The sequence below is a fragment of the Pistacia vera genome, unplaced genomic scaffold (assembly GCF_008641045.1).
Source record: "Pistacia vera cultivar Batoury unplaced genomic scaffold, PisVer_v2 Contig373, whole genome shotgun sequence".
Classification (NCBI taxonomy): domain Eukaryota; kingdom Viridiplantae; phylum Streptophyta; class Magnoliopsida; order Sapindales; family Anacardiaceae; genus Pistacia; species Pistacia vera.
Genome location: NW_022196194.1, coordinates 278,168 through 422,346, shown reverse-complemented (window position 1 = coordinate 422,346; position 144,179 = coordinate 278,168). Strand labels below are relative to the sequence as shown.

Genomic DNA, 144,179 nt, shown 5'->3' with positions numbered 1-144,179 from the left:
CTGTTTCATCATATTTTCCATAATACTCACCACCTCTATCAGACCTAATAGTTTTCACTTTTCTGTCTAATTGTCTCTCAACCTCATTAATAAACACCTCTAGGGCATCTACTGATTGAGATTTTTCATTCAACAAGTAAACAAAACCGTAACGTGAAAAATCATCAATAAAGGTGATAAAATTCCTTTCTCCACCAAAAGATGGAACATCAAAAGGTCCACATACATTGGTGTTTATTATTTCAAGAAGTTGTGTGCTCCTTGTGGCTTCTTTCTTTGTGTGCTTTGTTTGTTTTCCTTTAATACAATCCACACATATACCAAGATCGGTAAAATGCAAGTCTGGAAGGATTTCATTATTTACCAATCTTTCCAATCTTTCTTTGGAAATATGACCTAGAATTTATGCCACAAGTGAGCAGAACATTCATTTACTAAACCACGTTTAGTTCCAACATTATGATGCAAGGTCAAAAGGGTTTCAGCAAAGAGATTATCAAGATTTAATTTATATAAGCCATCACATAGAATATCAGAACCAATGAGATGATTATGCTTAAATAAACTAAAACATCCATTTCCAAATTTAAAATAATACCCAATTGAATCAAGTTTAGACAATGAAATTAAATTGCGAGAAATAGAAGGTACATAAAAAGTTTGAAATAAATCCAAATGATGTCCACTGTCTAAAATTAGTCGATAAGTTCTAATAGCTTCAACTGGAGCTTTGACTCGATTACCTATGAAGACAAATCTTTCATTTGGATTTATGGTTTGGGTCGTAAGGAATCCCTACATCATATTAGAAACATAAGTGGTACAACTGGAATCAATCCACCAAGTATTATAAGGAACTTCAACTAAATTTGATTCGAAACATACGAAAACACTAGGCTTATCTTTCTTTTTGAACCATGCCTTACGTTTCAGGCCGTCTTTCTGAAAGCGCCCCGGTTTTCCGCAAAAGTGACACTTATCTTTCTTGTGTTCCTTCTTGTGGATTTGAGAAGGTGGACCATTCGCCTTACTTCGTCCTTGCTTACCCTTTCCATGTTTCTTTCCAGCTCCTTGATTACTTACAAGATGAATGGAATGAGTTCCTTGATTCTTAAGCCTTGTTTCTTCCTGAACAAGCATTCCATGAAGTTCATTCACATTCCATTTATCTTTCATGGTGTTGTAGTTCATTTGGAATTGACCATATTCAGAAGGCAGTGAGTTTATGATAAACTGCACAAGGAAATTCTCATCCACGCTCATCCCCAAGGACTTAAGTCTTGTTGAAATATTTGACATTTCAATAACATGCTCATGCATGCCACAAGAACCATCAAACTTCATAGTGGTTAAAGTGGCCATTAATGTCCCAGCAAGAGACTTATCAGCAGTTTAAGAACACGCTTCCACAAATGTCATAAATTCTTTAGCACTATCAGTTTTGGGAAGAGTAGAATTGATATTGTTTGCTACACTCATTCACTTAAACATTAAGCTCAATCTGTTTGACCTTACCCAAGCATCATGGTAGGTCATTTCTTCTTCGCTGCTATCATTAGTAATAGCAACTGGTTTCTCCGATTGAAGTGACAAATCAAGATCCAGAACACCTAAGTGATATTGGATTTGTTCACACCAATCAGAGAAATTAAGTCCATTAAACATAGGTACAGATAAGGCTTGCGAATGAAGAGTAACAAGAATAGGTACTGCAAAATATAATGCTCATATATTAATGTATTGAATTATAAAATTAAACACATAAAACATATTCAAACATATAATTCAACTAAACAATAAATGTATATCGATGTTCTCCTTTGGGTGATTCAACGACATACTAACAAATATAATGATGCTAATTAAATTGCACGTAATTTGATAATTATAAATGCACTAAATAGAAACATAAACTATCTTTGGATATGTAAATGAAACTAACTGTATATATCAATTATCAAAAATTATTTTCATCAGTTATAAGAACAATTAATCAACCTTTGGGTGATCCTGAAATGTTTTATACTAATTGTTACGCCTGGAAAATCAAGGGTTGACGTAGGAAATCACGTGATAGGGGGGTGACCTGCTCCCTTCAGAATGATAAGCACACGTCAGGCCTGCCAATAGCTACGGAGCTCCCACGTGTCCCTTTTCCTGCTCCAAATCGCATGAAATCAGTTTGGAAGGTGGGAAATGTGACATAAAGCCGGATTTAATCCTGACATTCACACTAACCCATGGATTTACTGATGATTACTTGCACTCACCTCACTGTAAAAAGAGGAAGACCCCTTCATTAAGGGGATTTGGCTATTTTACATTGGAAATTAGCTCTCTCTCTCTCTCTGATAACTTTGTATTTACTTTTCTTTACCAATCATTAGTAAGTCAGTCCGCTGTTGCGACCTGACCCACTATATTAATACAAATCAGTGGACTTAGGACTTGCTACCTTAGCATCTGAACCACTTTAAAAGGCTCTCATTGCATTTACTCTACATTTGGATCCATAATCACGTGTGTCTCTTGACCAATCAACGTTACGCACGTGTCAATTAGTTGGTGCCAAAAATCACGCATCAACAGTTTGGCGCTAGAAGGAGGGCCAGATTTAGTGTTCATCCTTCATCAAGAGAATACTAGTCCTACAGCAACAGATGGCCTGCCAATCTGAACCTGAACAAGCTAACCAGCGCGTTGAGGGAGTTCCCCAGACCCAAGGGGATACCCCTTCCAAAATACTTCCATCCCCACAAATTGCTGCGGTGGATATCCCAGCAACTTCGCAGCTTGACCCCGCCATCAGAGGCTACCTGGAGAGGTTCGACAATACTCTCCAGACGGTCAACCAAAGGTTGGACCGTCTGGACCAAGGCGTGCCCTCTAGAACAGTTAGGGCGGTGCAACCGCCAAAAACGCCTGCAGGTCGCGCGAAAGCGCGGCAAAGGGAAATAACCCGTGCCGCAAGCACTGCAGCGCGTAGACGTAAGGGTAAGCAAGTGGCAAAAAGCAAACCTACAGGCTCCAAAGGGCTAGCGAACACAAACCGTGCCCCGAGTAGGGTGCCGGCAAAACTGAGACTCGACGAAAAAATAAATCCCGAGCTGTCCCATGCCACATCGCAGGTGAACCCCAACAAAAGTGCTGGGCGAGGCGATTCTTATCACCGCCAGCGGAACGATCCTGATCGCTATCGTGAGGATGGTCCTTACACCTCGTGGGGCGGTTTGTACCACTGCGAGGGTCGTGAAAATACCCCGCACCATCCATCGCCTTCACACGCCTCTAGCCAGCGTGTGTCGAGAGCGACCGAAAATGCTGGCCGAGGCGAAGAGGAGTCTGACCTCCGGACTCTCCTGAATCGTAATCGCGAAGGCCGGACTCGTGTGGGTGAAAGCAATCCCCAACTGACTTCGTTACCGCAAATCGAGGAGTTACAGCGAGCTTTGGATAGGCTAAGAGAGCAGCAGAACGAGCAGGCCCAGGTCACCTCTGCATCCCCCTTCTCTCCCGAAGTATTAGCTGCTCCACTCCCACCAGGTTTCAGAATGCCCAACATGCGGCCGTTCGATGGGAACCATGACCCGCAAGATCATTTGTATGAGTTCAATGACCTGATGGAGCTCCACCAGGTTTCGGATCTTGCAAAATGTCATTGCCTGGCTGTGACTCTAACCTTTCATGCCAAGCGGTGGCTAAGGTCGCTCCCAACGAGAACGATCAGTTCGTGGCCTCAGATGAGCACGACGTTCCTACGGCATTTCCAAGCAAATCGAAAGTTCTCGATGCCTTTGAGCTATCTCAGCAATATAAGGCAAGAAAGGGACGAGTCCCTACAATCTTATATCAACCGTTTCCACAAAGAACTCAACAAGGTGGCTCACGCCCCCGAAGAGTCAATCTGAACTCTCATAATAGCTGGAGTTCGCCCGTAAACCGACTTATGGAAAGAATTGCAGGCTGAGGACGATGTTTCCCTCACTAGATTCTATAACCTCGCGGAAAAGTACATCCGCATAGAGAATTCATTGGCGGCACTACGACATCGCGATCACGGATCTACGGGCAGTATGTCTAGTCGGGGAGAAGGTAGAAGAGCTAATCGCAAAAGAGACATTGATGATCAGCGAAAAGGAAAGAAACCCCGCGATGAGCACAAGAAATCCTATGCCCCGGTTCCTCGTCGTGACCGCGACAGGCCCCAATATACTCCGCTGAACGCCTCTGTATCTGCCATCCTTGATAAATCTGAAGAAGCCAGTCTGCTCGGAGAACCCAAACCTATGAAAACCCCTGCGACAGCCAGAAATAATAAAAAGTACTGTCACTATCATCGGGACAATGGGCACCATACTAGCGAGTGCCGAGCCCTGAAACAAGCAATCGAAGAACTTATCAAGAAGGGGCATTTCAAGGAATACATCGATGACTCTGCTCCCTCGAAAGAAAAAGATCGGGGGGAGCCAAGTAAGAAGCGTCGCGATCAGAAAGGGGTGCTCAGTCTCAACTTGATTTTCGGGGGACCACACTTCGCTGGAAATTCACGAGGTGCCCAAGAAAGGTATGCTCGTGAAGCTCATCATGACCCCATTAGAGTAATGAGTGCGGATCGGCGACCACAAAAGGTTCGTCGGGAGGAAGAGATTTCCTTCTCCGAACAGGATGCAGCCAAGTTACACCATCCCCACAATGACGCCTTTGTAATCACTCCCCTGATAGGGCGCTATAACACCCAGAGAATGCTGGTGGATAACGGGAGTGCTATGAATATCCTGTTCGCATCTACCTTCGAAATGATGAATTTGGACGAGGCCGACCTGAGGCCTGCCTCGTTCCCGCTATACGGATTCACAGGAGACCATCTACTCCCTAAAGGAACAATCTCACTCCCGGTCACGCTAGGCGATTTTGACGAAGTGACCAGAATGATTGAATTCTTAGTGGTGGACTGCCCGTCAGCCTTTAACGGGATCCTTGGGCGACCTCTACTAAGACAGTTCAAGGCGGTCACTTCAATTTACCATCTGAAAATGAAGTTCCCCACCCCAACGGGGATCGGGGAATTCAGCGGCTCTCAGCGCGCATCGCGCGACTGCTATGTAAAAGCAGTCCAGATGGTGCACAAAGGAAAGGGCATTTCACGAAATGCACCTCGCCAGGCCATGGCGATCAACGGGATCGATCCACGACCTGGCCCGGTTGAGGACAACCTAGACCTTCGCATTCAAGACTGCCCCTCCAGTGGCCTAGTTGAGGACCTGACTGAAGTCCAGGTCGACCAGATAGAGCCGAGCAGGGTGTTAAAAGTCGGTAAAAATCTCAACCCCCAGCTCGCTAACGAACTGACAAGTTTCCTCAGGGAAAACGTCGATGTGTTTGCCTGGTCGCATGTAGATATGATCGGGATCAACCCGGACGTTATTTGTCATGCGCTAAACATCGATAGCGAGGCCAAGCCAGTTCGCCAAAAAAGAAGAGCAATAGATCCGGAGCGGTATACTGCATTGAAGTCAGAAGTGGAAAACCTTCTCCGAAGCGGATCCATCCGAGAGGCACTCTACCCGACATAGGTTGCCAACCCGGTCCTAGAAAAGAAGCCAAATGGAAAATGGCGGACATGCGTTGATTTTAACGACCTCAACAAGGCCTGCCCGAAAGACAGCTTCCCTCTGCCTAGAATCGACCAGCTCGTGGACGCCACCTCGGGGCACGAGCTGCTAAGTTTCATGGATGCATACTCGGGATACAATCAGATCCCTATGTATGGCCCAGACGAGGAACACACGTCCTTCATTACAGACCGGGGGCTGTACTGTTACAAAGTTATGCTTTCGGCCTCAAGAATGCTGGCGTAACCTACCAACGGCTGGTTAATCGAATGTTCTCCGACCAGATCAGAAGAACAATGGAGGTCTATGTGGACGACATGTTGGTCAAATCCCAGGTCGCCTCAGAACACATTGGACATCTCGCTGAGATGTTTGACATCCTCCAGCTCTACAGAATGAAACTGAATCCTCTCAAGTGTTCATTCGGGGTACCATCAGGAAAGTTCCTAGGATACATGGTTAATTAACGAGGGATAGAAATAAACCCCAAAAAGATTCAAGCTCTGCTCGATATGGAGAGCCCGACCAACAAAAAGCAGGTCATGAGCTTAAATGGGCGAATAGCAGCACTAAGCCGCTTCATATTGAGACTAACAGATCGTTGTTTGCCGTTTTTCAATGTTTTGAAGGCCAATAAGAAGTTCGAATGGACTCCCGAATGTGAACAAGCGTTCCAAAGTATAAAAGAACACTCGGGAAGCCACCTCTCCTCTCTAAGCCTCTCCTACAAGAGATTTTGCCTCTGTACCTGTCCGTCTCACAGTCCGCAGTCAGTGCAGCCCTAGTTCGAGAAGAAGAAAAAGTTCAATGGCCTGTCTACTACGCGAGCAATCGTCTGTCGGATGCCGAGATGCGGTATCCTGAAATGGAACGGTTAGCTTATGCTCTGCTGATCGCTTCCAGAAAGCTACGACCTTACTTCCATGCCTATACAATCCATGTAATGACTAATTACCCCCTCAGGCAGGTCCTTCAGAAGCCAGAAGCCTCGAGTAAACTGCTCAAATGGGCAATGGAATTAAGCCAGTTCGACCTGAAGTACAAGCCCAGGTCGACCATCAAAGGGCAAGCTGTCGCCGACTTTATTTCAGAATTCTCCTATCTCCCGAATGAGTCAGACCAACAGCCTAGTGAAGTCATCCAAGAGAGCATCCAGAACCTATCAACCTGGAACCTTTATGTTGACGGATCATCGACCCGAAAAAGGGCAGGAGCAGTCCTCCTTTTGTTGAGTCTCTAAGGGGCTCGCATTCACGGCATCCTGCGGTTCGGATTCAAGGCGACTAACAACGAAGCTGAGTACGAAGCTCTGCTCGCCGGATTACGGTTGGCCAGAGAAATGGGCGCAACCACAATCAGCGTTCACAGCGACTCTATGCTGGTCGTCAACCAAATCTTAGGAGAATACCAAGCGAAGGAAGAGAACATGGTCCGTTACCTAAAAGAAGCCAAGGCTGCGCTCGAGCAGTTCAAGCATTTCACGATCACTCAGATCCCCAGAGATAGCAACTCTGTGGCTGATGCCTTGGCAAAAATAGCCTCGTCGTTGGACTCTGAGGCACCTGATAGCATTCCTGTTCGGTTTATCGAGACCCCGAGCATCAGTTCAACCGAACAGGCCGTGAAAGTAACACAATCAAACTCCTAGATGACGCCTGTTTACAGGTATCTCGAGGATGGGATCTTGCCCGATGACAAGATCGAGGCACGGGTCCTACGAACAAGATCTGCTCGTTACACGCTCATCGGGGATCAGCTATACAGGAGAGGATTCAGTACCCCTCTCCTCCGATGTGTGACCAGCGAAGAAGCAAATTATATCATGAGAGAAATCCATGAAGGGATATGCGGTAATCACACCGCCGCAAGATCTCTCGCGAACAAGGTTGTTCGCCAAGGATATTATTGGCCCCGGATCCAGGAAGATGCCCACAATTTTGTCAAGGGGTGTGATAAGTGTCAGAGGTTCGCGAATATTCCGCGAGCCCCCTCTCACGAACTGGTAACGATGTCTAGCCCCTGGCCATTCTCTATGTGGGGGATCGACCTCATCGGCCCCATGCCGGTCGAAAAGGGAGGAGTTAAATATGTCGTGGTCGCGATAGATTATTTCACAAAATGGGTGGAAGCTGAACCACTGGCCGCGATCACGACCAGAAAGCTGAAAGACTTCGTTTTCAAAAACATAGTGTGCCGCTACGGAATTCCTCACACCCTCATTTCGGATAATGGGAAACAATTCGACAACGAGGAGTTCAAGTTCTTCTGCGACGAGCAGGGCATTCATAAAAAGTTTGCCTCAGTCACTAGACCACAAGCAAATGGCCAAGTTGAAGTTGTCAACAAGACCATCAAGCACACTCTAAAAGCCAAGCTTGGGGCGGCCAAGGGAAATTGGGCCGACGATCTCCCCGAAGTCCTATGGGCATACAAGACAACTCCAAGAACCTCCACCTCAGAGACGCCCTTTTCGCTAGCCTATGGCTGCGAAGCAATGATTCCTTTTGAGGTGGGAACTGGTTCTCTTCGGAGAGACTTGTACGATGAAGTTGAAAACGAAGCACTTATGAGGGCGAGTCTGGATCTTGTTAAAGAGCACCGCACCAAGGCTTCGCTAAGGATAGCAGCCTACCAGCAACGTGCGAAAAGGTTCTTTGATTCAAAGGTCAAGTGAAGAGACTTCCAGGTCGGAGACCTTGTGCTGAAAGAAGTTCTCCTTGGAACCAGGGAACCAAGTACGGGGGTACTAGGGCCTAACTGGGAAGGTCCATACCGGGTCGACAAGGTGATCAGACCGGGGACTTACCATCTCAAAATGTTGAACGGTTCCAAAGTACCCCGAGCTTGGAATGCTAAGCATCTCCGACCATACTATCAGTAATCATGAACTCAACCCTTGTTATAAATTAGTTTGATTTTGTCAGTTCCCTATTATTGTAAAGTATTATTCTGTTCGCTTATAATAGTTCAAATTTATTCTGCTCGCTTGTAGCAATTCGCGTGTAATATTGCCTATGTAAACAAACGGAATTGTAAATAGCACTCATGTATGATAAAGCGAACAAAAATAGAAAGCCAAATGTATTCTCATTTATTTACAACAAAAGTTAAGACCCTGTTAATTCAAGAAGGGGGGGGGGGGGGGGGGGGGGGCGGTCCCATTACACTATGCCTGGTCGATGGGGGGATCCTTCGAAGCAAGACCCGAACCCTCTATCTGGTCGGACTCTCGGGCGGCGGCTGCTGCTGCTTCATCATCTTCCCTCGCCAAGATCTGCAAGGTCTCTTGCCACCCCGGTGGGAGGTCGGACATATCCAGATCTGGGTTCTTTGGTCGCAGCGTATAAATAGACCCGATCGCCCAGTCGGCGGCCTTATCCTCGATCTCCTCGGACTGAATCCGTATTTCTTCTGTCAGGGAAGCAATTTTTCCCCGACTCTCCTGGAGTTCAGCCTCGAGAGCTAGCTTTTCGTTTTGAAAGGCCTCTCTTTCTTGCTCTACTTGCTGAGCCCGTGTGAAGGTCGTCTAGAGCTCCTGGTCTTTCTCTCCGACCTCCTTAGAGAGCCTAGCTGTTGTCCTCTGGAGCTCTTTTATTTCCTCCGCACGTCGCTCAAGCTCCGCTTTCTGAAAGTCAACTATCCGCATGGCGGCCAACTTCTCATTTAGATATATGTTTGCTGCCTCAGCGGACAGTGCTCTTTTCGACTCAACGTCGTTCAGGCTCTGTTTGAGCTTCGCGATCTCATCTTTCAGGCCGTTTTCTCCCTTCGCGGCCCCCAGCCGAGCCTTTTCCAAGGACATTCTCATGGCGAGCAGAGCCTGCGAGCAAAAAAGAGTTAGAACACAGAAGGCGGACATTCTTACAAGAACAAGTCGTTTACCTTGCTTAAGTGTTAAAACGACGTGGTCATCAGGTCGACGTCACCCGAATCGGCGAACTGATCATATGACTCCGATAGCCCATACTCGAGTCGGGAGTAGACTATCAGCTGCAGGTACTCAGGCAGGTTCCCAAGTGCGTCCAACACTGGTGTGTCCTTCGCCTTATCGATGGCCACCGTCTTTTCCTCGGGTTCCTTACCCGACCTCCTTCTGACTTCTCGCCTCGACCTCAGTGGTTCCTCCTCAGACTCGGTCTCTGACTCGTCGGCCTGAATCTGCTTCTTCTTCTTCGACCCCTAGGCCGGAGCCTTCCGCTTCGGACGAGCAGGTGGTGGTTATGCAACCTATTCTGTTATGGTCGCTTCTTGCTCAGGACGAGTCTAGGGAGGCGCGACAGTTCGCGCCGGTTGTACCGCTGCGGGTGAGCAGCTTCGGCCTCCCTTTCTCTCCTCGAACGGGGGAAATTGAACGGTGCTCGTCGGGGCTGTCCAAACTCTTTCAGAGGCATGGTCGCTACATGTAAATACGTTAGTAACCAAACAAAAACTATTCTACGACTAGAAGGGTATCAGTGTAACTTACATTCTAGGGACTCTAAAGACGCCTTCTCACTAAAAAAACCGTACTGCAGCAAGTTCGCGGTCGTCACGAGCTTCCTCGTATCCCGGCTTTCTTCGGGTAGGACTCCAAATGACACGAACCTGTCCGGGTCGGTGAGCAAGTCTTGGCTGGTCGTCTTGTTAACTGCAAAAGAATGCAGGTTGTTAGAATAAAAGAGGCCTACAACCAATCACTACAAGAAAATTGACATTTTGCAACCAATTTTTTAGCAACTAACCAGAATTAGTTGCAAAAAGGCTACATTTACCAACTAAATTGACATTAGTCGAGCAAATAGTATTAAAATTTTGGGGCCCATATGTTCCAACATTTGGCATCTAAAGTTAATTTTTTGCGACTATTTTGTTAGTCACAGAACCGTTTGCTTTAGTGACTAATAAATTTAATTGCAATTTTTTCCAGGTGATTTTTCCCTCCAAAATTTGATAATTTGCATCTAAAATATGGCTTTTTGCATCTACATTTTTTGTTACAAAAAACAATTTTGCAAACTACTAATTTAGTTGCTAAATTAGTTGCGAATAATTAGGGATTTATTGTAACTATTATGATTAGTTATAAGAAAATGAAATTACCAAATATCCCATATTTGGACAGTAATTACAAGGGCCCCAAAGTATATACAGCAACTAAATTTGATTTAGTTGCTAATTTAACTTAAAAAATTCATATTCCCCCCAAAATTATTTGTTCCCCGCCGACCTCAATTATGGCAACTAACACTAATTCTTTCTGACTAAATTTTTAGTTGCAAATTGACTTTTTCCATAATAGAATTATATTTCAAAATTAAATAACTAATTAGAACCCTTACTTTTTTAAGTTGTTTACAGAATACCCTAACCTATATAAAGCAAGCATTTTTTTCAATTTCATCTCTTCTCCCCAGTTTGCCCTAGCTTTTCTCCCAAATTTCCCAAACGCACAACCCAATTTCATCTCTTCCCACGCATGTTTGCCCTCGCTGTTGCCCGAATTTCCGAACTGCAGAACCTAACTTCATCTCTTCTACCCACGCATCTTCTCGTTCAATTGATCTTCTTGGTTTCGTTCATTCATCGAATACAAGGCAGTCCCTAACCTCCCGTAAGTACAATTTTTGATTCTTTTTCTCACATGGTAAAATTGAATCTGATTTCAATTATGTTTGAGTGTGCTATATAATGTGGCAAACTGTTTGAGACCTTTAATTTGTAATGTTATTTATGCCACTTTTGGCTGACATTATTTGACACAGCTGGTCCGAAATTGTTATCTTTTTTTATTCTGCTTTGATTAGTCTGTCTATTTTGGGAATTTCTAGTGATATTTATTGGCCGAATACCTTCCTATACCAATTATGGTGCTTGTCTTCTTGTATTCGCTTGTGTGGAAAATTATAAAGTTTTATAAAGCCCTGACTTAATGAGTTTTAAGCGCAGCACCTCAATAGAAATGAATGCAATTCAAAATTCAAAATGACATCATAGTATCAGACGGGAAATTGAGGTCATTGGTCCTCCTGATTTCCTTTGTTTCTCGTTTACATTATGAGTACTGGTATTAGGTGAACACACTACAACAAAAATGCTCTACGGTAACACTAGGCAGTAGCACTTTTCCTTAAAGTGTTGTAAACTATTTATGGTAACCTTGATGTTAAAATGTTACATAACAATTTTTATATGTACACTTTTGTAACATTTTAACTTTTTGTAACACATTTTATATCGTTAGCTTTTTTTTTAAAATGTTACTAATATTGGAACTACAGTAGCATTTTTAAAATGTACAATAGACCTAGTAATATAGTAGCTTTTTTATAATGTTACCATATACAAAATACATAACATTTTATAGTGTTACCATAAACCCAATTATTTAACGGGAAACAAAATATCATTCCCGCCAACAAGAAATGAGGTTGATTTTGTCTCATTTTTATGTTTAGGGGTCAATTATGTTATTTGGGTTATTTTGTCACTTTTCATTCATATAGGGACCCAAATGCTTTACAATACCCAATATTAACGGGAAAATAACACTTTAATACCACTACCCAAAATCCTAATTAAACAAAATTGTTTGAACCTTAAAATTAAAAAAATTAGAAAAATTAAACACTCTAACTTCTCCACTGCATCGTCACTCATCTGATGCACAAAATCCCCAAAAGTAATTTTACCCTAAGGCAACGTAAATTTCTCTCCAATTCTCCACTCCGTTCGCCTCTTCATCTCCATTTATTTGCCTGAAATCTGGACTTCTCCATTCCATTCGCCTCTTCTTCTCCATTTTAGCCTGAAATCTGTACTTCTCCACTCCTTCGCCTCTCCTTCTCCATTTTAGCCTGAAATTTGTACTTCTCCACCTGTTTGCCTCTTTTTCTCCATTTGACGCTTGAAAATGACTTCTCCACTCATTCGCCTCTTCTTCTCCATTTTAGCCTGAAATCTGTACTTCTCCCTCCGTTCGCCTCTCCTTCTCCATTTTAGCCTGAAATTTGTACTTCTCCACTCCGTTCGCCTCTTTTTCTCCATTTGACGCCTGAAATCTGGACTTCTCCACTCCGTTCGCCTCTTCTTCTCCATAGTATTACTACTTGCTTTCACAGTGAAGTCAAGAACGTTCGCCTCTTCTTCTCCATTGTACGCTTGAAATATGGACTTCTCCACTCCGTTCCCCTCTTCTCTCCATAGTATTACTACTTGTTTTCACAGTGAAGTCAAGAGAGCTTTGAAGAAAAGCACTTAATAGGTAAACATTCACGATCACTTTCTTTCAATTTCCTGTTAACATTGTTGTGAAACCTAAAGAACCTGATTAAATTTTTATTCACAATTGTTTTTATCCTATTTTTGCTTGCATTTGTCTAGGGTTTCTGGGTTTTTCTTGAATGTATTGTGAAAACTGGAATTGTATTGTAGTGGGTTTTTCTTGGCTAGTATTATCATGAGGACCTGTACTTGATAAATAATAACTGTATTTGTCTTGCAATTCTAGGAAACCTTCATTCACTTGATTCGTGGATTGAAGCTTTGAATAGGGTGACTGCTATTGTCAATTCGTATTGACCCTTCAATAGAGAGGAATTCTAGGAAACCTTCTTCACCTATTCATGGAATGCAAACATCAATGAAATTAGAGCCGCTTCAGAAAAAGGTATAAATATATAGTTGTTTACACGTATAACGCTTATTTAATCTTGAATTTTTCTCAAAGACTGGGTTTTTCGAGGGCTTTTTTCTTGGCTATTAATTCGGTAATTTGACTTTCTTTTTTTTAAATTTACTTTGTGGGGGTTTTAGGTGAAACCTTGTTGGATGAAGAGAAATCCAAGGTTATCGGCGTAGTCTTTGATAATGGGCGCGTGAAAGCGACCAGCAAAATTAGAGAAAGTGAGTTTCAAAATTTCTTGGGCGAGACTTATTTCACAGTATTCGCAGGTGCTTTTCTTTGTTTTCTGATCTATGGTATGTTTGGTCATTTGTGTAAGATTAAAAACAAGACTAAAAGGTATTCGTAGACATTTCAACATATTAATTCTCTTTTTTAGTCTGAAATAACCATTGTTACTCTTGTCAATTCAACTGCAAATGGAAGGTTCTTTGACTATTTTTTTTTTTTTTAATTTTGGCTCTGCATATGGTGGGTTTGTTGGTAATTGCTAATAAGAGGTTGGTAATTGCATACAAGTGAGGGATAGTGTTCCAGTGGCAACTTGGCCAGCGTTTATGTTCTTAAAGAAAAGAAGGCCAGTAAAGTTGTGGTATTTGTCAGAAAAGTAGCTGAAATGATTGTTTCTTTAGGACTTTTAATGTGCTCTTAGTGAGGCCTCCTGCGTTTGGATTAGGCTTCAATTTGCATAATTGGTAAAATTCTTATTAACACTTCAGGTGCCATTTAGTGAGTTTGTGACCTGTCTATTTCTGTATCTGTTTTATTGGTAATGTTTGCATGTCAATTTTTAAGGAGTATATTGAATATTTGTAAATTGCTTCGTCATCAATGAGTGAGGATTGTTGATGTTTAAGACAATCCAATTGTTATCTGTTTTTCTTATCAATCATGTATTGTTTCTAGTGCTTTGAATATGCGTTCATTGTAGAACCGTCACATGAACATGCGTGGTGCTGTTTTTACTGTTGAAAGTTCTTGAGAATGGGTATAATGAAGGTATAGTAGCCTTTTTTTCTGTGCTTGTGCCTTGAGTGACTTCTTTTATATTAAGTCATCAAACGATAATTTCAGTAATGCATCATTTTTAAAACTACTGCTAGAAGTGTTGGATCTGTCAGGGAAATCTGATCATTTGGCTGTCTCCTTGATAGCATTGCCAATAAATTATTTCTTTTGATCATATCTATGACCACATAGGTTTTAATCCTTATTTTCAGTTAGATTGCTAAAATGTTCATATATTTAAAGATAGATGCTGCTATTGGTTTTATCTATACTCTGAAACAATTACCAATGATGAATATTGGTTAGTAAATGTAGCAAACAAGATTTTCCAGCCTCCATACGCTATCAGCAATGGGTACGAATCACACCCACCTCTCTGTCTCCAATTAAGCCAGCCCCAACCTCAAAAAAGGAACGCTACCAAAATCAATGCAACTAGGGTAAGCTTTTTTCCTGATACAATTGTAAGTTATATTAATTTATGTTTAATAAGTTTATTAATTTAATTCAACCCTGTACATTTTTTTTTCATATTTGCAACAGATTGCAGCTGCATTACAAAAGTTGACAACTAGGAAGCACATCACTCTTACTCTATCAATAACTTGTCCCACAGTTCAAAAGTCAAGCTTGATCAGTAAGCTTCTGCTACTAAATACAAGTAAAATAAGCTGCAGGATCAACAATTTAGCATGCAATATTGCATGAAACAAGCTCTATATATTACTGTAGAACAATCTGCCTGATGTTTGCAAACTGCAGTTTGCAATTTTGCAATCGGCATTTTTGCAAACTACAATCTGCATTTTGCAAACTGCAGTTTGCAAATTTGCACACTGTAGTTGCAGTCTGTAAAACTGCAATTGGCATTTTTGCACTAGTGATTGTGTAGTTATATTTAAACATGTTCTTTTAAACTTGCTGGTGCCATTTTTTAGAACTAGTGATTGTGAAGTTGAAGATTTAAACATGTTCTTTCCTCTTTCTTTTGCATTTAATATTTGGGGTGCTTTGTCTTTTCTTGAATTTACATATATATGTGTTGTCTCTTTGAGAATATACATGGGAATTGAAGATTTTTTTGTATTAATGGTTTTGTAGTTGTGAAATGCAGAGTACTTTTTTGGTAAAGCACAATTTGGAATGGAAGATGGTATGCATGTGGTTTTTGTTGTTAGAATTTTTTTAATGATTGGTAGGTATTAACTATTGCTCATAGTTAATCTTCCAATCATCAAGGTATTATAGTAAAAATGATAGGTGCATATTGTTAGGCATATATAAGCTTTTTGTATGAAGGTTTATATGTTACAAAATGTGATATGATATATGAAGTTATTAGATTTTATGGATGTAAAAGATGTTGGGTGCCTATTTATTAGGCATATATGCAAACTTTTTGTATATGAAGTTCACCATCAATGAAATGTTCTTTGGAAAATTAGTGTATCATTATTTATAATTTGACTTATTGATTATGCATTCAATTGATGTAGGAAAAAATGATAGAGCTGCAAGAGGAAACACAAGCAAGGGAAATGAAAAAATAGAAGCTGAGATTGTGAGGAAGTTCTGGGTAAAGCTTCCGGATTTAACAAGAATTTTGCATTTTCACAGACTGAGCATCAATCCACTGCAGTAGAAGTAGAGTTAAGGTGCATTGTGCAACAACAAGAAAATAAGATTAAACAGTTGGAGGACCAGCTAATCTTTTTGATCAACAAAGAGAAAATAAAAAGCCTTGAACACCAACAATTGGTCCTGTTAGATGATGAAGCAGCTAACTATAGCCCTTGAACTAGAGAAATCTGATAAAGCTCCAACTCGACAACACTTGCCTTCTCGAACTGATGAAGACCGTCCTCATCAACTACAACTATTTCAAATATCGGAATGGTGACACTTGACATGCTAACGGTAATGAGGTTATTTTTTGTTTGTATGGACAATAGATATTTTGACATGGGGGTAGAACCATCTTTTTAGGATTGTTTGCACATATGTGTTAGATGGTGTACATGGGTGGGCATTTTGTTAGTTATGCACAGATAATAGTAGAAAAAGGAAAATGTGGGTGCATGCTGTTCTTTTGGGTTATGCACATGTGATAGTGCATTTTGATTTTTATGCTCATCATGCATAAAAATCCATGTATGGACTATTTATATATGTATAAAAATCAGATTTTTGATTTAGTGATCAGATTTTTATATTGTGTCCATTATTTTGTTCATGTTGAATGTATATGTAGGTCAATACGAATGCTCTAAAAAAAAAACATATTCTACAACTAATTTTTTAGTAGCAAAAAGTCATTTAGCATAATTGCATTCTGCTGGAGGTCAATATGAAATGCTCTAAAAAACACATTCTGCAACTAATGTTTTAGTAGCAAAAAGTAATTTAGTATAATTGCTTCCATATCAGCGTCTAAAAATAGTCGCGATAACATTTTGGATTTCATATTCAGCGTCTAAAATGATTACAATTAACCACTAAATTTTTGTCACTAAAGATAAATTCAACCATTAATAATAGTCACAAAACCTATTAGATTCCACATTCAGCGTCTAAAATGACTATATTAACTATAAATTTTGGTCACCAAAAGATACATTCGGCCACTAATAAAATAGTCGCGAAAACCTATTGATTCCACATTCACATCTAAAATTACTATAATTACTACTAAATTTTGGTCACCAAAAGATATATTCGACCACTAATAAAATAGTTGCGAAAACCGTTTGGATTCTACATTCAGCGTCTAAATGAGTTAAATTAGCCACTAAATTTTGGTCACAAAAAGATACATTCGCGACTAATAAAATAGTTGCGAAGCCTTTTACAAAATTACCCTTACACCTTTGACGTCTAATTTGTGTGGGATTTGCGACAAATTATTAGACACTAAAACTGACATTTTGCAACTAATTGATTAGTCGCTATACAATTTACCAAATACCCTTGAACTTTAGCGCCTAAGTTGGGGACTATTTTGACCAGCATTTACCGACTATTTTGCAGTCGCAAAAAAAAAACTTTTTGCTTCTAAACCCCAATATAGACCGCTATGATATCTGCGACCAGCCTACTGCACTAAGGGGGCGACAACCAAATTTAGACGCTAAAAATGGCTTAGCGTCTAATGTGACTTTCTGCGTCTAATTTTGCTAGACGCAGAATGCTAGTTTTCTTGTAGTGAAGGAACCTACGAAGAGAACCTACTTGGGTTTTGAAAGTGGCAGTGGCCTTCGTAGCAGAAAAAGAAGAACTTCGTCTCGTAGGCCCCCGCGTTGCTGGGATAGCTATGTATCCCTGCGGCGATGGTAAGTCGCCGGGACTAGTAATAGGAATCCTTGTCCTTACTTTTCTTAAGAAAGTATGCGACGCCGAGCTCCGCTGCCCTTAGCTCGCCCAAGCCACACTCGCGGCACGCGATGTACATCGCGACTGCGATGACATACGCGTTTGGCGTCAACTGCATTGGTACGATCCCGAAGTGCTCCAGGACCGACCTAACAAAAGGGTGGAAAGGAATCGTCCCCCCACCCTTGAAGATCTCTTCGGAGATCACAGCTAGGCCATCAGCAGGATGCCGCGACGACCAGGTGGCGTCGAGGAACACCTCTGCTCGGACGTCGAACTGTCTTTTTATCCTCTCGAACTCTTATCGGGTGAGAACCGAGAAGACATCAAGGGATGTGTTCGGGGGAACATCCCGCGAAGACGAACCGGCTCCTTCCTCAGGTCGAGACGTTGAAGGTTCCATTCCAAAGTCTGCAACACTGACAGACAAAGTCATTTTAGCCATCGCACGTTGCCTAGCACGGCGGCGTGGAACAGTCCCTAAACCCTAACAGTAGCTCGAGCCACCATTCACGACTCGAACCTGATTCCGGCGTCGCGTCTCTGATGAAACATCAGGAGACCCAACACCGTTGCACCCCCAAATAAAAATTAAAAAAAAAAAAAAAAAAAAAGGGACCTTACCTTCTGGGACGCATGATCGAGGACAGTTCCTGTTTCGGATATCGGAAAGATGTCGATCGAAAAAGAAAAACTTTCGATTTGCAAAAGTCTTTCACTCGAGGCAAAAAGGGTTCTGGTGGCATCGTCTAAAAAAAGTTCGGCTTTTATATGGACTATGAAACGACGGTCACCACCCCTCAGAATCGAAACGACGCGCTTCTCTCTCTCTGCATTAAATGCGCCCCACGTCGCATTCAATGTTGTGATGAGGGTTTTCTTTTCGAATATATCGGGCAATTAATGCTCTGTCAAAGCAACTCTGGGTCAGCACACAACGCATTTAATGCACCTGACAGACGCCTGACATGCGCAGAGCGCCTGTCAGCGCAGAGACGACCTCATTTAGTTCATCTCTAAAGCAGTAAGGAGTGCCCGATGAGGCTAGGTCGCTTAGGGGATGATTGTCAGGTCGTTCGGGCGAAGTTCGTGCGAGGATGTGTTCGTAAAAGGCCTTGTCCCGAGCTCCTTCCATTCAGGTCGAAATTACCCGAACCTCCAATTGCGGCATGATTTAGTTTCTAAGGTTCAATCCTCAAACCTTAAAAACTAGGGGACTTCTGTTACGCCTGGAAAATCAAGGGCTGACGTAGGAAATCACGTGATGGGGGGGTGACCTACTCCCGTCAGAATAGTAAGCACACGTCAGGCCTGCCAATAGCTACGGAGCTCCCATGTGTCCTTTTTCCTGCTCCAAATCGCATGAAATCAGTTTGGAAGGTGGGAAATGTGACATAAAGCCGGATTTAATCCTGACATTCACACCAACCCATGGATTTACTGATGATTACTTGCACTCACCTCACTATAAAAAGAGGAAGACCCCTTCATTAAAGGGATTCGGCTATTTTACATTGGAAATTAGCTCTCTCTCTCTCTGATAACTTTGTATTTACTTTTCTTTACTAATCATTAGTAAGTCAGTCCGCTGTTGCGACCTGACCCACTATATTAATACAAATCAGTGGACATAGGACTTACTACCTTAGCATCCGAACCATTTTAAAAGGCTCTCATTGCATTTACTCTACATTTGGATCCATAATCACGTGTGTCTCTTGACCAATCAACGTTACACACGTGTCACTTAGTTGGTGCCAAAAATCACGCATCAATACTAATGAATTCAATTTATCCACAAATAAACAATTATAATGTCTTTCATAGCATCAAAATTTATGGATAATTGAATAATATAATGTAATTTAGAATTTATTTATCTTAATGATTTGACCACTTTGGTGATTTACAAATCATACATAAAAATAAATTCTAAGATTAATTGTTGCATAAATTTAGGGTCGTCATGTAATTAGAATAATCATTAAGGACAAATAAAATTACAATGCAGTTTAGGGGTCAAAATAATTAATATAAACTTTGGGGGTAAAAATTACCCAATAATTTACTGACCATATAAAATTTCTTAAAAGTTTAAGGTCTTAATATATATTCCTAAATAGTCAGGAACCATATTGATATTTTCTATAAAAGAAAAACGAAAGAACCATAAATCTGATTCTTCTTCATTATTCTACTGCCACCAACAAACATACCAATATATTATTTCACCCAACAATGGCAATATCATCATGCCTTAAAAGACTTTGTTTCATGCTACAGGCATTGATGAGACATGAATATAGAAGAAATAAAGAAAAAAAATTAATTATTGTGGGACCTTAACATATATATAATAATCATTACCATAAAAGCGAAACAACAAATTACTACAATCTTGCTTCTGGAACTACGTAAGTCTTGAACTCGATTTAACTCTCATAAATTCAATATATTTTCCAGACATCATTGATCATAAACATCATTACTCCTCAATCATCATCAATTTTTAAACACAGGAATCATCCGAAAATCATATTTATCATACTGCAATTAAACTTTAACACTATAATCATATATAAAATTCTCATTACTTGCTTTAACAAGAAAAATCATGAATTCTAAACTCTAAACTGTGATACCACATGTAAATAAATTTACATAAAACATTAAATGGATCTTTGAATTTCATGAATTTCACATGTTATAAAATTAATAATAAACTATTAATTAGAAAAAAAAAATATATATATATACCTTGAGCCATAATACTCGTTGATGATGATTTTTGTGATTAAGAATATTAGTTTCTCTCTCTTTTTCTCTCCTTAATTTTCCAGAATTTGTTTTGCTAAAAGTGATGAGAAAGTACATTCTGACTTTCTTTAATAGGCAAGAGAGGACTAAGTTTTTAAGAAATAAACTTTTCTCAAATACACGTTCCATCAATGTGTGTAACTTTTAAATAGATAATTGGATAATCTTTAATTTATTATTAAACCATAATAATATTATTTATATTTTAATAGGACATATATAATTTAATGACATATATTAATGGGCCACATTTAATTTTATCATACATGATAAACTACTGCTCCACATGCTATTGGTTTTTGTCATTGTCAAATTAGAAATCTGACTTCGAATTTGAACCCAATTTCTTCTCCTCCACCACTTTTTGCCTCTGAAACAGCTGCACAGCAGAGATCTGGCATGTCGACATCTGCAAGATAATTACAGCAGCAATCAATTTCCATATTTGACAGCTCAATTGTTAATATTTTCTTTGTTTGTAAGAAAGCAATTCCATTGACAGTTGTTCTATTGGACAGATCACTTAATCTTGCATCCTCTACATCTCCAAAGATGGTGCTATACTGCTATCTACAACTCTTGACTTAATAATACTCGTCAATCTATTGAACTCTTCCCTGGTTAAAAATTAGCACCATATATAACTTGGAGTCAAACCATTTTAAAGAGAAATAAGTATAAATAGTATATAGAACCTTTGAAAGAGAAGTGAACTCAAATGTATTAAAAAACAACAATAATGATATCATTTCAGAGAGTCCCATAAATTCGAGTAGATACACCATGAAGTTATGAATACACAAAATAAACTAACTATTGAAAATCAAACTTGACCTTATTTTCTTTGAATCGAGAAACCCACAAAGCTGTGCTGCACCTGCACCGTCATTAACCACATAACACAACTTGAATCAATAACAGTATCTGTACAAACAAGAACAAATCAAAATGCACAAACAAAACAGAGACACACTTATTAGCTTCTAGCGAAAATATGCGGGTTGTTATTTTGTGTTGCATAAGATTATGGCTTGCCTCAAGTTTATTGTTAAGATAGTTATGTGTAATTCTGCAGTAGAGTTAGAATTAGTTGGAAGTCAGTTTACTGTTAAGATAAACCTTGGTTGGATGTTAACCAGAGTTAATTATGTTGAGTTACTGTGTAAGTATAAAACATTGTACAAATGAGTAATTGTTGAGTAATAAACACACAAAGACTGATTCTCTTCAAAACACCTACTATATTTTACTCTTCAACATGGTATCAGAGCAGGAATTTTTTCTGCAAATTAGATCAATCAAACTTCTAATCTTCTTCTAATCCAGCTCGAAGGAGATCAGATTTTACTAATTTCTTCAATTTTAGCTCAAATCCCAGCAAGTTTCAGTATTGTCAACGATGGCAGAGGAATCAGTTGTGGCTACGATTGACTCGAATTCGCCTCTCTACGTTCACCCTTCAAATACGCCTGGATTAGTTCTTGTATCTGAACAACTCATTGGAACGGACAACTACGGAATCTGGAGCAGAGCGATGACCGTTTCCCTATGTGTTAAGAACAAGCTAGGGTTTGTTAATGGTGTTTGCAGAAAGCCATCTGTGCATCCTAATTTGGTTCCACAGTAGAAAAGATGCAACTCTCTAGTTCTAGCTTGGATCTTTAATTCAGTTTCGAAGGAGATCTTTAATGAGATTGTATATTCATCCAATGCTTCTCAAGTTTGGCAAGATTTGAAAGAGCAGTATCACAAAGTCAATGGGACTAGAGTTTATGGAATTCACAGAGAAATTGTGAATCTTACGCAAGGAACTAACTCTGTTGCAATCTATTTCAACAAACTCAAGTCATTGTGGGATGAGATGAATTCTTTAGTAAGTCTACCTACTCCAGATAGCACTTCGACTAAGGCATATCTTGAGCATCTCAAGCAACAGAAATTGTTACAATTTCTGATGGGTTTGAATGATTCATACTCTATGGTTAGGAGTCAGATTTTATTGATGAACCCTTTGCCAAGTGTTAACCAAGCTTACTCCGTAGTTAACCAAGATGAAAGTCAGAGGGTTTTAGCTGGGTTGAACACAAATTCAGAGGTTACTATAGCACTTTATGCTCAGAATAATGGTAAGAACCAGAATCAAGGGCAGAAGTATAAAGGAAAGAAACCCTATATTGAGTGCGAGTACTGTCACTTAGGTGGACATAAGCGTGAAAATTGTTACAAATTGAATGGCTATCCAATCGACTATCAATTTACAAAAGGAAAAAATGGTTCAAGAGCTAAATTTTCTGCTAATCAGGTGCAAGCGCATAATTCAACTATGGAAGGTGTAGATGCAAAACCTGTCAATACATCAATTGGTCATGTTTTGACATCGGAGCAGTATAACCACATTCTACAGTTGTTGGGAAATGAGAATGTTAATCCTTCGGATTCCTCAACTGCAAATCTGGCAGGTACTTTCAATAGTACTCATAATGCTCTATTTTCCTGTTTAAATAGTAATGCTTGGATTATAGATATAGGGGCTACTGATCATATGACATGTAATTACTCCATGCTACAATCCCCTATTACCATAAAGCCTTTCTCAAAATCACTTGTAGGATTACCTGATGGAACTAAAACTCACATTGCATATATAGGTTATGTTATTTTGGACAATGGTATGCATCTTTCAAAAGTCTTACATATACTAGCCTTTATACACAACCTACTTTCAGTCTCGAAATTTACAGTCTCTAATAATTGTGCTATCAATTTTTACCCTGATTTCTATCTAATTCAAGATCTTTACAATGGCAAATTGAAGAGGATTGGTAAGCATAACCAAGGCTCGTATTTTCTTGATCCAATGTCACAAAACTCTATATTGTCAAACTTAGATATATCAAATAAGGCTGTTTGTAGTGTTTCAAATCAATTTTCAGCAGTGTCTTGTTCAAACAATAATGTACCTTTCGATTTACAGTTGAATAAAAGTGTTGATTCACCTGGTTCCTTTATGGTTACCAATTGTTCTACTAATATTGAATTGTGGCACTAAAGGTTAGGGCATGCACCTTATACAATTTTGCATCGTATGAACGGACAATTAAATGTGTCTAACCCTCCTCATTGCCATGTTTGTCCATTAGCCAAACAGACCAGGGTTCCTTTTCCTCATAGTCACTCAAATTCCAGCCGCATATTTGACCTATTACACGTCGATGTTTAGGGTACATATAGGATACCAACATATGGGAATGCTAGGTATTTTCTTACCCTAGTGGATGACTATTCTAGAGTAACTTGGTTATTTCTAATGCAGTATAAATCTTATGTGTATGTGTTTACTACCATCAAACATTTTCTTCAAATTTTGCATACCCAATATCATTTCACTCCCAAATGTATTAGGAGTGACAATGGCCTTGAATTCTTCAATAAAGCATGTCATGATCTATTTACTAGCATAGGGATTATACACTAGAGTTCATGTGCCTATTCTCCTCAACAAAATGGGATTGTTGAGAGGAAACATAGACATATTCTTGAAGTAGCTAGAGCTTTAAAGTTTCAATCTAATATGCCAAGTCATTTTTGGGGATATTGTGTGTAAACAGCGGTGTATCTTATTAATAGATTTCCTTTTTCTATTTTAAAAGGGTTATCTCCTTTTGAGAAATTTTTTGGTAAACCTTCTTCATTGGATCACATGAAAGTATTTGGTTGTTTGGGTTATGCTACTGTCCTCACCTCTAAAGACAAGTTATCACCTAGATCTAATCCTTGTGTATTTTTGGGTTATTCCTTGACTCAAAAAGGATACTTGCTCTATAACCTTTCATCTCATAGTGTCATAGTTACAAGAGATGTTACTTTTTATGAAACAATGTTTCCTTTCACTTGGTCCAAATCTACACAGAAATGTTTTCCCATTGATACAGATCTTCTGTTATACCTGTCCAAAATTCAAAACCTACAGACCATATTAATTCCCCTATTCATCACCAAAATTCAGACCCTACAACACCTCATACTGCCTCTTTAAATGACCATCACCATTCCCCTGTTTCCCATAAGCATTTACCACCTATTAGAAAATCCAATAGACCTACAAGACCCCCCATTTGGACCATAGATTTCGTGTCCCTCTATTAAACCTTCACCTACAACCAATTTTACATCATATCCTATTTCCAATTATGTGTCCTATGATCATATTTCCCCTGCTTACAAAGCTTACTTAACATCTCAACATTTGGTAGAACCTTCCTCCTTTTCTTTAGCATCTCAAGATCCTAATTGGGTGGTTGCAATGCAAAAAGAAATACAGGCTTTAGAGCTAAATAAAACCTGGTCTCTAGTCCCTTTACCCCCTGGTAAAACCCCAATTGGTTGTAAATGGGTTTATAAGCTCTTCAACATTTATTCTTAACAGAGTGAGTAGTTGAATGCTACAAAATCAAATCAAATCAAAACACACACAATTAATTAAGGTCTAATGCTACCTCTCTATAGGAGTTTCTTTGATTACTTATTTTTTTATTATTTATTTCTAATAACAGTTATTTCAAGTATTCACTAGAATTTGCTATAGTTTTCCTATAATTCTGTTGTTATCTATCAAAATATCAATTGAAGAATCAATTTCACTTGAAAAGATTTGCAAATGAGTATAATTCAATTTACAAGATATGAATAGTAGCATTCGAATTGCTTTCTATTGATTAGATTGTGATAGAGTTATTCCAAATCAATATCCCATATCCAGACACATGCTTGCTCGAGTGGTTATATGTGTATCTTTTATTTCCATTCTCAAAATAACAACAGTGTTTCAGAACACATCAAAATTCATTTAAATATTTAGTCTACGATGATGAACACATGGGCTATTGGAAGATTATCCTTGTGATTCAGATGCACCATTTCTAGATTTACGAAGATGTATACAAATTTAAGTAGCTGACATTGCAACACAGTGAAACCTTTAATGAATCATATGAGTAGTTGTGCATTTGCATGTTCTAACATCCATCTTACAACCAGACATTCTTTTATGAATTTTATTGATTGAGAACGTTTGGAGGATGAATTCATGGAGCGGACTAACGTCAGAAGTCCATAGTAAAACCCAAAGGTCCTAAATGAGCATGTCTCATTCAAAAAGCCATATTTATCTGGGAAGAGTTACGGGCTGTAAGATATATTTGGAAAGCTTTTTTTGAGCCCATCATGTGGAAACCCAATTTAGCTGCTTGGAGGTCATTTTCGAGGTTAAAACACTGTTTGGCATGTTTTGGGTTATTTGAGTTGTCTGCGCATTTTTTCATTTTATTTTGGTTTCTTATTTTAATTAATTTAGTTTTTGTCCTTTAGTATTAGGAGTCTTATTAGGGTTGGTTGTCACCCTATATAAACTTATTTTTCATTTTGGATGTTATCAATGACTTATTCAGATTTATTTCAGATTTTAAGACTTAATTTTTGTGATTGAGACTTGTTATCAGTTCCAAAGGTGTAGCCGAGGGCTAGCCTGTAGAGAGGGCACAAAGCTACCCCTGTGGGGATCTGCCCGACCTGTCCCGAACGGGGGGATTTTCCCCGAAAATTTAGGCTACGGGCAGGGATCGGACCCAATATTGGCCCCCGAATTCGGGACGGGCCGGGGTCGGGATCGGCTTTGCCCCGCCCCGTCCCCAGCCCACATATTTTTATATAATAATATTATATATATATATTATTCATATATATATTTATATATATTATATACTTGAAAATCAATTATACATTATACAATAACAAATTATAATTATGTAAGTATTTTATGAAACTATATACAAATAGGTAATAAATAAAACTAGATTAAATATAATAATCTTATAAATATTTGTATATATATATATATATATATGATAATACTATGAAACAAAAGTTATACATTTGACATTATATATTATACATTATATGGTATTATACATTTAACATTAACATTTAACATATATTAATATGATCAATTTAGTATGATGGTTTTTACAATTAATATGTACATTATAGATTTGATTTTTTTCTTTTATGATATATGGTCTTTATGTTTAATATGTATATTTATATTAATTTCTTTTTGGTTGGTATATATAATTGGGGAAAAGAATAATAAAGTATAAAGTAAAGGAGTATTAAAAAAAAAAAAAAAAAAAAAAACCCAAACGGGAAATTCAGGGAATCCCCGAATTTCCCGTTTGGGGAACGGGCTTTTTTTGGGGATTCCCCAAACGGGCTTTCGGGCCAGGACTGGGGAATCCCCTAGGGCTTTCTTGTCGGGGCTGGAGACAGTGGTCCTCGGCCCCGCCCCAGCCCCAGCCCCAGCCCATGCCCATCCCTATAGCCTTGTTTTATCACGCTAACTCACTGCGTCAGAAGTGAAGATAAAGAACCTTTTTAGGATAGAGAAAGAATAAAAGAACTAGTTGCCCTCAATTTGATCAAGTAGACATCTCCAGGTAAACATATTAATCACAATCAGATTTAGCATTATGGGCATTTTGTCCTTGTTTTTGTTGACAGTTGGCTTGACATTTTTGTGTATCTCCTTATATTGATTAAAAGTTCAATTTTTTTCTTAGCAAAAATATATGCTTTTTCATGAGACATTATTAGCAGGCTAGCTCAAATCTTTAGAGACAAATATAAATTATTTCCTAAGATAATCTTACGGCAAGTACTTGATGTTTTATTTCTGTCACAATATAGAAAAACTTGCATATTATTTGTAAGTTAGTGAATATTGTTTTTCGGGATTTGTCTAACTTATATATTATTTGTTTTGCAAATTCGACATTGTAATTTGACTTTAACAACGAATTACGATGCTATGACCAAATGTGTGTGTAATAAAAGCCCACCGTCATAGCATTGATTACTAATTTTGGCAAAAGGAAGAAGTTTCGACGTTTTTCTATACTTGGAATCTGCCATAAACCCTATTGGTCTACTCCACCCGCAGTTTCCAATGTATTTCTTGCTTCAAATAGTGTTGGATCGAACGAGGTAACAATTTCTCTCTGTTTAGTTTATAAGGTTTAAATTTGCGTATATTCATGTTGATGTGTTTCCTTATTATTATGATGTCCCAATCTTTGTTGTCGTTCTCACCGTACTATTATTAGATGAGTGAGTCCGTAAACTAGTCCCTTGAGTTGACCCACAAATTTCTTGTTCTATTGTCCAAGTGTGCGAAAACTTCCCATGGCATTGTAATTAAATCATCTGATTACCAGATTATGTGTGCTGAGTTATCACCATTGGTTGGGAAGAAACTTGAAGTTAGACATTTATCTTCTAAGTATCGGTTGAGAAATACATATCAAGCTTGGCACAAACTACTTCAATCGAGTGGGCCCATCAGTCCCAAATTCCAACATGTCCTTAGAGATTTGGGAAGAATATACCAAGGTAAATTTAAAAATTTTAAATTCATATTAATGTATGACACCATACTTTGTATGCATTTTATGGGACAAAAAGATATTAATGTATGTTTTTTTTCATTACCAGCAAAACCCAAGGGCGCAGCAATTCTTCCATAAGGGACTTGCTGATAAGAAGTTATATGAAGTTATATTTGAAAAGCAAACTACCACTGGAAGATTTGCTTACACATCGACGTCTCAACCAGTGGATTCCAACATGAATTTTTTCAATCAAGGAATAGTTGACATTGATGAGAGTGAGTTTGAACCTGATCCGGATCGAACAATTGTGAAAAAATGGTTAAACATATCTGGAAATGGATCAAGACCCACAAATAAAAAGAAGAAATGCAGCCCAAGACATGCACTTGCGGGTGTGATTGCCAAATTGACAGACGTTCTTGCTGAAAGAAGTATGGGATCTAGGGCTACAAAACGCAGTCAAGATGAGGGGGGTGAAGAGAACACAAGCGTTGCAACTGAGCCATATTCCATAGGCAAATGTATTGACATTTTGATGACTATGCAACTACATCCAATTATGTACATGGCGATTTTCAAGTTCTTAGTTAACAAGCCAGAGCGGTGGGAGATATTGGTATACCTACCACCCGAGCAAAGGGTTCATTAGGCTTATAAGGACTTTGGCAATTTGTAGATGAGCCTATTTGTCCTATGTGTTGCCCTATTGTTTTGTACTCGCCAATTGATACTTATTCCTTTTACGGCTGTTTTTTTTTTTCATCACCTTCATTTTAAAGACTTCATTATGTTTGCTATTGTATGAACTTATTCAATGTGTTATTGTGCAATGTGAGAGTAAATGTTTCATATATGTTGGAGATTATAAGTAGAATTAAAAATTGAATGTTATATTTTGCTGAGTACTACAACAGCTATGAATTGATGATCAAAGTGTTACAAATGTACAAGTTTAGATGGCGTCATCTAGGTGTACAGTTCGTAACCGAAATAATACAGATGAAGAAGAAGAAATACTTGTAGATGTTGCAGTTGCATTGTGCGCAGCATTAGAAACAAACTTGAGAACACAAGGAAATCAATTACGACATACATCCACATTAAATGGTCACAATTACATGTTGGAAGTACTAAATGGTCATCCTGACAAATTATTTAGGAAGTGTCGCATGGAACGACAATGTTTTACATCCTTATGTTACATTTTGGCATAACAAGGGAAATTGCGAGTAACCAGGAAGATGAGTATTGAAGAGCAACTTAAGATATTTTTTACAACCATAGGGAAAAACGAGACAAACAGTATTATTATGGAGGATTTCCAACATTCGGGTGAGACAATCTGTAGATATGTGGGTGAAGTTTGCGGGGCGATATGTGAGTTGAAGACAGAGTTTATCAAGCCACTTGACTTCAGTGATGTTTCATTAAAAATATCGACTAACAAAAAATATTACCCTTTCTTTAAGGTACTTATTTATTATTTTTTAATTAGTAGGTAGGTAATTTCATTGTGTTATAAATGTTGATAGTCGGCTCATATTATTCAAATTCAATTTTGTTGATAGGACTGTGTTGGAGCGATTGATGACACACATGTCTATGCTTAGGCACTAGCTGAGTTGGCTGAAAGGTACCAGAATTGCAAAGGTACATTATTACAGAATGTAATGGATGTATGTGACTTCATAATAATGTTCACTTATGTCGTCACTGGCTAGGAAGGATCTGCCTATTACTCCAGAATTTTAAATTCAGTTCTTGATAATCCTAATTCTAGATTCCCACATCCTCACCAGGTATAAGTAACTTCTTTACGTATTATAGTGTACTTGCTCCATTTTTTAGCCTTGGAAATAAATAACATTCAGAATTTTATTATAGGAAAATATTGTTTGGTTGATGCAGGTTATGCAAATAGAGAGGGGTTCCTTGCCCCTCATAGACGGATTCCTTACCATCTTCATGATCACCGTCGTAACCACAATGGGCCATTTGAGTTGTTTAACTATAGACATGCATCACTCCGGAAATGTTGTTGAGAGAACCTTTGGTGTTTTAAAAAAAAAAGGTTTCGTATTCTCGATGGCATGAACAGTTATCCGTTGAAGAAACTAAAATTGTTATGGCATGTTGTGTACTTCATAATTTTATCAGAAGGGTACAATATGCAGGACCTTATCTTCGAAGGGTTTAATGAAAATAGGGGTAATGAGCAAGTATATTTTGATGTCCAAAACAGGGTAGAAGATGAAGGGACTGGAGAGGGATCGAGTCAATCTCATCAACGTATTATAGACGACATGGCGACTCTGTAGGATAACATAACGACAGAAATGTGGGCAGTTGTAGTCGTTGATGGAGTATAGGTTTACGAACGATTGTAAGGGTTGATAATTAGTAGCTTCATATTTATCTATTCAGATATGTATGATAATTAGCAGCTTCATATTTATCTATTCAGATATGTATTAATGTGGTGTTTTTAAATGGTGTATTAGTACTTCAAATCCTAGTTAGCAAATTCGCGTATAAAACGTGAATAAACGTATTTTATAAAGGGCTGCCGAATTATTCGTGTATAATATGACCATCCGTATAATTCACTAATTTTTGAAAAAAAAAAGAAAATTAATGGAACACCCCAAAACGACATCGTTTTAGGGTAGGGTTTGACTCAAATTAATCAAAATCTCTTTTCTCATCTTCCTAAATTCTTTGATAGCTCTCTTTGACGTCTTCGGTAGTTCGACTCTTCTTCAAATCTTCAGCAATTCAATGGATTGTTGTCTTTAAAGTTGATTTCTAGTTTTCTTCATCTCTTGAGTCTTGATCTCTTCTTCTCTTCTCTTTAGTCTTTCTCTTTAACTCTCTTTTCCAAGCATCAAGTCCAAGAGTAAGACTTCAAGATACACACTTCTTCTCTTCTCTTTGAATCTCGTACGTTGGTTGATTGCTTGTGTTTGTGCTGGTGTGAAAGTAGTGGTAGTAAGGGGACTGGTGGATTGATGGATTTGTTATATTGGTGGATTCATAGATTTGTTTGAAAATGTTTGATGAAATGTTTGTGAGAGTTATATTTGTATTTGAGTGTGATTTTACACGTGCAGACTAGGCAATAAGTAAAAAGGATCAAAACCGAAAAAGGCAACACAATCTGTTGCTTTGCAGTCCCTTAAAGAGGGTGTTGTGCCAGTGAGCCAAATCAGACTAAGCTGACCAACAAAATTCCTCCTACCGTCTCTCAAACTAAGATCCAATCTATTCATGCGGTCCTGCCATAGCTCCTCCCTTTACCACACCATTTCCGGTGCTTCCTGCTAATAAGGCTTCTTGTACTTTGTTTCGATTCTTATTAGACTTTTGTTTGTGCTATAGAGGTGTCAAGGTTTGGTTTTTTTAATTTGTCATAGAGTTGATATTCGGTAATGACCCTTATTGTTGGGTGTAATTTGTGTTCATTTTGAGAACTTTGTTTGCGTGAACTGAGGTGTAATTTGCATTTAAAGTCATATAATATATACTTTATAGTCTTAATTATTGAATTATTGAATGGAAATAATGTTCATTGAAAAAAAATTTATTCAATTAATCATATTATGTACTTAATATCTAAGATAGAGATTAGAATCTAATCATTGGATTGCGTGTTTTAGCATCACTATAACGTCATTCTAATATAATTTAAACATAACTTGTTTAAGTTCAACTCCTCCCTCTTAGCTTATAGCTTAAAGTTCAATCATAATAATATGGAAAAGGTTTTCATACTGTCATATTTTTCAAAACGTATTATTAACAATATGTCACATTAAATTTGTATATATCCGTATCATATTTTTTTCATATCCAAATTTTATGGTCAAATTTTTACAAATATATTTTTCACCCTTTACTGTATCATAACTGTAAAGTTTTCGTACCCTTTTATTGCCATACTCTTATTTACTAACTAGGCTTCAAATTAATATAGAGAATTTGTTTTTAATTTACTGATTAAAAAATTACCAAACAAATATTTAATATTATTAAAATGTAAATTGAAAAGTCTTAGGGTATAATAATAAATTATTTTAACAAAGTGCATCAAAATATTCTATCAATAAATCATTTATAAAAAAATATATCTAACAATTATTCAACAATTTATTCAACTTTAATATAATATTAAAAAAATTTACCAAACACATTTTCTTATTCAAATTCTATTCTAATAATAATAACTTAACACAACTAACTTTTCAAAAATACTATTTTAAATACTCCACTAAACACCACCTTCCTTATCCACTGTAGGTCTTAGTCATTGGACTCTATGTGACTCCGTCCCTTATAGTAGAGATCCGGGCAACCGGTTGGTTTATGTTTTCGAATACAATAATGTTATGCTTACTCACGAACTTACTATCCGCCTTACTCACCTTTGTTAAAATTACATATGGTATCCGTATTATGCTTATGGTATCCTTACTATGCTTTATATTTACAAAGGTTAGTAAGATAGTAAGTTTGTGAGTAAGCATAACATTATTTCGAATAACACCATCTTAATTATACCTTAAGGGTAAAACCGTCTTTCCTGGTTAAACTTTATACTTATATTTTGGTTTTTGTTGCAGAAGAAAAAATTTCTTAATTGTGTTTGTGCAAAGAAACGTATGATTTGTGTCGCTGTAGTGAAATCCTTTAAGATTAATTGTAGGTTGAAATTAGATATGCTGATGATTCTAGAATCATTGTGAAGGGAGAAGTAAACATTATCTCCGATCATATTTCCAAAATGAAATACGAATTGGTCACTCTGTTGTGGTTCTTGGGTTTCTTGCACACAAAGTGTTTGATAAATTGCTACCTCTAAATTACTCTAGTCGTCTTGCCATACTTCCCACCATGCTCTCCGCCCAAAGAATCAAACTAGAGACAAGCATAACTATAATCCCCTCTTCAGCCGAAGAAATTGCAAACAATGATGATCTTTTGATTGAATTACTCATTCGTCTTCCATTCAAGTCCTTGCTCATATTCAATTCAGAATCCAAACACTGGCTGTCCCTTATCTCCGATCCTGACTTCTCCGACCGAAGTCTTATACCCAGACCCATCTCTGGCCGCTTTTTGTGTAATATTGATCGTTCAGAATACGACTTCATCATTCTTAATTCCAGTTCATCTCGCAATCCCCTTCAATTGCTTACTTTGGGTGATGATTCGTCAAAGATCATGGTTCTGCATTCTTGTATTGGTCTCTTATTGTGTTGCAGTTTGAAAGTAAAGGAGTTTTCCCCCTACTTAAATTTGAAGTATTTCGACAACTATCATGTTTTCAATCCCACTGCCAAGCAATACACTATGCTTCCTCCAATCCGTGCCAGAACTAGAGTCTTTAGAGCTATTCTGGGTATCTTCTTGGCATTTGATCCTTCGAAATCGCCTCATTGCAAAGCCATTTATGTAAGGAGTATTTGTGATTCCTTAGAAAATACCCGTTTTGAGATGCTCATTTACTCGTCAAAAACTGGGGGTTGGCAACATTCTGGAAATACTTTCGTTGGTCCATTCAGTTTAAATGCAGGGGGTGGTGTTTTCTGGAACGGTGCCGTTCACTGGATTAATTTTAGGCTGAAATCTTTATATTTGGACATTGAAGAAGAGAAAGTGGGAGAAATGCCAATGCCTCCTACTCCTGATGGATTTGCGCACAGGAGTTTTTCTTACTTTGGAGAGTCTCGAGGCCATTAACATCTTGTTGAGACTTATAGTTCCAGTGCTGTTCAATTTAATATGTTTGAAATTGAGAAAGACTACTCCAGGTGGTTCGTCCAGTATCAGGTTGATCTTCGTGGGGTTGCAACAGCATTTCCTGAAATGCTTTACAGTGATTTTAATCAACATTACTGTTTTCAATATTGTGCGTGGTAAGGGAAGAGAATGACGATGACTCATATATAGAGTTGCAGTTGCCTAACAAAGTAATTCAATACAATCTCAAGGAGAAAACTTTCGAGACACTTCATCTGTTTGTTCCAAATGTTTCTAAAAAGAGGAATAGATATGCAAGACATTATCAATGGGTTGATACTTTTCAACAAATTAAGAGTCTGGCTTGTGTTTAGTGATGTTTATGTTCAGGTGATCATGGGTTTCGCCATTCTTCTTGTGATTTCACGTCTTTTATTTTGTGATGTATGTTGGTGATTATGAATTGCTACAACTATGATCAAAGATTTGTTTAGGTCATTCTGTGTTTGATAACTTTATAGTCCGATTATAAAGAATCACAAACCACCCAGAATAGACTTCGTCCATAACGTAGAAATCAAATTAGTAGCGTCAACTCTCAAGACTCTCCAAAATACCTGAAACTCCTCCCACCCTCCCAATCTTTAGGAATTTGAGTTGTACTAGGCATGTCATTTCTTAACGTTTGTCTACGTCATCATTGAATGAAAAAAAAAAAAAAGAAAAAAAGGCAACACCGGCCATATTGAACTGCAGACCATCAGGTGCAGCTTGTAAGAATGTTTTAGAACAATTACTATCTTTCCCTCCGTTTCCTGTAAACCATTGACACCAAAAAAATTACAAAATCTTTAACACAAACATCTGCTGAAAACAACTCAGCTATGAAAAATAGCGAAGTGGAGAATGTTGGGGGTATACAGTTTTAAACACTTGGTCTCTACTGGATCTGAGTTTGCTTTCGGAGGTTAGATCGGGGGGCCTCTAGGCTGAACATGGCCTCTCCTTGTCAAGCCACCCAAAAAGATCTGGTATTTTTTTTTTTTTTTTGGGGGGGGGGGGGGGGGGGGGGGGGGGAGGATTATTTTTGTAATTTTCACAATTTACAGATCTTAATTTTTTCTAATCATGTCTAATTGGAGGATAAAAGAATAAGTAATTTACTTTTATCGTGTTTGTTAATTAATTCCACAATACTGTATTTTCATTATATACAAGGGTGAAACCGTCTTTTTCTATTAAGCTTATACATGTACATGATGTACTTCTGTCCAGGAGGGAGTTGCAGATCTAAAAACATTCTTGAGTTTTTGTGGAAGAGAAAATGGGATCTGGGTTCTTTCATTGGAACCCTTCAAGATTGATTGTAGCTTCAGATTAGATTTGCTTATGATTCTACAGTCATTGTGAAGGCTGAAGTCAGGATCCCGTGGGTGCAGATATTTTTGCCAAAACACATGCATGTGGCCTGGTCTGTCGGGTTATTAGATTGTGTTGGTACACCAAGTGTTTGATAAATTGCCGCTGCGGCTCTCTCACAATATTTGCCGCCACGATGTCCGTCCAAGGAGTCAAGTTAGACACAAGCATAACTCGAGCTATCTCCTTAGCTGAAGAAATTGCAAACAATGATGATCTTTTGACCGAGTTGCTTATTCGCCTCCCCATCAAATCCTCCGTCAAATTCAAATCTGTATCCAAACACTGGCTGTCCCTTATCTCCAACCCCCACTTCTCTGTCCGCCTTAGCCTTGCCCCCAGACTCACCGCTGGCCTCTTTTTGCGTAATGTTGATAGCACAGAATACGACTTCATCAATCTGGTTTCCAGTTCTCCACGCGCTCCCTTCAAATTGCTTACTCTTGGTGATGAGTCGTCACAGATCATGGTTCTGCAATCTTGTAATGGTCTCTTATTGTGTTGCAGTTTGAAAGCACAGGAGTTTGCCCGCTTCTTAGATTTCAACTTTTTTGAGAACTATTATGTTTTCAATCCCACTACCAAGAAATACAAAATGCTTCCTCCACTACCTGCCAGAACTGGAGTCTTTAGAGCTGTTCCTGGTATTTTCTTGGCTTTTGATCCTTCCAAATCACCTCATTACAAAGTCATCTGTGTAAGGAGTATTTATGATTCTTTAGAAGATACCCGTTTTGAGATGCTGATTTACTCATCCAAAACTGGGGGTTGGCAAGTTTCTGGAAATACTTTCCTTGGTCCATTCAGTTTAACTTTATTGGGTGGTGTTTACTGGAATGGTGCCATTCACTGGATTAATTTTTGGCAGAAATCTTTATATTTGGACGTAGAAGAAGAGGAAGTGCGAGAAATGCCAATGCCTCCTATACCTGATGGATATGAGGACAGAATTTTTTGCTACTTTGGAGAGTCTGGTGGCCATTTACATCTTGTTGAGATTTATAATAACCTCAGCGTTCTATTTAATGTGTTTGAAATGGAGAAAGACTACTCCAAGTGGTTTGTGAAGTATCAAGTTGATCTCCGTGGAATTGCTACAGCATATCCTGAAATGCTTTTCCGTAATTATGTGAATCCAGATTCCTTCAGGTATTCAATCCTGTGTCTGGTAAGGGAAGAGTATGATGATAACTCATATGTAGTGTTACACTTGTCCAAGAAAGCAATTCGATACAATCTCAAGGAGAAGACTTTTGAAACGCTTCACCAGTTTGCTCCAAGTGGTTCTAAAATTCGTGATAAATTTGCGATACAATATATATGGTCTGATGCTTTTCAACACATTGAGAGTCTAGCTTGTGTTTGGTGATGTTTTTGTTTATGCTCTGTCTGTGCTTCTACTAGGAACTCCTCCTTTATTGTTTGCAGTTGGCTCCAGATATCTTGCTTTGACTTCGCAAAGTACTCTAAATAAACTTTTGGAAAAGGTTATGCATCAGACTCAAGAGTGACACAAGGCCAGATCCCTGAGACCTCAAGAGGCTACTTTCAGAGTGGCTTGATTATCGTAGTTTTTAGCTGTAATATAGTCGTATTTGTGTATTGTAAGCACTGACTGTGTAGAGTTTCTAAAGCCTCTAGGTATGGACATATTTTGTACTTGTATTTCTTATAAGCATTATATGTAATATATTATAAACTGCTTCAATCCCTTAGAGCTCTGGCTGTAGGTACCAAAGGTAGTCAACGGCTAATTTGCTGCTTAATTTATTTTAGCTTTAGTACTTTTGACTTTTGAGTTTGACATGCTCAGAAAGCATACCCTGCAAACACTGTGAAAACAATATACACACTTTCAAGAGTCTCACTTTTCCATCGGGGAACATTGTCCTGCAATCTTGTAATGGTCTATTGTTTTAATTGGCACAAGTACAACTGCAGCCCCTGTTTCATTTTTAATCCCATTACCGAGCAACGCACTAAACTGCCTTTCATCGCTGATAGTCGTAGAACATGAAGCACCATCCAAAACTTGAAGAAGAAGTAAGAGCCTAACAGTGGATGAAGCTATTTCAAAATTTAAGGCTTAAACTAAAAACAACAGACACAGTTTGTGACAATTCAAAACTAATTGACACTGGTAATATTATATGAAAGAAAGCAATGTCACCCCGCTATCAAGTGTCTTTCAAAATAATATTAAAATATGTTAATTCTAGTAAAATTAAAGTCTTATTCATGGTTTCAGAACCCAGCCTATACGAGAGTCAAGATTGTTACAAGAGATCCATTTGAAAATTAATATATTAATGCACTCTATTTTATTCCGAAATTACCTACACTCCATCGCTTTTTTATTTTAGTAAAACCTATTCTCCTTTTAAAACTCTACTAAACTTGTGTTTTACCTGCACTGCATTACTGTTTTCCTACCGTCACCAAAATACATTCTTCTTGTTCTCTTCAATCTTTTATACAGTTGAAGATGGATGCCACGGCCTTGACATTTTTCTATTGCATGGAATCACAAAACAAAAACTGAAGTTTAAATCTTTAAAAGCTAAAACCATAACCTCTTTTTTTTTTTTTTTTTTTTTAATTAAAGTGTTCGGATTAACTTATGAACATCTCAATTAGTCTTCTAAAACCCTGAAACTATTATAAAACCATAACTCTTCTTCTCTTTAAAAAATCATATCCTACCATTAAGAGCTGCGATAACAAATCCACTAATACAGCAGCAGCAGTAGCAACGGAGTCCATAAAAAAAATCACTAATGTTATGCTTACTCACGAATTTACTAACCTTTGTAAATATAAAGCATAGTACGGGTACCATATGTAAGTTTAACAAAGGTGAGTGAAGTGGTTAGTAAGTTCGTGAGTAAGCATAGCATTACTCTAAAAAAATAATTTTCATAATTAACCCAAAAAGAAAAAAGAAGAATGAGATTAAGATTTTCGATGGAAATTTCCATTTCTTTATTGAGTTTATTACAACTACCTCTGAGAATATCATGAAATGACAATTTACTCCTTTTAGTCACTATTCTGTCAGTGAGCCCCTCATTTAACCAAATACATTTACACCTATTCCGTTAAAATAAACAATAAAACCCTAACGAAAAATAATTTATAGGGGATCCCAAGTTAGTAATAAACTCTGCTTTATTCGGGATACAGCACCTATGTAAAGCATAAATGCTCGTCTTTTGTTATCCATTCACAGTGGAGAGAAGATATGTGTGGATAAAAATATAGGATTTCTCTGACATGGTTGAACAACAATGCTACAGACACTGGTGTTTTTACACAGAAATTTTGTACCAGCTTACGTGTCTGCTGACTCAGACCATTTAACGCGTTTTACGTTAATAAATTTTTTCTAATGAACGACCGTCTATTTACCACGGACGAACACTCGTCCATTAATAAATAAAATAAAAAATATTAAAAAAAATTAGGGACAGCCGTTCATAGGTTATGAATGGCCGTCCATACATATTGGATGGGCGTTCATATGTTAATGGGAGCCTATCCCTTAATTTTGGAAGGGCGTCCGCAAATAAGGGACGCCCGTCCTTTTTTTAAAATATAAAATTTTAAAAAAATTTGGGACGCCCGTTGACAACGTAATGTGTGGACGGATGTCTGTATAGAATTGACGCCCGTCCATAATTTGGTTTAAAAATAAAAACAAAAAATATTTGGACACCTGTCCATAAATTATGGACGGGCGTCCCTTAAGTATGGACGCCCTTAAGTATGGCCGTCCACACTTAAGGGACGCCCGTCCGTGAGGAATGGACGGCCGTCCTTTAGTTTTGGACGGGCGTCCCTACTCTAATTAAAAACAAAAATTTGAATTAAAATTGAAAATACGTTTAGGTTAAAAACTTTTGGGGAAAGTGTTTAAAAAAAAAAATCGGCAGCGGCCTTCTTCTTCTTCTTCCATCTGCGCTCTGGTCTGCTCGTCTTCTTCATCTCATCAGCTTGTCTTCTTCATCTCAAAAAAAAAATCAGCCGCGGTAATTAGACACTTTCGTTTTTCAATTTTTTTTTTTTAATTTTTTTTTTTATGTTGGATAAATGTGTTGGATTTACATTTGTGTTGAATGGAGTTGAGTTGATAAAGAGAAATCCATTCAATTTGGTGGGACTGGTTTGTGTGATTGACAAATAGAAGTGCTCTGTTTTGGGTGTTTTTGGCATGGAAAAAGATAACATTTTTGTTGGTTGTGTTGTTCTCTGTTGATTATGTCTGAAATTTGTAGTCAACCATTGCATTGCTAGGCAAAAATTAGTGTGTCCAATGGACAAGGTTAGATGATAGGGGTTGCGCAGTTCCTGCCTTATATAATTAAGTCTTCTTTGTTTGCCAAGATGTTGGCTATCAGATTTAACCATTTTGTCTTTGATTTTTTAGCTCTTCACCATTGCTACAAATGTCAAATGTGTAATAGCATTGGGGAAATACTTTTTATCACTTTTATTTTTCATATTTACTGGTTTCAGCAGTACTTGACCAGACTCAATATTAAGGCTTGTGTATGTGTATATCCAGGCAGAGTTGGTTTTAGTAGTACCTGACCAGACTCAGTTTTCTTGTCGATTGTTTTAAAATCTACATTTTGCTTGACATATTGAGCTTAGTTATCAACACAAATTCTAGGAAGTTTAATGAAGTGACAGTGTTCTAAACCAAATTGGGCTGGTTCTAAACTTGTATGGATATTGTCATCAAAGAGACTTTGTTTTTATTGGGAGGAAAGGTTCAGCAACAAAAAATGACTATTCTTTAAAATTGTAGTAGTTTATTGCTGTGAGATTTTAGGAAATTCTATTCTTGTATTGTAGCATGACTTGGGATTATTGCTACGTAAGTTTAAAGTTACTGATCATAGGGTATGGTGAAACCTGCTAGTAGAGTGTGAAATTTAAGCAGCATGATAATTGATTGTGTCGTATTCAGTTCACTTTCAGCTATTTATCTATGTTATCGAATGAGGGATTTGAAATTTGATGCTTTCATAGAAGTTGTAGCCTTGTCTTGATGGAGAAAGAAGTTTTCAGCTTGCAAATTTATGAATCATCCGCCTGAATAGTTTTTTGACGATCTTTTTTTTATTGTGTAATTTAAAACTTGGTGTTGAGATTAGTTCTCTGACATTTTTATTTTATATGCTTTGTTTAGACCAAAGTGGGAAAGTGACTGTAAAGTTAGAAAACTACATTCACTGTGTGGATATAGACATTGCGATTTTGAAACCAGTGTGGTATTTTTGGCCTCTATTGCTGTTAGTTTACAATATGTACTCCATTTTTAAATTACAGGCTGACCTAATCTTGGATTCACATTACAGGCTGACCTAATCTTGGATTTGAATCGGTTTAAACCTTAGTGCTTACAATATTTTCATTCACTGTTTCCAAATGTTAATTAATACCACAGGAAGTATCTTGTAAAGCAGAAATTATTTGACCATTTGCCACACATTTTAAATGATATAAGTGATTTAGTGCCAATTAATCTTGAGATTTGAGAAATATTCTTTCTGTTGCTGATGGTTTTTGTGACTTGTGAGTCGATCTTCTTTGATGGTTTGACAAAGAGTTCAAACGATACAATTACTTAATGTTATGTTTTAGTTCTATCTCACTATGTATCTAAGCTTCCTTAATGTTATCCTAATGCTGCATTTGGCATGCCTCAAGGAACTGCATTTGGATATAGTCACGGTAATAATCTTGCTATACATTACTTATGGATATGTTTTTTTCAGGGTTTTAGAAGAAAGCAGAAAATGGTAAGAGCAAAAAACACAACCACTTAGGGTGGAGGCTCATCGTCATCTGGAGTCCAATTTCGAGACATGCAACATAAAAAGCAATACAAAGAGATGGCGAAAAGAGATACTTGTCATAGAAGAAGTTTGGATTTAGGATTTATAACTAGTTTGGGTTTAAGTGATGAGATTAATGGTTGGATCCGTAATTTGAAATGGGAGCAGTTGGCGAGTATTAGATATGACGAATATAAGCATTTGATTTACGAGTTTTTTAGTAGTTTGGAAGTTGTGGAGACAAGTACTGATGATTTACCGCCATATACAATGTTTTTTAGATTAAAGAATCAGAATTGTGTAGTGAGGCCACAGGACTTAGCAAACTGGATAGGAATTGATTTTGAAGGTTTGGATAGCCTACCCAGAACGTGGGATTCCAAATAAGCTTGGACGGATGTTTCTGGAATAGGGGTTTATCATCCACATAGTGTAAATCTACGAAGTTAAGAAATCTTGCCATGAGAGTTTTTCACAGATTTTTGACATTCACATTTAATGGCAGGAAAGAGACAAATGGAAATGTGACAGTGAAGGATTTATTGTTGATGGAAGCAGCAGTAACAGGGAAGCAAGTAAATTCAGCTAAGTTATTGATTAAAAAGTTGGGAGAGATTAAAGCAGAAAAATGTGACATTTATTGGGGGATGGTTGTTACACTAATATGTCAGAAGTTGGGTTTTCAGATCACCCCTTCAGATGAAGCCAATAAGATAACATTTTCTGCAAATAATTTGTTGGGGGATGTCACATTGTCTAAAATGGTTTTGATTAAAAAGAATGTGTCAGGAGAATGGTTGCTGATTAGGGATGAAATGGAGGAAGAGGCAACGATGCAGGAAGGTGTCCCTGTTCCAAAAGGGGAAAATGAAGGACGAGTCTATGTGCGGAAAAGAAAAAGAACGAGTATGGGACCTAGATCTTCTCAGAATGTAGAAGAAATGTCTTCTGATACCTTAGACGAAACAGTAAGCAGAATTAATCGGATCGAAAGGTTTCAAGAAGATAGTTTTTCACGTATTGAGAGGAAAATACAGGAACAACATGATCAGTTGCAAAGTGATTTCAACTCATTCGCATCAAGAATAAAAGAAACGGTTGACATCCTTGGGGAACGCATGACAGAAATATCCAACATGATGAAGAAATTGTCACCAGGCTCGTCCTCCTCCAGTTAGCCTCCACCCCCTACACTAGGATGAAGAACTACTGAACAACCTCCACCTTCTCAACATCTGTGTAGTTAATTAGGGAACGAACTATGAATGTTAATTGTAATTATGTGTAGTTCAAATACTAAACTGTATGTACGGATATATGTTAATTAATAAAGTTTGATTTCACAATATGTTCTCAATTAGCTGAACTTCTCCAATATCATATGAATGTTAATTCTTAGTATAAATGTTATGTACGAAGATTATATTTGCCACAGTATAATCTAAAATGAAATGTAGAATAATCTGCAATGAAATGTGACGATAATATATACTGAAAACATTCAGAATAAGGATAATATAAACATTTACGTTATTATTATGAATTCAACACCCTACAACCAACAGTGTACTCTTACCCAACCAGCAACAGAAATAATAAAAACAAAACAACTGATACCAAAAGACATATCAACACCCTAAATCTGAAATGAAATGTAGAATAATCTGAAATGAAATGTGACGATAATATAAAGAAGACATTCAGAATAAGGATAATATATACATTTCTATTATTATTATGAATTCAACACCCTACAACCAATAGTATACTCTTACCCAACCAGCAACAAAAATAATAAAAACAAAACAACTGATTCAGCATATAGGTCAACTGCATTCGTCAGAAATTAACCACAACACGAATAATTTCTACCGAATACAAATGCAACAATGCTCCAACCGGTTAATGATATCAAATCTCTCCCAACGAAACATGTTCATCATTTACATCCTCCTGTCCAAGACATAAATTACTATTTGCTACAAGATTCTGAACCAGACCAGTGGACAACTGTCAATGTTTAATAACCACAATTTAGCACATGTTATAGAAAACTTAAGGTTTTTACAATTATACAACATACATAGCACATACTTGAGTAGCAATAATATCATTTGACAACACTTGAGTTCCCGGTACACTTTCAGCAATGTTGTCTTGGTCTGCTGATGATTCTTTCCCTATAAAGTAGCATAACATATTAATAATCAAGTAAATATTATAATAAACTTCAAATAAGTAAATAGTGTTTAAAAAACAAATATCATGTCAGAATGGGTGTATAACTCATACCAAGTCTTTGTTTTCGCAATTTTTTATTTTTAACCCTACTTACAATTTCATCAACCTTCGATTGCTTTCTTTTGCATGGAGGACGACCTTTGCTGCAAGCTACCCGTGGACTATTAATTAGACTATTCCCCTCTTTCGGAGGATTCTCCCCCTCTTTACTACCAAACCCTCCCTCACTTTCCTTCTGCTCCTACTTATTTTTCACTCCAGTCATCAATTCCATCAACATGTTATACTCTTCCTCATTGTTTGATGCCATATCAGCTACTGTCAGCATTAGATTAGACAACTTCTCAAAACGCTGTCCTTCAACGTTTGTGCTCCACCTATTATAACTTACCTTGATTTTCGTATGACATCTTTTGCTATTTTTCCTCCAACGCCGTAGAATGTACTTATCTGGAATGTGTGAAACCCTTTTATGAATCAACACAATAATGGCATGTCTGCATAAAATCCCTTTGAACTCAAACAAATGACAATTGTAGCGAATATCACATGAAATTTCTTCAAAGTATACCAGAAAGGGAACACGCTGATTACTATCTCCAAACCAAACATCTTCTAAAACTTGATACTCCTCAAACGAATCAGAATTTTTCAGAAAAGATAATTCACAATAAATCTTCCCCGCAATCTCTTCTTGAAACTCTTTAAATTTTGCAGTTGTGTATGCATTTTGAAATTGTTTCTCAATGGGGTAATTAGTTATGCATGGTATCCAAGACTTGAAAGATCTAAAATCAGCCTCCCTCTCCTTTTCCACTTTATCTTGCAATGCATTATCATATTGTTCCACAAATTGTTTCAATGTTGTTTTGGAATTTACATATCCATCGAAAAATGCATGCATACTTTCACTACATTGGATAGTAGACATACCTGCCCAGAAAGTATCTTTAACAAATGCAGGCACCCAACGTACTCTTTCTTTATACAATCCAGATAACCATTCATTCTCATGAAGGTTATACACATCAATGAATTTGTTCCACCGTTCTTCGAACTATTCACATGTCAACGAATCATACACAATATTTTGTAACGTAAACTTTATAGTTTCATATTCGTTATACCCTCTTAACTTCTCAGACAGTTTCTTCATTATATGCCACAAACACCACCTATGTCTTGTACCAGGGAAAACAATCTCAATTGCATTTTGCATGGCCTTATCTTGATCAGTGATAATTCCATTAGGAGCAACATCCATGCATTCAAGCCAAGAACGAAATAGCCATACAAATGTCATCATGTCCTCATGTGAAATTAACCCACAACCTAACAATGTCGAATGTCCATGATGATCAACCCCCACAAAAGCCACAAATGGCATATTATACTTGTTCGTCAGATACGTTGTGTTGAAGGTCATAACATCACCGAAATTTTTATATGCGGCCCTACATCTAACATCAACCCATAGCACATTCTTTAATCGACTCTCTTCATCTACATCAATCATGTACCAGAAATTTGAATTCTCCTTTTGCATTTTCATAAAATACTCTAGTACTTTCGAATCATCTCCAACTCTAAGTCGTAGCCTTCTAACTTTTTCAATGTAATTCCTACAATCTTTTTGTAGAAATGTCAAATTCTCTACACCTCTTGCCTCAACTGAACATGACTGAAAATTTTTACGAAGTCTAATCCCAGCCTGATCATTAACTTCAAGCCTCCTTTTTCACAAAAGGTTGTATCATTCGGTTTACCTTGAAATATCTTCTTTTCGTCGGACTTGTAAGATCATGGTTATGTTCAAGCACAATTGATTTAATTTCCCATTTGTATTCATCATTCAAAGCTAAACTAATTCGACTCTTACAATCTGTTTTTGCAACAGGTTGTTTTTTCAAGGTATTTCTACATTTACTTCTCTCCTTCCCAGAACAAAAACACGCCACTGTCATGTATCTCATCTCCCCATCATCTCCTTTCTTTGACGTACGTATCATTGCTTCAAAACCCATTTTATTCTCATACCTTCTGTAATACTTCACCAAACTATCAACTGAATCAAACACCATTCCAATATGAGGTTCCACTTCTTCCTTTGCACATCCCGTATCTTCTAATTCATTACATTCATTTTCCTGATTCAATGGTTTTATAATAAAGAAAATTAGAATGTGAACACATCATAATAAACAAAACAATACACCATATTTAAAAAAGTTTCGAACACAATTTACCTCAACATCATTGAAACGAGGCAAACTGGACTCTTCCATATTCAGTTATTTCATGCACAACTAATACCAGTTTTTGTGTTCACGAATCTAGTTCACAACTGTCACCAACAAATATTATCTATCAAACATATATTCAATCCAAAATAGAATAGGAAACTAAATGAATATATAAAATAAGTCAAAAATTCTTTACCTTAACAAAAAATCTGAGCTTTAACAGGTTTGATATCTATTTTTGTTTCTGGGTTATCTCTATAAAACGAGATATTGCTGCTCGTGCTTGGCTGTTGAGGAAGCAACCGACGTTGAATCAAGGAATCACAACACGCAACGAAAGAGAAGCTAAGAAAACCAAATGGCGCAGACGAAGAACAAAAGAAAAACAAATGACGGAGACAAAGGAGAAAAGAAGAAAAAAAAATTGGCACTTAAAAAAAAGCGTATTAGACAAGCCATTCATTAATATTAATTAACAAAAAAAAAATTTCAACAAATACCATGTACTTTGGACGGCCGTCCCGTCCAAACTACATGGACGCCAGTCCAAAGTACATGGACTGCCGTCCATATTTACATTATATTTAAAAAAAAATTTAAATAATTAAAATTTCACAAACTAGGGACGGCAGTCCATCTAGTATGGACGGCCATCCCTAAAAGATGGACAGCCGTCCACAACAGATGGACTGCCGTTCCGTTATATTTTAAAAGTATTTTTATAAAAAAAAAATTCACAAATATAGGGATGGGCATCCATCATTTAGGAACAGCCGTCCCTATATGATGGACGACCATCTAAACTATGATGGACTGGTGTCCATCTTTATGGACGGTCATCCATATTATATGGACGCCCGTCCAACAAATTTGGACGGGCGTCCATTGTTTTTTTTTTTTAAAACAACACAACTTTTTATAGACGGTCATCCATTCTACTATGAACGACAGTCTGAGATGTATGGATGGCTGTCCAAAAACATTGGACGGCCGTCCATTTATGTCAGTATTCAATCATCCAACGTGGCTGCCTCCACGTGTTTCGATGCAATTTTTCGGTGGATATAGCATTTTTCATGGTAGAATTACATTGAGTATGAGACTGACTCGTCTCATCTCTCTTTTTTGCCTCTTTCCATGAAGCCAATGTATCAACACCTATAGATCTAGTTATATTTCCTGCTGAACTACAAACCTTTGTATTTTCATTGTTTTGTTTCTTATTATCTCCTTGTTTGTTAGCTTCTTTTTTAGCTTTCTTGTGTTGTTTCCACCTTCTAAGTGTTCGATTTATTACCCCAATGGATTTATTGTAGTTTTCTTACCATATGTCCAACCATGCTCACCATAGATAGAGCCCTAGCTGACTCTTGTAAATCTGTCGCCTCCTCTTCTTCTCACCAACCCCTATTCGTGTCATCAGCCGAAAAAATCGCTCATATTGATGACCTTCTAATTGAATTACTTGCTTACCTCCCTATCAAATCGTTGTTCAAATTTAAGACTGTATCTAAACAGTGGCTTTCCCTCATCTCCAACCCCGATTTTTGCCTCCGGCGAAACCTTGTTACTAGACCCGTCTCTGCCATCATTGTGCTTTCAAAATATCGCCCGCGTCGCAAAAGAGATCGACGTAAAGTTACTAAACATGGGTCGACTAAATATGAGTTGATTAATCTTAATTCCGATCCCTCTCTAGGGGTCTTCAAGAATCTCACTTTTTCATTAGGGACCGTAATCCTGCATTCTTGTAATGGTCTCTTGTTATGTGGCAATGTTGATTGGCGCAAGCCGATGCACCAGTGTTTCATTTTCAATCCCATTACCAAGCAACGCACTAAACTTCCTCACATCATTGAAAGTCCTCCTGACGATTATGGAGGTTCTCCTACCATTTTTGGTATTAACTTGGCGTTTGATCCTTTAAAGTCTCCTCATTACAAAGTCATTTGTATCAGAAATTGTGATTCTTCTGATGAGGGCGGTTATCAAATGGAGATTTGAAAGTATTGTGAAGCCAAAAACGGAGTCGTTTCACTTAAGTATATTCAAGACAAAACGGGGTCGTTTTGTTTGAGACCACTACCAACTTTTTGCCATCAGATCAAGACAGATCCAAGGGCTGAGAATTGCTGATGCAACCGTATATAAAGAAGAGCAACAGTGATACAGAAAAAGAACGCGTGTTTTTGTTAATCGGTGTATTAGGGTTTGCAAAAGAGGGATAAACACTTGGGGCTAGGTCTGTTGCTGAATCTTTCTGGGTTAATCTGGGTTGAGTGAGAGAGGGTTGCGTTTCCTTCCAGAGGCTGGTATTTGTCCTCTGTTTCTTGCAGATTATTGAGAGGTTCTTGAGTGATTAGGCCGTGGTGGGTGTTAGTCTGTTTAAGGCAGATTTGTAATCGTGTTCTTCTTGTAATTGTTGTCGATCTCATTAGTGCTGTGGGCTTCCATATTTCGGAGCTCAACGTGGATGTAGTCTATCCAAGATTGGATAGACGAACCACGGTAAAATTGTGCCTTGTGTTGTTGTGTGTGATTCTCTTGATCTTTAACCTTGTGTGTGTTGTTTGTGTTGCGAATTTGCTTATTAGGCTTAGGTTATAACAAGATTTGTTCATCAGAAACAAATGGACCCTGGAGACTATCTGGTGGTACTGTCCGTGCACTATCTTATATGAAATTTAAAGAAGGCGTGTTTTGGAACGGTGCCCTTCATTGGTTTACTTGCCTTGTTGCTTGTTTATATTTCACCGTTGATGAAGAGACCATACATGAATTGCCAATGCCTCCTCTTCTTAAGGGAACTTTTTTGAGGAAATGCTACTACTTTGGAGAGTCTCGGGGTCATTTGCATCTGATTGAGGTTTATAATCCATGTACTATTTTTAATGTTTATGAGATGCCGAGAGATTACTCCAGGTGTTTTGTAAAGTATCATGTTGATCTTGGAGAGGTTGTCAACGCATATCCTGAGATGGCTAAAAGTAATTCTCATCAGTATGCAGTACTATGTGTTGTAAGGGAAGAGAATGATGAGGACTCGTACATGGTGTTGCATGTACCAAAGAAAGCAATATATTTCAGTTTCAAGGATTATACTTTCAAGAAGATTTATGATTTTGCTCCTCCGACTGTTGGCACCGGGACTGGTTTTCGTAATGTATTAGAATACACATTTGGATGGACGGATGCTTTCCGATACACAGAGAGTCTCGCAGGTGTTTGATAATGTTTCTATTAAAATTATTTCAAGGTATGACGGTGTTGTAATGGTGGTATTTATAAATGTTATCTACAGTTTGAATTATATTCAACTTATTTTGGTTGATAAATTCATAGTTCAATTATAAAAAAGGGGATTGCTCTAAAATTGCTTGGTTGTTGTGAGATCAAGCATATGTTTCCCAAAAGATTTCTGGAGAGTTTTGTTTTAGTCATCTTGAAGGGGCAAAATATAAACCTAATATAAAATATACATTGACAAAACCTATCAACCTTAATTTTATTGAAGGTAGAACTTCTCTTGAGAGAATAATCTTTAATTATAAAGGCAGAGGGATTGAAGAGTATTACTGATTTTAATGTTGAATAATAGAATGACAGAAGACCCCGAGACAATCTTTGAAGATAAGCGATACAGAGAAACATGTTGAAGTAAACCACCTGTGGATGGCCTGATGGTAAGAGAGCAAAAAAAATTCCATGAGTTTCTAAATTTGAGTTTCTCTAGACAGGTACTAATAGGGGTGGTTATTGGGTTTTTACCCGGTCGACGGTTCTAGAGGTCTCAAGGGATTGTCGAGGTGCGCGCAAACTAGTTCAGACACTCATGGTGATGAGAAAAAACAAAAAAAGGTTGAAGTAGTTCCCAATTCAATACTGTTAACCTAAATTTTTTTGAGTTTCTCTACAATTCAAAATCATGTTAATGCTTACGCTCATATTTGCTATAGCGAATTTCTCATTAAATGGCTCGTCATAATAAAGATGCTCGTGATAGAATTTCAATAGTTAATTTGTTGCAGCAAATTTTTTCACTGTAACAAAGAAAATTCCTGAAACAAACACACTTTTTTGGGAAATTTTGATTTTTAATTCCTAATAACTTTGTATCATATTAGGATAATTGTGAATCACCCTAAACACTATAAAAAGGTGTTAAATCCCAACGAAAATTTGTTAAAAGTGCTACTAGTGATTGAATTTGTGAGGCTTAAGAGACTCCTATTATTTTTTTCTTCTTCAAAAGTGAAATTTCGTAATAACAAGTAGACATAACTCTATATGGAGGGTAAATCACATATTATTCTATTATTTGTTTGCTTTTATTTGGAATTAAGGTTAGTAGTTAGCATAAAAAAAATCCCATCAATAGTTTATGCAAGAGCATAGAAATTGTTTTGTACTTTGATTCCTACAACACGTTCTGAAGGGAAGAAGGGGCATGTGGGGGCCGCTGCCCCTACTGAATTTTTGAAAGAAATTTTTTATTTATTAAAGTAGGCCCTCTCTTAAAAAATAAAAATATTCTTAAAAAACTAAACTTATTTCCGGAATGTACCTAAATAAAAACGTAAAGTTTTTGAGTAATGCTATGCGTACTAACGGATTTTACTAACTAGAGTACTAATTTAAAGCATAATATAGGTACCATACGCATAGTATGGGTACTATTTGTGATTTTAACAAAGGTTAGTACATTGATTAGTAAAATCCGTTAGTACGCAAAGTATTATTCAAAGTTTTTATTTCTCTCTAAAATTAACCTTTTGTTTCTTCTTTCCTTTGTCTGGAAAAAAGAGTTAGCCAATTTTAATTCTTTTTTCCTTTTAACCTTCTCCTCATAATTTCTTTTTCATATTTTAAGAACCAAAGAGTTACACGCTCCAATCTTACAATTCCTAAGTACTTTTAATTTATTTAATATTTTTTAAAATTTTAACAATTGGTTATTGATGTATGATGAAAATAATAACGATGAATTGTTGATAAATTTCTTAAGTGTTCGATTAATTACCGCAGTGGATATATTGTAGTTTTCTCACCATATGCTCAATAATGCTTTCCAGTTTCTACAAACAGAACCCTAGCTGATTCTAGTAAATCTATAGCCTCCTCTTCTTCTCACCAATACCAATCAACATTATCATCCGAAAAAATCACTAGCAATAATGACCTTCTAATTGAAATATTTGTTTGCCTCCATATCAAACATCCAAACACTGCCTTCCTCTCATCTGCAACCCCAACTTCTCCCTCCGCCTAAACCTTATTCCTAGACCCACCTCTGCCCTCATTTTGCTTTTAAAATATAGTCCCAAAAATTTGCGTCTAAAAGGACCAAGAACAGATACTAAATATCAGTTGATTAATCATAATTCCGATCCCTCTCATGTGCTCTTCAAGAGTCTCACGTTCTACAATCTTGTAATGGTCTATTGTTATGTGGCCATATTAATTGGCACAACCCTAATCACCCCTGTTTCATTTTCAATCCCATTACCAAGCGACACACTAAGCTTCCTCACGTCATTGGAAGTTCTACAACTTCCATTTTGGTATTAACTTGGTATTTGATCCTTTAAAGTCACCTCATTACAAGGTCATTTGTGTCAGAAGTTGTGATTCTTTGGTTGAGGGCCATTATCAAATAGAGTTCTACTCATCAGAAAGAAATGGATTGGCACGGTGCCCTTCATTGGATATTAATTTTCTTGGTGCTTCTTTCTGTTTCAACGTTGGTGAAGAGACACTACAGAAAATGCCAATGCCTCACTTTCCTGATGGATTTATTTTGAGGAAATTCTTCTACTTTGGAGAGTCTCGGGGTCATTTGCATCTGATTAAGGTTTATTGTCCATGTACTATGTTTAATGTTCATGAGATGCTGAAAGATTATTCTGGGTGGTTTGTGAAGTATCATGTTGATCTCAGAGAGGTTGTAACCGCATATCCTGAGATGGTTGTAAGTAATTGTTATTCAACGGAGTTGTATAATTATCGGTATTCTATACTATGTGTTGTAAGGGAAGAGAATGATGAGGACTCGTATATGGTGCTGCATGTTCCAAGGAAAGCAGTATGTTACAATTTCAAGGATAAAACTTTCAAGGAGCTTCGTGATTTTTCTCCTGCCATTGTTTGTAGCAGGACTAAGTTCCATAATGTATTAGAATTTTGAACTAAGGCTAACTTTCATAATTTATTAGAACGAAAATCTGGATGGTTTGATGCTTTTCAATACACAGAGTATCGCATGTGTTTGCTAATGTTTCTATTCACATTAGTTCTAGGCATTACGGTGTAGAGGTTTTCAGGCCATGAATTTCAGTATGTATTTATAATGGTGGTAATTATAAATGTAATAGACAGTTTGAGGAGGTGTTTGTCTAAGTTTATAAGCTGGTCAAACTTGCTTATAAGCTCTAATAAACTTGGTCGGAAATGTAATAAACAGGTTTTTAGGCCAGAATTTCAAGGCATTAGATGTTTGATTGTTTTAAAACCCAAACCTTTAAGGCCACCGAAGAGCAATTTTACAGTTACCGAAGAGCAATTTTATAGTTACCGAAGAATGCGCACCGAATTAATGCACCGAATGACGTGGTGCAATCCTGACCGTCGATTAATATTAATTCATAATTAATCGACAGTCAGGATTGTGCCACATTATTCGGTGTGCATTCTTCGGTAATTGTATTATTTTTTGGCCACCGAGTCCAGGGTTGCTCAGTCTGACCATTTAAATTGGTGATCTCCAGTGATCCAAAATGTTTAAAATCTTGCAAACACACACCCCTAAAAATTACATCAATCTCTATAAGTTTGAAATATATCAAATACACCCCTACGATCTGTTTGCGTTTTGACTTTTCCGGCCAAAATCTAGTTGATTCAGGCAGCCAAAATTCAATTCAACACCACCACCTAAACCACCATTCTCCATTCTACAAAACCCCTCTAACCCCGAAACTTGGTAGGCTCTCGTTTGTCGATCGTGACTCGTGTATAATGTCGCGATTGGGTTGATTTTTCCGGCCAAATTCCAACTAATTCTGGTATCCAAAATTCAATTAAACATTGCCACCTAAACCACCGACCTCTGCTCTACAAAACCCCAAAACTTGGTAGCCCATGTTTGTTAGTGTATGCCCTAGGAACCAATCGTGTTGTCAGTTTTAGGACATTATATTTTGTAAATGTACTATGAGTAAAAGAAATTGTTCTTATTTCACATGTTGATTTTCTGCTTCATTTATATTATATTATATTTAATATTGCATGTGAAATGTGAAATGTCCGGATGACACGGATCTTTAGAAGATCAAATCATCAAAGAATTCCCTACGCAAGTAATGTTAATTGGGCAATAACATTGCATAGTAGGCATGTTGAACGTCTCCATTGAATATCATGTGATGGTATTAGTGTGGATGATTATAAGAGGTATGTCACTAAGGCATTAGCATGGATAAATGGTTAGTAAACTGTTTATCGAATACGACCGATTACGATGAATCACATGATATGGTCAATGATGCTTACACCTGAGACATCACGATTGGATTCAATATCGGATGCATATGGTTCATATGGTGTATAAGCACGAGACTAGTCATGTCTTGTGTAATAAGCCAGTTTGGTCATGTGTTATTCATGTGCGAGGACAAGTGATGGTCAAGATAGGATCCGTTAACTCAAAATAGTCCAATCTCGAGTTCCCAGACGAATGTCAATAAACATTGGAAAAGGGAAATCTCTGGCCAGAGTATAATAAATGTTAGATGAAAAGTAGTTTCATGTTAACGAGTTCCATTGTATCGATTGACAATTCGATTAAAGATTAAGTTAAAGGTTTTGACATACCATGAACCATTCTTAATCGGGATTAGATAACGGAGGGATTTGACTACATGGTACGTACGATCAGAATAGGTTCATTGGAGCTTACACTTCATTGTGGTTTAGGGGTTATGGAACATTGCTAGACATCTACCATAATGAGTGGGAGTTTCGATTATAAAGAATTATAACGAAACATATCAAAATTTGATATTGGGCCCACGGCTAGATCACAGTGAACCAAAATGGTCACACATAAAACCAAGCTCAAGGAGAGAGAGTAATACATATCATTAATCAGATTAATGATGTTCGAACGTAAACGGTTGCATCCGAATTAATGTATTGGTGAGAAATGATTATCCATGAATAGCTAGCACTAACCAAGGGTAATAAGGATTTATTAAATATCATTATTGAATTGGATTAAATGATGGGGGCAAAAGTGCATTGGTTTTATTCTAAAGGGTTAGAATATTTAATTGAATTAAAATTTGGTCTAATTATGAATTAACCATAAAACCAAGGACTTGACATAAATTTTTATTCTCAAGTTAATTTTAAATTGTTTGAGGCCTTCCCAAAATAATTTAAAATTACACTTTGTGCCCATGGTATATCAATTAAGTTTTATGTCATTTTAATTGATTTGAATCAATTAAAGCAAAATCACTCTCTCATTTTCTCTCTCACTCTCACGGCTCTCTCTTCCTTGACTTGTGTGGATCACATTTTGAGGTTCTTTAACTTCACTTGAAGAACTAAGATTCCAAGAAAGAAGATTCAAGTGTTGAATAGCAAAGGAGTAGGTAATATTCCATCCTTACCTTGAAATTTTTTGGGCTTATGTGTTATGTTTGTCTTCTACCTTACATCCATCATCTTGTTCATCCATGTTACACCATTTCTATGTCCAAAATGCATGAATCCCAACACTGTTCACTGACCATGACTCTCATATTGGGTTGAATTTTCCGGCCAAATTCCGGCGTCCAAAATTCAATTCGACATTATCCCTTGAACCAACGGCCTCCACTCTACGAAAGCTCTCTAACCCCAACACTTGGTAGCCCCTCGTTCGTCGACTATCAAATTAGGGATTCGGTAAATAGTGAAAAATGATAACCCAAACTGGAGAGGCTATCGGGTTCTAGTTGAACCGGTCTGATCCGTATTTTAAAACAATTAGAAGGTCTCAATGCGACTAATCTTTAACCATAAAGTATGAGCATCGGTATTGTAGAATATTATGGACCTCTACTCATCTCAATGTTTGAACAAAAGAATGACAAAAGACCCCAACCCCAATTCCATCTCTGAAGTTAATTTTTAAACTTCACTGCAACATAAAAAAACACAGCCTTTAGAAATTTTGCAGCCCTCGACTTCCCTTATTTTACTTGGTGTTCTTGGAATTTTTAAGCATACCAAGTGTTAGATAACTTGTTGAAGAACCAGAACAAACTCAAGCAAATATTGATCATCTTGTGATAGAAATACTTGTTTGCCTTCTAATCAAATCCTTGCTGAAATTCAAATCTGTACCAAACATTAGCTTTCCCTCATCTCCGAGACTCCAACCCGAACTTTTTTTACTCCGCCTAAACCTTATTACTAAACCCATCTCCGATTACCATCTTCACAGTCTTCAGGGATTTTAATCGGAGGAATTGGCATTTCAATTAGTCGCTACCCGTCAACATTGAAATACAGATATAGAAGAAAGTCCCATAGCCATAACCACTCCAAAATACCCAGATATAATAATGCTGTAACTGAAATAATCATCATGCACCAAATCAAACAATTTTATAATAAATGATCAATTTACACATATACCATTCTTGAAGTTCGACCACTAGGCTGGAACAATGTATAAATCCGGGCAAGACAGTAAAATTCTTAAAGCTATAAATATTTCATATAAGTGAGAGTATCTGCTTTGAACTGACTAGATGAGAAAGTAATTAGTAGGAGTGAGGCCAAGGTAAAGACGGAAAGAGATTGTGAATTAGAAACGAGAGGAAACCAGTGCCTAGTTACTAACTTGGATTTGAGAAGAATAAGAGATTTCAGGGTTAAACAAATCAAGATTTCTCTGTCAAGAGATGAAATATTTTTATCAACAAGGAATAAGATTATTATATTACTTTTCAAAATGAACAGTGTTATGCCTGGAAAAGTAGGGCTGATGCAGAGCCCTGTCAGCGCAAGTGGTCAAATCTTAGATAAGTCCAGCAGCCATTCAAACGCAACCACGTCGCACGTTGAGGCAAGCGGCATGCTCCTACTAGTGCAGTAGATATGAGCTAGGCTGGTGAAGGGCTAGAGGCGATCCACGTGTCCAATCCCTGCAAGAGTTGAGTAAATCACTCGAGCAGGTGAATAACGGGACGCAAGGAAGGATTTACACGGCAATCAGACCCACTCCTTGATTTAGTAATTATTACCTCCATTCATCCTACTATAAATAAAGGGTTCATCTCCCGCTCGTTTGTGGGATTAGCTAATTTCTCTCTGGAATAGCATATACTCTCTCTCTCTCTCTCTCTCTCTCTCTCTCTCTCTCTCTCTTTCTTGTAATCTCTTATAAATCAGCTCGCTGAACGCGATCTGATCAAATATATTAATATAATACCAGTGGACGTAAGATTCGCTTATTTAAGCATCCGAACCACTTTAAACATTATTCTTCTTCTTCTATTCAGTTCAATACCCCCATACACGCGTGTCTTCTAAGCCAGCTCAGCATTTCCCACGTGCGTTTAGCAAGTGCCAAAATCACGCATCAATAGTTTGGCGCTAGAAAGAGGCCTGATTTAGTATTCGTCCTTCATCAGGAGAATCTCTAACTAATCGATCCTACAACGGCAAATGGCTCACAGATTCGAATCTGAGCGACCCAACCATGGTGAGGAAGAAATCCCCCATGTGCAAGAGGACACTTCTTCCGAAGTGCCCCCAGTTCCACAAAATCTCGTGGGGGATATTCCTTCAAGCTCATGGCTTGATCCAGCCGTCATGAGCTACCTGGAAAGGTTCAACAATACTCTCCAAATGGTCAACCAAAGGCTGGACTGTTTGGATCGGGTTGCACCACCCGAATCAAATGAGGCGGTGCCACCACTTAAAACATCTGTAGGTCGCATGAACATGCTAAAAAGGGCGATAGCCTGTGCTACGTGCACTGTAGCGCGCCAAAGGAAAGGAAAGCAAGTGGCGAACAATGGGCCTAGAGGCTCCAAGGGACCAGCGAACACTGACCGCACCCCAGGTAGAATACCCTTGGCGCGTAGACTCGGTGATAGGTCGTAGCCCGAGCTATCCAATGCCACATCGCGCGAGCACTCCCACAAAAGTGCAAGGCGGGGAGATTCCCACTATTGCCAAAATGACGACCCCGATCGTCGTCGAGCGGAAAGTTCCTACCGTTCGCGAGTCGGTTCGTACCACCGTAGAGGTCGGGAAGGTTTCCCAGACCATTCATCGCCATTGCATGACTCCAGCCAGCATGTGTCAAGAACAGTCGGAACTCTCGGCCGAGGCAAGGAAGAATCTGACCTCCAGACTTTCCTCAACCGCAATCGCGAGGATCGAACCCACATGGGGGAAAACAATCCCCAGATGGCTCCACTGCCTTAGATTGAGGAGCTACAACGAGCTCTAGATCAGCTAAAGGCTCGGCAAAACAAGCGAGGGCAGGTCATAGAGGCGTCTCCCTTTTCTTCGACTGTGTTAGCCACCCCTCTCCCATCCAGATTCAGAATGCCTGATATGCGGGCGTTCGATGGGAATTATGATCTGCATGATCATTTGTACGAATTCAACGACCTGATGGAACTTCACCAAGTTTCTGATTTGGCAAAATGTTGATGCTTGGCAATAACTCTTACATCTCATGCCAAGCGGTGGTTCAGCTCGCTCCCAGCGGGATCGATCAGCTCATGAAATCAGATGAGCTCGACATTCTTGAGACACTTCCAAGCGAACAGGAAGTTCTCAATGCCTTTGAGCTACCTCAGCAACATAAGGCAAGAGAGGGATGAATCCCTCCAAGCTTACATCGATAGGTTCCACAAAGAGCTTCATAAAGTAGCTTACACTCCCGAAGAGTCCGTTCGAACTCTCATCATAGCAGGAGTTTGTCCACAAATAGACCTGTGGAATGAGCTGCAATCAGAGGACGATGTTTCTCTCACCCCCTTTTATAGCCTTATGGAGAAATCAGTGATCGTTGATGGGCTAACGATGATCAACGAAAATGAAAGAAACAGTGGTTTGAGCCCAAGAAGTATTATGCTCCTCGGCCATTCTTGACAAGTCAGAAGAGGTCAGCCTGCTCGGAGAGCCTGAGCCCATGAAAAATCCCCCTTCAACTAGAAACAGTAAAAAGTACTATCGCTATCATCGAGACAATGGGTATCACATCTATGAGTGCCGAGCTCTCAAGCAGGCAATCGAAGATCTTATCAAGCAGGGGCATTTCAAAAAGTATGTTGATGACTCTGCTCCCGTAAGGGAGAAAAATCAAGAGGAACCGAATAAGAAGCGTCGTGATCGCAAGGGTATCTGTAGCATGGGGATAATCTTTGGGGGACCACACCTCGGAGGAAACTCGCGAGGTGCCCAAGAAAGATATGCTCGCGCAGCCCATCACGACCCTATCCGTGTGATGAACACAACGTATCGACCATCAAAGGTTCGTAGAGAGGAGGAAATCACTTTCTCCGAAAAAGACGCAGTCTGATTGCATCATCCCCATGATGATGCTCTCATCATCAAGCCTTAAATAGGGAGCTGCGATGTCCACAGAATGTTAGTGGATAACGGAAGTGTTATGAACATCCTGTTCCAGTGAGCTTTCGAAAGAATGAAATTGGACCTGAAGCCCGCCTCAATCCCTCTATATGGTTTTACAGGGGATCACCTGATTCCCAAGAGAATGATCTCACTTCCAGTCACACTGGGTGACTTTGACGAGGTGACCAGGGTCATTGAATTCTTGGTAGTGGACTGCCCCTCCGCTTTCAATGGCATCTTAGGGCAACCTCTACTAAGAAGCTTCAAGGTAGTCACTGAAGTTCCCCACCCTGACAGGCATAGGGGAAGTAAGCGGATCTCAGCACGCATCTCGCGACTGCTACGTAAGGGCAGTGCAGATGGCGTGCAAGAGAAAAGGCATCCCTCGTGGCATTCCCAAACAGGCAATGGTGATCAGTCGGATCGAACCACAGCCTAGCCTAGCCGAGGATAAATGAATCCTTGTATCCAAGAATGCCCTTCCAGTAGGCCAGTTGATGATCTATTGGAAGTGTCAATCAACCAGAACAAGCCAAGCCAAGCTGAGTGTTGAGGATTGAAAGCAATCTCAACCCCCAGCTCGCTACTGGCAAGAGGCTTGGACAAGAGAGGTGGTCTTCCGAGGTGTTTTTTTATACTCTGAAAGGCCTGCTCACACTCTATAGTCCATTCAAATTTCTTGTTGGCCCTAAGCACATTGAAAAATGGCAAGCAATGATCTGTTGCCATCGATATTAAGCGGCTTAGAGCTACTATCCTGCCATTCAGGCTCTGAACCTGCTTTTTGTTGGTGGGACTTTTCATGTCGAGAAGAGCTTAGATCTTTTCGGGGTTGATTTCGATTCCCCGTTGGTTAACCATGTACCCTAGGAACTATCTCGAGGATACCCCGAATGAGCATTTGAGAGGGTTGAGCTTCATCCTGTACTTTCGGAGCACGTCAAACATTTCGGCAAGATACGCTATGTGATATGAGGCGACATGCAACTTAACTAGCATATCATCAACATAGACTTCCATTGTTTTGTCGATCTGTTTGGAAAACATATGGTTAACAAACCGTTGGTAAGTTGCCCCAGTGTTCTTCAAGCCGAATGGCATGACCTTGTAACAATACAATCCTCGATCTGTAATGAACGAGGTATGCTCTTCATTTGACGCATACATCAGGATCTGATTATAACCTAAGTAGGCGTCCATAAAGCTCAGCAGCTCATGCCCAGAAGTGACATCAACGAGCTAGTCGATCCTGGGTAGGGGAAAGTTATCCTTCGGACAGGCTTTATTGAGGTCAATGAAGTCAACACAGGTCCTCCATTTGCCTTTTGGGTTTCCTTACTAAGACCGGATTGGCAACCCAGCTCGGGTAAAATGCCTCTCGAATGGACCTGTTCAAGAGGAGCTTATCCACCTCACTTTTCAAGGCGACATAACATTCAGGGTCCATTGCTCTTCTCTTCTGGTGGACTAGCTTGACTGCACTGTCAATGTTAGAGCATGGCATATTATGTTTAGGTTGATCCCGACCATATCGACGTGGGTCCATGCAAAAACATTAACATTTTTTCGAGGAAGCTCGTCAGGTTTTCGATGAGCTGCGAGTTGAGATTACTCCCAATTCTTAACACTTTAGTCGGCTCGCATTCATCGATCAACACCTCAGACATGTCCTCAACTGGCCCGCTATGAGGACACTCCTGGATGCAAGGATCTATATTATCCTCGGCTGGTCCAGGTCGTGGCTCGATCCTGTTGATTGCCATGGCGTGTTCGGGGGCGCCCACTAGCTTCCCATTTCCCTTGCACGCCATCTAGACTGCCCTTATGTAGCAGTCGCGAGATTCTCATTGGGATCCTTGCACTTCCCCGATCCCCGTTAGGGTGGGGAACTTTATTTTCAGATGGTAGATAGAGGTGACAGCCTTGAAATTCCATAGTAGAGGTCGTCCTAGGATGTCGTTGAAGGCGGACGGACAATCTACCACCAAGAACTCCGTCACCTTCGTCACTTCGTTGGTTTCTATTAACGTGATGTGGAGTGCAATCGTTCCCTTGAGAATCAGGTGATCCCCGGTAAAACCATAGAGGGGAGAAGGAGGCAAGCTTCAGGTCTGCCTCGTCTAGTTGCATTCTTACAAAGACTTGCTGGAACAGGATATTCATGGTGCTCCCATTGTCGACCAGCATTCTGTGGACCTCACACTAGCCTATTTTAGGCGCGATGACGAGTGGACCGTCGTGGGGGTGATGTAGTCGCATTGCATCTTTTTCAGAGACTGTAATTTCTTCTTCCCTGCGGATCTTAGCAGGTAACGGCTCCATGCTCATTACACTCAAGGGGTCATAGCGAGCTTCCCAGGCATACCTTTCCTAGGCACCTCGAGAGTTCCCTGTGAGGTGGGACCCTCCAAAATGATCCCTACACAATAGAGCCCCTTATAACCATGGCGCATTTTCCCCTCTTCCTCTTATCTTTTTCCCGAACGAGAGTCAGACTATCGACATACTCTTTGAAGTGCCCTTGTTTGATGAGGTCTTTGATTGCTTACTTAAGAGCCCGACACTCATCAGTGTGATGGCCATTGTCCCGGTGATAGTGACAATACTTTTGCTATTCCTAGCTGAGGGGGGATTTTTCATGGGCTCCGGTTCTCGGCGTAGGATGGCCTCCTCTAATTTATCTAGAATTGTCGATACTAAGGCATTCAAAGAAGTGTACTGACTCTTGTCCCGATCGCGACGAGGAATTGGGGAGTAAGATTTTTTGGGCTCGAATCGATGTTTCTTCCATTTTCACTGATCGTCATTAGCCCAACAGCGATCTGTCCTTCTATTGTTCTCCCCTCGACCGAGAGCACTTGTTGACAGATCGAGGTTGTGGCGATTGAGAGCACCCACAGAATTTTCTATTCGGAGATACTTTTCAGTGAGGTCGTAGAAACGAGTGAGGGAAACGTCACCCTCTGACTGTAGCTCTTTCCATAAGTCAGTTTGGGGGCGAACCCCTACGATAAGGACGGACTCTTCAGAAGTGTGAGTCACTTTGTGGAGTTCGCAGTGAAACCTGTCTATATAAGATTGGAGGGACTCATCCTTTTCCTGCCGTATATTACTCAGATAGCTCAACGGCATTGAGAACTTCATGTTTGCCTAGAAGTGCCTTAAGAATAACGAGCTCATTTGTTGCCATGAGCTTATTGTCCCTGTGGGGAGCAACCTAGACCAGCGCTTGGCATGGGCGGTTAATGTCACTACTAAGCAGCGGCATTTGGCCAAGTCGGAGACTTGGTGGAGTTCCATAAGGTCATTGAACTCGTAGAGGTGGTCCTACAGATCAGAATTTTTGTCAAACGCCTATATGTCAGGCATCCTGAATCTGGACGGGAGAGGAGCAGCTAGTACTACATGAGAGGTAGGGGACGCTTCAGCGACTTTACCCCATTCGTTCTGCTAAGCCTTGAGCTTATGTAATTGTCGCTACAACTCCTCGATCTAAGATAGCAGAGCTATCGAAGGATTACTTTTCGCAACGTGGGTTCCACCCTCACGGTTGCAATTGAGGAAAGACCGAAGGTCGGGCCCTTCCACTACTCGGTCGGAAGCTCCGGCACGACCTCACACATGTTGGCTTGAGCCGTGTGAGGGTAGCGAATAGCTCGGGGAATTTTCCTGACCCCTGCAGTTGTCAGAACTGACCCACGGACGTTGGGGGTTCCGCCGATGGCGGTGGTCGGAACCATTAACTTGAGGAGGCCAAGAGTTCCCCCGGCTTGCACTTTTATGGGTGTGCCCATACGACGTGGCGTGGGATGGCTCAGACTACGACATGTCACCAAGTCGTAATGCCATGGGTATTCTACCTACTGCGCAACCTGTGTTCACTGGCCCTTCGGAGCCTTCTAGTTCACCGGTCGCCACTTGTTTCCCCTTACTTTTATGGCACCACCTTGTTAGATCTGGTGGCATGACCTAGTCCAAACGGTTCAGCCTTCGGCTATGAAAAATTCAGCATGCATGAAGAGTGGTGGAGATGGAGAATGAAAGCATGAAAGCATGGATTAAAAAAACGGTTTACATGCAAAGCTTGGATATGAGATTATACCTACTCCTTTGCTTTGGATTGATGAAGATTAGCTTCAAAAGGATGAAACCTCCACACTTTAACACCACCTTGAGAGGATTAGAGAGTGGCCTTGGCTAGGGAGAGAGAGCTTTTAGTTTGTGTTTGAGTGAACAAGTGAATAATGAACAAAAATGCAACCTTTTGCACTTATATATACTTGGGCTATTTTGCAATTATTTATTTTTCACTTCCAAGCCCAATAAAATCTTATTTTATAAAGGGACCCCACGAATTTAATATGCTACCCTTTGAATAATCAATATTATTCAAGGGCCCATGTAAACTAAACTAGTTTACATTAACAACCCATAAATTTACCCTTTTTACCCTTTAACTATTAAAAGGTTATTTTTGTTCATCTCATTAATCTTAACACTTTAAGATATAATAATTAAATATAATTAATTATTGCTTGACCATTTTAACCCTTAAAATGTCACAAATTGTTTTCTATGTAACTATTACTATAGAAATCCCGTTATTACCCTCGGAAGGTGCTAGCCCTCTTCGGATAATCATTTCTCTCTCTCATCATTCTCTAACTTCTCAAGGCTATTGGTGTGACCATGTAGGTCCACCGTGGATTAGCCGTGAGCCGGTTCTGGATGAATCCGGAAACCCGTCCGGAGGCCCAACGACTATGGTAAACATCTAGCAATGTGCCATAGTCCCTAAACCACGATGAAGAAATACTTCATCGAACCCATTTCAGATCATACGTACCATGCAGGTAAAGTCCCTCCATTGAGATATCCTAATCGAGTATGGATTCATGGAACGTCAAAATCCTAAACTCGATCTTCTACCGAATTGTCGATCAATATGTCCGGAACTTGTCATCACAAACTTACTTTTGTATGACTAATAATAGACTCTGGCCAGAGATTCAGTTTTCCGACATTTATCGATGTTCGTCTAGGAACTCGAATCCGGATGGAGTCAGCGGTACTCCCGATCCTATATTTCCGAGTCAATGGATCCCCTCTTGACCATCGTTCGTTTCCGCATATGAACAACGCATGACCAAATAGGCTTTATTGTACGAAACATGATTAGTCTCGTACTTATACACCGTATGAACCATACGCATCCATATCGGATCCGACTACAATGTCTCAGGTCAAAGGACTACATCGTGCACTGATATAACCAAACGATAAATCATTGACTACATGCTTTTCCAAGTGATTTGTCGTTATTCGGTCACGTTCGAAAAACAGTTCACCAACCGTTAATCCATACCAATGCCCTAGTGACATGACTATCATCGTCATCCGTACTTATATCAACTCATGATATCTTTCGGAAGCATCCGGTATGCCTACTGTACAATATAGTTGCCCAAATTTATATTGCTTCTGCAGGGAACCTTTTTCGATAATTCATTTACCTATTAAATGAATCATCTGGACAATTCATATACATACTTTATTTTAAATGCATGACTGAATAAAGGAAGCAATTTACATATATGAATTGAAGAACTCTTTCTTTTATTATTTATGATATATATAGATACAAGACAAAATACTCTGAAACCGACAACACGAATGGTTTCTAGGGCATACACTAATATACACTAACAGGCTAACCGTTTGGAGAGTATTGTTGAACCTTTCCAGGTAATTCATTATGGTTGGGTCGAGTTGTGAGCTCGAAGGAATATCTACCATGATACTCTGTTGGGCTAGCTGCACTTCAGGAGAAGTGTCATTCTGTACCTGAGGAACTTCCTCGTTGTTGACATTGGGTCGCTCAGTTTTGAAACCGTGAGCCATTGGCTGGTGGACGGAATTGGTCAGAAGTTTCTGATGAAGAGCGGGTACTAAATCACGCCCTCCTTCTAGCACCAAACTGTTGATGCTTGCTTTTGACACCAACTATTCACACTTGCAAAGTGCTAAGTGGACTAAGAAATTACACGTGATGAATTCAAGAGATTTGAAGGTGATACCGAAACGTAAATAAAAGATTGCAAGAGGAGCTTTTATAATGGTTCGGATGCTCAAAAGCGAATCCTACGTCCACTGTGATTATATTAATAGGGGATTACAGTCAGGTCACAGTCAGCGAGCTGAGTTACAATAGCGAGAATGAATGGGTAGAGGCAAAGAGAGAGAGTTTTAGATGGTGAATGTGCCAATCCTATAAAAAAAAAAAAAAAAAAACACCCACCCCAAAAGCTTAAGCAAAAAGCAAGCTATATAAAACCATTTCAAATCCAAAATCACTTTCCTAATCCTTCTTTTAACTTTTCTTCTTTACTAATTCTTATAACTTGTCTTTTCTTTACTTATGATTAAAAAAACAACAAAATAAACAAAGAATAGTTATTTAATTAGTTTTATTATTTATTAATTTAAAACATATATATTATAAATTAATAAATAAACAAAATGCTCATAATGATACCACGGGTCTCCTTTGTTAGATTCGTTCAGCACAAAATAGTTTTTAGTGCAGCAGTGGTGAAATAATACAGAGCCGCTTCCAAACGTGGGTTAATTTTTAATGCCTCCCCAATTTTTAATTTTTAATAAGAGAGAGTTATTATTTGCAGTAGCTAGCATCCGATGAAGACATAATAAAGAACTTCGACAGTTTCAGTTTTATTCATTATCTTGCATCAGCATCTGTACATTAATTAATCAGCAACTTGTTTTGGTCAATATACTATGGCGATTGTTAAATAGTTGACGTTGATTTATTTGAAAGAAAATGGAAGCTCAACTGCTCATTAAAGAATTTGATAGAGGACTGGTCAGTTTTGTGATTTTGTCATAAGAAAACAACTTTAATACAGAGCAGCTTCCAAACGTTAGGTATTTTGTAGAGATTGCGAGAGTTATAAACGCAAGAGAGTCAACACGGCTGCCATCTTTGAAGTTGAGTGATTAAGAGGCCGGCATTCCCTGAATTTGGTCAAAGTTGATTAAGAGGCCGACAAAACACGCCTGCCATCTTTGAAGGCGAGTGATTATTTATAAAAAAAAAACACCAACTTTGAAACTCATGAAACAGATGATGCAGCAAAGTAATAACGAGTTCGCAATTTTTAATTTTGAATAAGAGAGAGTTACTATTTGCAGTAGCTAGCATCCGATGAAGACATAATAAATAAAGTTTTGTGATTTTGTCATAAGAAAACAACTTTAAAAATTCTATTAAAATAAAAAAAATTACTTGACCAAATACGTGCTTTGGGTTGTTGTGCGAATTTACGTGCTGTAGAATCTTTCACCTATACAAAGATAAAGATGGAAGCTATATATAAAGCGAATTTCCATTTCCCCTGTATGCATGGAAAATGATAGAATCACCAAAAATTACACACGAATCTATGCATCGAATAATGTGACAAAATCTTAACCGTTGATTGATATTAACTTATAATGAATCAATGGTCAGAATTACATCACATCATTCGACGCACGAATTCGTTGCACATCCTTCGGTAATTGTAGCATTACTCTTTATGCATAACATAAACTATATCGTTAGGTATTTTGTGGAGATTGCGAGAGTTATAAACGCAACAGAATCAACGAAAAACAAAAATATAGGGTTTGGTTTTTACTAGAATCAGAAAACTGACTGGCCTTGCTTTGTTTATGATTGCAGAGCTAACATGAAATTAACACTCTCTGCAGAGGAGGGTACGTTTATTCTCTCTCACATGCCTTTTTTTTTTTTTTTCAGTTTCTTTAATAGTGTATTCTGATTATGTCCTTTCTTTGTTTCAAAATTGTTGCTTCTTGCTAGGGTTCTCAGGTTGAGTTTTGGGTTCTTTTATAAACTGTCACATTTTGGGTTTATTTGTTTCAAAATCTAGTGTAGTATTTCCCAATGTTCTCCACCATAAGCAAAGCTATCACCCAGCAAAACCTATTATCATCAGCAGAAAAAACTGCCAATAGTGATGACATTTTGACTGAAATATTCCTTTGCCTCCCACTCAAATCCTTGGTTACATTCAGATATGTATCAAAACATTGGCTTTCTCTCATCTCCCACCCCAACTTTTCACTCCGCTTACACCTTAAACCTAGACCCATCTCTGGCCTCATTTTGCGTTCAAAATCCAGCCCTAAAAATCCTAAATATGACTTGATTAATCTTAATTCCGATCCCTTTGTTGCGCCCTTTAGATCTTTCTCCCTTCCACCAAGTTTGGTTGTCCTGCAATCTTGTAATGGTCTATTGTTATGTGGCAGTCCCAAATGGTGCAACCCTACCTGCAACTGTTACATTATCAATCCCATTACTAAGAAATACACCGAACTTCCGGGGGCTTTCAGAACCGCCCGTGGATCTTTTAGAGCCATTTTAGGAATTAACTTGGCATTTGATCCTTCAATCTCATCATATTACAAAGTCATTTGTGTAACTGCCCTTGGGGGCCACTGTCAGATACAGATTTACTCATCAAAAACAGGGGATTGGACTCCATCTACTGGTAAATTCTGGGCAAAATGTGGTATGACATTTAAGGATGGTGTTTTTTGGAATGGTGGCATTCATTGGATTAGTTCTGAAAGAACTTCTTTATATTTCAATGTTAACGAAGAGAAACTACAAGAAATGCCAATGCCTTGTATTCGTGATAGATCCTCTGAGAGGAGGTTTATGTACTTTGGAGAGTCTCGGGGTCATTTGCATCTCATTGAGATTTATAGTCTACGCGATGTTATATTTGATGTTTATGAAATGGAAAGAGACTACTCTGGGTGGGTTATGAAGTATCATGTTGATCTCAGAGAAGTTGCAATCGCATTTCCAGAGATGGTGAGAAGTTATATTGGTCTAGGGAACTATTATGAGAAGTATTCAATACTGTGTGTTGTAAGGGAAGAGAAGGATGAAGATTCGTACATGGTGATACACGTACCTAAGAAGGCAATACGTTACAATTTCAAGGATAGAACTTTCAAGAAGCTTCATGATTTTGAGCCAGGTTTTGATGATACAATACAACATAACTGTTTTAGTGCTTTTCAGTACACTGAGAGTCTCGCTCATGTTTGATAATGTTTCTGTTCAAGTTCGCTCAGGGAATTGTGGTCTTCAATTACATCATTTATGAGTAATTACAAATGCTGCAATCATATCTATTATACCAACATATAGAATAAACCAAACAGAAATTTATAATTTCTTTTACTAAATTTATTATATCTAATTTCTTACTCCTGTTTGTATTTATTAACTCTCATTTTATTTGAATTTCCTTTTAGCCCGTCCGTAGGCCATAAATATTCGCCAAAATTTTATTTTAGATATCCCAACACTTAAGGGTGCATTTGGCAGGACTGAATATTTCGTAATGTATAATTAATTATTTTAATACAAATATAATTACGTAAAATATTTTAAATTATTGAATTATTAAAAAAAATTATAATAAATATCTCAACAAAAATTTTGAAAATTAAAAAAAAAAGTTACACTAAGATTTTTTAAGTATTATAAAATAATTTTTTAATGAAAATTGCTTTTTAAAAAAATAAAACAATGAATGTGACAAGTAGTTCTGACTTCTGAGTATACCCGTGGGGGCTTCTTTGAGTCTAATAAACCGCCAAATTGCGCTCAAACATGAAAGTATGAAACATGTGACAGAAAAAAAGAAAAAAAAAAAAAAGAATAACTGTAGTAGAACTGTTCACCCGCTTGATGTAATCCAGTACACCCTAAAGAATTATTAATCGTTACTTATTCGTCTCCAGTGTAACGATTCATATCTGATGACTGTCAATGATCAGAGTGCTCATAACCAAGCCTGGTAATGAAGATTACTGAATCTAGAGTCAATATCTCAGGAATCATTGTGGCTTGAGATTAGGTTTTTTGTCTAGTATGGTGAAACCAGTTAGTAAAAGTAGTTATATTTTCCGAATTACGTCCCTTATTGTATGTCTGTGTTGTTCATTTGTTCATTTATTGTGTTTCTGATTATATCCAAACCATGTTGTTGAATCTTTGTGTAGGGTTCTTCGTCGATTTCTGCGCACACCAATTGCTTGATAAATTGCGCGCATAGCTTTCTCCGACCGTGCTTTCCTCAAAAGGAACCATAACTGAATCCAGCATACTTATCACCACCTCCTCAGCAGAAACAATTGCAAACAATGATCATCTTTTTACGGAACTACTTGTTTGCCTCCCAATCAAATCTTTGATCTCATTTATGTCTGTTTCCAAACATTGGCCGTCCCTCATCTCCAATCCCAATTTCTCCCTCCGCCTAAACCCTGTCCCCAGACCCATCATTGTCCTCTTTACCTCGTGCCGCAACACTCCAGGATATCATTTAATCAATCTTGGTTCCAGTCCTCCTTCCCTCTTTGAATTTCTCTCTATTGGAAACTACCCACTCGTCACCGTTTTTAAGCAATCTTGCTATGGTCTATTATTGGGCCGCTGTTTGCTAGTAACAGATAAGTCTAGTTGCCAATTCTCTGGGTATTATGTTTACAACCCCACTACACAGCAATACACTAGGATTCCTGGACTCGTTGTTGATGGTTGCAGATTGTCTTCTTTGAGTTTTTAACTTAGCATTTGATCCTTCAAAGTCACCTCATTACCGCGTCATTTGCGTAAGATATTTGTGAGAATTTAGTAGAACACAGTAATCAGATAGAGATTTGCATTTACTCATCAAAAACTGGGATTTGGAGGCTATCTGGTGGTACATTCATTACTCGACATCTTAAATTCTGGGGTGGGGTTTTCTGGAGTGGTGCCATTCATTGGATTAATGCTTGGGACACATCTTTTATATTTCAACATCGATAAAGAGAAAATAGGAAAAGTTCCACTGCCTGTTATGCCCGATGGATGGGGATGGCATGAGAGGAACACCTCGTATTCCAGAGAGTCTTGAGGACATTTTCATCTTATTAAATCCTATTATAGTCTGTGTAATGTCTATGAAATGGAAAAAGACTGCTCCGGGTGGTTCATGAAGATCTTCGTTCAGTTGTAACTCCATTCCCTGAGATGATGAGGAGCTGTGCTGATCAAGGAAGCTTGATTAACCCTAAAATTTGACTATTATGTGTTGTAAGGGAAGAAAATGACGAAGACTTTTATTTGGTGTTGCACTTAGCTATGAAGGTAATACGATATAATTTCTAAGGGTAAGACTTTCAAAAAGATCCATGATTTCGCTCCAAGTGAGTATGAAATTAAAGCTGGAAGTGGAAACGTAGTTGCATTAGATTTTGGAGGGATTGATGCTATTCAACACATAGAGAATCTTGCTTGTGTTTGATGACGTTTCTGTTCAAGGTACGGTTTTGTGTGATTAAAGGATTTATTACTCTTCTTTTTTTAATTTCAGGTATTTAAATTTAACATTTATCTTTGTAGTGGATAACAATTTAAAATGTTTATGTTCAATTTGAATTATGATGTGCACTTGTTACAGTTATAGTTGTTCAATTGAAAAGGAGGAAAAGATATCAGGTTGGTTTCTTATAAGATTCTTGAGGACATTGTTTTGTCCATCTTCGGATTTATTGTATGTGAGTTGCTACAAGATTTTTGCCCAGAAATGTTTGTTCATCCTACGGTACTATCCTGTGTTGCACTTGGGAAGCAACATCTTAACCTAATCTACAAAACTTAAATAAGGCATATAAGCCGCATGATTATCATTTCCTGTCTTACAGAAGGTAGAAGTTGCCATGAGAAATGAATGTTTCCTTGTAAGTTATAAGGCAGACGGAACATTTGTGAAATATTGCTCTTGGAAAATCTTTTGAACCCAAACATCGTGAAATTGAATAAGACTGACAAAAGACGCCAATTTTATCTTTTTTGAAACTCATTAAAGAAATAATGCTTCAAAGTGATGAGTTCGCAATATTCTTATTGGAAATAAGAGATCATCAATATTCGCAGTGTAATCTGGTGTTGGGTTTCTTCGGCCCGAAGCCAGATTTAAGAACTTTATTCTGTGTCTTGCCTCCATAAATGTCATCATGATCCGTCTATTCAGCAGTTTGTTTATTTTTAACTTGCTCAATACACCATGGCATATTTAAGAGTTTTGAAAATACAGCTCATTCTGTATCTTGCTCTACTCTATTGGCATTGTCACCTCTCTATATTCAACAGTGGGTTCATTTTTTTACTTGGTCACTACGTTTTTCTTATAGGTGACCCTTATCGGAAAAATGTAGAATATTGACAGCTCTGAGACTGTAATGATTTGGTAGAGGAGGATTGTTCATTTTTTTATAAAAGTAAACAGTTTTAAGGAATCATATTAAACTGCAAATTTGGAGAAAATAGGAAAGTAAAAAAGAAACGTTGACCAAAGACTAGCTTCAGTTTTTCTGTGAACTTTCTTTCTGCCCAATCTTTCTGTTTGTTTGACACTCCCAAGTGAAGAACCTAGCTATAAGAATCGTTTCCAGTTCTTCAGAAAAGATAGCCAGGCTGAAGTAGAACGTAAAGTCTAACTCTGAATTCGCCTCTTTATGCGCGGCCTTAGCTGTAAAGAATATTATTTCGTCAATCTTAGCTCTAGTCCTTCCCCCGCTACCTTTAAATATCTCACTTTTGGTAACAACCCATCGGATTTCGAGATCACCATCTGGCAATCTTGCAATGGTCTGTTATTATGTAGCAGGTCTAATCGCAAAAAACCCGATGACCACTATGTTTACAACCCCACCACACAGGAATACACTATGCTTCCTCCACCCCCTCTTGGTACTGGAGTCTGTTATTTTGGTTTTAATTTAGCATTTGATCCTTCAAAATCACCCCATTACACAATCATTTGTGTGAAAAATTGTAATGATTTTGAAGATGACAGTTATCAGATAGAGATTTTCTCATCGAAAACGCGGACATGGAGACCATCAAGAGCTACTTTCATTCTTTCATGTTATGCAAGTTTCATGGATGTTGTCTATTGGAACGGTTCCATTCACTGGATTAATGAGCAGGGCCCGTCTTTACATTTCAACATTGATACAGAGGAAGTACAAGAAATGCCCGTGCCTCCAATTCCTGATGAACAATACTGGAGGAGTTTTTATTACTTTGGAGTTTCTCGAGACCATTTGAATCTTATTGAGAATTATGCTCCCTTTGCTGCTCTATTTAATGTTTATGAAATGAAGAATGATTACTCTGGGTGGTTCATAAAGTATCGCGTTGACCTTCGTCAAGCTGCAACAACATTTCCTGAGATGATTAGGAGCCATGTTGATGCAGAGCACATTCAATACTATAAAATTTCGACAATATGTGTAGTAAGGGAAGAAAATGAAGAGGAATCATATTTGATGGTGGACATACCTGCGAAGGTAATACGTTACAATTTCAACGATAAGAGTTTCAAGAAGATTTATGATTTGAATTTGAATTTGAGAGTCCTTTTGATGAAGGTTATATAACTGGAGTCGAATTTGCATGAATCGATACTTTTAAACACATAGAAAGTCTTGCATGTGTTTGATGATATTTCTGTTCATAAGTCTGCTACTCTCAGGTCTTAAATTTCAATATATATGTTCATGATGATGAATAATACAGATTATTATTTTGACTCAATTCTTCTAGTTCAATTAGAAAGCAGTTTGCTTTGATTCGCTTAGTTCCTTGGCTTGCAACTTCTAGTTGAGCAGTTTAAATTTCAATTACAGAACAGGTCCAGCTAATAAACATCAAGTTGGTTTCTCGAATGCTGTGTTCATCTTCAATATTTTATTGGATGTGTGATGGTGATATTAGGACGTATGGTTTTCCTGTATGCTGTCACAATGATAGCCTACACATCTCTAAATATTGTCATTGCTTATGTGGGAACATTGCATAATATTTTTATTGTGATTCTAAAAACCCTATTGAATCCCAGCAGTCTTTTGAACTACATAAAACGCTGAGTCGGATACCTTGAAGGTCATTAAACAAATTAATAATGTTGCTAAGCAAAATTTGCAATTAGTATTGTTTTAAGTTTTAATACCACAATCTGACTGACTATTCGAAATTCCTAAACAGAACATTAACAACCATTTTGCACCCCAACATTATTTGAGTTGGTTGGTATTGCCTGCGGGATTCCCACATGGGGATAGCTTCTCTAATCTCTAATGGCATTATGATCTAACTATGGCATATCTTTTTTTTCTGGTATTGGTTAATATGTTCAATTTGATTCATGATGCACTTCTTATGGCATAGAGGAAGCATTTTAACCTAGTCTACAACACTTAAATAAGGCATATAAACCTCAGGAATATCGTTTCTTGTTACTGAAGGCAGAAGTTGTCATGAGAAATTAATGTTTGAAAAACACTTTTGAAACAAGATTATGCTTCAAAGTAGTGAGTTTCTTTGCAATATTGTTATTTTAAATAAGAGCATCAATATTTGCTGCGGCATCTGGTGATGGGTTTCCTGCCATATTTAAGAATTTTATTTTGTATCTTGCCTCTAATTATATTCTATAAGCTCTATTGTACAAAGCTTTTATAAGCCATGAGTTCTTTTTCGAGAAGCCCTACCAAATATGGTATAATATATTGCCTCTATATATAACTATGTGACTGTTTTAAAATATAAATTTTAACTATTATATAGTATAATATATTGAAAAGTTTGGATTGTATATTCAAGTAGAGATCAGTAATGATACAATAATTTTTTTTTTTTTTTATTTTAACCTCATCGATGGTAAATTAAGTTTAAAAACTAAATATTCAAACAAATTAGGAAATAATCAAAAAGTAAATTTAATTATTTGCCCAAAAAAAAAATTTGAGTAATAAAACTATAAATGTTATAAAATTTGTACAATGAACTATAAATAATTATTTAAAATAAACTAGATAAAAAGAATAAGAAATATGAATTCAATTATTTTTAACAAAATAAATTATAATTAAAATATATATTATAATAACAAAATCCATTACACTTTTACACAGCTAATTCTGAATGTTGCTTCTCTAATGCGGCTAATGCCATTCAACTTTTACTTGGTCGCTACGTTTTTGTAAGAGGTAAGGTAACCCTGATCAGAAAAAAGTAGAATATTGACACTTGACAGCTGAAATGATTTGGTAGAGGAGGATTGTTCGGTTTTATATATGAATCTCGACAAAATATAAAAGAAAACGTTGACCAAAGATTCGCTTTCCGTTGTTTTGTGAAATTTCTTGCTGCCCAAACTTTCTGACACGCCCAGGTGAAGAACAAAGCCATAAGAATCTTTTCCACTCTTCCACAAATGAAAACCAGGCTGAAGTTGTACAACATAACCTCTGAATTCGGCTACTCTTTTTCCACCATGAAAACAAGCTCAGTCTCAACTATCACCACCTCCTTCTCTTCCCAACACCAAGCATCAATGTCAGCAGAAATCATTGCAAACAATGATGATCTTTTAACGGAAATACTTCTTTGCCTTCCACTCAAATCTTTGGTGAAATTCAAATCTGTATCCAAACACTGGCTGTCCCTCATCTCCAATCCCAACTTTTCACTCCGCTTCAGCCTTATCCCTCAACCCATCACTGGCCTCTTTATGCGCGGCCTTAGCTGTAAAGAATATTATTTCATCAATTTTAGCTCTAGTCCTTCTCCTGCTCCCTTTAAATATCTCACTTTTGGTAATAACCCATCAGATTTCGAGATCACCATCAGGCAATCTTGCAATGGTCTATTATTATGTAGCAGGTCTAATAGCAAAAAACCCGATGACCATTATGTTTACAACCCCAGCACTCAGGAGTACACTATGCTTCCTCCACCCCCTCTTGATACTGGAGTCTGTTATTTTGGTTTTAATTTAGCATTTGATCCTTTAAAATCACCCCATTACACAATCATTTGTGTGAAAAATTGTAATAATTTTGAAGATGACAGTTATCAGATAGATATTTTCTCATCGAAAACGCGGACATGGAGACTATCAAGAGCTACTTTCATTGTTTCATATTATGCAAGTTTCACGGATGGTGTCTATTGGAACGGTTTCATTCACTGGATTAATGAGCAGGGCCCGTCTTTACATTTCAACATTGATAAAGAGGAAGTACAAGAAATGCCCGTGCCTCCTATTCCTGATGGACAATACTGGAGGAGTTTTTATTACTTGGGAGTTTCTCGAGACCATTTGCATCTTATTGAGAATTATGCTCCCTGTGCTGCTCTGTTTAATGTTTATGAAATGGAGAATGATTACTCTGGGTGGTTCATAAAGTATCGCGTTGACCTTCGTCAAGCTGCAACAACATTTCCTGAGATGATTAGGAGCCATATTAATCCAGAGCACATTCAACACTATAAAATTTCGACAATATGTGTTGTAAGGGAAGAAAATGAGGAGGAATCTTATTTGGTAGTGCACATACCTGGAAAGGTAGTACGTTACAATTTCAACGATAAGAGTTTCAAGAAGATTTATGATTTTGTTGAAAATGAAATTGAATGTGAGAGTCCTTTTGGTGAAGCTTATGTAACTGCAGTCGAATTTGCACGAATCCGTGCTTTTCAACACAGAGAAAGTCTTGCTTATGTTTAATGATGTTGCTGCTCATAAGTCTGCTACTCTTACCTAGTGAATTCAGATCTAGAATTTCAATATATATGTTCATGATGATGAATAATGCAGATTTTTATTTATGACTCAATTCTTATTAAACATCAAGTAGGTTTCTCAGAATGTTGTGTTCATCTTCAAAATTTATTTGATGTGTGATAGGAACGGATAGAAAATAGGCTAGGTAGTGGGCTTTTGATAATAATTGGGTTGGACAATAGGTCTTTCATGGCTTGGGTTCTCTTTGAAAAATTGACTTACCAAGCCTTTATCAAGCCTTTACAAACCCCATGTGGGATCCTAATAATGTGTCATTGTAATATTAGGACGATTGGTTTAATCAATAGTGCTGCTGTCAAAATGATAGCCTACACATCCCTAAATATTGTCATTGCTTCTGTGGGAGCATTTTGCAAAATATTTTTACCGTAATTGTAAAAGCCCTATTGAATCCCAGCTGTCTCTTCGGATTTGAAATACATAAAAACGTTTCCTTATGAAAATAGTTGGATACCTTGAAGCTCATTACACAAATCATATTGTTGCTGAGCAAAATTTGCAATTAATTATTGTTTTAACACCAACACTCTTAACTCACTACACGAAATTCCTAAACAGATCAAATGTAACAAGTAAAATAAGGGATTTATCATTTTGACTTCCATTTTGCACCCCAACATTATTTGAGCCGGTTGGTATTGCCAGCGGGATTCCCACACAGCGTGTCTTTTTTTCTTGTATTGGTTAATAATTAAAAATGTTTATGTTCAATACGAGTCATGTTGTGCGGTCAATCCGGAAAAGATAATTCCCTATTAAGAGAGAAGATGTTTAAATTTACTCAATTTGGAAGGAAGATATTCAGATTGACTTAAACTCCAACTAAGATAGCCGAAGATCATGCAACTTCCTAATTCTACTTATTTGAATCTTATCTCAACTCTATCATGTAAATGGGTGCTATATAAACTCATCATAACTTGTTTTCAGGAGGGGTGGGCAATTGTTCTAAGCAAATTTTCCTAGAAATTATACTGTTCTTTGTAAGCTCTCAAAAGCAATAAGATAACAGTAGACGTAGGCTGAAGTTCTAACTTGCCGAACCACTTTAAAAATTGTCTTGTGTTCTTGTTTATGATTCTTTCTTTTTTGTTCATTGCTAATTTTCATTAAATCACACGTAAGATTTTGAGGGCATTGTTCTGTTGCAAAAAATCTAAGTGTGGCAATTTGTCGAACACTTGGAGTAGGAAAGTTAACCAAGAATCTTAAGGTTAGAACAATTATGTCCTAACCTAAATGATTATAAAATATTAACAATATAAAAAGTAACGATCAAAACAAACAAAACAAATCGACACAGTGACATACATGATTCGGCTAAATGACTTACATCAACGAGCGATAATGATGGTTTAATGATTTGACTATATGAAGAATATGACACTTTGTCACTTATAATAGTCAACTATACAATTTTTCACTCAATCTCAAGCCAAATTCAATGTTTGAGGCTTATCCATCCAAGTCTTCCAAGAGCACAAACCCTAATCTCTCCACATATAAGCTCTCAAAGTCAGTCTACACTTTAAACTATACTTATTGATAAAGACGTAAAGTGTTTACTTCTCTCTAAAATTAAACCTTTGTTGCTTCTTTCCTTTGTCCCAAAAAAAGAGTTAGCCAATTTTAATTCTTTTTTTCTTTTAACCTTCTCCTCATAATTTCTTTTTCATATTTTAAGAACCAAAGAGTTACACGCTCCAATCTTACAATTCCTAAGTACTTTTAATTTATTTAATATTTTTTAAAATTTTAACAATTGGTTATTGATGTATGATGAAAATAAGAACGATGAATTGTTGATAAAATTCATAAGTGTTCGAATAATAACCGCAATGGATATATTGTAGTTTTCTCACCATATGCTCAATAATGCTTTCCAGTTTCTACAAACAGAACCCTAGCTGATTCTACTAAATCTATAGCCTCCTCTTCTTCTCACCAATACCAATCAACATTATCATCCGAAAAAAACACTAGCAATAATGACCTTCTAATTGAAATATTTGTTTGCCTCCATATCAAACATCCAAACACTGCCTTCCTCTCATCTGCAACCCCAACTTCTCCCTCCGCCCAAACCTTATTCCTAGACCCACCTCTGCCCTCATTTTGCTTTTAAAACATAGTCCCAAAAATTTGCGTCAAAAAGGACCAAGAACAGATACTAAATATCAGTTGATTAATCATAATTCCAATCCCTCTCATGTGCTCTTCAAGAGTCTCACGTTTGCACCAGGGACCATTGTCCTACAATCTTGTAATGGTCTATTGTTATGTGGCCATTTTAATTGGCACAACCCTAATCACCCCTGTTTCATTTTCAATCCCATTACCAAGCGACACACTAAGTTTCCTCACATCATTGGAAGTTCTACAACTTCGATTTTGGTATTAACTTGGTATTTGATCCTTTAAAGTCACCTCATTACAAAGTCATTTGTGTCAGAAGTTGAGATTCTTTGGTTGAGGGCCATTATCAAATAGAGTTCTACTCATCAGAAAGAAATGGATTGGCACGGTGCCCTTCATTGGATATTAATTTTCTTGGTGCTTCTTTCTGTTTCAACGTTGGTGAAGAGACACTACAGAAAATGCCAATGCCTCACTTTCCTGATGGATTTATTTTGAGGAAATTCTTCTACTTTGGAGAGTCTCGGGGTCATTTGCATCTGATTAAGGTTTATTGTCCATGTACTATGTTTAATGTTCATGAGATGCTGAGAGATTATTCTGGGTGGTTTGTGAAGTATCATGTTGATCTCAGAGAGGTTGTAACCGCTTATCCTGAGATGGCTATAAGCAATTGTTATTCAACGGACTTGTATAATTATCGGTATTCTATACTATGTGTTGCAAGGGAAGAGAATGATGAGGACTCGTATATGGTGCTGCATGTTCCAAGTAAAGCAGTATGTAAACTTTCAAGGAGCTTCGTGATTTTTCTCCTGCCATTGTTTGTAGCAGGACTAAGTTTCATAATGTATTAGAATTTTGAACTAAGGCTAACTTACATAATTTATTAGAACGAAAATCTGGATGGTTTGATGCTTTTCAATACACACAGAGTATCGTATGTGTTTGATAATGTTTCTATTCACATTAGTTCTAGGCATTACGGTGTAGAGGTTTTCAGGCCATGAATTTCAGTATGTATTTATAATGGTGGTAATTATAAATGTAATAGACAGTTTGAATCATGCTTAATTTCTTTTAGTTGATAAACTTAGCCGGAAATGTATAGACAGGTTTTAGGCCGGAATTTCAAGGCATTAGATGTTTGATTGTTTTAAAACCCTACCCTTTAAGGCCACGAGTCCAGGGTTGCCCGGTCCGACCAGTTAAATTGGTGGTCTCCAGTGATGCAAAAAGTTTAAAATCTTGCAAACACACACCCCTAAAAATTACGTCAGTCTCTATAAGTTTGAAAATACACCCCTGCGATCTGTTTGCGTTTTGACTTTTTTGGCCAAAATCTAGCTGATTCAGGTGGCCAAAACTCAATTCAACACCACCACCTGAACCACCATTCTCCATTCTACAAAACCCTTCTAACCCCGAAACTTGGTAGGCTCTCGTTCAACGGTCATGACTCGTGTATAATGTCGTGATTAGGTTGATTTGTCTAACCAAATTCCAACTGATTCCAGTATCCAAAATTCAATCAAACATTGTCATCTAAACCACCAATCTCTACTCTACAAAACCCCTCTAACCCAGGAACTTGGTAGCCCCTGTTCGCCGACCATGACTCTCATATTGGGTTAAATTTTCCGATCAAATTCTGGCGTCCAAAATTCAATCCGACACTATCCCTTGAACCAACGGCCTCCACTCTACGAAAACTCTCTAACCCCGGCATTTGATAGCCCCTCGTTCGCCAACTATCAGATTAGGGATTTGGTAAATAGTGAAAAATGATAACCCGAACTGGAGTGGCTGTTGGGTACTAGTTGAACCGGCCTGATCTCTATTTTAAAACAATTAGAAGGTCTCACTGCGACTAATCTTTAACCATAAAGCATGAGCATCGGCATTGCAGAATATTCTGGACCCCTACTCATCTCAATGTTTGAACAAAAGAATGACAAAAGACCCCAACCCCAATTCCATCACTGAAGTTAATTTTTAAACTTCACTGCAACATAAAAAACACAGCCTTTAGAAATTTTGCAGCCCTCGACTTCCCTTATTTTACTTGGTGTTCTTGGAATTTTTAAGCATACCAAGTGTTAGATAAATCGTTGAAGAACCAGAACAAACTCAAGCAAATATTGATCATCTTGTGATAGAAATACTTGTTTGCCTTCTAATCAAATCCTTGCTGTTGCTGAAATTCAAATCTGTACCAAACATTAGCTTTCCCTCATCTCCGAGACTCCAACCCTAACTTTTTTTACTCCGCCTAAACCTTATTGCTAAACCCATCTCCGGTAACCATCTTCACAGTCTTCAGGAATTTTAATCGGAGGAATTGGCATTTCAATTAGTCGCTACCCGTCAACATTGAAATACAGATATAGAAGAAAGTCCCACAGCCATAACCACTCCAAAATACCCAGATATAATAATGCTGTAACTGAAATAATCATCATGCACCAAATCAAACAATTTTATAATGAATGATCAATTTACACATATACCATTCTTGAAGTTCGACCACCAAGCTGGAACAATGTATAAATCCAGGCAAGACAGTAAAATTCTTAAAGCTATAGATATTTCATATAAGTGAGAGTATCTGCTTTGAACTGACTGGATGAGAAAGTAATTAGTAGGAGTGAGGCCAGGGTAAAGACGGAAAGAGATTGTGAATTAGAAACGAGAGGAAACCAGTGCCCAGTTACTGATTTGGATTTGAGAAGAAGAAGAGATTTCAGGATTAAACAAATCAGGATTTCTCTGTCAAGAGATGAAATATTTTTATCAATAAAGAATGAGATTATTATATTACTTTTCAAAATGAACAGATATCGAAACATAAACATGGTGTGCATGTGACATTAACCCTAAAAGTAGAATATCTCAAAGTTCACAATTTTCATTTCTATTGAATCAGCGACAATTAAATAAAAACTTTTACTCACAAAGCCTGATTCCTTTTCCTTTATTATATCTAAACATCCAAAATATTATATCCAATTGACGGATCGAACCTGCAGTAACAAGGAGAAAACAAAAAACTTTTAATCTTACCACCAAATCATAGCTTTAAGAGGAACCTAAAAAATGAACTTAAGACCAACAAAATCAAATAAAAATCATATATTATATACCGTGCATTGATTGGAACCTAACTCGGCTTAGTATCAGATATTATGTGGCAGCCTTTGGTTGCTGTGACAGAAGGAAGGAAGATGATGATCGTACGCAGCCTGTTTCTTCTTCAGCCATCTCGCCAATTTCGGTAAATGTATGAAGACAATTGCAATTGCAATGAAAATGAAAATGAAGATTATATTTATAGCTAGTATCCACATCAAAGCAGAACTGGAATGACCAAGAATTTTGGCATTTGATTTTCCGCCAAAATAGCATAAGTAATGTATAGTATAAGCAACCGGAGAAAAGATAACTTTGGAAAGGGAGTGAGCATAAGGGAAAGAACGCAAGGCCTATACATATTGTGAGAGAGGCGTAACGAGCAGGATGATGTAGAAAACACGTGCTAATTCTCCGGATACTATGCCTTTAATTTGAAACGGTCTTGTTTCATGGCCAGTGGCTATAGCTATAATAATACTCAAATTATTGAATTTCTGGTTATTTCATTGTTGCTACTACATTGTCCATCGAAGTACAATAAGAGCTTAATCATCGTTAAGTTTTGTTGATACTTGATTTTGACACCAACCATTCACACGTGCAAAGTACTAAGCAGACTAAGAAATTACACGTGATGAATTCAAGAGATTTGAAGGTGATACCGAAACGTAAATAAAAGATTGGCAAGAAGAGTTTTTATAGTGGTTTAAATGCTTAAAAGCGAATCCTACGTCCACTGTGATTATATTAATAAGGGGTTACAGTCAGGTAGCACTCGGCGAGCTGAGTTACAATAGCGAGAATGAATGGGTAGAGGGAGAGAGAGAGAGTTTTAGATGGTGAATGTGCCAATCCTATAAAATGGAGGAGAGCCCTCTATTTATAGTGGGAGGATCCAAGATAGCAATCCTGATTCTTCGTGCGGGCAAGTGTGGTACAATTCGTAACCCGCTTCCCATTGGTTGCCTGTACTAGAGATATCCTTAAATCACGTACAGCTTCAGTAGGTGGACAACTTCTAGCCACTCATAAGCTTGGCGTTCACCTGCCTTACTGACGATGGCCTTACCTTTTTGGTCCTTGCGGGACGTGGCTGCATCTTGGCGTAAAAAAACCTTCTTGAATTCTGATTGGTTCTTGTTGATGCATGCTTATGCCAGCCTTGGTTCTTGGGCATAACAGAAGCCTTCTAGTTTTTAAGGTTTAAGGATTAAGCCTTAAGAACTTTATGATTATGCCGCAACTTGGGTTGTCCCAGATGATGCTTGGTCGAACCGAACGAGCTACATGGATCCTTGAGAGTTGTACTAAGCGACTTAATGTAGCTCTTTTTTTTTTTTTTTTTATGGCAGGTTCAGCGACCTGACTCAGATAGCGATCAGTGCCTTATCAGTATGTCCTGAGCCCTGACTTTATCATGCGTCCTGAGAAAGTCTTATCACCTCTTTTATCAAAAGTGAGAAGTCGCACTACCTTGAGATCAACGTGCAGAGAAGAGTGTTAATTCGAACGACCTCTTCAAATGTTATCTGTTGCACGTGACAGTTCATCTAACCAATAAAATATGTCAGGAAACGACCCGGTTGCGCAGCGGAAAACAAAAATTTACAACCATGGATCGTTCCTTAGAACCCAAAATCAGGGCATAGAAAATTACAGTTTATATTTATAAGAATCTACAAAAAAATAAATCCAAAGGTTTAGATTCATACCCACGTTTGGAGGCTCCACCAATGTTGTCTCTGAACGTGTTTGCTACCGATCCAAGTGTAGGATCGAACCAAGAAGTCCACACGAAGACAACCACCAAGAACCAAGGAGGGATTTGCTAGATCCTCCTTGGCCTTAAGAAATCAAGAAGAAGATCAGTATTTGATTTTTCAATCAAACAGTGAGATTGGCGTGAGAGAGTGTATAAGGGGCTGCTGTGTTTTCTTTTAAAATTTAAGAATGAATCACACACTATTCTTTTTATAGGCAAACCAAGTTGCCCTATTCCCACATGGAATGGGCTTGGGCTCCAACCCAAACACCCCATGTTGCCAAACACTCCCAATTTGATATTTTAATTTAATTCATCATTATCTTAATTAAAATCAATTAATATTTAATTAACATTTAACAATAATGATGATTTAATTAAATATGTGCGAACACACATTTAACCGTAATTTCACTTATTTAATTTTTTAACAAATTAAATAATAGGCTACGACCTCAGCAAATTTAATTGCACTGTGAAATTACCAAAATACCCTTTTGCCTAAAAAGACGAAAACGCCCTTCTTTCTTCTTGGCTCTTAAATTATCTTCTATGTGTGTGACCCATAGGCTCCTCATCATACCGGTAGTGTATAGTATCGCGATTAACACCAATTAATCGTCTCACTAATACACAGACCAAGATTGGCCCCTAGCAAGGCATCATGGCCACCCGATAGATTCGGATTCAGCAAAGTAGCTACCTGTCAACGATATGGTTACCGTACAATACGATCCTTTCATCATACGTTATCTCGACGAGACGAAGGCATAGAAATAGTGTCAACCTTCGGTTACTCTCGATATTATATATTCAGTTTCTGGACCAATGACCCGTATTATAATCTGGATAGAGCAACAACTCAATCCCACTGTGGCCACAGTTTTAGTGTCATTGCCATATACTGAATTGCGCCGTGAGATAACTTCTCCCGTACCCGGGAGTGATGAATCCTTTGTCAATCCACCATAGTCTTGATACACTCCTTGATATAGCCAATCACCACCGTACTGACAGCTCTGAATAGAACTGCGTTAGGCTAGTGTCAAACTGTACCAATCGGTGCACAAGGCGCTCCGGTGATCTCAAGTCTAAGGATCACATGCACCACCATTCGTTAGAGGATTTGTTCCATAGACACTGGGGTTACCATCCATATGGAATCCTCTGGTGGGTCAGTCCAGTGAACTTGCTGCGGTATATCCGCCTACAACAAGCACCCATGTGTTGCACCAGGTTGTCACCAAACAACCTTGACAAGTGAGATCAGTCACTGCCTTTCGACAGGGTCGTTCAACACTATGATAGCCTTACCGTATTATCTGTGCCCTTACTTCAGAATAATACTGGGGCTACGGACGTTTCTAGAATGGCCACCATATGTGCTCATAGGGTTCTCACTATCAAGATTTGAAACACTTGATACCCTCGTCACGGTTCTACCATTCTAAGGACATATATCAATACATATTGCAATAATAATGATTTACGCGATATAGAATAAAATGCCTTTTATTATTGATTAATGAACATTATTACAAAGAGTCAATTCCACAATAATTGATTGGCTCTAGGGCATCTACTCTAACAAAATATTCTTGATTCTGACAGTTTTGTCCATTACGCAATAAGTGCCAAGCATGCGCATTTAATGCGTGCCATGCTGAAATGGCATTCTCCTTCAGGGCATTAAGTGCAGATAGGGATGCATTTAATGTGGAGGAGGGTAACCGTGCCGTCGCTTGGTTATTCCAATGGAGGGAAACGTCGATTGGCATTTTTGAAGTGTGAGAGTTACTTTTCTCGCGGATTAGCGACACGTGGTCGCAATCAATGGCGAGGATCGTGTCTCGCCCAAACGCCACCTGCTCAAGAAACCCAACCGACGCCTTTTTGCCTATAAAATCCAAATTTTGTTTTAGATTCGTTGCCACAAACTCTCATTCTTAGAAAAAGAAACGAAGCTCTCGCAACTGTCAACCCACCTTTTTTTCATTGATGCGTACTGTTTGTTACGACAGAAGACTTTTCCCACGCCGTCAGAAGGTAAGAAAAGTTTCTCTCTTGCTCTCTTCCATCGTTCGACATTTCTGTACGACTTGTTTGGCAATGGCGAGTACGGGCTGTCTGGTGGGCCTTCGTAGTTCGTGTCCCCAGATAGTGGTTTTAGTTTTGCTTGAAGACGAGAAGTTTAGGGCACAGATCCTTGGGGGTTCACTCCCAAGAGGTCTTTGAGAGTTTTGCTAGGGTTTTAGAAGGATGTGTTAGGGTTTCCCTTGTCCTTCCACGTCACCGTATGGAATCATCATACGAGGAATAAGCCTTTTCTCTTTTTTTATTATATATTACTATATAATACTTTTTATTATTTTTTATTACGTCGCCCCTTTTCAAACCTTAGGAACAATGGATGCTTTAGTGACCAGGGGAGCCAAAGGCACAAGCTCGCAGGCACCAGCCGCCCAAACGGGTCACATGCCAGAGACCTTATCGGTGATCACCCGAGAGGAGATTCGAAAAGCAGTGGACCAATACACACTTAGCGTGCATGTCTACCATCATAGGAACTGTACGGCTCGAAATCCCCTCGAGGGAAAGGCTGTGATCTCGGAGACAATCTTTAAGTGTGGGGCACTAATACCATTTCATCCCTTCGTAAGGTTGATTCTTGATCATTTCGAGGTCGCGCTAATGCAGTTGACACCCAATGCGTATATGATAGCTATTGCTATGTATATCGCATGTCGCAAAAACGGCTTTGGCGAGCTAATGGCACTGGAGCTCACGTGCTCTTATTATCTGAAGAAGACCAAGGACAAGGATTCCTTCTATCTCTCGAAGCGATCTACGATCGAGGGAGGGATTTTCAATTACCCCAGCAACGTTGGGGCTTATAAAACTAAGTTTTTCTTTTTTGAATACAATGGCGTCTGCTGGTTTAGGGAACCAAGTACGTTCTTCTTTTCCATTTGTGAGCTATTATACCTTTGGTTTTTGTATCTGATGAAACTTTCTGCCTCTTCGCAGGAAATAAGACGACCAGGTTGGGAAATCTAACAGATTACAACCAAATCGTCACGATTGGCCGTCTTCTCGACCATTGTCGCGATGCGAAGCTGCCCGTAACCATTGCCAATTTGAGGAAGTACGGCTTTTTCAACCCAGAAGTATCGTTAGAGTCAGACCGTAAGTATCCTCCACACTAAGAATACTTTTTGGTTGCCTGCGGCAGCATGTACTACTAACATTTTTATGATGTGCAGCGATCATGCCGCCCAAGGTGCCGAGAAAGTTTATGTTCCCCCAACTTGCTCCAACTGAGCCAGTCGAGGCAGTCCCTGGTGATATCCCCACAAGAGGGATAAAAATTGGCACTGAAGGGAGAACACCTCCAAAACGTCATGAAGAAGCTCCTCAGTCTGCAGCTGCTAGCCCCGCAAAGCAGAAAACCGCAGGCTAAAAGACTAAGAAGAGAAAGTAGCTATAGGCAAAAGAATCGAAGTCCGAGTCAGAAGACGTTGGGGTGCAACTTGGGAGTTCACAGTGTTACCAGGCTTTCAGCTCGAGGCGCGTATCGGGCGTCTCAGCGATCCCCGAGAGCTCAAGCCAAATAGAGGGGGAAACCGTGGTCACCCGCAAGAGAGCGAGCAAGCAGCGGGTCGATAAGTTGCCATTTCCTATGGAGGCAGATACACCAGTGTTAGACTCCATGGGGTAACTTTTGGAGCACTTGCAGCCGGTGGTGTACACCCTGCTGGAGTGCCAACTGGCTTCGGCCTTTGAGGAGTTCGTGGCTTCCCGGCCTATGGACTTGCTGACCACTGCTCTTCAGCTGCAAAACCAGGTACGACGATCTGTCCTCATCAAGGACTTCAAACTTGGTTGATTTTTTGGCCTTAATAATTTTCAGAAAAATGGGAGTTAACTTTCGCTTTCTTTCTTTTGCAGACCCTGCTTGCTTTGCACATGGCCCAGTAGAAGGTCAACTTAGACTATGCCGAAGGGATCCACAGCCTGAAAGAGGAGAATGCCAAACTAAAGAAGGATCTTCGAGGATCGGGCAGTGGAGGCAAGGTCGCTCAACCTCCAGGCAAATCAATATCTGCTGGAGAAAAACTCTACCCTTAGTACTCTGGATTTCCAGAAGGCCAAGCTCAAAAGGAGAGGCAAAGAGGTCAAACAGTTCCAGAGAACAGTAGCCAGACTCACCAAAGAGGATGGCGAGAAAGAGAATGAGCTGAAGGCGAACTCGAAGCGTCTCGCGAAGGCAAAGGAAGAGAGAGCTCAACTATGGGAGACCTTCGAGAAGTAGAGAAGAGAGCTGGAAACAGACCTCAAGCTTTCCTGAGGGCAGGTTGCTTCGCTGACTGACCAGATGAAGTGGCAGAATCTTGAGCTTGAAAGGAAAGCCGTCGATTGAGCAATTCAAGCCATTTATGCTTTACGGCCAAGGAACCTGGGAATGGATCTTTTCGACCTCTCATTTGATTATCAAGACATCCTTGCCTCCATGGCCCGAGCTAACGATGAGGTCGGGGGACAAGAACCCACTCCAGAGGATGATTAGCCAGAGGAATGTGTTCTTGAGGATCCAGCGATTGACCTGACAGTCGGCGACCAACTAGGGGATGATGAGGTCGCGCCTACAAATCCTAAAGATGAAGACCAATGATTTGTTTATCTTTTTCTGCTTTTTTGACTCTTTCCTTCTTCGGTTGTTTGCTGTACTTTCGCAAATCATGGATGAAAAGAGTTTGACTTTTACAATTTCGAGTGCTTTACAAGACTAATATTACATCTCATCCAGAAACTTGTAAAAAATATTACAGTAAACAGAATCATGTAAGACATTTATTCAAAGTGAGGAAGAACAATTTCATTCGTAAAGGTTATAAGGAAAACTTTACAAGTAAAAGAGATAGAAGCGCGAGCCTGGAATTACTGATAATAGGGGTAAAGATGCTTGGCATTCCAAGCTCGTGGTACTTCAGAATCGTTAAGCCTCTTGAGGTGATACGTCCTTGGTCATATCACTTTGGTGATGTGGTACGTCCCTTCCCAGTTGGGTCCTAATACCCCCGCGCTTGGTTCCCTTGTACCGAGAATGACTTCTTTTAAGACTAGGTCGTCAACCTGGAAGTCTCTTCTTCTGACCTTGGAGTCGAGGAACCTTTTTGCACGCTATTGGTAAGATGTTATTCTTAACCGAACCTTATCGCGATGTTCTTTCTTCATTGTCCATTTCGTCTAACAGATCTCTTCGAAATGAACCGGTCCCCATTTCTACCGAGATCATTGCTTTGCAACTATATGCTAGTGAGAATGGTGTTTCTGAAGTGGAGGTTCTTGGAGTTGTTCTGTATACCCATAGAACTTTAAGGAGGTCATCGACCCAATTACCCTTGGCAACGCCAAGCTTGACCTTCAAGGTGTGCTTGATGGTTTTGTTAACAGCTTCAACCTGACCGTTGGCTTATGGCCTGGCAACTAAGGCAAACTTTTTGTGGATCTCTAACTCAGCGCAAAACTACTTGAATTCCTCATTGTCAAATTGCTGACCATCATCAGAGATGAGAGTATTGAGGAATTCCATATTGGCACACTATGCTCTTGAAGACAAAGTCCTTAAGCTTCTTGGTAGTGATCGCAGCTAGGGGCTCGGCTTCTGCCCATTTTGTAAAATAATCTACCGCGACCATAGCATACTTAATGCCCCTCTTCCCAATAGGCATAAGCCCAATAAGGTCAATGCCCCATATAGAGAATGGCTAGGGGCTGGTCATTGTAGTCATCTGGTGAGAAGGAGCTCACTAGATGTTCACGAACCGCTGGCACTTGTCACACTTTTTTACAAAGTTGAAAGTGTCTTCTTGAAGCAAAGGCCAATAGTTTCCTTGGCGGACAATCTTATTGGCGAGAGATCGTGCGGTAGTGTGATTACCACAGATCCCTCCATATATCTCTCTCATAATATAATCTGCTTCCTCGTCGGTCACACATCGGAGGAAAGGGGCGCTGAACCCTCACTTGTACAACTGATCCCCGACGAGGGTGTAACGAGTAGCTCTGGTGCGCATGATTTTTGCCTCAATTTTGTCGTTGGGCAGGGTCCCATCTCAAAGATATAGAATGATTGGGATCATCCAATAGCTTGATTCAATTGTGGTCACTGTTGGTTTAGGCGAGCTAATGCTCGGGATTCCTATGTGCCAGACTGTCTGGTACATCCGAGTCAAGCAATGACGCTATTTTTGCCAAGGCGTTCGTGGCAGAGTTACTATCTCTCAAGATTTGCGTGATTTAGTGCTTGAAAGGCTCGAGTGCGACCTTTGCTTTCTTTAGGTAGTTGATCATGTTCTCTTCCTTGGCTTGGTATTCTCCCGAGATTTGATTAACGACCAATTGGGAGTCACTGTAATGCTGATTGCCTCGGATCCCATTTCTCTCACAAATCGCAGACCAGTGACCAATGCTTCATAGTTAGCCTCATTGTTAGTAGCCTGGAACCCGAACAAGAGGATTCCATGAATGCACGTCCCTTCGAAACTGAAGAGGAAAAGACTTACCCCGGCTCTTTTTCTATTCGAGGAATCGTCAACATAGAGGCTCCAAGTTAACAGTTTCTAAGCGGTCTCTTGGACGACCTCGTCGGTTGGTTACTCGAGTCCTCGATCAGTCTGGTATGAGAACTCTGAAATGAAATCGATAACAGTCTACCCTTTAATGGTCATTTTCAGTTTGTAATGCCGATCAAATTGACTCAGTTTCATTGCCCACTTAAACAACTTACCTGAAGCCTTTGACTTTTGAAGGACTTGTCTGAACGGGTAGCTAGTCAAAACATAGATTGTATGGGTATGGAAGTAAGGTCGCAACTTTTTGGAGGCAATCAGCAGGGCATAAGCTAACACTCTCCATTTCTGGGTATCGCATTTTGGCATCTAACAGTCACTTGCTTATGTAATATACTAGCCGCTGAACTCTGCCTTCTTCCCGGATGAGGGCAGCGCTGATCGCATGCTAGGAGACAGATAGGTATAGGAGTAAAACTTCCTTAGGAAGAGGCTTGGATAGGAGAGGTAGTCTTCCGAGGTGTTCTTTTATACTCTAAAAAGTCTGCTCGCACTTTGGAGTCCATTCGAATTTCTTGTTAGCCCTAAGCATATTGAAAAATGGCAAGCAATGATTTATTGCCCTCGATATGAAGCAGCTTAGAGCTACTATCTTGCCATTCAGACTCTAAACTTGTTTCTTGTTGGTGGGGCTTTTCATATCAAGGAGAGCTTGGATCTTTTCGAGGTTGATTTCGACTCCCTATTGGTTAACCATGTATCCCAGGAACTTTTCCGAGGATACCCCGAATGAGCATTTGAGAAGGTTGAGCTTCATCTTGTACTTTCGGAGCACGTCGAACATTTCGGCAAGATGCGCTATGTGATCTGAGGTAACATGCGACTTAACTAGCATGTCATCAATATAGACTTCCATTGTTTTGCCGATCTATTTGGAAAACATACAGTTAACCAACTGTTGGGAAGTTGCCCCAGCGTTCTTCAAGCCGAAGGGCATGACCTTGTAACAATACAATCCCCGATCTGTAATGAACGAGGTATGCTCTTCATCTGACGCGTACATCAGGATTTAATTATATCCTAAGTAGGCATCCATAAAGCTCAGTAACTCATGCCCAGAAGTGGCGTCAACGAGCTGGTCGATCCTTGGCAAGGGAAAGCTATCCTTCGGACAAGCTTTATTGAGGTCGGTGAAGTTGACGCAAGTCCGCCATTTGTCGTTGGGTTTCTTTACTAAGACCGGGTTGGCAACCCAGCTCGGGTAAAGTGCCTCTCAAATGGACCCGATCAAGAGGAGCTTATCCACCTCACTTTTCAGGGCGGCATAGCGTTCAGGGTCCATTGCTCTTCTCTTCTGGTGGACTGGCTTGACTGAACTATCAATGTTTAGGGCATGGCATATTATGTTCAGGTTGATCCCGACCATATCAGTGTGGATCCATGCAAAAACATCAACATTTTTTCTGGGGAAGCTCGTCAGGTTTTCAGTGAGCTGCGAGTTGAGATTACTCCCAATTCTTAACACTTTGGTCGACTCGCATTCATCGACTGACACCTCAGACATGTCCTTAACTGGCCTGCTATGAGAACAGTCCTAGATGCGAGGATCCATGTTATCCTCGACTGATCCAGGTCATGGCCCGATCCTATTGATTGCCATGGCGTGTTTGGGGGCACCCACTGGCTTCCCATTTCCCTTGCACGCCATCTAGACTACCCTTATGTAGCATTCGGAGATTCTCGTTGGGATCTTTACACTTCTCTGATCCCCGTTGGGGTGGGAAACTTTATTTTCAAATGGTAGATAGAGGTGACAACCTTGAAATTTCATAGTAGAGGTTGTCCCAAGATGTCGTTGAAGGCGGACGGACAATCTACCACCAAGAACTCTGTCACCTTTGTCACTTCATTGGTTTCTCCCAACGTGATGGGAAGTGCAATCGTTCCCTTGGGAATCAGGTGATTCTTGGTAAAACCGTAGAGGGGGAAGGAGGCATGCTTCAGGTCTACCTCGTCCAGTTGCATTCTTTCGAGGCTTGCTGGAACAGGATATTCACAGCGCTCCTATTATCGACCAGCATTCTGTGGACCTCACACTAGCCTATTTCAGGTGCGATGATGAGTGCATCGTCGTGGGGATGATGTAATCACATTGCGTCTTTTTCAGAGAAGGTAATTTCTTCTTCCTTGCGGATCTTAGCAGGTCGTAGCTCCGTGCTCATTACACTCAAGGGGTCATGGCGAGCTTCTCGGGCATACCTTTCTTGGGCACCTTGAGAGTTCCCCGCAAGGTAGGACCCTCCGAAAATGATCCCTACACAGTAAAGCCCCTTGTGACCATGGCGTCTTTTCCCCTATTCCTCTAGATCTTTTTCCCGAATAGGAGTCGGACCGTCAACATACTCCTTGAAGTGTCCCTGTTTGATAAAGTCTTTGATTACTTGCTTGAGAGCCCGACATTCATCAGTGTGATGTCCATTGTCCTGGTGATAGCGACAGTACTTTTTGCTATTCCTGGCTGACTCTTGTCACAATTCTCCGATAGTACTTCATAGGCTCCAGTTCTTCGAGCAGGCTAGCCTCCTCTGATTTATCTAGAATTGTTGATACTAAGGCATTCAAATGAGTGTACTGACTTTTGTCGCGATCGCGACAAGGAACTGGGCGTAAGATTTTTTGGGCTCGAATCACTGTTTCTTCCCTTTTCGTTGATCGTCATTAGCCTAACTGCGATCAGCCCTTCTACTCTTCTTCCCCTGACTGGGAGCACTTGTTGACGGACTGGGGTTGTGGCGATTGAGAGCAACCACAAAATTTTCTATTCGGAGATACTTTTCGGTGAGGTTGTAGAAACGATAAGGGAAACGTCATCCTCTGACTGTAGCTCTTTCCATAAGTCAATCTGGGGGCGAACCCCTATGATAATGAGAGTTCAGACGGGCTCTTCAAGAGTGTGAGCCACTTTGTGGAGTTCGCGGTGAAACCTATCTATATAAGATTAGAAGGACTTATCCCTTTCCTGTTGTATATTGCTCAGATAGCTCAGCGGCATTGAGAACTTCCTGTTTTCCTAGAAGTGCCTTAAGAATAACGAGCTCATTTGTTGCCATGAGCTTATTGTCCCTGCGGGGAGCGACCTGAACCAGCGCTTGGCATGGGCGGTTAATGTCACTGCTTAGCAGTAACATTTGGCCAAGTTGGAGACTTGGTAGAGTTCCATAAGGTAATTGAACTTGTAGAGGTGGTCCTGCGGATTAGAAATTCTATCAAATGCCCGCATGTTGGGCATCCTGAATCTCGACAAGAGAGGAGCAGCTAGTGCTGCAGGAGAGAAATGAGACGCTTCAGCAACTTTACCTTGTTCGTTCTACTGAGCCTTGAGCTGATCCAATTGTCATTGCAACTTCTCGATCTAAGATAGCAAAGCTATCAGGAGATTACTTTCTGTAACATGGGTTCGATCCTCATAGTTGCGATTGAGGAAGGACTGAATGTCGGGCCCTTCCGCTACTCGGCCAAAAGCTCTGGTATGCCCTGACACGCACTGGCTAGAGTCATGTGAGGGTAACAAATGGCTCGGGAAATTTTCCTGACCATCGCAATGGTTAGAACCGACCCACAGACAGGGTTCCCCTAACGGCGGTGGTTGGAACCATTACCTTGAGGAGGCTGGGAGTTCCCCCGGCTTGCACTTTTACGGGTGTACCCATACGACATGGCGTGGGATGGCTCAGGCTATGAAATGTCACCAAGTCGCAATGCCACAGGTATTCTACCCGCTGCGAGACCTATGTTCGCTAGCCCCTCGGAGCCTCATAGTTCACTGGTCGCCACTTGTTTCCCCTTACTTTTGGTGGTGCACATACCTGGAAAGGTAATACGTTACAATTTCAACGATAGGAGTTTCAAGAAGATTTATGATTTTGTTACAAATGAATTTGAATTTGAGAGTCCTTTTGATGAAGGTTATATAACTGGAGTCGAATTTGCACGAATCAATGCTTTTCAACACAGAAAGTCTTGCATGCGTTTGATGATATTTCTGTTCATAAGTATGCCACTCTCAGGTCTTAAATTTCAATATATATGTTCATGATGATGACTAATACAGATTATTATTATGACTCAATTCTTCTAGGTCAATTAGAAAGCAGTTTGCTTTGATTCGCTTAGTTCCTTGGCTTGCAACTTCTAGTTGAGCAGTTTAAATTTCAATTACAGAACAGGTCCAGCTAATAAACATCAAGTTGGTTTCTCAGAATGCTGTGTTCATCTCAATATTTTATTGGATGTGTGATGGTGATATTAGGACGTATGGTTTTGCTGTATGCTGTCACAATGTTAGCCTACACATCTCTAAATATTGCCATTGCTTCTGTGGGAACATTGCATAATATTTTATTGTGATTATAAAAACCCTGTTGAATCCCAGCAGTCTTTTGAACTATATAAAACGCGAAGGTCATTAAACAAATTAATAATGTTGCTAAGCAAAATTTGCAATTATTATTGTTTTAAGTTTTAATACCACAATCTAACTCACTATTCGAAATTCCTAAACAGAACATTAACAACCATTTTGCACCCCAGCATTATTTGAGTTGGTTGGTATTGCCTGCGGGATTCCCACATGGGGATAGCTTCTCTAATCTCTAATGGCATTATGATCTAACTATGGCATGTCTTTTTTTTCTGGTATTGGTTAATAATTACAGATGTTTATGTTCAATTTGATTCATGATGCACTTCTCATGGCATTAGAGGAAGCATTTTAACCTCAGGAATATCGTTTCTTGTTACTGAAGTCAGAAGTTGTCATGAGAAATTAATGTTTGAAAAACACTCATTAAACAAGATTATGCTTCAAAGTAGTGAGTTTCTTTGCAATATTGTTATTTTAAATAAGAGCATCAATATTTTCTGCGGAATCTGGTGATGGGTTTCCTTCGCCTGAAGCCATATTTAAGAATTTTATTTTGTATCTTGCCTCTAATTATATTCTATAAGCTCTATTGTACAAAGCTTTTATAAGCCATGAGTTCTTTTTCGAGAAGCCCTGCCAAATATGGTATAATATATTGCCTCTATATATAACTATGTGACTCTTTTAAAATATAAATTTTAACTATTATAAAGTATAATATATTGAAAAGTTTGGATTGTATATTCAAGTAGAGATCAGTAATGATACGATAATTTTTTTTTTTTTTTTTAATTTTAACCTCATCGATGGCAAATTAAGTTTAAAAACTAAATATTCAAACAAATTAGAAAATAATCAAAAAGTAAATTTAATTATTTTCCCAAAAGAAAATTGAGTAATAAAACTATAAATGTTATAATTTGTACAATGAACTATAAATAATTATTTAAAATAAACTAGATAAAAAGAAAAAGAAATATGAATTCAATTATTTTTAACAAAATAAATTATAATTAAAATATATATTATAATAACAAAATCCATTACACTTTTACACAGCTAATTCTGAACGTTGCTTCTCTAATGCGGCTAATGCCATTCAACTTTTACTTGGTCGCTATGTTTTTGTAAGAGGTAAGGTAACCCTGATCAGAAAAAAGTAGAATATTGACCCTTGACAGCTGAAATGATTTGGTAGAGGAGGATTGTTCGGTTTTATATATGAATCTCGACAAAATATAAAAGAAAACGTTGACCAAAGATTCGCTTTCCGTTGTTTTGTGAAATTTCTTGCTGCCCAAACTTTCTGACACGCCCAGGTGAAGAACAAAGCCATAAGAATCTTTTCCACTCTTCCACAAATGAAAACCAGGCTGAAGTTGTACAACATAACCTCTGAATTCGGCTACTCTTTTTCCACCATGAAAACAAGCTCAGTCTCAACTATCACCACCTCCTTCTCTTCCCAACACCAAGCATCAATGTCAGCAGAAATAATTGCAAACAATGATGATCTTTTAACGGAAATACTTCTTTGCCTTCCACTCAAATCTTTGGTGAAATTCAAATCTGTATCCAAACACTGGCTGTCCCTCATCTCCAATCCCAACTTTTCACTCCGCTTCAGCCTTATCCCTCAACCCATCACTGGCCTCTTTATGCGCGGCCTTAGCTGTAAAGAATATTATTTCATCAATCTTAGCTCTAGTCCTTCTCCCGCTCCCTTTAAATATCTCACTTTGGGTAATAACCCATCAGATTTCGAGATCACCATCAGGCAATCTTGCAATGGTCTATTATTATGTAGCAGGTCTAATAGCAAAAAACCCGATGACCACTATGTTTACAACCCCACCACACAGGAATACACTATGCTTCCTCCACCCCCTCTTGATACTGGAGTCTGTTATTTTGGTTTTAATTTAGCATTTGATCCTTTAAAATCACCCCATTACACAATCATTTGTGTGAAAAATTGTAATAATTTTGAAGATGACAGTTATCAGATAGATATTTTCTCATCGAAAAAGCGGACATGGAGACTATCAAGAGCTACTTTCATTGTTTCATATTATGCAAGTTTCACGGATGGTGTCTATTGGAACGGTTACATTCACTGGATTAATGAGCAGGACCCGTCTTTACATTTCAACATTGATAAAGAGGAAGTACAAGAAATGCCCGTGCCTCCTATTCCTGATGGACAATACTGGAGGAGTTTTTATTACTTGGGAGTTTCTCGAGACCATTTGCATCTTATTGAGAATTATGCTCCCTGTGCTGCTCTGTTTAATGTTTATGAAATGGAGAATGATTACTCTGGGTGGTTCATAAAGTATCGCGTTGACCTTCGTCAAGCTGCAACAACATTTCCTGAGATGATTAGGAGCCATATTAATCCAGAGCACATTCAACACTATAAAATTTCGACAATATATGTTGTGAGGGAAGAAAATGAGGAGGAATCTTATTTGGTGGTGCACATACCTGGAAAGGTATTACGTTACAATTTCAACGATAAGAGTTTCAAGAAGATTTATGATTTTGTTAAAAATGAATTTGAATGTGAGAGTCCTTTTGGTGAAGCTTATGTAACTGCAGTCGAATTTGCACGAATCCGTGCTTTTCAACACAGAGAAAGTCTTGCTTGGGTTTAACGACGTTGCTGCTCATAAGCCTGCAACTCTTACCTAGTGAATTCAGATCTAGAATTTCAATATATATGTTCATGATGATGAATAATGCAGATTTTTATTTATAACTCAATTCTTATTAAACATCAAAGTATCTCAGAATGCTGTGTTCATCTTCAAAATTTATTTGATGTGTGATAGGAACGGATAGAAAATGGGTTAGGTAGTGGGCTTTTGATAATAATTGGGCTGGACAATAGTCTTTCATGGGCTTGGGTTCTCTTTGGAAAATTGGCTTACCAAGCCTTTATCAAGCCTTTATAAACCTCATGTGGGATCCTAATAATGTGTCATTGTAATATTAGGACGATTGGTTTAATCAATAGTGCTGCTGTCAAAATGATAGCCTACACATCCCTAAATATTGTCATTGCTCCTGCGGGAGCATTTTGCAAAATATTTTTACCGTAATTGTAAAAACCCTATTGAATCCCAGCTGTCTCTTCAGAGTTGAACTACATAAAACATCGATTCCTTATGAAAATAGTTGGATGAAGCTCATTACACAAATCATATGGTTGCTAAGCAAAATTTGCAATTAATTATTGTTTTAACACCAACACTCTTAACTCACGAAATTCCTAAACAGAACAAATGTAACAAGTAAAATAAGGGATTTATCATTTTGACTTCCATTTTGCACCCCATCATTATTTGAGCCGGTTCGTATTGCCGACGGGATTCCCACACAGCGTGTCTTTTTTTCTTGTATTGGTTAATAATTCAAAATGTTTATATTCAATACGAATCATGTTGTGCGGTCAATCAGGAAAAGATAATTCCCTATTAAGAGAGAAGATGTTTAAATTTGCTCAATTTGGAAGGAAGATATTCAGATTGACTTAGACTCCAACTAAGGTAGCCGAAGATCATGCAATTTCCTAATTCTACGTATTTGAATCTTATTTCAACTCTATCATGTAAATGGGTGTTATATAAACTTATCATAACTTGTTTGTAGGAGAGCTGAGCAATTGTTGTGAGCAAATTTTCCTAGAAATTATACTGTTCTTTGTAAGCTCTCAAAAATAATAAGATAATAGTGGACGTTGGCTCAAGTTCTAACTTACTGAACCACTTCAAAAATTGTCTTGTATTCTTATTTATGATTCTTTATTTTTTGTTCATTGCTAATATTCATTAAATCACGCACAAGATTTTGAGGGCATTGTTCTGTTGCAAAAAATCTAAGTGTGGCAATTTGTCGAACACTTGGAGTAGGAAAGTTAACCAAGAATCTTAAGATTAGAACAATTATGTCCTAACCTAAATGATTATAAAATATTAACAATATAAAAAGTAACGATCAAAACAAACAAAACAAATCGACACAGTGACATACATGATTCGGCTAAATGACTTACATCAACGAGCGATAATGATGGTTTAATGATTTGACTATATGAAGAATAAGACACTTTGACACTTATAATAGTCAACTATACAAATTTTCACTCAATCTCAAGCCAAATTCAATGTTTGAGGCTTATCCATCCAAGTCTTCCAAGAGCACAAACCCTAATCTCTCCACATATAAGCTCTCAAAGTCAGTCTACACTTAAATCTCTCTTGACTTTACTTAAACAATTAAACAAACAATATTTATGAAGAAATTATAAGGACAAAGACAATTTTTCCTTTAAAGATAAATTTGACTAAGTTTGAACCAATAAAAAACATGTTCATCTTCAGATTTATTCTATATATATAAGATGAAGTACGTTTCCAGCAAGCAAGATTTTTGTAGAGAATTGACTTGTTCAACTTAATTAAGGTTCTATCTTATGTTGCATTTAGGAAGCAATATCTAAACCGAATCTACAAAACTTAAATAAGAAAGCATTATATTCCCAGTCAATTACAGAAGGTAGAAGTCCTCCTCGTAATACTGGAAAAAGAGTAATCGACATGTTCTCACCCAAGGTTCCAGCTGCCCTGAATTGAGATCAAAGTTGAATAAGCAAAGCATTCCCTCAATTTGGTCAAAGTTGATTAAGAGGCCGACAAAACACGCCTGCCATCTTTGAAGGTGAGTGATTATTTAGAAAAAACCACCAACTTTGAAACTCATGAAACAGATGATGCAGCAAAGTAATAACGAGTTCGCAATGTTTAATTTTTAATAAGAGAGAGTTAATTATTTGCAGTAGCTAGCATCCGATGAAGACATAATAAAGAACTTCGACAGTTTCAGTTTTATTCATTATCTTGCATCAGCATCTGTACATTAATTAATCAGCAACTTGTTTTGGTCAATATACTATGGCGATTGTTAAATAGTTGACGTTGATTTATTTGAAAGAAAATGGAAGCTCAACTGCTCATTAAAGAATTTGATAGAGGACTGGTCAGTTTCGTGATTTTGTCGTAAGAAAACAACTTTAAAAAATTCTATTAAAATAAAAAATAAAAAAAAAAAAAGAATCCTTGACCAAATACGTGCTTTGGGTTGTTGTGTGAACTTAGGTGCTGCAGAATCTTTCATCTAGATAAAGATAAAGAAGGAAGCTATATATAAAGTGAATTTCCATTTCTCCTTCAAATTAACAGAGCTTGAATTTTCCCATGGCCATCTTCTCCACCATGCGCTCAATTAAAACAAAATCAGACATAACCATCACCGCCTCCTCTTCTTTCCGTTTCCGAACATCATCATCAGTTGAAACAGTTGCAAACAATGACGATCTTTTAACGGAAATACTTCATCGCCTTCCGATCAAATCGTTGCTGAAATTCAAGTCTGTATCAAAACATTGGCTGTCCCTTATATCGGATCCTTACTTTCTACTCCGCCTAAGCCCTGTCCCTCAACCCATCACTGGCCTCTTTATGCGTGGCCTCGGCAGTCCAGAATATTATTTCATCAATCTTGGTTCCAGTCCTTCTCCTGCTCCCTTCAAATCTCTCACTTTTGGAAACAACCCATCATCAGATTCAGGGATCACTATCGAGCAATCATGCAATGGTCTATTATTATGCAGTTGTATTAAAGGAAGTGCGGGTCGCCCCGACTATTATGTTTACAACCCCACCACACACCAATACACTATGCTTCCTCCACCCCTTGTTGATAGTAGAAACTCTGGTTTTAATTTAGCATTTGATCCTTCAAAATCACCCCACTACGAAGTCATTTATGTACAAAATTGTCAAAATTTCGAAGATGAAAGTTATAGGATAGAGATTTTCTCATCAAAAACGGGGACATGGAGACTATCTAAAGCTACATACAATGTTCCGGTTTATTTAAGTTACACATTTTATCAGAGTCTAACGAATGGTGTGTTTTGGAAGGGTTCCATATACTGGATTAATGAGCGGTTATGTTTCAACATTGATGAAGAGAAAATGCAGGAAATGCCATTGCTCCCTGCTGTTGAGGGATGGGGCGTGAGGTGCTTCTATTACTTGGGAATTTCTCGAGGCCATTTGCATCTTATTGAGAATTATGGTCCTGCTTTGTTTAATGTTTATGAAATGGAGAATGACTGCTCTGGATGGTTCGTAAAGTATCGCGTTGATCTTCGTCAAGTTGCAACAACATTTCCTGAGATGATTAGGAGCCAAGCTGATCCAGAAGGCTACAACTACTATAAAATTTCGACAATATGTGTTGTAAGGGAAGAAAATGAGGACGATTCATGTTTGGTGGTGCACATACCTGGGAAGGTAATACGTTACAATTTCAAGAATAGGAGTTTCAAGAAGATTTATGATTTTGTTCCAAGTGAATTTGAATTTCAGTGTGATTTTGGAGATGGACGGTACATAACTGGAATCGAATTCGCACGGTTGTATGCTTTTCAATACATAGAAAGTCTTGCTTGTGTTTAGTGATCGTTTCTGCTCAACATATATATATATTCTGCTTTAAAGTGCATAGCCCAATGGCTTCTAAGTTCTTGTCGAGCATCCCAAAATGCTGTCATTGCTTCTGTGGGAACACTCGAAAAATGTTATAGTGTAAATCGAAAAGCCCTTTTGATTTTTGAATCCCACTCAGCTGCCTGGTCAAAGTCGAAGAATATAAAAAATTAATTATTGTTTTAGCATCACAATTTATACCAAATTCTACAATAAAATAAAAGGAAAAATACAGAAGAAGAGATTTATCATAGTAAAAAAGAGATTCACACTATCGACTTTGAATTATAAACTTCCGTTTTCCACCAACTCCCTTCATTATTTCAGTTGGTTGGTATTGGGGAATACCCATGGGTAGACGCTTCCTCATCCCATCCCTGTTTCTCCATTTAAAAGTATCAAATTATCTTAGAAAATGAATATTGTTATGGTTGACCCAAACTGACAGGGATAAAAAAAGTGGAAGCTTCGACAGCTCAAAACGGATTAGATAGAGGACTGGTAAGTACATCAGTAAACAGTTTTGAAGAATCATGTGAAACTGCAAATGAGGAGAAAATTTTTAAAAAAAAAAAAAAAAAAAAAAAATTGACCAAAGACTTGCTTTGGGTTGATCTGTGAACTTGATGCAGAAGAATAAAGCTACAAGTAAATTTCAATTCTCCAGAGAATTAACGAAGCCTGAGATGGTTAGAAGCCATCTTGATGCAGAGGACTTCAACTACTATAAATTTTCGACAGTATGCGTTGTCAGGGAAGAAAATGAGGAGGAATCATTTTTGGTGGTGCACTTACCTGGAAAGATAATACATTACAATTTCGAGAAAAAGAGTTTCAAGAAGATTTATGATTTTGTTCCAAGTGAATGTGAAATTGAGTGTGATTCTGGAGATGGAAGTTACGCTGATAGTAGCACATAGAAAGTCTTGCTTCTGTTTAATGGTGTTTCTGAGGTAATTACGTAATTTGCTATTCTTCTCTTGTGAATTTAGGTAATGAATCTCAACATGTAATACTTGTAGCATCTCATATTGGGGAAAATTCCTTCATGGGGATAGCTTCTCTACTGGCATTTTGATCTGTCCATTCAGCCGCGTGTATTTTTAGTCCTTTCTCAATTCAGTTTACTCCGCCTAAACCTTTTCCCTAAATCCTTCACTGGTCTCTTTATCCGTCACCTTGGCCGTCCAGTATATTATTTCATCAATCTTAGTTCTAGTCCTTCTCCTGCTCCCTTTAAATCTCTCACTTTTGAAAACGACTCATCAGATTCAGGGATCAATATCCAGCAATCTTGCAATGGTCTATTAAATTAGATGATGAATTTTGTCTACTCATTTCTGAAAATGAATTTTAGCACCCCATAACTTAAAAGGTTTATAATTCAAAAACTTACATAACAGTAAATGATTTGTCTTATTTTTTTATAAAATAAGAATTTTTATTCTTGATAATTCAATCCAATAATTGGGATTTTACATATGACAATAAATTTTGATTTAAATTACAATTTTAAATCCGTAATAATTTAACAAATCGAAAATATACATTTGGTTCAAAAAATACAAATGGCCGAAAACTAAAATTATTATTTTCAATAAATCTTATACTGTATATATTAAGATGTGAGAGCCAGTTCTTAGAGAAAAATAATTAAGATTTTGTAATGAATAAAGACATGAAGACAGTCACAACATATAAAATAATAAAGAACAGAAAATTCATTAATTACAAATTTGAAAGTCAAAGGTATAATTAATTAAACCCCCCAAGATTTGGCTAATCTAAAACCCCCTCAGGTACTAGTATCAACGTAGAACCCCCTGTTATTTGTCAGAGGATAATAAATTCCTGTTAAAGGTGTCAGATGAGAGGTAAAACAGTTATAACATAAGCTCGAGAGGGTTTTCAAGTTTGGACAAACCTTTGGGGTGGGATTTGGCGGGGGCAGAAATTTAGGGTCAAGGGGTGTTTAGTCTTTGCAACGGTGTGAGTTATCGATTTTGTTAAAGTCTAGGGACAACAAAGGATTTTGCATCGTTACGACTTACGAGTATCTATTATCTAAGGGGGTCTTTTTAGTAACTCTAAATATGGAGCAATAGGATCAAATGTAGTAGTGTACTCACAACTTATAGTATTCTTCATAAGAATTCTATTTAAGGTTAATTTTGTCAAAAGCAAGACTAATGAAGTAGTCATTGTCTCCTTGCTCAATATTGGCGGTTTTCATAGTCTTAATAATGGTTTTCAAAGTCTTATTATTCTTACAAAGCTTTGTATACCAAGTTAAGTATTTAAAGTGACAGTGTTATTACCCATTTACTGACATCATTAATTTTTATTTAATAAATTGATTTTATATTTTCACAACCCAATGACATATTACTTTGTAAGAGTAGTATTTTTTTTATAAAAATAAATTAATAAAAGAAAAGAGAGAGGCAAATGAGAATAAAAGGCATAATTATTGCCTGTATTTTAAGAGTACCTTAAGGGTCCGTTTATGACATGATTTAAAAATAGTTTTAAAAAATGAGGATCAAATATTATAAATATAGAAATAGGTTTGATATATTATTCAAAAAATTTGAAAATATATTTGGTGTAGTATCCTGAAATATTAAAAATATGAATATTTGTTTGTTTAACATGTCTTACTTATAATCATAATCATAAAATATTTCTAAAAAATATAAAACATGATTCAGCACTGAAGCATTGGTGTAATTAAAAATAAAATTCGATGTTATAATAAGTGTATTGTATATATCATAATTGACCATATTGTATTAGTAAGAATATAATCTTTGGCTTCTTAGTCAGTATTTAGATATATGATTATATCATATTTTAGAATGCTTAATCTTTTGTTGAAATTTAAAAGAAACAGACATTCTCTTCATTACAATAATATAATTTACTGGCGTTACAATAGTTCGATTACAGGAGCTGTTTCCTTCAACTTTCTAAATTCTAAGTATATCCTGGGCCGGCTGGTTCTAGTTGACCAATTAAACTATATATCAAAAAAATATTGAAAACGCTGAACCTTATCCGAAAATAAAATGGATATAATAAACCTAATGTGTCAAGCAATAAATACTTGTCTTATCACATCAATCTGACCCACTCTATGAAATTCCGGTCAAAACAAACCACCTTCTTTGTATGCTTATGCATGCGGCATGCCTATGGCTTCATTATTTTTATATTTATTTATTACCCAACTACCACACCTCCTCAATTCAATGTAGTCACTCACATTCCAAGAACTATCCAATACGTCCTCTTATTGGTTCTAATTGATTTATTATGTATGGTCTACTTTATTTACTCTTTATAAGATCGATTAATATCGTATTCATCCATTTTGTTATAAAAGTATTAAAAACAACCTTGCTGTCAGTGATATGTCAAGGTTATGGTTCTATCCAATTTTTATATTAAAATTCTATTTAACCTTCCATCACTTACTCACTCAACAAATTTCCTAAATCTTTCACTCAATAAATATCCAAATCCAAAAAATCACTCTGAACTTGCAATTATATTTTCTTAGGGAAGGCTACATTTTCATACAACACATTTAATGAAAAATTAATAATTTTGGTAAAATTAAGTCTTTTCCTTCAAAATAAATTAAAACAAAAATAATAAATTATGTGGAAGCTATTCTACCATTTTCATGTTTTATAAAAACTATAAGGTAGGAGGAATAAAAAAATATTTTTAAATTGGTAAGTGATGGGAAGGGATAAAATAGACTCTTAATTTTAAATTTTAATGGAATCCCAACATATCTCAAGGGGTAAGCGTGTTTTTAAAACTTTCAGAACAAAATGGATGGATTTGATATTAATCATATGGAATAAATTTTATAAATTAACGCCAATAAGATAAGGGGAGTAATTGAAACCCTCCAAACGTAGACTAAAATAGAAACATCGATGGAGGTGTACTGTGAGATGGTAGGCCTTACTAGAATTATTCAAATTGAGGCAGCCGCACGCAGGTTTGGATTTTAACTCGCATTTGAATTTCTACCATTATACGAGTAGAAATGTAGTTAACACGTTAACATCAATATTCTTGAAAATTGATTATAATACGACTGAAAACCAGAAAATTTTTTATATCATATTTATCTCATGGCGATTATTAATTGTTGTTGACCAGGATTTATCGTAAATAAAATGGACTGGTAACAACTCGGCAGCGGTTTTGAATTAGACTTGGTCAGTTTTAATTTTATGAGCAATCATATTGAAAGAATCGTATCCAACTACTTAAATTTGGAAACATTTAAGAACTGGCTTGCTGACTTGCTCCCACCAAACTTGTGATTGACCTATATATAAGTATGCCAAGAGGAAATATTAACCCATTCAATCTCTTCTGAATTCATATTCTCTCAACCAAAACAAACTCACAGAAACCTAAAGCTATGTCGGCCTTCTCTTCCGCAGAAATAATTGCCAACAATGAAGATCTTTTAACTGAGATACTCGTTTGCCTCCCTGTCAAATCTTTGCTCAATTTCAAATCCGTTTCCAAAAACTGGCTGTCCATCATCACCAGTCCCAACTTGTCCCTCCGCCTCGGCCGTCTCCCTAAACCCATTACTGGCCTGCTTATGCGTCGCAACAACGGTCCAGAATATAATTTCATCAACCTTGGTTCCAATACTTCTCGTGCTCCCTTCAAATCTCTCACTTTCGGAAACCTCCCATCTCGGGTTCACATCAAACAATCCTGCAACGGTCTGTTATTGTGCAGTTCTTTGCAAGAAAATGCTCGTCGCCCCGACTATTTTGTGTACAACCCCACCACAAACAAATACACTATGCTTCCTCCAATCCCTAATGACAACGGGGCATTGTGTCGCGATGTTGTCTTAGCATTTGATCCTTCCAAGTCACCTTATTACAAAGTCGTTTGTGTGAAAGATTGCAATCTTTCTGAAAGTTCTTTTCAGATAGAGATTTACTCATCCCAGACTGGGACTTGGAGAGTATGCAATTCTTCTTTTAATTATCCGAATACTCCATTTTTCATGGAGGGTGTTTTCTGGAACAATGCCATTTACTGGTGCAAATCTTGGAGTCCATCTATATATTTTGACATGGATAAAGAGGAAGTCCGAGAAATGCCAATGCCTCCTAATATTAACGGATTGGATGAGAAGTGGAGTTGGTATTTGGGAACATCTCGAGGCCATTTGCATCTCATTGAGATTTACAGCCCTTTCAACACTATATTCAATATCTACGAAATGGAGAAAAGAGAGGATTGCTGCAGGTGGATCGTGAAGTATCAGGTTGATCTTAGTCCGATAGTAACATCATATCCTGAGATGATTAAGAACTTTCAGACGGACTTACATTACTATCTATTTTCGACATTATGTGTTGTAAGGGAAGAAAACGATGAGGAATCGTACTTGGTGGTACATCTACCTGCAAAGGTAATACGTTACAATTTCAAGGATAAGAGTTTCAACAAGATCCATGACTTTGCTCCAAGTCATGATTCTGAACATCAAGGTGGAAATGGACAAGTGACCGATTTTGATTTTGTCGGTACTGCTGCTTTTCAATACATAGAGAGCCTTGCCTCCGTTTGATGATTAAATTTTCAATATAGGGGTTTTTTTATTCTTTTCTTCTTTTGTGATATCAGCAAGTGTATGTTTACTATAAGATGTATAATTAATGTGAATTTACTTCATTCAATTTGAATAATTATAATTCATTTGTTCTTGTTGAACATTTCATTGTTGATTACATATAATATTAATTAGAAAGAACAAATTCGTTTAAAATTTTGCTTATTTTCGTGGCTTGCATGTTATAATTGACCAAGTACTTATGTATATAATATATTAACTAATTACAGAAGAGGGTTGCCTGCCAGTGCCGGCTAACTAAAGTAAAGAAAAAATCAAGCAGGTTTTCCACTAAGAATTTTTGTAGGAGTTGGGTGTTTGTTTTCATCTGAAGATGGATTATGTTAGGAGACAATACTGTGTGTTTTTGTAGTGCTGACGGGGTTCAATCCGGCTGCATATAAATACCTTTAATTATTGATTATTTAGGATAAGTACCGAATAGATTAAAATAATTATTCCATGTTTGAAACTAAGGTGCGCGTAATCAATGACACCTTGTTGCAACTAACAAATTAATCAAGAATAGATGTATGGATTTTGACTAAGTTATATAGGAATGACAAATAAAACTATAGTATTATCAGGACTGATTCATATAAATAGAACCCTGAGTTTGGTTTAAAAATTAGGTTGAGAGAGATCCCCACGTCTACATACAGATATTTTAAATAAAAATGGTACGAGAATCAACAATTGAGAGATCACCTATTGGCTAACAGTTAAGACATCCTTTTTCCACATAACATTTTTAAGCTTCTCGAGGCAAAATTATGTCACTTAATTGACTTTTTAACTTCGCTGAAATTTGATTAATAGGGTAGGACGGTCTTATAGTTGACGATACGGATTGGTAAAGCACAACTGAAACCATTGGTTACTAATTGGACGATTTCGAAACTTGCCCGCTCACAACTCTCATTAGTCAATTTCTTTTTTTTTATACTAAATAATTTTCAAGTTAAAAAATAAAATAAAATATAAATTTTATCAAATACTCGCTTTGTGTTGTTCTGTGTTCGGGTGTATAATTCTGGACATGTTTGGTACACAGTATTGTAATATATTATTTCAATTGCATTTGTATAATATAATATTATAAAGAATGTTATAATGTTTCGTGTTTGGTAAGATGTTATAATGTATATTTTTATATTATATTATGTTTGGTGTATAAATAGTATTGTATAATATTATTTTTGTTTTGTTTTTTAATAAAATATGAGAGAGTTATGTTATTGGCCTCCCACTTTTTATCTTATTAAACCCTAATAACTCTTTTCCTTGATTATAATTTTATCTTTTATTAAAATTACAAAGTTAATGACATAAAAAAATAATTATTTCTTATTTAATTTGAGAATGTTTATATTCTTCACATTTTCGTAAATAATCATTTTCTTTTTTCGTTACTTAATATTATTTTAACGATTATTGAAAACTATTAAAAATGTTTATTAAGACCCTAATAAGAGTTGTATGATTTCTATTGATCCTCCTAGATTTAAAGCTAGGCTTGTAGCAAAAGACTACACCCAAAGGGAAGGGATTGATTTCAATGAAATCTTCTCCCCTGTAGTCAAATATAAAACTATTAGGATCATGCTATCTATAGTTGCACATCTAGACCTAGAACTAGAACTAGAACAGTTAAATGTAAAAACTGCTTTCTTGCATGGTAATCTATATGAAAAAATCTTCATGAAACAGCCTATGGGTTTTATTGACAAAAACTGTCCTAGACATGTTTGCCTGTTACACAAATCCTTGTATGGGCTTAAACAAGCCCTTAGACAATGGTATAAAAGGTTTGACACCTTCATTACCAGTATAGGATTCAAAAGAAGTGAGTATGACAGTTGTTTTTACTATGATTTAAATTCTAGTATGCTTGTGTATTTACTGCTTTATGTAGATGACATGTTGCTAATTAGTAAATCAAAAACCAGAATAAATGACTTGAAGTCTAGGCTGAATTTTGAGTTTGACATGAAGAACTTAGGTAGTGCTAAAAAGATCCTAGGGATAGTCATTGACAAGGAAAAGAGAGGACTGTGAACTAAAACTTCAGCAGTCCTCCTACTTACTGAAACTGATATCCAGATCTAGAATGTCAGATTCCAAGCCAGTATCCATGACTTTAGCTAGCCATTTTACACTGAGTAAGACACAAAGTCCCAAGACTGAATCTGAATTCATTAAGATGGAAAAAATACCTTATGCCAATGTGATAGGATCAATCATGTACGCCATGATTAGCACCAGACCTGACCCATCTTATTCCATTTCACTTCTTAGCCGTTTTATGTCCAATCCAAGTATAGAACACTGGTTAGCATTGAAATGGTTAATGAAATATATTAATAGTACAATATATGTTGGGTTGGAATATAAGAAAAGAGGAAACTCGCTTGATCTTGTGGGATATGTAAACTCTGATTTTGCAGGAGACATGGACACAAGGAAGTCTACCACCTCATACTACTTCACATTGGGAGGAAATTGCATAAGCTGGAAGTCCCAGCTTCAACCCATTGTTGCTCTCTCTTCCATTGAAGCAGAATGCATTGCTATAGCAGATGTCTTCAAAGAAGGATTATGGCTTAAGGGGATTCTATCTGAGGTGGAGTTGATTGATGAGAAGACAGCAGTGTTTTCGGACAGCCAAAGTGCAATTCACTTGAGTAGAAATCCAGTATACCACGAAAGGACGAAGTACATGGATGTTAGATATCATTTCGTGAGGGATTTAGCAGCTAAAGGAATCATAGACATGAAGAAGATATCAACTGAGGACAATCCAGCTGACATGGGCACAAAGGTAGTAGTTGTTACAAAGTTCAAACATCGTTTGAACTTGCTGTTTATAAAATAAGCAGTAAATAACAAAGCTGAGAAGGATTCTTGGGAGGTAGCTGCACTAGAGAGAATTAGACTGAGCATTTTGATTGTTTTTGTTTTTGGAGCTTCAAGGTGGAGAATGTTAGAGTGAAGCACACAAAAAACGTTGTCGCTGTACCTTTAGTGCAACGGTGTCGTTTTAATCATGTTATCACAAGACACAATTCAGACCATTGAAGGATTTTAGCATAGGACGGCCAGGACTTATTCTCCTAAAAACAGAATGGAAAAACGCACTATACCTGCTGCTGCGTTTTATTTTTGTTTGCTAGGTTTTATTTCAATTTTTTATTATTCTGTGAAAAGCATTTGCTCTGTATCGTTTCTTGCTTGGCTGTAATCTTGGTGTGGTTGGTTGTAATCACTTGTAAGGGCTGCGTTTCCCTTTGATTCTTGAGGATCTGTTTATAGAGTTCCCATAAGAAAGATTTCAGGTTGTTGTGAGAGTGAGATACGTTGTTTAAGAGTGGTTTTTGGGTGTAGGATATGTTTGTATCAGATTGGATTAATCTTTAGTGCAGCGAGCTCTTGAGTTTCTGGAGCTCAACGTAGACGTAGTTTATCCTATATAGGATAAGCGAACCACGGTAAAAATCCGTGTCTTTGTTCTTGATTTCTTTTCATTTTTTATTGTGTGTGTTGAGTGTGAAATTGGTGGATTATTAGGTTGCTAGAAGTGCAGATTTTTCTCTACACGGATGAAACTCTAGCGTCACCAATTTGGGCAGCCCTTCAACCTATAGAATTGCCATAAACTCATTCCATAAAATCAAACTTAGTTAAATTTTTATTTTTAGATTATAGTTCTCAATATGGCTTCAGAACCTATATGATCATAAGGTGTGATTAATTCAAATCTTAAACCATTATATTACTGTTTAATTATTTTATAGTAAAACTATAACACAAATAAAATTAACAGGATTGTTTTCCAAGAACTTTTAATTTAGACATTTTGAATATAAATATTGGAAGACAAGATTTATCTTTTAATTTTATTTTTAATAGTTGACGGTTAAGCACAACAATACAATTAGTTAGTAGAGTAATGATATGCTTACTCACGATCTTACTAACTATCTTACTCACGATCTTACTAACTATCTTACTCACGATCTTACTAACCATCTTACTATCTTTTGTTAAAATTACATATGGTACACGTACTATGCTTTATATTTACACAGGATAATAAGATCGTGAGTAAGCATAATATTGTTGTTAGTTAATAATTGGACAAATGGAATTGAGACTGTTTGCAAGAGGTTGGTATAGAAGAAAGACCAGTCTATTAAATATTAAATTATCATATAATAATATACTAAACTTAAAATTTAAAGTTAGAAAAACAAAAGCAGAACGGAGTTATTCAATACCCGCTTTGCTTGTCACACTATATTGTAATATATTATTTAAACTATATTCTATAATATAATGCTGTATGGAATGTTATATAATGTTTAGTAAAATATTGTAAAAAATTAAGTTTATATGAATCTTTAAATAAACATTTAAAATGAAAACCGTAGATGACCTTTCACTATATCAAATTAAATATTAAATAAAACTAAATTTAATATTAACTAAAAAAATGTTGCAAATCATAAGGTGATTTTTCAAATAAAATAACAACAATATCTTAAAATATTATCATATGCCTAATAAAAAAGTTAAAGCTTAGTTTAAGATTATTCTAGCTTAGAGGTGGGCATTTGGGACCGAGTCCAAAAACCTAATCCAAAAATCTGGTCCAAAAACGGGACTAGGCCCAAGGAGGAGGGCCCGGTCCCTCCACTGGGCCCTCCTCCAGGGTCCGGCCTGGGCCCAAATTTTTTTAAATATTTTCATTTTAGTCCCTTATATAATTACATAAAACCCCTATAAATTTTAAAATAAACATAAATTATAGGGGTTAAAAATAAATTTTATAAAAAAAAAATTTCCAACCCTGAAAAATTCATAAAATTTAAATTTTACCCCTAAAAAATACAAAATATCGTTTCACCCCAAAAATATAAAAAAAAAGATCAGGAGGAAAAAAAAAATTTCAAGCTCATAGGACCAGTTCAGGTCCTAAAATTGCTCATGGGCTTGGGACCGGTCCCAGGCCCATGAGCGACTGGTCCCATTTGGGACTAGTCCCAAAATGACCAGTCCTAAACGGGCCCAGGCCCGAGCCTGCTTGGGACTCGTCCTTGACCAGCTCTATTCTAACTTGTCTCTTAATTGCTTATGACTTATGAGCCAACTTTAGGGAAAAAAAAAATTCAGTTTTAGATTAAATCTATTAGAGTATTTGTTTTTTCCTTAATTTTAAAATCAATTATGCTTTCAGGAGAGAAGATGCAAGAAATGTAAAAAAAAAAAGACCAAAATACGTATTTTTAAATAATTTTTTCTGTTATTAATAAATATTAAAATCTAAGTTTTTTAAATAAAAAGAGTTTAAAATAAAATAAAATAAAAATTGAAAACTTGCTTCTAGTGTCGACCCACTCAATCCCGGTATGTTGGCGCTGATCGGCCACCTTTGATTTTGTTTTCATTAATTTAAATACAAATAAAATCTAAAAAATAGTTTTTTTCAAGGGTATTATTGTAATTGATTCTTGTAAAAGTAGTTTTTGTGAAATCCTTTTAGAAAATAAATTATTTTATAATCACTTTTTAAATTTTAGCTTAGAAAATAAGTGATCAAAGGAAAAGCTACACTAACTCCAAACTCACCCTTCAATTAATAAAATCTACAATACAAAGAATGGCATGTGTTTAGTGATAAAAGAAGACTAAAATGTAGTCATGTGTAAATTATAGGGGTGTTTGGTTCCGGGTACCCTGGAATTTTTTAAGGAACTGGAACCGATGGTTCCTTGAAATTTGGAACCAGAATCGAAACCAACGGTTCCAGTTCCTAGGTATCCAAAACCATAACATATAACAATGGTTCCGGTTCTAGTTCTAGGTCCCTGTAAAATGACAAGGACCCCCCAAAAGTTTTTAAAATGGCAAAAAAACCCTTAAAAACTCCATTATTTTGTAAAGGTAGATTCTCAAAAGTCAAACCAACTTATTTTAAATGTTATGAAATATAAATATAAATGTATTCATATTACTTTTTTTACAAAAGTTTTTATTAACTCCCCTAATCTTTAATTTTATTTTATATTAGTCTCGGTTACTGGTTCCTGGTTCGGGTTCCGGTTCCGTTAGGAACCGAAACCAGAATCGCACAGTAACGGTTCTAAAAATTTAGAACCGAAACCTACCCATTGACGATCGGTTCTGGGTAGGAACCGGAACCAAACCCCAGGTATCTGTCGGTTCCGGTTCTAACAGGTTCTTTTGAACACTATCAAATAAAGCTTTGATTTTACTTGGTATTATCTAGCGTGATATAAACTCAATACTATTTAGTGTTGCCAAACACGTGTTAATTATATTATTTTTATTTAATATACCTCATTTTTATTTATTAATCTGCAAAAGTGCTTTGTCTGGCAAACTCAAGCCATGTTCACAACAAAAAAAAGGTCCTACTTAGTAACCAAAAACTTCTACAACCAATAGAATTTCACAAGTATAACAACTACAAACAATATTACACTAATATTCGGAAGAAATTAAAACATGTTAACTTGAGAGTAAAAGTACTTAAGACAAACACCACACTAATGTCACCCGAGTTTTTACGTTCGTTCTCTCTTTCTATGCAAGTCCATCCGTCCTCTCAAGAATAGAGAAAAATCAAAGGTAATACTAACGTCTTGATTTTGATTTTTATTGAAGAATCAATTCGTCAAATTTTTTACTTGGGTTAAGTGAAATTAGATGAAGAGAGGATCTAAATCCCTAAAGAAATGATGCTGCATGTAAAGCTTGCAATTGACTTGGGTTTGCATTTAGATAGCCAGAGTTAAGGGCCCAGCTGAACCAGCCCATAATTCCTGGTGAGCCCATCTGCTTTATAGGAACTGTCTATGGCACCAGCAAGCAGCAGAGCAGCAACATAATAAAATAGAGGTAAACTTCGATTTTTGGTTTTATTTAAATGATATTTAATTTCTCTCTGTTTAAATGTACAGAAAATCAGAAATAGATAATATATCCAGCAGAATCTGCTAAATTACCCTAAAATTTAATAACAACTCATTTTTAAATAAAAAGATAAACTATCTAATAAAAATAAAAATAAAATGAAATAACACAAGTACTAAATAAAAAAGGATTAAAAATTTTCTTTTAAAGATTTTGAAAAAAATTAAGAATACTTAAAAAAAATACTACAAAAACCTTAAAAAAAAAAAAGAAGTTAAAATCTGAAAGGTATTTGCCAAATTCAAATTTGAGTCAATCATTTTAATGATAGCTTTTAATGCAGCAATTACATGGTTATGATAACACATATCTTTAACCATAGATGTCATTTAATGATTTAAAAGAAAGTAAATTGATTTTTAAATTAAAATATTTTGTAAAATAAAAAAAATAATACAAGTATAATTTATCATTGTTGATATAAATACAGTTAATTGAAGCATATAAAACATGTGATGTTTTATCCTTAATTAATCTACCATTTAGTCACGAGGTGACACATCAAATAAATAGCTTATGACATAAGGATACATTTGTAATTTTTTAATATGGTAGGTGTCCAATTTTCTTGTGAATATGACTTTTTATATTAAAATTTAAAAGTTTTTTTTTTTAAAATTCATCTGTATACAACTTTGCAATTGTATGTCCAGAGAAGGGCATTAACGTAAAAGAAAAAGAAAGTTACCGTTGGAATCTACATATATGAGCCAAACATTCTTCAAGACCCATTTGAAATCAAACGCAAGAGAACTGTCTGTAAAGGCCGAGAAAATCAAGAAGCAAAGCAAGAAAGATAGATTGTACCCTGTCTCGTACTTGTGAGTTATTTCTCTCAAACCTCTGAAATTTCTTATTTCTTCTAACCTTTCGTTCGACAGATGGTTATCATGTGGTGTGAAATTGCTTTACAGAATCGTTTTTGCTTTCCATTGATGACTAATCTGTTTGATTTCCGAGAAAAATTTAGAAATAAACCCTAGATTTGAAGATTTTTGTTGTTTAGGGTTTTAACATAACCATCATTTTACATCGACTAAGCCCAAAGAAACAAACTCTAATTTGTGGTTTCGAAGTTCATTTTTCTTCTCTTTGTTTTCTAGGCAAACAAACTGGGAATAAGATGAAACTTTAGAAGAACTTCGTAAAATTTTAGGAATTACAAGGGCATAAAATATATTTTGAAATGAAATTATTAGTTTGAGGTTTTGAAAATCTTTTAGAAAGGTTTTCAATCTTGAATCTTGACTTTCATGATGAATTTAAGAAAAGGGTTAATTATTGCTGTTTCTTTCTAGATCAAGGCTATTTCTAATCTTTCAGAAATTAGAGTTACTTAAGGTTTTAAATTTTGTTGCTTTCTTTCTAATTTATCTCAGCCTTTTTAGTGGTAAGTAGTAGTAGCATAAAACCATTGAAATTTTTCAGAAAGGTATTTTTGTGGTTGGGTGTGCTTGAATTGAACTGAAGACCCAAGCTCTTTCTGGTAATTTGAAAAATATGATGCTGGGATTTGTTAGCATAACTAGCATGGCATTTGAATTGCAGGCTTCTTTTGCTTTTTGTTAAGACTTCAAGAAACGAATTTGATGAAATACAGAGTTTGCTATTTGCTAGCTGGACTGTCTAAGATCCTCTTGTTTGATTTTGATGTTGTTTTGGTTGATACCAAATTTTGAACTATAGAGATAAACATAGTACCCGAACACTTGTAGGAGTGAGAAAAGAAATCAAAGTACTGAGAATTATGAAAAAGTTTGGGTGTTTTGTAGGTAAGAGTTTATGTGGGTGTTTAAACCATTTTCTAAGGAGAGATCCATAGCATCAGGAATATCCCGTTATATTATTGTTGTTTGATTTCAAATTGGGTTCTTTTACAACAAACCGTTGCAGATTTGTGTTTGAAGATGCACCTTACTTTGTTGATTTGCTTGGCAGTTCCATTTCTTGTTTCTTAGGTTCTTTTTTCATTTGTAAACCACAACACTCAGTAAATTTATTTAATTTTTTTTTTTCTTTCTAAAGTTCTTGTCTGATATGATACATATATTTCTTTCTTTGGAGTGTACTGCTCTGAATTGTTTCACAAACATGGTCAATGGCGTCACAAGTTGGTAGCCTGATTCATGATCAAACTTTGAATGTTCAGTATAATTGGTAAGTCACCTGTGTGTTTTCTATTTGATTTCAGATGTGATTTTAACACCAATGATTTCGCATGTGTAAAGTACTACGAAGTTACACATGTACTAATTAAATTTTGTGGTGACTGTTTGCACAGTAGCATGTAAAGACGTAAAAATAAAGTTGATAGGAGAATTTTTATAGTGGTTCAGATGCTTAAAGCGAATCCTACATCCACTATATTCTTTTATATAAATTTGTTCCTAGTTTTTAGACAGAATTACAAGAGGTCGCGAACTACGATATGATATTACAAATGCTTGGTGTTGTAAGTGTTCTTAAAGAATGTCAAGCCAGTCTTTTTCTAGTAGTGCGTCTTTGTTATTTTCTTTGTTAAATTCGTAACGGTCTAATCCCGATTTTGTGAGGGAGAGCTGCCTATTGTGACGCCTCTCAAGCATTTCATCAAACACTTTGTGTGCGTCATCCCAACATTCTAGAACGTTTTGGAATACGCTTGTATATGCTAGAATCTTGTAATAATACAGTAGTTGGTAGATGGTAGTTGGTAGGTGGTAGTTTGGAGTTAGCTAATCTCCACCGTTGATTGCAGGAAATCTAGATTGTCCATTGTAAGCTCCAACTACTATAAAAGGGGGAGGCCTTCATTTGGCCAAACCATCCAAGAATTGTAAAGTTTCTCTCACTAGTAAAGAGTTCTCTTCTAGCATCTCTTGTGAGTGAGTTTGTGTGAGTGTTTTCTTATTTGTAGGGCTAGAAGCGTGAGCAAGCAAGGCTGACTTGGGGCAATCGACGGGAGATTAGCACCTAAGGCTGCACGAGTCCGAAGGGAAACAATCGGGTCGTGGCATTTGGTATCAAAGCCAGGTTGATTCTTGGTTCAAGATGTCGTCCGAAGTTTGCCATGAAGAGCAAAGGGGGAGGGAGGCCAATCCTAACCCTAATCCTTCCAAGAAGAACTCTCGAGGAGGGAGGACAAGTCCATGGACGTGATGGCCTCCATGAAAGCACGAGTGATGCGCAACGAGGTAAATGTTGCCGAAGTGAAAGAACACCTCGACGTCCTCGATCAAAAGATGGACGATGTAGAAGGCATGGTCAAAACCATGGGAGAGTTTCGCCAAGATGTTGCCGAGAAGCACCAAGCTTTTGCGGAGTTCCAATTGGTGGTGTTGGACTCTCTCAGGGCATTACAAGCTCAAGTGGAAGAGCTTCGATTGGGTCTAGAGGAAAGCAAGGGCGATTGGGCGTTTTATAAGAAAACGGTGGCAAATGGGGTTGTCTCCAATGCCGCACCTCCCGCAAGGGTCGAAGTTCCAAGACCGCGAAAGTATAGGGGAAAGCGGGATACCCAAGAGCTAGAGAACTTTCTATGGTCCATGGAGAGGTGCTTTGAAGCTACTAGTGTCCAAAGTCAGCAAGAGAGGGTGAACATTGCAACCGGGTATCTTGAGGATATGCAATCGCGTGGTGGCAACGAAAGCATGCCGAAATTGTACAAGGTATGTGCATCATAAACACTTGGGAGTTGCTCAAGTGTGAGATCAAGAAGCAATTCTATCAGGGTAACGTAGCATATGAAGCACAGAAGAAAATGCGGGAGCTTAAGCACACGGGGCCTATTTCCAGGTATGTGGACGAGTTCTCTAAACTTATGCTTCAAGTTGATAACGTGAACTTAGAAGATTTGCTATTCAATTTTATGGAGGGGCTCCAACCCTGGGCACAAAGAGAGCTCTAAAGGCATCAAGTTGCCAACATCTCCACAGCCTTACTGAAGCCGATACCCTTGTCGAGTTTCGTAAGGGCAAAACATCCAAGCCGAAGAAAGATGGCAAGCCTGATTACGGCAAAGGTGGGGGAGGAAAGAGAGATAAACCATCTCACCACCGAGAAAAGGGAGACAAACCACCTTATAAGAAGGAATGGCGGAATGATGGCAGGAAAGAGTACAAATGCCGAGAGAACTATTATCTTTGTGATGGGGATCATTGGATCCGATATTGCCTCAAGCGCAAGGCCTTCAATGCCATGTTCGAAGAGAAGCAACCTAAAGCACCCGCATCTGAGACTGCCAACATAGGGTGCCTCCAACTTCTCAATGCCTTGAAGGTAAAGCTCGCATAACCCAAAGTTCAAGATAAGTCCCTTATGCATGTTGAAGCCACCATCAATGGGAAGAAAGTTCAAGCCTTGTTAAACATGGGTGCTTCCCACAACTTCATCAAAGATAGCGAGGCAAGACGGTTAGGCATCAAGGTGGAGAAATCAGATGGATGGCTTAAGACAGTGAATGCTGAAGCTAAACCACTTGGGGGCGTGGCTCAGAATGTTGAGCTACATCTTGGCACATGGAGTGACAAGGTAACATTTTCAGTTACACCTTTAGATGACTTTAACCTTGTTCTTGACATGGAGTTTCTCAGACAATTCAATGCGGTGCCTTTACCGCAATACAACTCTATGTGCATCCTTGAGGGAGTTCCATGCATGGTTTTAACGGTGAGCAAGGCCGCACCAAGCAACCAACTCTCCGCAATGCAAATTGAGAAAGGACTTGAGCGGAAAGAAGAGACCTTTCTCGCCATGGTGAATGAGTTGGAAGGTGGGGTGGGGTGGGGTGGGGTGGGGTGGGTGTGGATACCGTGGAGCCAGTATCGGAGGAAATATCCTAATTCCTTGAAGAGTACAAGGATGATGTCATGCCACTTGAGTTGTCGAAATGCTTTCCACCTAGAAGAGAGGTGGACCATAAGATTGAGCTAGAGCTGGGAGCTAAACCACCCACCAAAGCTCCATACTGGATGTCGCCACCAGAGTTAAATGAGTTGCAGAGACAACTCAAGGAACTTTTAGAAGTCGGATTTATCAAGCCTTCGAAAGCACCATACAGAGCTCCGGTCCTCTTTTAAAAGAAGCATGATGGGTCGCTTCGCCTTTGCATCGACTACCGGGCACTCAACAAGGTAACCATAAAAAACAAATATCCTATTCCACTAATTACTGATTTGTTTGATCAACTTGGACAAGTCAAGTACTTCTCTAAGCTTGATTTGAGATCGGGGTATTACCAGGTGCAGATTGCGGAGGGGGATGAGCCAAAGACTGCATGTGTGACACGTTATGGAGTCTTTGAGTTCAAAGTCATGCCGTTCGGCCTCACCAATGCCCCTGCCACATTTTGCACCCTCATGAACCACATCTTCCATCCATGCCTTGATCGGTTCGCGGTGATCTACCTCGACGACATTGTGGTGTATAGCAATACTCTTGAGGAGCATGCCGAGCACTTGCGGACAGTCTTCTGAATGTTGCAAGAAAATGAATTATATGTCAAGCAGGAGAAGTGCTCATTTGCTAAGCCGGAGGTAGAGTTTCTCGGCCACAAGATCACAAACGAGAAGCTCATTATGGATAAAGCCAAGATGAAGGCTATTACGGAGTGGGAAGCCCCAACAAAGGTTACGGAGTTATGCTCTTTCTTGGGTTTCATCAATTACTATTGAAGATTCATCAAAGGCTATTCCACCATTGCTGCGCCACTCACGGATTTGTTCAAAAAAGCCACAAAATGGGAGTGGACAATTGATCGCCAACATGTCTTTGACTCTTTAAAGAGGGTTATCAGGGAGAAGCCGGTGTTAGCATTGCTTAACCATTTGAGATACATACCGATGCATCTGACTTTGCTATTGGAGGTGTGTTAATGCAAGATGACCATCTCATAGCATTCGAAAGCCGAAAGCTCAATGATACGGAGCAACAATACAAGGTGCACGAGAAAAAGATGACAGCCATGGTGCATTGTCTACACACTTGGCGACACTATTTGCTTGGTTCCAAGTTCTTGGTAAAGACGGATAATTTCTTGGCCGAGTTTGACTATGTGTTGGAGTACAAGCCCGGGAAAGCCAACTTGGTAACGGATGCATTGAGTCAGAAGGTCGAGTTTGCAACCATAAGCAAGATACAAGGGGACCTCCTCAAGCTCATAAAAGAGGGTCTCGAACATGACACATTGGCCAAGTAACTCATCTCCTTAGCTCAAGATGGCAAAACCAAACGCTTTTGAGTAGAAGATGGCCTCCTGTACACCAAAGGGAGAAGGGTGTATGTTCCAAAGTGGGAAATTTATAGAGGAACTTGATCAAAGAGTGTCACGACACTAAATGGGTTGGATATCCCGAACAAATGCGCACTCGAGTACTATTGGAGGCAACCTATTATTGGTCACAAATGCGGGACAATGTGGAGCAATTTGAGAGAACTTATCTTGTGTGCCAACAAGATAAAGTGGATCACCGAAGCCTCGTAGAATTATTAGAACCGTTGCCCACACCAACCAAACCATGGGAGAGCATCTCAATGGATTTCATAATCTGCTTACCGAAATCCGAGGGGTTTAGTACTATTATTGTTGTGGTGGACAGGTTGTCGAAGTATGCTACCTTCATCCCCGCACCAAAGAAGTGTACAACAGAAGACACAACCAAGGTCTTCTTCAAGCACGTGGTGAAGTATTGGGGTCTTCCGAAGTTTATCATTAGTGATCGGTATAGTTGGTTCACAGGGAGATTTTGGATCGAGTTGTTCAAACTTATGGGGTCGATGTTGCACTTTTCCACAAGCTTTTACCCTCAAATCGATAGGCAGACCGAGGGAGTGAATGCTTTGCTAGAGATATATCTACAACACTTTGTGTGCACTAATCAACTTGATTGGCAAAGTTGATTGATGTAGCCCAATTCTCAGACAATTTGCAGAGGAGTGAAGCCACCAGTAAGAGCCTATTCGAGATGGTGATGGGCCAACAGCCACTCACGCCGCACACCTTGGGTACAAGTTATAAGGGGAGCAGTCCTACGACATTCAAAGTTGCTAAGTCATGGCAGAGCAGGTCGACATCACACGGGCGTATCTTGACAAAGTAACCAAGAAACTGAAAAAGTGGGCGAACAAGAAGCGGAGGCATGTGGAGTACAACGTGGGAGATCTAGTACTTGTCAGAATCCTCCCATCACAACACAAGTCCACCTGACCACTACATAAAGCTCTTGTCCAAAGATATAAGAGGTCATTTCCCGTAATCAAGAGGGTCGGTAATGTGTTCTACAAGTTTGAATTGCCTTCTTAGTTGAGACTTCATCCGATCTTCCATGTGAATTGTTTGAAGCCGTACCATGAAGATGCAGAAGATCCGGGAAGAGGAGAATCAAAACAGGCACCATTTGGCAACACCAAGTTCTATGACAAAGAGGTGGAGTGTGTGTTAGCCAATCGTGTCACGACAAAAGGGTCATCCTCCAAGTCAGGAATACTTTGTCAAATAGAAGGGGCTACCGAAGAGTGAAGCTAGTTGGGAACCCGAAGATGCATTGTGGCAATTCAAAGACAAGGTCCAAGAATTCCACAAAGAGTCGACGAGGATGTCTTCAGATTAGGTGGGGGAGAATGTGACGCCTCTTAAGCATTTCATCAAACACTTGGTGTGCGTCACCCGGACATTCTAAAACGTTCTGGAATACTCTTATATATGCTAGAATCTTGTAATTAATACGATAGTTAGATGGTAGTTGGTAGGTGGTAGTTTGGAGTCAGCTAATCTCCACAGTTGATTGCGAGAGATTTAGACCGTCCATTGTAAGCTCTATCTACTATAAAAGGGGGGAGGCCTTCATTTGGCCAAACCATCCAAGAATTGTAAAGTTTCTCTCATTAGTAAAAAGTTCTCTTCTAGCATCTCTTATGAGTGAGTTTGTGTGAGTGTTTACTTGCAAGGCTAGAAACGTGAGCAAGCAAGGCTGACTTAGGGCAATCGGCGGGAGATTAGCACCTAAGGCCGCAGAGTCCGAAGGGAAACAACCGTGTCGTGACACTATTTATAGTCGTTGTGCTCAAGGTAATGATTACACTTTTGCAAGTAGCTTGACGTCTTGGAGATCTCTCATGTCTTCCCATTCGTTGAGAACTTAAAGAATATTCTTATATTAAATGGGACTTGGACAGGTGTGCGAATCAAATTCATTCAGGGACAAATTCTTCAGTCAGTTGGGTTGTTGACAGCTATATTCTTTTTGCCTTTAGAGACGTAGCATGTTTTGGACAGTAGAAAGCTTTCTTGAACTCTGATTGGTGCTCAATGCTGTCAATATAGGTCAATCCTTATTTTTGGGCATAACATGATTGTTCGTTTATTTTTTATGCCCTTATGGTACTTAAAATCAATCCTTGAAGAAGCCTAATTCCAACATCTTCTCCTTTACTGAGAAAGACATCAGTGCCTCTAAAATTACATTTCATGGAAGTAAAAAGAATAGTATTTCTAAAGCTTCTGAGAAATCAGAGACCAGCACCAGGAAAGCAGTCTCTGACATTTCAAATTCGGGAAAGCCCCATCTATGTGAGCCTCTAATCTGAATGCGAAACTGAGTGGTGTGAAGGAGGAAGATTTCGCTGATCTTGTATGGGAACATGCTATTCTACCCATCCATGACCATGAAGAATGCCTCAAAGAACATAGAAAGCTATGGATGAGTTGCGGAATAGACTAGATAATGGTAAACAAAGTTAACAAATGTTTAAATATTTACTGTGTTGGTACTTGATAAATTCATAAATCTCTAATGTTGTTTTTGTTCATTGGTTCTTTTGTTTCAGATTTTGGGTACTTTGAATGCTTGGATGATCTTAATAAGGTTAGCTTTCATTTTGGTTGTTTTCTAGTTTCAGTTCAGCTACTGATTTATGGATTATCTAATGGATGTTAGTTTCTTTCAGTTTCACCCTGCAAGTCCTCCAAAGCTGTTATTCGAAAGGTGGTCATTGGAAGGAGAAGAAGAAGGTGAACTAGAATTGGAAAGGTGGTTAGTTGATCGTCTAAAATCAACTGAGAAAAGCGTGCATTTAAGTGATCTTGATTGTCTAAAATCACCAAATAGTTGAAAATTATGTAACCAACTTAATGTTGATAGAGAAGACCCCATAATTGCCAAGGCATTGACTTTCCTAGTATTATTGTTCATGCTAGTGCATAGAATATGTCGGCCACGATTTTTATATATAAAGCGAAGATGGAAGCTTCATAGCCATAAGACTTGTGCACGACCCGATTACTTTCCTTCAGACTCGTGCGGCCTTAGGTGCCAATCTCCCGACGATTGGCCTAAGTCAACCTTGCTTCTTCACGCTTCTAGCCTTACAAGTAAGAAAACACTCACACAAACTCACTCACAAGAGATGCTAGAAGAAAACTCTTTACTAATAAGAGAACTTTATAATTCTTAGATGGTTTGGCCAAATGAAGGTCTCCCCCTTTTATAGTAGATGGAGCTTACAATGGACGGTCTAGATCTCCCGCAATCAATGGTGGAGATTAGCTAACTCCAAACTACCACCTACCAACTACCATATTAATTACAAGATTCTAGCATATACAAGAGTATTTCGGAAGGTTCTAGAATGTCGGGGTGATGCACACCAAGTATTTGATGAAATGCTTGAGAGGCGTCACATTTTCCCCCACCTAATCCGGAGACATCCTCGTCGACTCTTCGTGGAATTCTTGGACCTTATCTTTGAATTATCACAATGCATCTTCGGGTTCCCAACTAGCTTCACTCTTCGGTAGCCTCTTCCATTTAACAAAGTATTCTCGACTTGGAGGGTGGCATTTTTGTCGAATGACACGATCAGCTAATACACACTCTACCTCCTTGTCATAGAACTTGGTGTTGCCAAATGGTGCCAGTTTTGATTCTCCTCTTCCCGGATCTTCTGCATCTTCATAGTACGGCTTCAAACAACTCACATGGTAGACCGGATGAAGTCTCAATCAAGAGGGCAATTCAAGCTTGTAGGACACATTACCGACCCTCTTGATTATAGGAAATGGCCCCTCATATTTTCGGACAAGGGCTTTGTGCAGTGGTCGGGTGGACTTGTGTTGTGATGGGAGGATTCTGACAAGTAGTAGATCTCCCACGTTGTACTCCACACCTCTGCTTCTTGTCTGCCCACTTCTTCATTTTCTTGGTTGCTTTGTCAAGATACGCCCGTGTGATGTCGGCTTATTCATGCCATGACTTAGCAACTTTGAATGCTGCGGGACTACTCCCTTTATAACTTGTACCTAAGATGTGCAGCGTGAGTGGCTGTTGACCCATCACTAGCTCGAATAGGCTCTTGTTGGTGGCTTCACTCCTCTGCAGATTATAGGAGAATTAGGCTACATCAATCAACTTTGCCCAATCAAGTTGGTTGGCACTCGCAAAGTGTCGCAAATATATCTCTAGTAGGGCATTCACTCTCTCGGTTTGCCTGTCGGTTTGAGGATGAAAGCTTGTGAAAAAGTGTAATGCCGACCCCATTAGTTTGAACAACTCAATCCAAAATCTCCCTATGAACCGACTATCCCGATCACTGATGATGAACTTCGGAAGACCCCAATACTTCACCACATGCTTGAAGAAGAGCTTGGTCGTTTCTTCCGCTATACACTCCTTTGGTGCGGGGATGAAGGTAGTATACTTCGACAAACTGTCCACCACAACAATAATAGTACTAAACCCCTCGGATTTCAGCAAGCACACTATGAAATCCATTGAGATGCTCTCCCATGGTCTGCTTGTGTGGGCAATGGTTCCAGTAATCCTGCGGGGCTTCGGTGTTCCACCTTATCTTGTTGGCACACAAGACAAGTTCTCACAAATTGCTCCACATCATCCCGCATTTGTTGCCAATAATAGGCTACCTCCAATAGTGCTCGAGTGCGCCTTTGTCCAGGATGTCCAGGCCATTTAGTGTTGTGACACTCCTTGATCAAGTTCCTCCGTAAATTTCCCCATTTTGGAACATACGCCCTTCTCCCTTTAGTGTAAAGGAGGCCATCTTCTACCCAAAAACGCTTGGTCTTGCCATCTTGAGCTAAGGAGATGAGTTGCTTAGCCAATGTGTCATGCTCGAGACCCTCCTTTATGAGCTTGAGGAGACCCCCTTGTATCTTGCTTATGGCTGCAAACTTGGCCTTCCGACTCAATGCATCCGCCACCAAGTTAGCTTTCCCAGGCTTATACTTTAACACATAGTCAAACTCGGCCAAGAAGTCTTGCCATCTACCTTGCTTGGGGCTAAGTTTCTTTTGACTTTGGAAGTAACTTGTTGCCACATTGTCCGTCTTCACCAAGAACTTGGACCTAAAATAAATAATTGTGCCAAGTGCATAGATAATGCACCACGGCTGTCATCTTTTTCTTTTACACCGTGTATCATCGCTCCGTATCATTAAGCTTCCGTCTTTCAAAGGCTATGGGATGTTCATCCTGTATTAACACACCTCCAATAGCAAAGTTAGATGCATCAGTATGTACCTCAAATGGTTGAGCATGGTTGGGCAATGCTAACACCGGCTCCTCCATGATGGCCCTCTTCAAAGAGTCAAAGGCATGTTGGCAATCAACCGTCCATTCCCATTTTGTGGCCTTCTTGAGCAAATCCGTGAGTGGTGTGACAATGGTGGAATAGCCTTTGATGAATCTCCGATAGTAATTGACGAGGCCCAAGAAAAAGTGTAACTCAGTAATCTTTGTTGGGGCTTCTCACTCCGCAATAGCCTTCACATTGGCTTTATCCATGATGAGCTTCCCGTCTATGATCTTGTGGCCGAGAAACTTTACCTCCGGCTTTGTAAATGAGCACTTCTCCCGCTTGACATATAGCTTATTTTCTTGCAACACTCAAAAAACTGTCCGCAAGTACTCGGCATGCTCCTCAAGAGTATTGTTATACACCACAATGTCGTCGAGGTAGATCACCACAAACTGATCAAGGTATGGATGTAGACTACTATGAACCGATCAAGGTATGGATGGAAGATGTGGTTCATAAGGGTGCAAAATGTGGCAGAGGCATTGGTGAGGCCGAATGGGATGACTTTGAACTCAAAGGCTCCGTAACGCGTCACACATGCTATCTTCGGCTCATCCCCTTCCGTAATCCGCACTTGGTGTAATACCCTGATCTCAAATCAAGCTTAGAGAAATACTTGGCCTGTCCAAGTTGATCAAACAAGTTGGCAATTAGTGGAATGGGATACTTGTTTTTTATGATTACCTTATTGAGTGCCTAACAGTCGATACAAAGGTGAAGCGACCCATCATGCTTCTTTTGAAAGAGAACCGGAGCTCCATATGGTGCTTTCGAAGGCTTGATAAATCCGGCTTCTAAAAGTTCCTTGAGTTGTCTCCGTAACTCATTCAATTTTGGTAGCGACATCCGGTATGGAGCTTTGGCGGGTGGCTTAGCTCTTAGCTCTAGCTCAATCTTGTGGTCCACCTCCCTCCTAGGTGATAGGCATGTTAGCAACTTAGGTAGCATGACATCCTTGTACTCTTCAAGGACTTGGGATATTTTCCCTGATACTAGCTCTACGGTGTTCACACCTCCCTTATCTTCCACCTCATGCACCATGGCAAGAAAGGTCTCTTCTTTTCGCTTGAGTCCCTTCTCAATTTGCATTGTGGAGAGTTGGTTGTTTGGTGCGGCTTTGCTTACTGTTAGAACCGTGCATGGAACTCTCTCAAGGATGCACATAGAATTGTATCTCGGTAAGGGCACCGCATTGAATTGCCTAAGAAACTCCATGCCAAGAACAAGGTTAAAATCATCTAAAGGTGCAATTGAAAATGTTACCTTGCCGCTCCATGCGCCAAGATGTAGCTCAACATTCCGAGCCATGCCCCCAAGTGGTTAGCTTCAGCATTCATCGTCTTGAGCCATCCATCTGATTTCTCCACCTTGAGGCCTAACCGTCTTGCCTTGCTATCTTTGATGAAGTTGTGGGAAGCACCCGTGTCGAAAGGCTTGAACTTTCTTCCCGTTGATGGTGGCTTCAACATGCATGTCAGACTTATCTTGAACTTTGGGTTGTGCGGGCTTTACCTTTAAGGCATTGAGAAGTTAGAGGCACCCCATGTTGGCAGTCTCGGATGCAGATGTCTCAGGTTGCTTCTCTTCAAACATGGCATTGAAGGCCTTGCGCTTGGGGTAATCCTAGATCCAATGATCTCCATCGCAAAGATAACAATTCTCTCGACGCTTTTATTCCTCCTTGTCATCTTTCTACCATTCCTTCTTATGAGGCGGCTTGTCTCCCTTTTTTCAGTGGGATGGTTTGTCTCCCTTTCCTCCCCTACCTTTGCCGTAATCGGGCTTGCCATCTTTCTTTGGCTTGGATGATTCTCCCTTGCGGAACTCAACAAGGGTGTTGGCTTTGGTAAGGGCTGTGGAGATGTTGGAAACTCGATGCCTTTAGAGCTCCCTTTGTGCCCAAGCATAGGCCTCGTGTGCTTAAGTTCCCATATCTTCTTCCATGCTTCATATGCCACGTTGCCCGGATAGAATTGCTTTTTGATCTCACACTTGAGTAAGTCCCAAGTGTTAATGATGCACGTACCTTGTACAATTTCGGCATTCTTTCGTTGCCACTACGCAATTGCATGATCCTCAAGATACCTGGTTGCAATGTTCACCCTCTCTTGCTCACTTTGGACATTAATGGCTTCGAAGTACCTCTCTATGGACCATAGAAAGTTCTCTAGCTCTTGGGCATCCCGCTTTCTCCCATACTTTCGTGGTCTCGGAATTTCAACCCTTGCAGGAGGTGCGGCATTGGAAACAACCCCATTTGCCACCGTTTTCTTGCAAAACACCCAATCGCCCTTGCTTTCCTCTAAACCCGATCGAAGCTCTTCCACTTGAGCTTGTAATGCCCTGAGAGAGTCCAACACCACCGATTGGAACTCCGCAAAAGCTTGGTGCTTCTCGGCAACATCTTGGCAAAACTCTCCCATGGTTTCGACCATGCCTTCCACATCGTCCATCTTTTGATTGAGGACGTCGAGGTGTTCCTTCACTTCAACAACATTCACCTCGTTGCGCATCACTCGTGCTTCCATAGAGGCCATCACGTCCATGGACTTGTCATTCCCTCCTCGAGAGTTCTTCTTGGAAAGGTTGGGGTTAGGCTTGGCCTCCCTCCCCCTTTGCTCTTCATGGAAAACTTCAGACGACATCTTGAACCAAGAATCTTCCCGCTCTAATACCAAATGTCATGACCCGATTACTTTCCTTCAAACTCGTGCTGCCTTAGGTGCCAATCTCCCGACGATTGGCCTAAGTCAGCTTTGCTTGCCCATGCTCCTAGCCCTGCAAGTAAGAAAACACTCACACAAACTCACTCACAAGAGATGCTAGAAGATAACTCTTTACTAATGAGAGAACTTTACAATTCTTGGATGGTTTGGCCAAATGAAGGTCTCCCCCTTTTATAGTAGATGGAGCTTACAATGGATGGTCTAGATCTCTCGCAATCAACGGTAGAGATTAGCTAACTCCAAACTACCACCTATCAACTACTATCTACCAACTACCATATTAATTACAAGATTCTAGCATACACAAGAGTATTCCGGAAGGTTCTAGAATGTCGGGGTGATGCACACCAAGTGTTTAATGAAATGCTTGACAGGCATCACACTTGTCAGTTTTATATAAGAAAACAATATTATAAAACCATTTTTAACTGCAAACGAGGAGAGAATAAAAGATAAAAAAGAAATGTTGACCAAAAGACTCGCTTTGGAACTTGTCGGGCCTGCTGCACAATCTTCCACCAAGATGAAGTCAAGGATTATTTTAAAATTAGTATAATTATATTAACTTTTTTATTATTATCTTTTATAATTATGTTAAGTCTTTTATAATTATCAAAGATAATTATGCTATTATCTTATTATGATAGAATTAGGATTATCTTATTATTCTTTTATAATTATGATAGAATATCTTATTATATTTTAATTAGGTAATTAGAGTTCTTTTGGAGTCATTAGAGTCAAATATAAGGCTATATAATAGCCTAATTCTAGATTGTGATTATTAATGAAGAATTTTGTCAATTAATCTCTTTATCTCTTGTTCTTGGAGGTTTTTGTTCCTCATATAAGCAGATTTATCCCAAACCCTATCACTGGTGCTCTCATTCCCTTTCCATGGCTGACCCTTCTCGCCTAATGGCTCTGGAAGAACTTGTCTCTCAACATGGGGCCAAATTGGATGCTCAAAAGGCCAAACTTGACTCCCCAAAGGGTCTTTTCATGGCTAGTACACTAAAACTGACTGTCATTAACGCCAAGTTAGAATAAGAAAGAAGACAAAAAGAGCTCATGGAGGACAATGATGCAAGTGGCGATGGCACTCCCCCACCCGACTCAAGTTCTCATTCTTCTGGGTCTGCGCCACCTTTTAAGCCTTTCCGATTGGAGGTGCCCCGCTTTGATGGCACGGAACTGCAACTCACGACCTTCTCCCTGGAACCCAAAGTTATTTCTCAAGTAGGCCCTATCGACCATTCTGCCTATTATGTGGCAGTTGTTGTCGGCCACAAATCTACTGTTGACCTTCCCGTGGTCCTTCTCGGTCATAATAACAACTATCCTCCACCACTACTGCTAGCCTTCACCAAGCCTCCCACGAGTTCCGATCTCTCTCTGATGTCACTACTTGGCATCGTGTTGGCTCACGACAAAGGAACAAGGGACTTCTTTACCGCGTTGATTTTTGACCCCGACGATGGAACTTTCGTCGTCTCTTTATTGCCTTGGAACTCATTCGCGCCTATGATTTCTTATGGTGCAATATCTTGCAATCTTGAGGACAAGGTTGAACCGAAGGGGAAGGCAATGTTAGGATTATTTTAGAATTAGGATAATTATGTTAAGTCTTTTATTATTATCTTTTATAATTATCTTAAGTCTTTTATAATTATCTTTGATAATGATGCTATTATCTTATTATGATAGAATTATGATTATCTTATTATCCTTTTATAATTATGATAGAATATCTTATTAGATTTTAATTAGGTAATTAGAGTTCTTTTAAGAGTTATTAGAGTCAAGTATAAGGCTATATAATAGCCTAATTCAAGATTGTGATTATCAATTAAGAATTTTGTCAATTAATCTCTTTATCTCTTGTTCTTGGAGTTTTCTGTTCCTCATATAAACAGATTATATATTAACTATATGAGGAACAGAAGCCTCCAAGAACAAGATATAAAGAGATTAATTGACAAAATTCTTTATTGATAATCACAATCTAGAATTAGGCTATTATATAACCTTACACTTGACTCTAATAACTCTTAAAAGAACTCTAATTACCTAATTAAAATCTAATAAGATATTCTATCATAATTATAAAAGAATAATAAGATCCTAATGCTATCATAATAAATTAATAGCATAATTATAAAAGACTTAACATAATTATCCTAATTCTAAAATAATCCTAACATTGCCTTCCCTTTCGGTTCAACCTTGTCCTCAAGGTTGCAAGATATTGCACCATAAGAAATCATAGGCGCGAATGAGTTCCAAGGCAATAAAGAGATGACAAAAGTTCCATCGTCAGGGTCAAAAATCAACGCGGTAAAGAAGTCGCTTGTTCTTTTGTCATGAGCCAACACGATGCCAAGTAGTGACATCAAAGAGAGATCGGAACGCGTGGGAGGCTTGGTGAAGGCTAGCAGTAGTGGTGAAGGATAGTTGTTATTATGACCCAGAGGGACCAAGGGAAGGTCAACAGTAGACTTGTGGCTGACAACAATTGCCACATAATAGGTAGAATGATTGATAGGGCCCACTTGAGAAATGACTTTGGGTTCCAAGGAGAAGGTCGTGAGTTGTAGTTCCGTGCCATCAAAGCGGGGCACCTCCAATCAGAAAGGCTTAAAAGGTGGTGCAGACCCAGAAGAATGAGAACTCGAGTCGGGCGAGGGAGTGCCATTGCCACTTGCATCACTGTCCTCCATGAGCTTTTTTTGTCTTCGTTCTTGTTCTAACTTGGCATCAATGGCAGTCAGTTTTAGTGTAATAGTCATCAAAAAACCCTTTAGGTGGCCTTTTGAGCATCCAATCTGGCCCTATGTTGAGAGACAAGTTCATCCAGAGCCATTAGACTAGAAGGGTCAGCCATGGAAAGGGAACGAGAGCACTAATGATAAGGTTTGGGATAACTTTGTTTATATGAGGAACAGAAACCTCCAAGAACAAGAGATAAAGAGATTAATTGACAAAATTCTTCATTGATAATCACAATCTAGAATTAGGCTATTATATAGCCTTACACTTGACTTTAATGACTCTTAAAAAAACTCTAATTACCTAATTAAAATCTAATAAGATATTCTATCATAATTATAAAAGAATAATAAGATAATCATAATTCTATCCTAATAAGATAATTTCATAATTATCAACGATAGTTATAAAAAACTTAACATAATTATTTAAAAAAAAAAAAAAAAAAAAAGACGTACTTTTCCTAATTCTAAAATAATCCTAACGTCCCAAGTCAAGCCATAAGTAAATTTCCAGCCAAAAGTACCTCAATGCTCACCATGAAAACAAATTCAGACATAACTATCACCACCTCCCCTTCTTCCCATTTCAAACATCATCATCACCTGAAACAATAGCAGCCAATGATGATCTTTAAACTGAAATAATTCTTTGCCTTCCAATCAAATCTTTGCTGAAATTCAGATCTGTATCCAAACATTGGCTCTCCCTCATCTCTAGCCCCCACTTTTTACTCCACCTCAGCCGTATCCCTCAACCCATCACTGGCCTCTTTATGCGTCGCCTCAGCCATCCAGAATACTATTTCATCAATCTCAGTTCCAATCCTTCTCCTCCTCCCTTTAAACATCTCTCTTTTGGGAACAACCCATCAAATTCGGGGATCACTATCCAGCAATCCTGCAACGGTCTCTTATTATGCAGAGGGCCTAATGGCAAGAAACCCCGTGACCATTTTGTTTACAACCCCACTTCACAAAAATACACTCTGCTTCCTCCGCCTCCTGTGGGTAATGGAGTGTGTTGTCTAGGATTTAATTTAGCATTTGATCCTTCAACATCACCCCATTACAAAGTCATTTGCGTCAGAAATTGTAACGATTTCGCAGATGAAAGTTATCAGATAGAGATTTTCTCATCAGAAACGGGGACATAGAAACTATCTAGAGCTAATTTCATTGTTTCATATTAAATGAGTTTCATAGATGGTGTGTTTGGGAACAGTTCCATCCACTGGATTCATGAGAGGGACAAATCTCTATATTTCAACATTGATGAAGAGAAAATTCAACAAATGCCAATGCCCCCTCTTCCTGATGGAAGGGACACGAGGTGCTTCTATTACTTTGGAGTTTCTCGAGGTCATTTGCATCTAATTGAATTTTACTGTCCCTGCGATGCTTTGTTTAATGTTTATGAAATGAAAAATGACAAACTCTGGGTGGTTCGTGAAGTATTGCGTTGACCTCCATCAAGTTGCAGTAGTGTTTCCTGAAATGGGTAGTGGCCATCTCAATCCAGGGGACTTTTAACTACTATAAATTTTCGACACAGTGTGTTGGAAGGGAAGAAAATGAAGAGGATTCATATTTGGTGGTGCATTTACCTAGGAAGGTGATACGTTACAATTTCAAGAATAAGACTTTCAGGAAGATTTATGATTTTGTTCCAAGTGAATTTGAATTCGAGTGTGATTTTGGAGCTGGAAGTTATGTTACTGCAATCGAATTCGGTCAAATTCCTGCTTTTCTACACACACAGAGTCTTACTTGTGTTTATTGATTTCTGTTCAAGGTTCATGATGAATAATAATGCAAAAGCTGTTTGCTTTAATTTTCTTTGTTAACTCCTTGGCCAAGCAAGTACTAGTTGACTAGTTTATATATCAAAGACTATAAAACAATGATGCCATTATCTGAAACTAAACAACTTAATAAAAAAATTCAAATCAGAGTGCTTCAACACTTAAAACTATCAAATTAGATTGAAATTAAGTGTTGCTCACATGTTAATATCAATATTCTGATATTATAATAGAAAATCAAAAGAATATTACACTTTCTGTATCTTGTTTCTCTCACTGCAATGTGATGTGTCTATATTCTGCAGTGTGTTTACCTTTTCCTCAGCAGTGGTCAATTCGCTATGACATTTATTAATTATAGTTAACCCGGATTGATCGGAAAAAACAAATTGGAATCTCAACAGCTCACAACGGATTTGGAATAGACTGTCAGCTTTTATAAATAATCAAATTTGGAAAAAGAGAAGAGAAACGATAAGGTCTATTCTGAATTGTCTCTTCCAATTCCCCTCAACTGAATCAATCTCAGAGACAGCTATGACCACCTCCTCTTCCCCCCATCTCCAAACATCATCATCAGCAGAAATAATTGCAAACAATGATGATCTTTTAACTGAAATTCTTGTTTGCCTTCCAATCAACTCTTTGCTCAAATTCAAATCAGTATCCAAACACTGGCTGTCCCTCATTACCAGTCCCAACTTCTCCCTCCGCACAAGCCCTCTCCCCAAACCCATCACTGGCCTCTTTATCCGTCGCATTTATAGTCCAGAATATAATTTTATCAATCTTGGTTCCTTTTCTTCTCGCCCTCCCTTTAAATCTCTCACTTTTGATAACATCTCGTCACGAATTCATATCCAACAATCTTGCGATGGTCTATTATTATGCAATCGTATGCAAGAAAATGCGCGTCACGCAAACTATTTTGTTTACCATCCAACTACAAACATATACACTACGCTTCTTCCGCTTACCATTGACAATGGAGCATTGCATCGTGGTGTTATCTTAGCATTTGATCCTTCAAAGTCACCTCATTACAAAGTCGTTTGTGTAAAAGATTGTTTTCTTTATGAAAGTTGTTTTCAGATAGAGATTTATTCCTCCCAAACTGATACTTGGAGGCTATGTAATTTCGGTTTCATTTATCGAAATGGTCCATTTTTCATGGATGGTGTTTTCTGGAACAATGCCAGTTACTGTTATAAATCTTGGAGTCCATCTATATATTTTGACATGGATGAAGAGGAAGTACGAGAAATGCCAATGCCTCCTAATATTGGTGGATGGAATGAGAAGTGGTGCTGGTATATGGGAGCATCTCGAAGCTATCTGCTTCTCATTGAGATTTATAGCTGTTAGACTGTTGGGCTCATACGGTGACATTTTATTATTAATTGAGATGACGTCGTTTTGAGCCAAGCAAAGACAAATCCTATCCATTGGCTGGCTGAGCATCCAACGGTGGAAAATCAGTCTGATAGTCAATAGTATAAAAGCATTGCAACAGTCCCTTTCTCAACAATTGAAACCCTTCTTTCGTGTTTTTCTATTTTCTCTGTAAAACGAATAAGCCTCCATTAGGGTTTGGGTACAGTCTTGATCTTGAATCTGTAACAGGGTGTTTGAGTGGCTGGTTTGCAGGCCATTTGAGCGTAAATAAAGTTTTAATACAAAATAGGAAAATGGTGTGTCTAGCTGTAATTTTCGTGCAATAGGTCTTCAAATCTTCCAATAAAAATTTGTATTTGAATTGCATGACAAGGCAGAATGTTCCAGAACGTCTAGTGCAGATACGTTAACTTCAAGCTCGATTACAACCTTGATGCAGCAAGTATCTCTCCAAACTCAAAACATGAAAGTTGTAGATCTATTTCTTAGCGTTCCACAGAATTTTGAATCATCTCAATCGGAGCTTGGATGAGATAGTTATGGCCAGATTACAAAACGACGTTGAAACTGTCCAAATTCACTTAATTAATTCCGTTTTGCAATTAACGCCTCCATTTGCATCCTAAATCAAAATAGAATAATAATGAGTATATTTAGGCAGCAAATAAGTATAAAAGACTAGACATTAAGGGGGGTAAATATGACATTTTGCATTCTCATCAAATTCCCCCACACTTAGCTTTTGCACGTCCTCGGGCAAACTTAATTCAAACAAACACTACACTCAAGTCATATCCAGAACACCATCATCTCACGGCATATCAAGAACACATCATGATGCATAAGCAACCGTATTTTATCCATGCATATTCAACCTAACTTAGGAAGCAGCAAAATAAAATAAAGTAGAGTTAATGACATTCATCTCTCTTCATCATTTTCCACAATTACTCTCAATCAGTCAATGCAAACAAGAAAACAATCACAACCATTCATGTGCAACGCCCCTCTCCTTTCCGCAACTGTTGCTCTTTACTACTACAAACTGGGTAGCAAACTAGGATAATTTTTTCTTTCTGTTTTGAAAAAGAATGAGTGCATTTATGCTCCATCTCATTTCATGGTTGTGGTTATGAGCGAGTGCGTTTTCGCTATCTCGACTCACACATACCTTTCTTTTCTTTTTCCTATTTGCTTAAACCCAAATTTAGGACTAGCTTAGAGAAACATTTTTTTTTTTTTCTAAGGGTTGTATACACTCCTCAATCATGCTTCGTCACCAGTTTACATAACTTATCAAGAAATATCGTTAAACTTACTTAAATCAAATGATTAACTCTATTTTATGAAATATGGTAACATCCTAAGTCAAGGAATATGCTCAACAACAAAGTCAAGTTGTATTTCATGCATCACTAGACGTTCAAAGACATGACTTAAAGCATATAAACCTTCCTAAAAACAACTCCTATCTTTTTTTTTTTGTTTTTTTTTGTTTTTTTTTTTTGACAAATTAAAATACAACCAAATTCCCTCCCCACACTTAAAACTGACATTGTCCCCAATGTAAGATGAAATGCAAAGAAAAGGCAAAAAGAATCAAATTTAAAATGCGAGAATAAGAAAACAAACTCCCTGGGTTGCCTCCCAAGCAGCGCCTTTGTTTATTGTGTTGGCTCGACTCAAGGCTTTTTTACGATGTACTAAGTAACATTCTTCCGTCTCCAAGGAACCGTTCTTGAGGTGACTAGGGAGAGGCTTCAAATCTGGAATGGGGTCCTGCAAAACAGAGGGTAAGGCCTCTCGTTAGAAATTGGTAATGCAAATAAGGAACGTTACCGACTGCTGAAATTCGAAAAATCATGCAATGTGCAACAGTTTCCTACAAATCAATACTCAACGCTAACTCCTCATTCTCTTCCTCAATATGCTTACTAATGGCAACTCCCAATCCATCTTTTCCATCAAGTTCAAAACTTCCTGTGCTAAAGAATCAACCACATCAATAGAATAAACGTGATCATCATCATCATAATCAGGATATTTCATGGCATCATAAATATTAAACTTGACAAGTTCACCATCAAATTCCATGGTAAGTATGCCACTATGAACATCTATCTTAGTCTTGGATGTTTTTAGAAAAGGTCTTCCTACAAAAAGGAGCAGTGATCACCATTTTCCATATCAAGCACATAAAAATCAGTGGGGAAAACTAAATCATAACTTGTACCAAACATCCTCAACTACACCCTTAGGATAGGCATAGATCATCAGCTAATTGAATCACAACACTAGTTTTATTCAAAGGCCCAGTTTCAAAGAAGCATATATGGAATATGGCATGACATTTATAGAAGCTCCTAAATCTATCATGGCTTCTCAAACCTAGTGTTACCTATCGTACAAGGGATAGTAAACATACCTAGATCTTGCACTTTGCTGGAAGTTTTCTCTGAATCCAATAGAAACATTCCTCCTACTCTCACCTTTTCACACCCTTAAGTTTAGTTTCTCTTAAGTGTGCACAGTTCTTTCAAGAATTTAGCATCACGGTACTTGTTTAATAGCATCAAAAAGTGGAATATTTACCTCGCATTACGAAAAGTCTCATATATATCTCTGTTTTGTCATCTTCTAGATTCTGCCAAAGTTGAGGAAAAGGTGGTACCGGTTATAGTCGGACAAGGCGGAAACAAACGCTTAGGAACACCATCGTCGTTGGGAACATTGTTGTCTACAACTACATCTTCCCTTTTCTTCTTCGACGATACAGGGGCTACCTTATTGAAATCTCCACCTCTTTACCACTTCTCAAAACGATTGCACTGACATTTTCTCTTGGATTGACCACCGTTTGAGAAGGTAATTCCGAACTTTGCGCCTCCACTTACTGATTGCGGTTGCCATTTGCCCTATCTGATTCTCAAACTTTGAACACTGGCCTTGTCTCCTGTTGAAACTGCAAAGTATTAGTGGCAAGAGACTTAACAATATCTTCTAAAGACATACAGAATTAGAAGTTTGGCGCCGGTTGTTGTCTAGGGGAATGTGGCTGCTGGTACTGTTGGTAATTGGGCAGTTTTGAGGGTGGTGCTGATTCACTGTGTGATTCCCATAGAAGATTGGGGTGATCCTCCATCCCGGGTTATATGTGCCTCAATAGGGATCATACTTCCTTTGCGGTTGTCCAGGAAAACCACCTGTGCATTCACTTGCTCAACTGGCTCCTCTTGAAGAGTTGGGACATATCAGTCGGATGCCTACTACTAAACAAATTCCACAAGCTTCACTGTTTGCATGTTACCTACAGCCATTTGACGAACAAGAGAAGTTAGACTCGAGATTGTTGTTCAAGGGAAGAAATATTTACCCATTATAATGCCTAGATGGAAGGTCAAGCAGTGCCAAACTGTTGAGAATTGGCCGCCATATTGCAATCAAGTTTCCACGCTTAGGAGTCTCATCCACCAAAGCTCCTCCACTTGCAGCATCAATCATGTCCCTATAGTGTATGTAAGGCCTCATAGAAATACTGGCTAAGTAGCTGCTCACTAATCTGATGATGGGGGCAGCTTGACACACATTTCTTAAAACGTTCCCAGTTCATGTAGGGACTCTCTGTTATGCTGCCTTACACCACAAAATTCTTTCCGAATGTTGGCCGCCCTCGAAGCTGGGAAATATTCTCTAGAAATAATCTTTTCATCTCATTCCATATGGTTATAGTTCCGGGGGTAAATAATAGAGCCAATCCTTAGCTGATCCTTCAAAGAAAACGGGAAAGCTCTAATTTAATTTGCTCCTCGGTCACCCCCATAGGTTTCATACTCGTGCAAACCACATGAAGCTCCTAGATGCTTGTGAGGATCTTACCTGCAAGACCATGAAAAGTGGGCAAGAGATGTATTAGTCCATATTTTAATCAAAAGTAGTGGCAGCATCTAAAACAGGAAACGTTATGATAAAGGTGCTTGATTCAAATCAGGGGCAGCAAGCTCTTTCAAAGTTGATTCCAGCCATGACGTCCTCCTCTTCCAAATCAAAATTGCTTCTTAGAATCTGTCCGAGCTTCCTTCCTTAACCTGCGCAAAGTGCTCTCAATTTCTGGATCGAATGTTAAATCACCAAGATGAGAGGACCTGGTCATAAACAAAAAAACTCATAAAGAATTAGAAAAAATGACAAAAAAATGAAAACTAACAGAAAATAAAAAAAAAAAAATAAAAAAATGGCCAGAAACAAAAATGGCCAAAAACCTATCAAAACATTCAAATTTGGCCTCAAGAGGGTGGGGCTAGAATAATTTTCAGTGTTACTCAGAATTGTTTTTTCTTCAAAACGGGTACTGCAGCACTCCTAACTCAACCAAAATTTCCTTTGAATAGTACTACTTTCACAGTTTTTTTTTTTTTCTTCTGCTTTTCTGGAAAATAAAATAATTAAAAAAAAAAAGAAAAACAGTAAGAATGAAACAAGAAATCACAAAAACAAAATAAATCAACTAGAATCACTCCCCGGCAACGGCGTCAAAATCTGGTGGCTGCGTAGGCAACCAAGATTAAAAACCTTCCTAACCTAACTACTGAACTGTAAATAGGGTAAGCAAGGGTCGATCCACGAAGAGTGTCTAGCCAAATTTCGATGATGGGAACAAGGTGGGGGTTTTGAGTAAAATAGAAAAACAGTCTTAGCAAAAATCAAAACAAAAACAATTCAAATCGAAATCAATTAAAATAAAAGAAACTTGGTCTCAGTCAACATCCACCATGGAATCTTACAATTGATCATTGATGCAAAAGTAAATCAATTCTTACTTTGATATTAACCGTTGGAACTATTTTCCTATCTCTCCTTAATTGTAATAATTAGGAAACAAGCGATCTTAATTAATCTTACCATTAAACAACCCTAGACAAGCGCTAAAGATTTAATCTAAGGCAGCCTTAAGAATTAGAGAAATCGATGAAGCTAAACAACACAAACACAAGCGGTTGTATTTAATTTAGTGAATGTTCTCTAAGATTACTAATTCCTGACGCAGCAAATTTTAACCCTAATTGCTTCACAAGTTAGAGGGATAAACAATTACGGATGTGATATCAAACTTAGCAGTAGATTGTAACAAATAATAACTAGTAGGCCCTTAGAAATTAAATGAAACAATCATTAAAATAAGATAGAAGAACATCCAATACTCAAAGCATAAAAAAACCTCCAACCTAACTACTGAACTGTAAATAGGGTAAGCAAGGGTCGATCCCACGAAGAGAGTGTCTAGCCAAATTTTCGATGATGTGAACAAGGCTGGGGGGTTTGAGTAAATAGAAAACAGTCTTAGCAAAAATCAAAACAAAAACAATCAAATCGAAATCAATTAAATAACGAAACTTGGTCTCAGTCAACCACACATCGGAATCTTACACTGATCATTGATGCAAAAGTAAATCAATTCTTACTTTGAAATTCACGTTGGAACTATTTTCTATCTTCCTTAATTGTATTAATTAGGAAACAAGCGATCTAATTAATCTTACCATTAAACAACCTAGACAAGCGCTAAAGATTTAATCTAATGGCAGCCTTAAGAATTAGAGAAATCGATGAAGCTAAACAACACAAACACAAGCGGTTGTATTTAATTTAGTTGAATGTTCCTCTTAAGATTACAATTCCTGACGCAGCAAATATTAACCTAATTGCTTCACAAGTTAGAGGGATCAAACAATTACGGATGTGATATCAAACTTAGCAGTAGATTGTAACAAATAATAACCTAGTGGCCTCTAGAAATAAATGAAACAATCATTAAATAAGCATAGAAGAACATCCAATACTCAAAGCATAAAAAACCTTCCTAACCTAACTACTGACATGTAAATAGGGTAAGCAAGGGTCGATCACGAAGAGTGTCTAGCCAAATTTTCGATGATGTGAACAAGGCTGGGGGGTTTTGAGTAAAATAGAAAACAGTCTTAGCAAAAATCAAAACAAAAACAATTCAAATGAAATCAATTAATATAACAAACTTGGTCTCAGTCAACATCCACCATCGGAATCTACAATGATCATTGATGCAAAAGTAAATCAATTCTTACTTTGAATATTAACCGTTGGAACTATTTTCCTATCTTCTAATTGTAATTAATTAGGAAACAAGCGATCTTAATTAATCTTACCATTAACAACACCTAGACAAGCGCTAAAGATTTAATCTAATGGCAGCCTTAAGAATTAGAGAAATGAGAAGCTAAAAAACAAACAAACACAAGCGTTGTATTTAATTTAGTTGAATGTTTCTTAAGTTACTAATTCCTGACGCAGCAAATTATTAACCCTAATTGCTTCACAAGTTAGGGATAAACAATTACGGATGTGATATCAAATTAGCAGTAGATTGTAACAAATAAAACCTAGTAGGCCTCTTAGAAATTAAATGAAACAACATAAATAAGCATAGAAGAACATCCAATACTCCAACATAAAAAAACCTTCCTAACCTAACACTGAACTGTAAATAGGGTAGCAAGGGTCGATCCCACGAAGAGTGTCTAGCCAAATTTTCGATGATGTGAACAAGGTGGGGTGGTTTGAGTAAAATAGAAAACAGTCTTAGCAAAAATCAAACAAAAACAATTCAAATCGAAATCAATTAATATAACGAAACTTGGTCTCAGTCAACATCCACCATCGGAATCTTACAACTGATCATTGATGCAAAAGTAAATCAATTCTTACTTGAAATTCACCGTGGATACTTTTCCTATTCTCTTAATGTAATTAATTAGGAAACAAGCGATCTTAATTATCTTACCATTAAACAACCCTAGACAAGCGCAAAGATTTAATCTAATGGCAGCCTTAAGAATTAGAGAAATCGATGAAGCTAAACAAAACAAACACAAGGGTTGTATTTAATTTAGTTGAATGGTCCTCTTAAGATTACTAATTGACGCAGCAAATATTAACCCTAATGCTTCACAAGTTAGAGGGATCAAACATACGGATGTGATATCAAAATTAGCAGTAGATTGTAACAAATAATAACCTAGTAGGCCTTTAGAAATTAAATGAAACAATCATTAAAATAAGCATAGAAGAACATCAATATCAAAGCATAAAATGAACACTAAAAACAGATAGATCTCACAGATTTATTGATTCTGAGGCCTCGTTCCTTCGACCAATGTACAAAAGTTTTAAACCGCTCATGGCCATAAACAAAACTCAAAAGAAAAGAAAATTCCAGAGAAGAGAAGAGAGAAGCATGGTCCTCAATCTGATCTCTCTCTCCTTTTAAACATATCCAATTCAAGTATTGATTCCACTAAATCTCCAAAATATTCTACTATCCTAAAATAACATTTATCCTAATCTAATTAATTGGAAATAAAATAAAGTTTTAATACAAAATAGGAAAAGGTGGTGTCCAGCTGTAATTTGTGCAATAGGTCTTCAAATCTTCCAATAAAAATCTGCCTATTTGAATTGCATGACAAGGCAGAATGTTCCAGAACGTCCAATACAGATGCGTTAATTTCAAGCTCGATTACAACCTTGATGCAGCAAGTATCTCCAAACTCAAAACATGAAAGTTGTAGATCTCTCTTAGCGTTCCACGGAATTTTGAACATCTCAATCGGAGCTTGGATGAGAGTTATGCCCAGATTACCAAACGAGTTGAAACTATCGGATTCACTTAATAATTCCGTTTTGCAATTAGCGCCTCCATTTGCATCCTAAATCAAATAGAAGTAGAGATATTTAGGCAGAAAATAAATAAAAGACTAGACATAAGGGGGGAAATAGACATTTTGCATTCTCATCATTTACCTGTTAAAGACTAAGGATCAAGCCTGAAAAGTTTAGGGAGTGGAAACTCTTAGTTGAAAACCAAATGAAGAGAGGGTTAAGGTCAGGACTGACAATGGGTTAGAATACTGCAACCAGAGTTTGATAAGTTCTGCAGGGATGAAGGGATTCGAGGCATAGAACTGTGAAACACACCCTCAACAGAATGGGGGGCTGAGAGAATGAACAGAACACTCTTGGATAAAGTGAGAGCATGCTTATCACCTCCAAACTCCCCACCCTTTTGGGAGGAAGCCTTACCACCTCTGCCTACATAAACAGAAGCCCTTCCATGATAACCTAAATGTCCAGAAGAGAGTGGATGAAGAAAAACCTGATTGGGACACTTGAGAGTTTTGGCTGTGCTGCATATGCACACACTGTGGTGGAAAACTGGAACCAAGATCAACAAAATGTGTTTTCTGGGATACCAAGAAGAAACAAAAGGTACAGACTGTGGGACAAGGATTCCCTGTGATTAAAGTTGTAGTAAGCCGAGAGTAATCTTAATGAGAGTATTTTCCCTTGTAAAAGTATAACTCAAATATAGGTCAAATCAAATGTAAGGGGAATTCCAGTCAGCCTAAGACTACACAAATGAGGTGGAGCTTCCTGCCCAACCTAAACCACTGCAGGATCCTGAAAATACCCAGGAGACTGAAGCTGTTCCTGAACTGGAGGAGAAGTGGACATTATGATCCAGGCAAGAGGTGAGACAGAAACGCTAAAGATACAGAAACTCACCCTGAAACTTGCAAGATTACTAACTTACAAGAGATAGGGCCAGGAGACGGTAAGGATCCCCACAAGGTTTTCATATGCTGACCTCATATACTGCTTCTTGAGGTACAGAACTGTAGAGAATTGAACCAGAGACTTATGAGGAATAGTCAACTCTAAGGAAAAGGATAATGGAAGGCTGCCATGGAAGTGAGATGAAGTCTCTGAAGGTGAACTACCTGGGCTCTTGTACCAAAGCCAAAAGGGAAGAAGGTAATCCAATGTAAGTAGCGTTCAAACTGAAGGATGGAGAACAACCAGAGAACCACTAGGATAAGGCTAGACTGGTAGCCAAGGGCTTCACCAAAAGAGGGGGAATAGACATTCAATGAAGTCTTTTCCCCAGTGGTTAAGTATAAAACAATTAGATTAATGCTCTCCATTGTAGCCACCTAGATTTAGAACTTGAGCAATAGATGTAACTACTGCCTCCTCCATGGGGACCTTGAGGAAGAGATCTATATGAACCAGCCTGTAGGATTTATAGACCCAATGACCATGTCTGCCTCCTTCTAAAATCATTATATGGCCTAAAACTATCCCCAGACAGTGGTACAAAAGATTTGACACATTCATTGTGGTATAGGTTTCACTAGGAGTAAATATGATAACTGCTTTTATTTTGCCCTCAGTGATAACCTGCCTGTGTAGTTACTGATGTATGTGGATGACATGTTAATAATTAGCAAGTCTAAGTCCCTGATTTGTAGATTAAAGGAAAAATTGAGTGCGAGTTTGAAATGAAAGATTTAGGAAATGCTAAGAAGATCCTAGGAATGCAAATTGACAGAAATAGGCAAAATGTGAGCTGAGAGTACACCAGTGTTCATATCTGCACAAACTAGTAGAAAAATTTGGAATGGCAGATGCAAAACCTATCACAATCCCACTGGCCAGCCACTTCACATGAGTAAATCACAATGTCCTAGAAATGAACCTGAAATGATTAAGTGGAACATATCCCATATGCAAATGTGAGGATCTCTTATGTATGCTATGATTGCACAAGGCCGACTTAGCCTTTGTAATTTCCTTACTCAGTAGGTACATGTCTAAACCTGGAATGGACCACGGATTGTTAAATGGTTCTGAAATACATAAATGCTACCTTAAATGTCGGATTGCATTACTGTAAAAAACTGCTTCACTTGAGTTGGTTGGGTTTGTAGATGCAGATTTTGCAGGTGACAGGGACACTAGAAAATCCACTACTGCATACTTCTTATACTTAGGAGGCAATGCATTAGCTGGAAATCCCAATTATAGACGATAGTAGCATTATCCATTAATATGTTGCTGTTGCTGACATATTCAAAGAAGCTATCTGGCTAAAAGGAATTCTCAGTGAAGCCAAGATAACAAATCAGAGGCTTGTCATCTTCTCTGACAGCAGAGTGCAATACATTTGAGCAAGAATCCAGTGTACCATGAACTACGAAACACATAGATGTGAGATATACTTCGTAAGGACTTGATCTCAAGAGATGAGATAGCACTTCTAAAGGTTTCGACCGAAGAAAATCAGCAGAATGGGCACCAAGACAGTCACTCAACCAAGTTCAAGCACTGCTTGAATTGTTATTCATCCAGTAAAACAGAGTGACAGAGCAATGAAGGATTCCATAAAGAGTAGACGCACTACAGTCACGGATGAACCCATCAAGGTGGAGAGTTGTTAGAGTGTTGGGCTCATACGGTGAGTTTTATTATTAAGTGAGACGACGTCGTTTTGAGCCAAGCAAAGACAAATCCTGTCATGGCTGGTGAGCATCCAAAGGTGGAAAATCAGTCTGATAGTCCACAGTATAAAAGCATTGCAACAGTCCCTTTCTCAACAGTTGAAACCTTCTTTCGTGTTTTTTATTTCTCTGTAAAACGAATAAGCCTCCATTAGGGTTTGGGTACAGTCTTGATCTTGAATCTGTAATAGGGTGTTTGAGTGGCTGGTTTGTAGGCATTTGAGGGTACTAGAGTTTGCATGTGTTTTGGGTGTTAGATCTGTTTTCTCTAGGGTGTTACGGGTTCTAGAAAGATCTGTGTAAGGGTTTGATTCTTGGTTGAGTTGTGTTTCTGTAATAATCAATAAGTGCAGCGAGCTCGCTGGTTCCCGAGCTCAACGTGGACGTAGCTTGCTCATATCCAAGCAAGTGAACCACGGTAAATCTTGCTGTTGTTGTTGTGTGTGTGTGAATCCTTTTGTGATTTTGTGTTTGCTTTCTGGTTAATCTGTTCGAGTAGTTACAACAATAGCCCCTCCAATTTCTATTTAAAATCTATGAAATGGAGAAAAGAGTGGATTGCTCTAGGTGGTTTGTAAAGTGGGTCGATCTTCTACAGTTGTAGCGGCATTTCCTGAGATGGTTAGGAACTATCGCTATAGAGGAACTTGCATTACTATCTATTTTCGACATTATGTGTGTAAGGGAACAAATGATGAGGATTCATATTTGGTGTTATATTTACCTACAAAGGTAATACGTTACAATTTCAAGGAGAACAGTTTCAGGAAGATTCATGATTTACTCCAGTGATTCTGAATTTCAAGGTAGATTTGAAAATGGATTTGGACATGTAACTGATTTTGATTTTGTCCGTGCTGCTGCTTATCAAGACATAAAGAGTCTTGCTTGCATTTCATGATTGATTTTGGTCACGGTGGGTTTTGGTATCCTTTCTGTTGGTTTTTTGACTAACTCCTTATCCAAAAAGCCTTATTGAATAGAAGGATTGTCAGTAGGTTTGAGCGTATCTAGGATGTGAGATCTCCAACACTCCCCCTCACAGTCAAGCCATATGACGGGTTATGCCTATGAATAAAGGTAGTTTGGCAACCCACCACTAGTCAATCACTCAGCTCATATGTGCTAGCTCTGATACCAATTGTTGGTATTTAGGCTTAACTCTTAAGGATTGCTAGTTGGCTTGAGCCTGTTTAGTCGATGTAGGATCTCCAACACTTTCTTATTGTTTTAAAGCTAAAGAAAATATCAAACTGGTTCTCTCTAAGAATTTTGTAGGACTTGGCTGCTCCAGTGGTTATTGCTTATTTGGGTTGATTCACTAAATATTAACATGCAATTCTGGAAAATCTCTTAAATCCAAGCTATATATATATAAATAGTCAAGGCAATACTCATCAAAGTTGCACTAGAACAAAAAAAAAAAAAAAAGAATAATGGTTCCATATTTGGAAATAAGTTGTCACTGCAACTTGGCACCCATTAAACAAATTATTGAACCCAATAGGACCA

At 38.1% G+C, this 144,179-nt stretch overlaps 10 protein-coding genes across 13 annotated transcripts; all 10 read left to right on the top strand.

Moving 5' to 3' along the window:
- The first annotated feature begins 32,564 nt into the window (after positions 1-32,564).
- On the top strand, positions 32,565-33,828 carry LOC116140549 (F-box protein At5g07610-like). The gene has a single exon (XM_031426172.1). It carries the CDS (start codon positions 32,799-32,801, stop codon positions 33,645-33,647), a length of 849 nt encoding a protein of 282 aa, XP_031282032.1. The 5' UTR covers positions 32,565-32,798; the 3' UTR covers positions 33,648-33,828.
- Positions 33,829-35,202: 1,374 nt separating this feature from the next.
- Positions 35,203-36,435, top strand: LOC116140516 (F-box protein At5g07610-like). Its single transcript, XM_031426143.1, has one exon. The coding sequence runs from the start codon at positions 35,203-35,205 to the stop codon at positions 36,433-36,435; it is 1,233 nt and encodes a 410-aa protein (XP_031282003.1).
- A 10,296-nt stretch (positions 36,436-46,731) lies between these two features.
- Positions 46,732-48,622, top strand: LOC116140515 (F-box protein At5g07610-like). Its single transcript, XM_031426142.1, has 2 exons — positions 46,732-47,377; positions 47,988-48,622. The coding sequence occupies exons 1-2, from the start codon at positions 46,732-46,734 to the stop codon at positions 48,620-48,622; spliced, it is 1,281 nt and encodes a 426-aa protein (XP_031282002.1).
- A 1,437-nt stretch (positions 48,623-50,059) lies between these two features.
- LOC116140514 (F-box protein At5g07610-like) lies at positions 50,060-51,577 on the top strand. The gene is made up of 2 exons (XM_031426141.1): positions 50,060-50,087; positions 50,916-51,577. Exons 1-2 carry the CDS (start codon positions 50,060-50,062, stop codon positions 51,575-51,577), a joined length of 690 nt encoding a protein of 229 aa, XP_031282001.1.
- Positions 51,578-65,509: 13,932 nt separating this feature from the next.
- Positions 65,510-69,633, top strand: LOC116140499 (F-box protein At5g07610-like). 4 transcript variants are annotated; one of them, XM_031426127.1, is made up of 2 exons: positions 65,510-65,817; positions 65,933-67,326. In XM_031426127.1, the coding sequence occupies exon 2, from the start codon at positions 66,008-66,010 to the stop codon at positions 67,184-67,186; it is 1,179 nt and encodes a 392-aa protein (XP_031281987.1). In that variant the 5' UTR covers positions 65,510-65,817; positions 65,933-66,007; the 3' UTR covers positions 67,187-67,326. The 4 variants fall into 4 exon arrangements, 3 of the variants coding, with proteins under 3 accessions (XP_031281987.1, XP_031281986.1, XP_031281988.1); XM_031426126.1 differs by having other exon boundaries at positions 65,924-67,326; XM_031426128.1 differs by lacking the exon at positions 65,510-65,817 and adding an exon at positions 68,149-69,633 and having other exon boundaries at positions 65,856-67,115.
- Positions 69,634-69,975: 342 nt separating this feature from the next.
- LOC116140501 (F-box protein At5g07610-like) lies at positions 69,976-74,205 on the top strand. The gene is made up of 2 exons (XM_031426129.1): positions 69,976-71,487; positions 74,054-74,205. Exons 1-2 carry the CDS (start codon positions 70,651-70,653, stop codon positions 74,177-74,179), a joined length of 963 nt encoding a protein of 320 aa, XP_031281989.1. The 5' UTR covers positions 69,976-70,650; the 3' UTR covers positions 74,180-74,205.
- A 20,090-nt stretch (positions 74,206-94,295) lies between these two features.
- On the top strand, positions 94,296-95,759 carry LOC116140513 (F-box protein At5g07610-like). Its single transcript, XM_031426140.1, has 2 exons — positions 94,296-95,309; positions 95,401-95,759. Exons 1-2 carry the CDS (start codon positions 94,296-94,298, stop codon positions 95,407-95,409), a joined length of 1,023 nt encoding a protein of 340 aa, XP_031282000.1. The 3' UTR covers positions 95,410-95,759.
- Positions 95,760-98,033: 2,274 nt separating this feature from the next.
- On the top strand, positions 98,034-99,548 carry LOC116140498 (F-box protein At5g07610-like). The gene has a single exon (XM_031426125.1). It carries the CDS (start codon positions 98,073-98,075, stop codon positions 99,339-99,341), a length of 1,269 nt encoding a protein of 422 aa, XP_031281985.1. The 5' UTR covers positions 98,034-98,072; the 3' UTR covers positions 99,342-99,548.
- Positions 99,549-103,818: 4,270 nt separating this feature from the next.
- Positions 103,819-104,997, top strand: LOC116140512 (F-box protein At5g07610-like). Its single transcript, XM_031426139.1, has one exon. It carries the CDS (start codon positions 103,819-103,821, stop codon positions 104,995-104,997), a length of 1,179 nt encoding a protein of 392 aa, XP_031281999.1.
- Positions 104,998-107,173: 2,176 nt separating this feature from the next.
- LOC116140511 (secreted RxLR effector protein 161-like) lies at positions 107,174-107,914 on the top strand. The gene has a single exon (XM_031426137.1). The coding sequence runs from the start codon at positions 107,174-107,176 to the stop codon at positions 107,912-107,914; it is 741 nt and encodes a 246-aa protein (XP_031281997.1).
- Positions 107,915-144,179: the final 36,265 nt, after the last annotated feature.

Bases quoted from the DNA above. Each gene is read 5' to 3' on its own strand.
- LOC116140511 (XM_031426137.1), top strand. From the start codon at position 107,174: ATGACTTTAGCTAGCCATTTTACACTGAGTAAGACACAAAGTCCCAAG.
- LOC116140501 (XM_031426129.1), top strand. From the start codon at position 70,651: ATGCGCGGCCTTAGCTGTAAAGAATATTATTTCGTCAATCTTAGCTCT. The intron at 71,488-74,053 runs GTAATACGTTAC...TGAAGATGACAG, and splicing joins TGGTGGACATACCTGCGAAG to TTATCAGATAGATATTTTCT.
- LOC116140513 (XM_031426140.1), top strand. From the start codon at position 94,296: ATGTCAGCAGAAATAATTGCAAACAATGATGATCTTTTAACGGAAATA.
- LOC116140515 (XM_031426142.1), top strand. From the start codon at position 46,732: ATGCTCACCATAGATAGAGCCCTAGCTGACTCTTGTAAATCTGTCGCC. The intron at 47,378-47,987 runs GTTATCAAATGG...TTTGCTTATTAG, and splicing joins TGATTCTTCTGATGAGGGCG to GCTTAGGTTATAACAAGATT.
- LOC116140514 (XM_031426141.1), top strand. From the start codon at position 50,060: ATGGGTACTATTTGTGATTTTAACAAAG. The intron at 50,088-50,915 runs GTTAGTACATTG...CGACACACTAAG, and splicing joins TATTTGTGATTTTAACAAAG to CTTCCTCACGTCATTGGAAG.
- LOC116140549 (XM_031426172.1), top strand. From the start codon at position 32,799: ATGCTCTCCGCCCAAAGAATCAAACTAGAGACAAGCATAACTATAATC.
- LOC116140499 (XM_031426127.1), top strand. From the start codon at position 66,008: ATGTTCTCCACCATAAGCAAAGCTATCACCCAGCAAAACCTATTATCA.
- LOC116140498 (XM_031426125.1), top strand. From the start codon at position 98,073: ATGGCCATCTTCTCCACCATGCGCTCAATTAAAACAAAATCAGACATA.
- LOC116140516 (XM_031426143.1), top strand. From the start codon at position 35,203: ATGTCCGTCCAAGGAGTCAAGTTAGACACAAGCATAACTCGAGCTATC.
- LOC116140512 (XM_031426139.1), top strand. From the start codon at position 103,819: ATGTCGGCCTTCTCTTCCGCAGAAATAATTGCCAACAATGAAGATCTT.